Source organism: Callospermophilus lateralis, chromosome 8 (genome assembly GCF_048772815.1).
Source record: "Callospermophilus lateralis isolate mCalLat2 chromosome 8, mCalLat2.hap1, whole genome shotgun sequence".
In the NCBI taxonomy this organism is placed as follows: Eukaryota; Metazoa; Chordata; class Mammalia; order Rodentia; family Sciuridae; genus Callospermophilus; species Callospermophilus lateralis.
Genome location: NC_135312.1, coordinates 82,067,473 through 82,211,651, shown reverse-complemented (window position 1 = coordinate 82,211,651; position 144,179 = coordinate 82,067,473). Strand labels below are relative to the sequence as shown.

Genomic DNA, 144,179 nt, shown 5'->3' with positions numbered 1-144,179 from the left:
AACAACAGTTACTATTATGGTATTATGTAAAAATGTGGATGTGTAACCGATGTGATTCTGAAATCTTTGTAATGTTTTGAATAACCAATAAAAAAATAAAATTAAAAAAAAAAACATTAAAAAAAAAATAAAAAAATAAAACAACCACAGTTTAAAAAAAATTATCAGACAGGTACGGAGTAAATGTCCCTTTCCCTACTCTTGACAGATACACAGAGAATGGAAAACACTGTTCAATTTTGATACATGTTCAAAGAACACGATTTAATGAAGTGCTAAATATTAACAAGAAAAAAAAAAAGAAGTTCCATTCTTCATGGTAGTGGCTGTTGTCATTATTACTATTATTTGTCCGCCATATTTTCATCTTCTATATCAAAACAGAGCTACAGTTAGCAACCTCAGGTTTGTTATCTACTTGAGCTAAGGTAAGTTTCTATATGAATGTCGATTGCTCTCTATCGTGATTTGATATCAGGTACCCCCCCCCAAAAAAAATCTCCTATGTTAATACAGGAATATTCAGAGGTGAAATGATTAGACTGTGAGAGCTCTAACCTAAATAGTCCATCCTAGTTTGAATGGATTAACCGGGTGGTTACTGTAGACAGGTAGGGAATGACTGGAGGAAGCAGGAAATAACTGGAGAAGGTGGGTCACTGGGGACATGCCCAGAGGGTTCATCTTTCCTAGGGCCCTCTGCTTTCTTTCCCTCCCCAATCCCCTCTCTCCTTCCTGGCCATGAGCAGTGCTCCTCCACCATGTCTTTCTACCATGGAATTCTGCTTCAACTTAGTCCCAAAGCAATGGAGTTGGCCCATGAACCGAAATAAACTTTCTTTTTTCTATATTTTCTATGATTCAATCTCTATAATAAGCACATTCAACATCAAGAATTTCCCATCCTGCTTATGAAAGCATAGTTTTCCAAAAGCATCTGATTCTGATATTGCAGGGACACAAAATTACTTACCATCAGGGTTATAGCACCACACCATTCCATTTGTTGTTGCTGAACAACAAATCCCCACAATTTTAACATCTTAAAACAACCCATGTTTGTTATCTCACAGTTCTGTAGGTCAGAAATCTGTAATGGTATGGCTGGGACCTCAGCTCAGGGTCTCACAAGGCTAAAATCGACGTACCAACTAACCTTGTTCCCATCTGGAGCTTGGGGTCCTCTTCCAGTCTCATGAAGTTCCTTATAGTTATAGAATTGAAGTGACCATTTCCTTGTTGATTGTTAGCCAGGGGTTGATCTCAGCATTTGTGGTCCTTGCCTCAACCCCCTTTACCTTCAAAGACAACAGCAGCATGCCAAATCATCCTCGTGCTTCAATTCTAACTTCTCTTGCTTCTAGCCATAGAAAACTTGCTTTCAAAGGGATCAACTGTTCAAGTCAGGTCCATCAGATGACATCCAAATCTTAAGGACAACTGACTTGGTACTTTACTTACATCTTCAAAATTCCTTTATAGCAATACCTATGTTACTGTGTGAATAACCAAAAGATGAGAATTTTGGAGTCATCTTTAGAATTTTGCCTACCATGCAGTGTGATCGCAGTTTTCCTGATTCTGGAACACTGAGTCTTGTGCACGTTTTAAGGTTTTTAGTTGCAAGAAACCCAAGTCAGGAGAGCTAATTATGATATATGTGAAATAATAAGGGAAGTGGTCGATCACACATGAAAATTCAAGATCAGGAGCACACATGGGACCCCATAATAAGAGTAGTGAATCTTGGCCATGGTGATTCACTATTATCAAAGCTTACCCACTCTCACTGATTTTCTTCTTTCTGTCTTCCATTTTACATTTCTAGAGTTCTATTTAGGATGTGGGATGTCCCAAACAAAACATGGCTCCCACCTTAGCAACCAGAAAAAGGTAGAAAATCTACCAATTTCAAATCAATGCTGATTTTCTAGCCGATTAGAGAGCTGAGGTTACAAGGCAACCAAATAAACTAAATTCACAGAACCACAAGCCCCTTCAAATAGAGATGATAGGACATACAAACTCTTTCACTATCTGCAGAGCACAGAAAAGAGGACCAGAGAGAGGTCAATGAAAAGAAATCCGCTAAAGGTTTAATGGATTCTTAAAGGTCCAACCGTAGACTGAAGTTGTAGTTTGGAATAGCTGAGATCCCAAGATATGGAGGAATTTTGCCCTGATTCTCAAGCTCTTTTCCACTGACTTTCCCTGGGAGCTCATGAAAAAATCTAGGGGCAGACTAGGCATGTAGCAGGTGATCACAGGGACAGGCACAGAGGAAATTGGCAGTTGCCACAGAGGAACAGATAACAAAACTCCACCCTCTTATCTGGATTCTCCTCTCATAGAAAGCAAAAGGCCAAACCAACTGTCGGGAAGGCAAAACCTTTAAGTGATCACTACTTTTTATTTTTTAGAAGTGTGTTGTTAATTCCAAATATTTTATGATTTTCCAGAAATATTTCCAGAAATATTTTTCTGTTGTTGATTTCTACTATAATTTTGTTGTAATGAAATAAAATGCTTTGGATGGTTTCAGTTTTGTTCTGTTTTTTAATTTATTGAGATTTATTTTAGAAACCAAAAGATGACAAATTTTGGTAAATGGACCATGAATTCTTGAAAAGAATGTGTATTCTGCTTTTGTTGGTTGGAGTATTCTGCAAATAATAAGTTGATGGGTAGTATTTTTCAACTAGTCTCTATTCTTGCTGATTTTTATATCTGCTTTTTCTATTAATTATTGGAATAGAGCTGTAGAAATTTCCTACTTTAATTGTGGATGTGTCTACTCCTGTCAATTCTATCATTTATTGCTTTGAAACTCTAAGTGTATATATTTAGAATCTTATGTTCGTATATTTAGAATGTCATGTCCTCTTGATGAATCTACCCACTTATCAACATTAAATGGCCATTATTATTCCTCTTTAATATTCCTTGCTCTGAAATATACTTATTAGTGTATTACTATGTTCCTTTATTTATCCATCGTGCCTTTTTATTTTCTGTATTTCAGATGTATTGACATCTGGGCCTTCTGACCCTGGAGAGACTATCTCTTTCAGGGGTAGCCAGTGCCTAGAGGTGGCAAACGTACATCTGAGAGTGTGCACTGCAAATGAAAATCAATTTATAGTCCCCATCTATCTCCTTTATTGGGCTTCACATGGAATCTGTTCAGTATCTTCAAGGATTGCTTGTGAGCCTTGCTGAGTCAGGCCTAGAGCAGCCTTTAATTTAGAGTTAATTTGTCCTCAATTTTGAGATACTCTACTCAATGTCCTGTTTTTAGGATATTTTCCTACTTTGGCATATGTGAACATGAACTTTTCACAGCCCTATGTAAACTTTGGGGGAGTTTTCTAGTGCTATTTCCCCCCATATGCATATCTAGACTAGTCCTCAGCTGAAAACTGAAGAGAACCCCTCTGCAAAGCTCACTCTTTCCCTATGAAGCTCCCTCTGTTCCAGCAACGTGCCTCACATATTGTGACCACTGTGGCTTCCCCAGACTCTATATTCTGTCTCTTCATTTTAGCTAGACCTGCAGGCTCTGCTTGTGTTTCTCCTTCTGTGCTGTGTCATCTCTGATGAGCTGGGACATGCATCCGGCACCTCTCGTTGGTTTTTCTTCTCTTAGGGATTGCTGTCCTGTGCTACCTATCATCCAAAGACTGAAAACCGTACAGTATAGATAGATAACTTTCTATCTGCCAGAGGGTACATCTGGTCCTGTTTTAGTTAGACTTTTGTCACTGATCAAAAGACCTGACAAGAACAATTTAGAGGAGGAAAAGTTTATTCTGGCTCACAGTTTCAGACATTCAGTTTGTGGTTGCCTGACTTCATAGCTCTGGGCCCCAGGTGAGACCCATCCTGGTGGAAGAGCATGGCAGAGGAAAGCAGCTCAGGATGTGGCGACGAGGAAGCAGAGAGAGCTCAGCTCACCAGGGATGAAATATAAAACCCAAGGCACACCCCAGTGACCTACTTTCTCCAGCCACACTCTCTCTGCCTGCAGTTATCACCCAATTCATCAGTGTATTAATCCATTGATTTGGTTAATGTTCTCATAATTTAATCATTTCACCTCTGAACTTTCTTGCATTGTCTCACGTGTGAGCTTTTGGGGAACACCTCATATCCAAATCATAACAGGTCCCTGTTATTCCATCAAGGCAGAATATCTGTGCCTTTTAAAAGCTTCTCCCTGAAAGTGATAAATGTCCATTTCATTTTGATCAAAGCAAGCCATGTGGCCAAAATAATTTTAATGGAAAGGAGGTAAACTCTACTGTATCCCTAAAAGAGGAGAAAAACTGAGATGTTTGTGAGCAGAACAGACTTCCTCTATTGTAAGCCTTACTGTAGGAAATAAAACACCTTCTGACCCAGCTCCCTGAAATCCAGCCCCATACACTGTCTAGTTTTTCTTTTGGAAACCGCACTAACATTTATCATCATGTTTACAGCTAAAACTTAAAAGCATTTCAAGGCAAGGGTGCAAATCTCCCTATATTAGTACCTGTCTATGTGACCTATGCACCTGTCTTTGTCACCTGCAGTGATTCCTTTAGATTCAGTTTCTTATTGTGTGAAATGGAAATAATAATACCTACTTACACAGTTTTTCAAAGGACTAAATAAGTACCATGGCTAAAGGTCTTAGACTAATGACTTATATCAAGACAATGCATAATAAATAGCATTTCACTATTGCTGTTTTTGTTGGTATTGTGATTACTGACTATGTGCTGTGTGATGCTGAGCAGACAGTGTGTCAGTCATAACTATTGTGGTGGCAGGTTCTCAGCTGCTTCCCCTACACTTGACAGGACTTCCACTAAAGTCAAGGTGTTTGGAACATAGTGAGATCCTATGAGCTCATAGTTTATAACTAGAAAAAAGCTGTTTATCTCAGAATGTAAAGTCAAAGTCAAATATGCCAGTGTGCCCATATGTGCCTGATCCCCACTGTTATTTAAGTTCTCATATATTTTTATGTATATGGTAAAGAAAGGACGATTCACAATTCTATTAGGCACACAGCCAGCTACTAGTTAGTGGTATAAATTGGCAAGGTCCTTCCAGCTCAAACCTGATAAGAAATTGACAGAAAAATATTAATAAGAAGTTTTGAGAAATATACAGTGTAACACAAAGTTAATCTGCAATACTGCTCATCTTGAAATTTCGACACCCACACTCAACTCCCAATGACACCACCACCTGTCTCTGTAAACTTGGACAAGTTATTTTACCTTCTTTAGCTCTAGTTTCATTCTGTGTAAGTGGAAATAAGAAGAGTAATACCTATCATAAGATTTTTCCAAGGATTACATAAGTAATACTGGTAAACTTTTCTTATGTTGGGTACATTATCAATATTGTTGCCATTTCTGCAGAAACAGATGTAAATCTGGTGGAGCTCATATTGCTCTTGGAAAAAAAATTAAGAAGCCTTGGAACTGAGTCTTTAGGGCAACTTAGCCAAGCTGACATTTGTTGGCATTGGAACTCTCCTGCCATTCTGCAAATAGGAGCTCCTGGTGACAGCTACAAGCACTTTTGAGTTGATGGTTTGTTATACAGAATGAGAGCGGAGGGAATGGGGCACCAGTGGGAGGAACTGGCTCTTCTGGCTCAAACTTTGCCTCGGTAGAGTTGATTTTTCAGCATCTAATACACAACCAAGACCTATGGGTCTTGTGTGGGGGAGCAGTAGCTTTTTCTAGGCAAACTTTCAAAGAATAAGAGGCCGTGTGCAAATTCTTAGGAACATGGACCCACCTTCCTGTAGTTAGTAGTCCTGGTTTCTCTGTTGCTAGCTTAGATTTTTCAGTTTCTTTTTTTCTTTTAAAGGGTGAATCAGAATAACTGGAGTCTATGGTGAATGAACAAACCTCTAAAAGCATTTCTCAACAATCTTAGTTTTTTGGAAACTCAAAATATCCTGATATACCAAATAAGCCCATCCAAGAGAAATTTTAGTCTCACTCTTAACTCACATTATCACTTGAAAAATAACAAATGGACTTTTAGAATTTTCTCCAAGTAATGTCACAAGGTATAGGCTCTTGCATATAAGAAAAATTAATATTTTTAAACTCTATTTAAAACCTTACAACACCAGCAATAACCAGTTTGAAAACTTAATATTTTTAAACTCTATTTAAAACCTTACAACACCAGCAATAACCAGTTTGAAAACTTAAATTTAAAGGGAATATTAATTTATAAAATATACTATATGGAGAAACAGAAAACACCTTAATAAAAATATTTTTAATATTATTAGAGGTTTATATTTCATTAATAGAAAGGAGAAGCTGACCATACCATAGTACTAAATGAGAATATTATATGTGGTAACATGGTAGCATCTGTGGATTTACTCCTCCCCACCCTAACCTATGCCAACAGTACCTAGAATTTCCTTTAAGATATCCCTCTTCAATCTTGGCCAAGTTTGGAGGTGGGATGGACTGCCATATTAGATTGGATTCCAAAGGTACAAGTTCTGAAACAAAGAATTGCATGTGAAAGGTTTATTAAAGAGTGCTCTCAGCAGCTACCCCCTTAAGGATTTAAAAGGACAGGATTGTGGAGCAACCAGATGATGGAGGGGCAATGTGACTGCATTTGAGATCTCAGCTGATTCTATGGGGAACTAAGGTGCTGCATGATCCTTCAGCTTCCACTCATCATGGGGAGCCAGGCCTTTGTGTCCCCACATCAGCCAGTCATTTGCTCCGGACCATCCTCTGGGAGGCAGGTGAAACTCGAGGTTAGTAGTTCTCCTTCACAGTGGGCAGTGCTCAGAGATGCCAGCAGTGAGCCACCCACAGCCAACACTCCCAGCAGCGGGAGGATGATAAGCAGTCCTGAAGAGGACATGTGGAGGGCCCACTACAATATCCATTTGTGTTAGATTTTTGTCACAATAATCAATATACCTGACACAAACAACTTCAAGGAAGAAAAGTTTATTTTGGCTCAAGGTTTCAGAGGTTTCAAGCCATGATCAGCTGGCTCCACCGCTTTGGGCCTGAGGTGAGGCAAAACATCATGGCGGAAAGGTATGGCAGAAGAAAGCTGTTCAGATAGTTCATAGCATCCAAGAAACAGAAAGAAAGAGAAAGGGGCCAGATACAGTCCCCAAGGGCATGCCCCCAGTGACTGACTTCCTCCAACCAGGTCCCACCTGCCCAGTAGTTTAGCTATTAATGGCTGATGAGGTCAAAGCCTCCTATCTAATCCCTTTCCCAAAGCTCTACCCGTGAACCTTGCTGTGTTGGGGATCAAGACTTCAACACATGAACTTCTGGGGGACATTCCACATCCAAATCATAACACCACTCAATACCTGTTTTAGTAAGCTTTGTCACTGCTGTGACTAAAAGGCTGACAAGAACAATTTTTTTATTTGTTCTTTTTACTTATACATGACAGGAGAAAGATTTTGACATGTCATACATACATGGAGTATAACTTCCCATTTTTGTGGTTGTACATGATGTGGAGTTACACTGGTCTTGTATTCATATATGAACATAGGAAAGTTATGTCTGATTCATTCTACTATCTTTCCCATTCCCTTCCCTCCCTTCCCCCCAATGCTCCCCTGTCCAATCAAGTAAACTTTCCACTCTTCCCTCTTGCCTATTTGTTAGAGTCTGTAAACAAGTCAGGATGGCACCTGGCAAATGTTAGAGTCTGTAAACAAGTCAGGATGGCACCTGGCATTTTGCCAGAGAAATGTTAGAGTCTGTAAACAAGTCTGGATGATGCCTGGCAAAATGCCAGAGGGAGTGGTTTGTGAAGTAACTCCAGCAAGCCATTAAGTGTGGAGATTCCTTATTGGTTGACTGTTGTATCTATTTTATGTTAATTAGATAAGCTGTATAGAATGTATAAATACCATTCCTGTCCTAGAATAAACGGCTCCCACTCCAGCTGTATCAATCTACACAAGTTGCTCATCACTCCCCACCCCATTTTGCCCAGCCAGCTGGGCTTCGGCACCTATTGTGAGCTGGCATCTGCATATCAGAGAAAACATTTAGCCTTTGGTTTCTTGGAATTGGCTTATATCACTTAGCATGATAGTTTCCAGTTTCATCAAATTACCAGCAAATGCCATATTTCTATTCTTCTTTATGGCTGAGTAATATTCGATTGTGTATAGATACCACATTTTCTTTATTCATTCATCTGTTGAAGGGCACCTATGTTGGTTGTATAGCTTAGTTATTGGGAATTGAGCTGCTATAAACATTGATGTGGCCATGTCACTATAGTATGTTGATTCTAAGTCCTTTGGGTATATGCCTAAGAGTGAGATAAATGGGTCAAATAGTGGTTCTATTCCAAGTTTTGACAAGAACAATTTTAAGGAACAAAAGTTTATTTAGGGGCTCAAAAGTTTATTTCAGAGGTCTCAGTCCAAAGACAGCTGGCTCCACTCATTGGCTTGAGGTGAGGCTGAACATCATGATAGAAAGGTATGATAAAGGAAAGCAGCTCAAGACATCACATCAGGAAACAGAGAGAGAGACTCCACTCACCAGATGCAAAATATATACCCCAAAAGCATGCCCAAATAACCCATCTCTTCCAGCCACATCCTGCCTGCCACCAGTTACCACTCAGTCCCTACCAGGGATTAATTCTCTGATTGAGTAATGAGGCCTTAAACCAGTCATTTCACTTCTAAGCTTTTTTGCATTCTGTCACACATGAGCTTTTGGGGAACAGCTCACATCCAAGCCATAACAATACCCGTCACCTGCTACAAGGGTGACCCTAACTAGCTTATGTTAGTAAACATTTCCCAGCTCTCTGACCACATTCATCAGTGTTAGGAGCAGGCTCATTAACCATTTGAGGCCAATCAGGACCACAAGAATCAATTTCTGCACTTCTATTTAAGCAATCAGAAAAGCTGATTGGTCATTTCCCAGAATCAGGACCTGGCAACTTTGTATCTGGCAGCTGTCTTGAGGTTACAAAGGGCCAGTGGGACAGGAAGACTGTCATGCCTGAGAAAGTGTTCCTGAGAGATGAAAGACAGAAAGTGGGTCCCCAGCACACTGGGAAAGCCCCAGTCAAGCTGCCCTTGTGACCAGATTTTATCCCTCGATGGAGCCAGAATGTTCCCTCATTAGCTTTATCCAGTTTAGATTAGACTTCAATCTTTTTATATTTGATACACTTTCCAAATTCAGGTACATATGGTATATTTCTTACTAAAACAGCATTGAGTTTTCTTTTGAAACTTTTCAAATTAGAAAATTTCACCTGAAAAAACAAATGGAATTGAGGCAGATAATTTTTTAAAGCATGGGGAAGGAAAATGAAACCTATCAAAAATTAAAATATTTGGGGGGCTGGGGCTGTAGCTCAGCAGTAGAGCGCTCACCTAGCATGCATGAGGCACTGCGTTTGATCCTCAGCACCACATAAATGTAAAATAAAGATATTGTGTTCACCTAAAACTTCAGAATAAATATTTTTTAAAACATTAAAATATTTTTAAAACATTATTAAAACAGTAAGCTACTATTCAAGAACACACAAAAGATAAGTAGAACAAATAGTACAAAAGTTAGAATAAAAATTTACTACACAAAAAAATTTGGGTTAATAGAGTAAAAATGCCATTGGCCAATTGATTAGATATTTTGAAAATCTCTATTCAAGACTTAATATTAAAGTATGCATTACGTTAACTCAAGTGATTGAATGAATAAATCACAACAGAAAAAGATAAAAATAAATACTATTCCGGAGAGAAGAAAAGAAGAGGAATTTCCAAACCTTAAAACAATAGTAACAATTAAACATTTCTGATTAGGTCAAGATTTTTAAATATGTACAGCAAAATATGCAACAAAACTATAAGATAAACAAAACAATAGAGAATATAACAAACTGACAATTCAGACCTTTCTTTTATGAAGAATGAATCAACATTTTAAAAAAAGCAGGGCACAATGGTGCATGCTTGTAATCCCAGCTGAGGCAGGAGGATTGCAAGTTTGAGGGTAGCCTCAGCAATTTAGCAATACCCTCAGCAACTTATCAAGACCCTATCTTGAAATAAAATGTGAAAAAAGGCTGGGATGTAGCTCAGCGGTACAATGCCACTAGGTTGAATCCCAGGTATTACAGGAGAGAGAGAGAAAAAAAAAAGAATTTCTAGTTCAAAGAATATAAATAAGTAAATAAGACAAAAAGGGCTGGGTATGTAACTCAGAGGTAGAACACTTCTGGGCTCAATCTTCAGTACCACAAAGAAAGAAGGGAGGAAGGAAGAAAGACTTAATTGAGACCCCAACAAATAAGTGGGTAAAAATACAATTCATGTAAGATGTAAGATAAACAGAATTAATTAATAAACAGCATAGTAAAATAGTAGACTTAAATAGTGATGCAAATATTAATACCTTGTGATTTTTTTATTTTTCATATTAACAAATATTTTCAAATATGATAATAATTTATTTGACTATTAAAGAGGGAATTTGAAGTTTGTGCAGTCCATTTGGATAATTTGGAAATGTGTATCAAAAGCTTCAAGTGTTGGGCTGAGGTTGTGGCTCAGTGGTAGAGCGCTCGCCTAGCACATGTGAGGCCCTGGGTTCGATCCTCAGCACCACATGAAAATAAATAAATAAGATAAAGGTATTTTGTCCAACTACAATTAAAAAATAAAGATTTTTTTAAAAAAACTTCAAATGTTCATTATTTGATCCACTGATTCAACTTTCCAGAATCTGTCCTAATGAAGTAATTATAAATTTGAAGAAGCTTCATATACAAAGATGTTTACTGAAGAATTTAGGATAGTAAAAAATTTTAAGCCTTAAATGTGCAACTCCATAGGAAAAAATAAATGAAAACTATGGTATAGCTAATGGCTGACATTCCACCACTAAAAATGATGCATATCAGAAAAATATTTGTGAATAATGCTATTAAAAGACAAATATAAAAGTATATAGAGCATAATTAGAACAATGAAAAACATACCTCATGTACACAGAAAACTTATCTCCAAGTAGATAAAAACTGGAAGAAAATAAACACATGAAAGTGTTAAGGCAATCCTTTGGAGTGGTGGCACTTCCTGCCTTGAAGCATTCTGTGCTTTACGGATTCTTTTTCTGCTCAGATTGGGTCACATCATATTGACTCAAAAGTGAAATGTGGCCTCTTTTCAAGTTCTATGAAAAAAAAAAATCTACCCACATAAAACATTTATCCATGCATTATATTTAATAAAATATTTAAAAGGAGATTAAGAAAAAATTGTATGATAGCAAAACTAATGTATTTAACTAGTTCAATATAATAACTTCATTCTTAAATTTAGGGTCCAATTCTACAACCAGGCTCTACCAATATACATGACTTCTCTTTCACCTTCAAGTCTATTTATTTTTTCCTCCCAATGCTGGGGATTGAACCAGTGGGACTCCACCATAGAACTGCAACACCAGTCCTTTTTATCTGGCATTTTGAGACATTTTAAGTTGATGAGGCTGGTCTTGCTCCTCCTGTGATCCTCATGCCTCAGCCTCCCAAGCATCTGGGATTACATGGGTATGCCACCGCTCCTGGTTTACCTTTTATTCTGGTAAATAAAATCTTGAGGGTATGACCACTTTGTGTGGTTGCAGTTGGTCTTTGGGGGAGGGAATAAACTAAAGCTATCAATAAAATTTCTCTTGTCAGGAAATTTCCATTTCATAGTTAAAAAATGAAAGACTTGAAAGAGAGTTTTAACTGAATTAAGGGAAACAATTGTTAAAAAGTAATTAATTACTTCAAATAGCATTGTATGGGCTGGGGTTGTAGCTCAGTGATAGAGTGCTAGCCTAACACATGTGAGGCACTGGGTTCAATCCTCAGCCCCACATTAAAAAATAAATAAATAAAATGAAGGTTTTGTGTCTATCTATAATTTAAAATGTTTAAAGAAGGGCTTGGGGGGCTGAGGTTGTGGCTCAGTGGTAGAGTGGCTAGGGTTGTGGTTCGGTGGTAGTGCACTCATCTGGCATGTGTGAGGCATTGGGGTTCAATCCTCAGCACCACATAAAAATAAATAAATAAAATATTGTTCTCATTAAAAATGTTTTAAGGAAAAATAAGCAAATAACAATGTATGCTTTTCTAAATATAAAAAAAAAAAAATGTATCATTTAGACCTCATAGCAATTCTACTTTGAGGCAACAAATTTTCTTGCATTTAATTTAAAATGCAATATGTGGTCATATGAACAGATGCATGGATAAACAAAGCATGGCATAACTTTGATGAAATGTTTTTCAACCTTAAATAAAATTCAGAATGCTATAAAATGAAGAATCTTGAAAATATTACACTAAGTGAAATAAGCCAGACACAGAAAGAATTATAAGTGTATAATTCCATTTTTATGAGCTACCTAGAACAGGCAAATTCATAGAGACAGAAAGTAGAGGGAGGTATCTGGGAGCTGGGGTTGGGGGATGGGGAGCTGTGGTTTAGTGGGAACATAGTTTCTGTTTGGGATGATGAACCAGTTCTGGACATGTATGATGGTAATGACTAGAAGCACCGTGAATGCACTTAATGCTTCTGAAATGTGCTTTAAAATGGTTAAAAAGGTGAATTTTATATTTCAGCACTATAAAAAGGAGTGTACATTCAAAGTTGAAAAATACCAATGAGCAATAATTACAATTTTAAAAATAGCCATGATCCAACCACCAGGATAACTGCTATTAATACCTTCATCTGTAAAATACAAATAATAATAGTGTATATACCAGAGGGTTATTGTGAGATTTTTATAAAATAATCTATGTAAGTGAATTATCAGCAGTCCTAGCATATGGTAAGCATATGATGAATAGTAGCTGTTATATAGCTATTATGCAATAATTTTACACACATTATTGTAACCTGGTCTTTTTTGTTATAGTTGTTGTTGTTCTAATTAGCTATACATGACAACAGAATGCATTTTGACTCATTGTACACAGATGGAGCACAACTTCTCATTTCTCTGGTTGTACCTGATACAGAGTCACACCTACATACATGTACATAGAGTAATAATGTCTGTCTCATTCCACCATCTTTTCCACCCACATACCCTCCCTCACTACCCTCTATCCTATCCAAAGCTCCTCAGTTCTTCCCTTGCTCCTCTCCCATTATGGATCAGCATCCACATATCAGAGAAAACATTTGGCCTTTGATTTGGGGGGATTGGCTTATTTTGCTTAGCATGATATTCTCCAATTCGATCCATTTACCTGCAAATGCCATAATTTTATTCTTCCTTAAAGCTGAGTAATATTCCATTGTGTGTGTATATATATATATATATATATATATATATATATATATATATATATATATCACAGTTTCTCTATCCATTTATCTATTGAACTAACCTGTTCTTTTAAACCTAACAATATATTGGGAACATAATTTCATGTCCACAAAAAGAGACAGTTTCTTATTTCTGGGTACTTTGCATGGTAGGAAAATAAATGTAAGTGTAAATTTAGCCAGAGCTATTTATCACGGTGTTTTATCACAGCGTTTTCGTTATTGTGACCAAAAGACCTGACAAAAACAATTAGAGGAGGAAAAGTTTATTTGGCATTCAGTCCATACATGGCCAACTCCATTGCTCCATTGCCAGAGATGAGGCGTGTGAGGGAGGAAAACAGCTCAGAACAGACAACAGGAAGCAGAGAGACTGCTCCACTCACCAGGGACAAAATATATACTCCAAAGGCACATTCCCCAGTGACCCATCTCCTCCAGTCACAGCCTACCTTCCTACCATTACCACCCAGTTAATTCATTCAACTGAATTAATGTATTGATTAGGTTAAGGCTCTCATAACCCAATCATTTCACCTCTGAGCTTTCTTGCATTGTCTAACACATGAGTTTTGGGGAGACACCTAATATCTAAACAGTAACAGCATTGTGTATACTAGAAAAAAAAACTGAAAATAGTCTAAATGTTCTGTGCTAAGAAATGTAGCTTAGGGCTGGGGATGTGGCTCAAGCGGTAGCGCGCTCGCCTGGCATGCGTGCGGCCGGGGTTCGATCCTCAGCACCACATACCAGCAAAGATGTTGTGTCCGCCAAATACTAAAAAATAAATATTAAAATTCTCTCTCCCTCTCTCTCCTCTCTCTCACTCTTTCTTTAAAAAAAAAAAAGATGTTGTGACCGCCAAATACTAAAAAAAATAAATAAATATTAAAATTCTCTCTCTCTCTCTCTCTCTCTCTCTCTCTCTCTCTCTTTAAAAAAAAAAGAAAGAAAGAAATGTAGCTTACAGGTGTAGAATAAAGAGCTCAGAAAGGTCATGTAACTTAACTTAGAATTACATGGAGAAAACCAAAACTCAAACTCAATCCTTTCTCATAGTGTCGTCATTTTGATTATCAAGCCGTTAACTATCAGCATCGTATAGACAAGAGGATCTTCAGTTAGACACTGAGTTTTCTGGGAGATGGAAATTTTTTCAGCTTGAAGGCATCTTACTCTCCCCTCTACCAGTTATCCCAGCAAAAGGCTATCAATAGCCTTTCATTCCAACACATGCACCTGCTTTACTCTCAGACCATTGTCAGTTGAGAGCCTTATGAACAACATGTTTTGAACAAGTGGTGACCCTACTCTAGGAAACCTTTGATCAAATTATCTTCATAGACCAAAAATTCCCTTATAACTTTTCCCTCTCTTCAAATAATGATTAAATACCACGTTGCAACAACAGTCATGCATCCCTTTAATGACAGATGGATGTGTGGAGAAAGACATCATCAGGCAGTTTCACTGTGAGGATATCAGAGTGCACTTATACAACTGGAGGGTGTAGCCTACCACACACCTGGGCTGAATGGTATAAACCAATGCTCCTAGACTACAAAAATGGACACATTGTTGTATTATACACTGTAGGTGACCGCAACACACAATGGTAAGTATTTGTGTATCTAAACATATCTAAGCCTCAAAAAAAATAGAGTAAAAATACAGTATAAAAAAATAAAAACCAGACTATCTAGGGCACTTACCATGAATGAAGCTTGCAGGACTGGGAGCTGCTCTAGGTGAGTCAGTGGTTGAGTGCTAAGAAAATGTGACAGCACATAATAGTCCATACGGGGGACTTCATCAACATTGTACACTTAGGCAACACTACATTTATTAATTTTTTTCTTTAACAATAAATTAACTTTAGTTTATTATAACTCTTTCACCTCAAAAGCTTTTTGAAAAAAACTTTTTGACTCTTTTGTAGTAACAGCTTAAAATACAACAACATTTTACAGCTGTACAAAAATGTTGTGTTTATTTTTATGCATAGTCTATATGGTTTTTTTGTATCTTTAACTTTTTGTTTCCATTTTTTTAACCCTTTAAACTTTTTGTTGTTATTAAGAGCTAAGGCACAAACGCCTACATTAGCCTTGGACTATAGAGGGCAGGATCGTTAGTATCTCCACCTACCACATCTTATCTCTCTGGAAGGTCTTCACAGGCAAGAACAGGCATAGAGCTGTCATCTCCCATAATGACAGGGCCTTCTTCTATAATCCTCCTGAAGGACAGGTCTGAGTTTCTTTTTGAGGTAGTATCACTCTTCTTGAGAAATATGCCCATGGTGGCTTGCTGTTCGTTTTTTCATCATAGATTTGATTGCAGGCCATGTGTCATGAACATACCTGTCTACTTCAGACAATCTTTAAGTATTGGAGTCCGTTGTTTCAAAGCTTTAAAGAAGCTGATTGAGATCCACACAAGGTTCTGAGAAATGCCTCCTTGTGAATTTTCTTAGAGGCTTTTCTTTTTCTCTTGCAGTTTCCTTTACTCTTGTCTCTTTTTTAACTGTGGGTCCTATTCCAGTTCCAACACCTCCTCATTACTTAATTCCTCAGGAACCACATCTAGGTGCTCTTTAGTGTCATCCTCACCCACAGCCAGGTTTAAGTTGTTGCCATCTCAACCAGAGTCTTGCTGATCTTTGCATCTTCTTTATCCATGACCCTTTGAAGTCATGGACAAACTTCTTGAATGTCTTCTTCCAAACGTCATTCCATACACTCCTTGATGACATTGCTCCAAGCCAAGGAAGGTTTTCTGTGTATCATAGATGTTGTAACCCTTCCAGAATTGAATAATATTTTCTCAGCATCTTTCTCAGTGGTAGCAGTAGACTGGGCAAGTGTTCTCCTCAGGTATTAGGTGGTAAAAGATTCTGTATCTCCTGAATCCTTTGGTTGGGTCACAGGAATCATGTTCATAGGGAACATAGGAAGAGGACATTATGAGAGCATTATGAACAACAAGCAAAATCATGGGAGCTACTTCAAACAGTACTTCTCCATTTCTCTGACACAGCAGTTCAGGGGTCACCCTGGAAAAAGAAATGGATCGTTCGTGAATTTTTAATGCTCCTGTAGGTCACAGGCAGTGTGTGCTTATCGATATGCTTGGAGGCCCTAGGTTCTCACGGCCAGATCACAAATGATTTCAATCTGTAGCCTACCACACTGCTCCTAAGCAAGGCCATTGTCTTCTTAAAAGCCTTAAAACTTGGCATTCATTGACTTGGCTTCCTAATAGATGAAAGTTTCTTTCCAGGCATCTATTTTCAGAATACATAGGTTTCATTCATAGTGAAGATTCACCATGGTAAGTAAGTTTGCTCCATGATAGGTTATCTAGAGTTTCCAAAAATTCTTGGGCTGTTTCATCAGCTGTTACTTTCACATTACATAATGAATAATGATTCTGGAATCACTGAAGCCACCCATGGGTTGGTGTGGTAGTTCAAGGGGAGAGCGCTTGTCTAGCATGTACAAGACCCTGGATTTGATCCCCATCACTGCAAATTAAATAAATAAATATACACACCACCCACAGCTAGCCATAAATTCAATGTCATAAATGGGTCCAGATTTTCCTTTCAGCATCTTCTGTTTGGCTGTGATCATCATGGTGCTGAGAGGGACATGTTTCTGTGTCAGGTCTTTAACCCAGATCATTAGAAGTTTTTCCATATCTAACATAGACTCCTCTCAAATGTTCACTAGTCTTGTTGCCTTCAATGAAGCAGAGCCTTTAAGGCCTCCATCACTTTGTTCTTGGTCACCAAGATCATATCTTTTTTTTATTAAATTATTTATTTATTCTAATTTGTTATACACGATGGCAGAATGCAGTTCATTTCATATTACACATATGGAGCACAATTTCTCAAGTCACTGATTGTACACAAAGTATTTTCAAATTCGTGTCTTAAACATGTACTTAGGGTGATGATGTCAATCTCATTCCACCATCATTCCTACCCCTTTGCCTTCTCCCCTCCCCTCCCTACCCTTAGCCCTATCTAAAGTTCCTCCATTCCTCCCATGTTCCCCCTACCCCATCGCCATTATGAGTCAGCATCCTCATATCAAAGAAAACATTGGGCCTTTGGTTTTTTGGGATTGGCTTTCTTCACTTAGCATTATATTCTCCAGCTCCATCCATTTACCTGCAAATGCCATGATTTTATTCTCTTTTAATGCTGAGTAATGTTCCATTGTGTATATATACCAAAGTCTCCCTATCCATTCATCTACTGAAGGGCTTCTGGGTTGGTTCCACAATTTATCTATTGTGAATTGTGCTGCTATAAACATTGATGTGGCTGTGTCTCTGTAGTATGCTGTTTTTTAATCCTTTGGATATAAACTGAGGAGTGGGATAGCAGGGTCAAATGGTGGTTCCATTCCAAGTTTTCCAAGGATTCTCCATACTGCTTTCCATATTGGCTGCACCAATTTGCAGTCCCACCAGCAATGTATGAGTGTGCATTTTTCACCACATCCTCGCCAAACTTATTGTTATTTGTATTCTTAATAGCTGCCATTCTGACTGGATTGAGATGACATCTTAGAGTAGTTTTGATGTGCATTTCTCTAATTGCTAGAGATGCTGAACATTCTTTCATTTGTTTGTTCATTGATTGTATATCCTCTTCTGAGAAGTGTCTGTTCATTTCCTTGGCCCATTTATTGATTGGATTATTTGTTTTTTTGGTGTTAAGGTTTTTGAGTTCTTTGTATACCCTAGAGATTAGAGCATTATCTGATGTGCTTGTGTTAAAGATTTGCTCCCATTCTGTAGGCTCTTTATTCACCTCACTGATTGTTTCTTTTGCTGAGAAGAAGCTTTTTAGTTTGAATCCATCCCATTTATTGATTCCTGATTTTAATTCTTGCACTATTGGAGTCTTATTAAGGCAGTTGGGGTCTAATCCACAACATGATAGAGATTTTCACCAAGATCATATCTATAGTGGAACAGGACATGCCTGACTGACAGCAATAACCATTACTGATTTTCCACCTTCATAGTCCTTAATCACTTTTAACTTCATTTCTAGGTCAATTACTCAAGATGGCCTCTTACTGAAAGCATTAGCAATGGATTTTGTATGCTTATGGGCCATGATGAACAAAACAATATGAGATTAAATTAAGTACAAAAAATAATATGATCAAGAGACAATAAACATGATATGTCTGAGGTAATATGGCATATTGTTTTACAGTAAATCTTAGAAATAGCAGGAATGTGCTTTAAAATAATAATGAAAAGCATAGTAAATTCATGGACAGCAACATGGTCATTTAGTATCATTATCGAGTATTTTGTACCATACATAATTGTATGTGTTACACTGTCATATGACTGGCAGAGCAGTAGGTTTGTTTACACCAGCACCACCACAAACATGAGTGATGCCTCGAACTATGACTTTGGGACAGCCACGAATTCTGTCTGATGGAAATGTCATTATAGGGTGCATGACTGTATTTTTTTCTCACAATACCTTTATTCTATTTACTTATTTTTATGCAGTTCTGAGGTTCGAATCCAGGGCCTCACACATGCTGGGTAAGTGCTTTACCACTGAGCTATACAGCCCCCGTCCGGTGCAGGACTGTATTCTTAGTGAATCACGTGGTGATCTCTATTCATTGTTCTCAGAAAGAAATAAGAATCACAACACAGCAGCAAATGAAACACAAAGCTTACAAAGTTCTTTTGAGTGATCTTTGTTCAAAAACGTACCAGCTTGACCAGGCACCATGGCACACGCCTGTAATCCCAGCAGCTCAGGCGGCTGAGATAGGAGAATCTCCAGTTCAAAGACAGCCTCAGCAAAGCAACTCAGTGAGACCCTGTCTCTAAATAAAATACAAAATAAGACTGGAGATGTGGCTCAGTGGTCAAGTACCCCTGGATTCGATTTCTAGTACCAAAAAAAAAACAACAACTTATACCAGCTTATTGCTTATTCCACCAAAGAAGAGAGAGTTGTGGGCTGGTGATGTAGCTCAGTGGTAAAGCTATTACTAGCATGTGAGAGGCCCTGGGATCTGTCCCCAGCAGTGCATGCACACACACACACTTACCCTAATTCAAAAGAGGTAATGAAAGTGAAATTGAATGCTATCATTGCCCACCTATTTGCCCAAATGGAAGGGATGGGGTTGGCTATAGCTCAGTGGTAGAGTACTCACCTAATGTGTGCAAGGCCTGGGTTTGATCTCCAGCACCACAAAAATAAAACAGAATCTATTTCCCCAAGTGAGGACTTAAAGGTGATTTTGAAGCAGATGCCAGGTTGAGGCAAAATCCTACCGGGAAGTCTGGATTTGTTTAGATGAGTGGAAAGGGAGAAATCTCCCAAGCAGGGAATGAAACTGAAGCAAGCAGAAGGTTGAGAAGCAGGAAATATATGGGGTAAGCCAAAAAGCCCCTTCCTTGCCTGATCTCTACGTCTCATGATATCCTGAGATTTCTGCTTTTGTTTTTAAATATTTTTTTTAGTTGTCAATGGATCTTTATTTTACTTATTTTATGTGGTGCTAAGAATCAAACCCAGTGTCTCACCCATGCGAGGCAAGTGCTCTACTATGGAGCTACAACCCCAGTCCTCCGCTTCTTTTTTGTTAAAGAAAAACCAAGCCCAGTTTAGAGAAAGGAGTTATCCCTCAATCTGGCAAGTACCAAATACATACTTTGATAGAATCTTGAAAGGTTTGTAAATCATATAGTATTTAATGTTTTTATGGTTCTTTTAATTCCCTGGGTAATACATACTTCTAAAATTTTATACTCAATCTTATTGTAAACAATTCAAAAGAATCAGATCTCTTAAATCAATCTCATTTCCCAGTGACTACTGTTACCATCTATTATGTACCCTTTCTTAAGTTATTCTATATTTGTATGAACAGGTAGATATGTTTTATTGATAATATTTTTATTAAAATTGGATGGTGCATAATATAAAGTAGTCTATAAGTTGATATTTTCATTTATTAAAATATTGTGAACAATTTTTCTCTATCCAATTTTGCTCCAAACAGCAAAATTTTTTTCAGGACTCATAAAAATAAAAGCATGACCCCTACTAATACAGCCATCCTTTCAAAAAAAGAACAATTATATATACATGTATATATATATATATATATATATATATATATATATAAATGTTTATATATATAATGTTTATAAATATTTATATATGTATAGATATTTATATACATATATATTTATATATTATATAAAATATTTATAAATAATATAATATATTTTATATATTATATAAATAATATATAAAATATATTATATTTTGCATAATATATAATATAAACATATATATTATATACATATATACATATTATTATGTACTTCCAGATGGCCTTGCTTAAAAGAGCATAACTATATACATATACATATTATATATGTTATATAAATATATGTGTACATATTATATATGTATATAATTATACATTTTAATTAATAACTTTTTATTTTACAAGGTCATGTATGTGCACATGTCTGTGTAAGTGCATAAAAACAGAGAAAGAGGGCTGGGGTTGTAGCTCAGTGGTAGAGTGCTTGCCTAGCACATGTGAGGCACTGGGTTTGATCCTCAGCACCACATAAAAATGAATACATAAAATAAAAATATGTGTCCATATACAACTAAAAATTAAAAACAAACAAACAACAACAACAACAAAAAAAAACAAAGAAAGCCTTTCTGTAAGATAACTTTCTAAAAACCAATTACATGCTAGGCCCCAAGGTGCATGCTTGTCATTCCAGCTATTCCAGGCTGAGACAGAAGGATCCCAAGTTCAAAGCCAGCAACTTAGTAAGACCTATCTCAAAATTAAAAATGAAAAAGGGCTAAGGATGTAGCTCAATGGTAGAGTAAGTACCCCTAGGTTCAATACCTAGGACCAAAAAAAAAAGGAATATATTGTTTGAAGAATATATATTTTCTTAAATTTTTGAAACATGCCCTCTATAACCTCTCTCACACTGTAAAATATTATCAAAAAATGAAGCATTTTGGGCTGTGGTTGTGGCTTAGTGATAGCATACTTGCCTAGCATGTGTAAGGCACTAGGTTCAATCACAGCACCACATTGAATAAAATAAATAAACAAAAGAAAAAGATATTATGTCTATCTACAAGTAAAAAAAATGTAAGTAAAGTATTTTGTTTCACTTTTTCAAAGTATTATATTAATTAATTATATACTTTAAAGTGGATAGTACTGGCCACTGTGGGGACAGGCCATGCTGGCCACTGATGCCCTCCAGTCACCCCAAGTTCTGAGACTCAAGTTCAGCTGTGAGGCAGTCTACCATTAGCCGGTGATGTTGGTATTCTAACATGAATGTGAGTCTTCTACACCCCCTGTACCGCCGGGTGTAAATAGGAACCCACTTCTGTGCCCAGGTGCAGACGCCGCCCAGGGTGAGCGTCTGGTGGGCGAAGCTGCGGTCCTGAGCATCCTGATGTGCGTGTGATAGCTTCCTTTTGGCGTGTTCCTTCACTTAAGTGCTTATGAGAAAAACAACTCCATATAATCCGTGTCCTAACTTTTATTTAATTTTTTAAAGAGTGCTTTTAACTCCTGGAAACAAACATCAGCTCATTTTGTACATAAGAACTTTTTTAAAATCAAGCATCACCACCACCAACAACAAAAAGTCTATAGTACTAATGAATATTCTAGATTTCCTAACTAACCTAGATTTTTTTCTAGGTTACTTCAAGACAATTGACATTATTTTTAAAATAACTAAAAAAATATATAAATAAATTTATATATAATTTTAAATATATATAATATATAATAAAATATAAATATATATATATTTATATATTATTATATATCATATGTTATGTATATATAAATATATAATAACCAAAAATATATATAATATATATATTTTATATATATATAAAATAACTAAAAATATATGTAATAAAAATATATAAGGCTATATAATATTTATACTTAAAATTCTATGTAGATATGATACTCACCTATGTCATACAAATTATTACAAAAGCAACCTTTTATTAGGGTTTACTAGGTACCAAACACTTTACATGTTTTAGTTTATTTATCTCTATTTATAAATAAGGAACTAAGGTAAAAATTGAGGTGCTTCAGACCACAAAGCTTGTAAATATTAGAAGTGGGATTTGAATCCCAGACAATTAACTCACAAATTCAGGTATGTAATACTCAAAGTATCAAGTTTAACTTTTCTTTTCTATTATGATAGAGCAAAGTGAATGGAGACTCAAGTGTATTATAAATACAGAAAGATATGACTATTGCCTCTTACCCTGTCCAAGCAATTATGTTTATAGAATATATTCTGACCCTAACTCCTACCTCATCCACTCTTCTCAGTAAGATTGCAGGTGCACTTTGCTGAGCTTTAGAAGATTCTAGGTGCAGTTTGCAAAGACAAACTATCATATAAGGAAGAAAATTAATTGTTTGAACAAACTTCCCTCCCCACCCCTGGTACTGGGGATTGAAGCCAGTAGTGCTCTACCACTGAGCTACATTCTCAGCCCTTTTTATTTTTTCTTTTGATACAGGTGTCCCTCAATGGCTGAGGCTGGCCTTGAACTTACAATTCTCCTGCCTCAGCCTCTGGGATTACAGGTGTGTGCCATTGTGCCCAACTAAACAGACCCATTTAAGATGACATCCACTTATGATGGGATTTAGGGAAAGCTGAACACTTCACTCAGCTACTTCTTTCTTGTCAAAGTAAAAACAGGTCACTGAAAAGTGTCTTTTTAAAAAAAATATTTTTATTTGTAGATATATTTTATACATTTATATATTATATAAATAATATATAAATAAAATATACCCTTATTTTATTTATTTTAAGTTTACTTTTTCTTTTTTTTAATTTTTTTTAGTTGTAGGTGGACACAATACCTTTTTATTTTATTTATGTTGTGCTGAGGATTGAACCCAGGACCTCACACATGAGAGACGAGTACTCTACCGGTGAGCCACAACCCCAGCCCCTGTTTTATTTATTTTTATGTGGTGCTGAGGATCTAACCCAGTGCCTCATACAGGCTAGGCAAGCGTTCTACCATTGAACTGCAACTCCAGCCCTGAAAAGTGTCTTAGATGAGTATGCATGTAAGTAGGATTTTAAAACTGATTATTCTAAGTCTAAAAAGCATATTTTCATTATCTACATTTACTCAAACATTTCTTGAGCTCCTACCATGTGGGGGTATATTACAGATGCCTGAGTTAGCAGCATTTGACAAAGCGCAGGGACACACTTGTCCTCCTGGAGTTTACATTCTAATGCAGGGGAACAATAGAAACAGAATAAATTAATAACATGGTATGCTTCTTGGTGACATTTTGAGAAAAATAAAGATGACTGGGCATTTTCAAAATAATGCACATCATACCTGGAACAAGAATAAAAATTGTTTATACATTAAGTACAATGTCTCCTACCAAATTAATATCTTCTACAAGGGTATAAACTTAAAAAAGGAAAAAGAGATCATTTGTTGATTCAGATCTCTCAAAGTCTCTGTATCATGGAGAAAATCAAACTTCCTGAGAGATCCATGCTTCTACAACTTTTTGTGAAGCAAAATTCTAAGTTGGCACTAAGGAAACACTGGCATAGGAGTGAAGTAGAAATCCAAAGTGCCATGCTTGGTGTTGGTCCTTTCGGATTTTACTAGCTCTCTGCTCTACAACTCTGCTCTGAGGCCACCCTCTCCCCTCCTCAGCACACCAGACCATCATGTTAATAAGAGCTGATTTGTAAATAGCGTCTCTCTCAACCCATCTCCACCCCCCTTTGGCCAAGCTCCTACTTTTCTGCTCAATGGCACAGATGCGGCTTTGAGCTGACTGGAACCAGGCAGCTATTAGCAGCAAATCCAGTGAGGGAAATTAATGAAGGGGACAACTAATAAAAGACAGCTCAGGACAGCCAGACTAACTTGCTCCGAGCAGTAATTAACTTTTTTTTTTTTTTTTTTTGGTAGCTCATGAAGGTAAATATGCCATCGGCACTGGTCCAGTCTAACTCTTCTTTATTAAAAAAGAGCAGAGCTATTCATGGGGAGCTGAAACTTAATCTATTTTTACCCCAAGAAGAACAATTTTAAATTACTGTGTGATGTGCTTAGAGGTCCATGATGCCCAAATCAAGATACACCTTTAAAAATCAGAAAGAAAGGAGATAGATGAAGAAATATGAGTCTCTGAATAAAAGAAATCATCATCCCCTTCCTGGAAGCAGCATAAAGAAAAAAATTAATTTTAAAGATTTGCCTTTTCTCAGCACCTAAAATGATTGACCCCTGTGTAGTGTATGTGCTAAACAGAAAACAAGACTGAATTTAAAGCACATGGCAGTGTTAAATATTAGCCAAGTTTAAAGGACATTTCAGTTGCCTTCCTCAAGTTTCCAAGTTTCATTTTAAAAGACATAGTTGTAAAGGAAACTTAAAATTGTTTTCTCATGCTTTTGTTCTTGTTTTGTTTTTGTTTTTTGGTACTGGGAACTTGCATATGCTAGGTAAGTGCTCTACTACTGAGCTACATTCCAGATCTTTTTATTTCATTTTATTTTAACATAGGGTCTAGCTAACATTGCTCAGGCTGGCTTCAAACTTGCAATCTTCCTGCCTCAGCCCCCCAAGAAGTCAGAATTACAGGCATGAGCCACTATACCTGGTTTCTCCATGTATTTTTTAAAATCAATACAGATTCTTGGAAAATAAAATCTTTCTGAAAATAGGGTTGTGATATAGCTTAGTGATGCACCACATGCTTAACTCACAAAGGCCCTGGGTTCTATCCCTGATACCACCAGCACCACCAAAAACTTTTCTGAAAATAATATTAAAGTGAAACTGTTATGCTGTGTCCAAAAGTGTTGCTAGAAACAAAACTATTGTACTTTATAAAAACTTTGAAATTCAGAGAAGAAACTTTGGAAGTACCTGGTCTAAACATGAATATTTGGTCTAACCTTAGGCCTACCAGGCTGAGACTTACTGATGGCCATAAGGCCACTCAGAACAAGGAAGGATTCTAACAATGAATTTAACCTCTTGACTCAATCCAGTGGTCTGGTTTCCCCAGAAAGCAAAAATAAACAAAACAAACAAAACAAAACAAAAAAAAAAACCTCACACTCTAAGTTAATAAGCTAATTATAGAGTGCTTTGGTTTAATGTGAAGTTTATTCAGTGTCCCCTTGTGGGCTTGTGTACAACAAGATTAAGACATTATCACACTGAATTCTACCCAGGACATCCCAAAACTCCATTCACTCTTCAAATTGGCCTTCAGACCTATTGTACTACCTCAGGCCCATTCTTTTGGCCAAAAACATAACTACCTATAGGACTTTCTTGGAGGAAGTGGCTTCATTTAGGAGAGACAGGGACACAGATATTGAGTGACCTCTTGCAAAACTTTTCTCAATGAATCCATAACACTATGCAAGAGAACAGACTCCAATACTGTCAATTATTTCCCACAAGTAGCAGAAGAGCTAGGTGTAGGTAGAACTTTATACATGTTGATTTCTGTATCAGTAGTATGGAAAATTAAAGTTTATTAAAATGAAATGGGAGAAAAATGAAAACAGGAACCCTACCATAGTTTGAAAATAATAATGGCTTCTATTATATGAGATATCTGAAGTAATCAAAAAATTCACAGAAATCAAAGGCAAAATAGTCAGGGAGGGCAGAAAGTGAATAGAGGATCAATCAGAATTGTTGTTAAATAAGTATAGATTTCAGTTTTGCAAAATTAAAAAAAAAAGAGTTCTGGAAATCTATAGTATATGGTATATATGAACATTCTTTGCACTATTAAATTGCACTGTACCCTTAAAATAGTTAAGATGATTTTATAGTAAACAAGTTTTTTCTTAGTTTTAAATACAAAATAAAAGCAAAGAATACACATACTTTTTAAAAGGTTAAGAAAAAATTATGCCTACATGGTAAGATGGCTCTTAAAATCACTCTTAGGATAGCGATAGATTTCAAGGCATCAAAGGTTTCCTGCATGGTCCAAAATTAAAATAAAAATCTTCAGCCAGGCATGTTAGTGCACTCCTATAATACCAGCAGCTTGGGAGGCTAAGGCAGGAGGATTGCGAGTTCAAAGCCAGCCTCGGTAAAGTGAGGTGCTCAGCAACTCTGTGAGACCCTGTCTCTAAATAAAATACAAAATAGGGCTGGGGATGAGGCTCAGTGGTTGAGTGCCCCTGAGTTCAACCCCTGCTACTCTCATTGCAAAAAAATCATCAGAGGTAGGCCACCAGTTTGGGCCAATGTATAAGACTTTTTTCTTTCTTTCTTTCTTTTTTTTTTTTTTTGTTCTTCTCCTTTTTTCTTTTATTTTTTGCTACAAATAAGTTACACAATCCTGAAGTAACTATATATTGCATTAATCAAGACAGACTAAGTAATTATGCAATAACAAGTATCCCTGAATCCAATTTTTATTTCCCTCACATAACATCCACTCTAAGTATAGGCGACACATGCATCAAGATTGCTGCTCTTTATGTAGTCACTCAGTCCAACTGACTTTGACATTTTGACCTCATTCTCAAGACAAGAGGAAGACAGAAAAAAGAGATGGAGCCTCAGCAGTTGTAGGAGGTCTGAGCATGCCCAGAAAGATTAAAAATCAGGTATTGATAAAGACTATCAATATCCTCCACAATATTCAACAGTAGCGTTTTGTTAGAAGGAATGTAACTGAACATCATGGAATGAAGTAAAATGGCAAGCTTTAGAGTCAAAAGACACTGCCAAAAGAATTGTGTTTCCTAGAACATGTAAGGACATCACTTAGTGTGTTTGGGAGAACACTGTTAGGATATTGTTATGGTGCTGAAGGACAACTAAGTGAATGGTTCTGTGGCTGCAGATCCTGTAGACGCAGACACTCTATGCTGTGATCATTGCTACCTAGTTTAATGTTGGTATAAAACTACTAACCCCTCAAATTTGCTGAAAACTCTTCTGGAACTTGAAAGTGCATCATGAATACAAAAAGGGTGAGAAGCTCTTTATGAATGCTCTCCTCTAGTTCCTTACCAAAAAGATCTGGCAATATCAGGGTCAGAACAGCCCTGGGCAGGGTTTCACTCCTTTTACTGGGATAAGAACCTGGAAATCTGACCAGTAATTACCTCAGAAATTTGCTCCAACCTCCTTGGTAATGAATTATGGTCCTCATGCTCCCATACATTTTGTTTGGAAATGTCAGCAAGATTCAGAGCAATGTGAAAGACAGGAGGTACACTGGTTCAATTTTACCAGTTCACCTTCACTTCCTGTAGTGCGGAACTCTAGGACATCTGGAAAACTCTAGAGGTTGGAAAGCAGAAAAGTCTAACAGTTCCACTCCAGAAAATCTAAAACCTTTTTATATTATTTGCTCACAACTGATAAAACATATTTTTCACCATACACTTTCTGACACTTCCCAGACTGAAGATGTCAGATGGAGTCTCCTAGATATAAAAATGACAGCTGCTAATAAGAACCTCATTGGAAATGTTTGCCTGTACACATGTCCATTGTCATGCAGTTATGGTCCCATATCATCCCTTTGTAGTTCAAGGGATACTCTGGATTTAAACCCAGGACCTTCAAGCTGCTTTACTGCTGTATCAGCAATCATGTTTCTTTCCTATCTGCTTTCAAGCCATTGCCAGGATCATTTTGAGAGTTAAGAAAAATACTGATAATTTGGTGGGTTTGATTTAAATTTTTTTAATCCTCTTCATGTCCTAGGAAACACAGTTCTTTTGCCTCTTCTAGGCACTGTGACATGAAAGGAATATGAATGCATTCATATAATATTTATTTAAAGTTTACGGTTAGCTATTTTCCCAGGTGTGTTTGATGTTTCACCTCACTTATTTTCCAAAATTATCTAAAAAGTAAGGCAAGAAAATAAACACAGCCTCACATGGAATCAATCTTCTTGTATTTGCATGTGATTTCAGTAGATGTAAAAGGTAGAAAAAACACAAAATTGAAATTAAGTTATCCCAGAAATCTTCATTTTTAATTACTTAATGCATAGCAAGATTTATGTGTTGCAGGAAAAGGGAGGGGGGAAGCAGTGGCAAGCCTGTGGGGTTACTCTTTTGTCACACTGGCACTAGTTTGGCTTCTTTTGGTTATTCTTATGCCAAGGAGGCAATAAACCCCCTTGAGAGTCATAGAGCTGCACGTGGAGCCCTGACAGTGCAGAGAAGCTTTTATGCCAAAATACAATACACAAAGGGATCATAAACACGTTTGAAAAGGAAGATGACCTCTTTGTCACTTGGAATTAGACTTTATTGCAAGTTGCTGCCATGGAAACCAGCCCCCAGTTCTCTCTCCAGTTTTAAAGGTTCCTGTGTCCATTTTCCATGAACTTTAGCACTTTTATTTGTCTCTACACTAAATAAAACAAGTGAAAGGTTTGGTTCTTTACTCATTGTTTAACGTCCCCGGCTACAGAGCAAAAGGGAAAGAAAGGGTGCAAATTTGGGTGCAAATGGACAAAATGAAGAAAAACAAATAGAAGGAGATGATGGAGTCATTGGAAAAGGGGAAATTTGGGAAAACACTAATAATAACGTCTGCTATACAATCTGATACAAATCCATCAAGGACATACATACTACTTATTCCATCTTTTAAAGGCCAGCAAACAGCATTCTCTTGGAGATGTGTCCTGGGAAGTAACTAACTTTTGCCTCTTCATTTCTTACATCTTTGGAATTCAATGTGAATTGAGTGCCAAGTAAGTTGAGTCTTAAGAGTTGCTTCCAGAGCCAAACCCTCCAAGTGTGCCTACAGTGGGAAGAATTGTGAATCCAAGGTCCTTTTATTTCTTAAAACACCTGAAGAATCCTCCCCCATCCCCTGCCCCGCTGTCAAGTTGGAGAGTTGCTGGCTGCAGAGGGGAAGGAATGGTTACAGAAGTATTTTGAGGAACCTCCTCCTTTCCTGCTTCCACCTCCTATTCCCGAGAGGACAAGGGCCGCTCACGCAGGTGACAGCTATCCAGGGTGAAGCCTCTGTGCAGGTGCTCAGGATGGTCCAACCTTTTCACAGGGTGTCGCTAGTAAGTAATCCAAGCTGGCATCCCCCCTCCCCCGCTTTGCGCTCTGAGCAGCTGGGGAAGATGAGAATGCGTGCGAAAGCAGACAGAAACACCCCCATCTCCCCTCTCCCCTCTCCCGACCTTGGCACCGAGGGCGGGGGGAGGCGTTTGTTGTAGCGCATGCACCATCAGGATACTTTCCCACTCTGTCCTCGCGACTCACGCCACCTTGCAGGAAAATAATAGCTCCGGCCTCACTGGCTTTAGCGTTCTGCTTTCCGGATGACTGGATTTCTTTGCTCGCTTCTCCTGTCGGGGACCCTCTGAAACTGGCCCCAAGCTGCGTTCCCAGGGACCTCCCCCCCGACACACACCCACACACACAACCTCAGATTCCACTCGGGGACTAAAGAGCGACTCACTTCAGCGTTCGTTCTCCATAAGAGGAACTCCGTCCATCCTGGCTGTATAAACCAAACTGGGAAAAGAAAACTGGAAGAGGGGAGATGGGGGGCGAGAAGAATCGCTCCTGCAGACCTCGCCCCTCCTCGGCCTTGGGGTGGGGGGCCCTGCGGGTATCCACTCCGAGCCACGTGGGGCGGCCCCGAGGGAGACGCACCCCACCCCCACCTCAAACGCTTTGGAAAATAAACTGCAGAGAACAATAAACTCTGAAGGACAGGGAGAAGTGGAGGGGGAAGAGAACACTTGTCTTTCACCGCCACCCCCTTTTGGACATTCCTTAAGTTTAATCATTAAAGTGGATCCTTTATAAAGGAGGCAGCAGCTTAAGGCTGCCGTTTCTGACAATCTGCCCCACACACTGTCAGTGAAGTGAAAGACCTGGATCTAGCTTTGTTGCTTCGCTACCAATAGCAGACTTGGAGAGACCAAACCTCTGATTTCTGGCCACATCAAAGCACTGATTATGCAAATACCCATTTTTTTAAGAATAAAAGAAAATGGAGGGGGAATTATTTATCACACAATGAACCCCCTGCTGGGGCGGGAAACAATAGATCAGACCAGATAGCCCTTGTAGCCCCAGGCTTGGGGGTAGGCGGGAGGGACGGGTGATGGAGCCCTCACGTTTTATTGGTCTAACCTAATTTCACTAATTCTCTTTTCACACATTTCTTTTGCTGATTCCGAGGCCGGGACTTTCACGCTCCCAGGAGCGCCCTGCACTGGTGCGATTCAAGGGCTGCCCGCTTTATTTAATTAATACATTCAAAGCTCGTCTGGGAGCCCGAGGGGGTGGAGAGAGACCAAGGCCGAGGGCGAGGAGAAGGCGCTTTTAACTGGTTCCAGGTGTTGGTGCCCAGAAGTCACAACCTGCCCAAGGCTGTGCCTTGCAGGAGGGGTGTACCCGGGGGGTACAGTCGCCTCAGTTCCCCACCTTGCCTGCTGGCCGAGTCCTTTAGCAGCCCAGAGACCCTGCAAAGCCAACCGGCGAGTGAGCACCGCTGAAGCCGGCCTTGGGCCCAGAAGACTTTCCTAGGCCATGGGAGTAGACTTTGGGAAGGACTGACTGGGCCCTGGATACTTCGTGTCCAAGGCTGCCCGGGTTCTTCCGGTGACCTCTCCTCCGCCGGTGCACTAGGGACCGCGGAGGCCTCAGTCACGTCTTTCGCCTCCAGTGGGGTCTGGGCCCCGCTCCCAAGGCTGGCCTCACGGTTGGCAGCGGTCTTCTCTACTTTTCTCCCCACATCTTGGCCTGAACTGGCTGTATTTAAAATCTGATGAAGGAAAAACGAGCCATAACAAAGCCTGGGCACTTAGAACACATCAATATAACCAACGCCGGGTCCCTGGTGACGCTAAATCCACGCTCCAATGAGCACAGGACCAACCCTTGCGCCTCTAGGCGCTCAGCCAAATGCGCCTAGCCAAATGCGCCTAGCCAAAGGCGCCCTAGAGCACCCACTGGCGCTGGAAAGATCTATCAACTCTGGTAGTGTGAATTATCATCAGAAGAAAATCTCTCATCAAAGAGCCACCAGAGACAGAATGGTGTACTCAGAGGCCCAATGGTCAAAACGTGGGGAGGGAAATGTGTAAAATAGAAAAGCGAAATTGTTCCCTATTGCAGAAGACTTGGTTTCTACCCTGTAATTGTACTCATTCCTACGGAAAGGCTTAAAGGACCACTGGGCCTCAGTCCATTAGGCTGAGGAGGTTCTGGGGGGTTGGGGAGAACTCCCAGGGCTAAGTGAGCAGTCGGTTCATTCTTAACCGCTGAAGATGATTAGATACCATAAAAACAATTGCACTAATTTAGTGTAAAATGAAGTGCACTTAGATGGACAAGGGAAAACCTGTAGATTGATCTCCGATGTAGACAGAACCCCTGGCGTGTATGACATGCTTATGGTGTGTATGATGATCTGCAAGTTCTGGCTTTGAAAAGGTGGACAAGTCTCTGGTCTTGGAAAAACTGAGTAGAGATGGCTACCAGATGCTGCTAAACTGGGGGTTGAGTCATTAGCTGTATTACACTTAGTCAAGGCTAAGATTATTGGGTCATCTACCCATCCCTGCCTCTCCAACTAAGTCATTAAGATCACCTGTTTATAGGTTGACCTCACCAACTGGAGAATATTTCCATGGCTGGAAAACTAACTGCCCCCCAGGATCTGCCCCAACAGACTTGTGCCATGAATTGTTTCATGAGCAAGTTTCCAGAGGAAGCACAATATTTCATCATAAGTATATTAATAAAATAGGCGTTGCTTGGCATGGAAACTGATGTTTTCAAACTTTCTTAAGTCCTTTGCTTGCTTGACTTGAATTTTTAAACACTTAAAACATAAATGAACAGAAATATCACTTTCTCCCCATAACAGATGATTTACTGTTGGCTGAGAATAATTCTATCTTTAAATTAGAAGGTATTTTTCAACAGGTTCCTCTTATATTCAGTAAGAAAACTAAACAAAAACCTTGAGTTGGTTCTTCCTTTGATAAAAATGGAATCATTAAAATATGAAACATTGAATATTTTCCCTATGGATGGAAAGAAGGAGCCATCCCAGATATCTCAGGAAAAAAATATCATTGCTTTATGCAGAGGAGTGGAGGGTTTTGTTCAAAGCAGAAGTAGATCTTCGTGGGTAGTTGAGTACCTTGAGCTACCATCACTTTTTTTAATCATATGTTTTTGTTTTTTAAGCTGGCAGTTTCATAGACACCCTCCCCCAAGCAACCTAATCCTAGAATTGTACTCAATCCTAGAATGTGGTCCACTTTAACTTGGTCATTTTTAAACCAAGGTCAACCAAAGGTCATTCATTTCTGCATTGGAGATTAAGATGAAAGTTGCATCATTTTTGCTTCCTCCTTTAAGAAGTTTTGAATACGTAATTATTTGGACAAATATTAGGGAGCAGAGCTATTTCTTTCAGATGTATTCTTTTTATTCAAGCTCACTCTTTCCTTCACCCAGGTTTTTTTTTCACACCAACTAGCTTGTTAAAATAGCTAATGGAAAATCAACTTCCAATAATGAATTTATTTGTTCCATTGTGGATAATAGAGCTGGAAGTGGGATGCTTAAGCATCATTTTCCAATCAGTACAGTTTACAAATGAAAATTGAAGCCAAAAGAAGAGTAAGAGCCAAATTTCTACACTCTCCACCAAGAAATTTCAACTTCATTATTTTTTAAAGCCAAGATTCTGAACTGTGGGGTTTATTGTGACTTAATTATCATTCAAGTTCTTCTCTGCCCTTTTTTGCTTACTTTGTTCAGAAATCGATTTCTTATAAAGTTTGTGTTTGTATTGGGAGTAAGGAATAATTTTATTTCAGCTTCTCATAATTCCTTAGTGAAACACCACACCAAACATTGCCAACAAATACAAGTGCTATATTCAATTAACATGGGGAGAAATTCAGGGAAAAAAAAAACACACAACTTATTCTGTATCTAAAAGTCACATAAGCCAGAGAAAGTTAGAATATAATACACAAAACTTATGAAAATTAGATACTTTATTTATAGCTTAATCACAAGAACAATTTTCTTGTTCTTCAAGATGTAAATACATACTAGAATAAACTCTGTAGAATATACAAAAAAATACATACTTTTCCCATGAAATTTTTCTTTATAATAAATAGAAGAGAACACGTGTGTGGCTGATTCAGATAATGCTCCGTGTCTGCTTAGGTTTTCAGACTGTTGATTTATTTCTAATCTCTTGAAAGAATGGAGGAGTTCCTTCTCCCCTAAAAGGTCGAGATAAATAATGCATGAAGCAATCCTCCCTCCCGATTTTTCCCTTTTCCTCCACATTTTTGCTTTTGATAGAGAGTTCAGCCTAAATTTCCACGCTTGCATTCAATCATTACAAAGCCTACAAATTATACAATGACTTCTAACCTGGCCCTCTAACAAAACAAGTTTTTCCCCCCTTATAAATCATAAGAGACAGATGGCAAAATGGGGAAGAAAAAGGAAAGAGAAGAACGGAACAATAGGCATTGTGACGAATCTGGGAAAAAGAACAAAGTGCACATCAGAAAGGGAAAGTTTGGTTTGACAGGTGAAATTCCCACAGCCTGCAGACAGCAATGGGAATAAAGCAGATGCCAGCCATTGCAAATCTGTGGATAATATTATTACCGATAAAATCATTCAGATGCTAAGATCCATGTCTTTCTACTCGACATTAACATCTCTATGTGGAAGCAAAGGTGAAGAGATCACAGGAACCAGTTGCATTCCCCTTGGGAGATTCACACGAACTGCACCGAGTTGCCCCTCTGGCGTTTCCGAGAGAGGGGAGGAGCGTCATTCCGCCCTACAAATTCGTTAGATATGCCACCCTCATCTCTTCACAGCGTCCTTTCAGTCTCAGGAAGCGCCCCCAAACGCCACTGTCCTCTTTGACTCATCATACCTTCAATAAATCAGAACCCGACTGCACGAAGTTAACCCCAAAGCCTAGGAATGCAACAACCAACCGAGAAATCACAACGGCTACATCTGCTCTAAGTGAGGTGGTTTCCAGGGAGTGAAAAGTAGGGGCAAGGAAGAAATGGGAGGAGGGCTTGGTTGGAACCAGGAAAGAGAACCCACTATGGCCCTGGCGTGGGAAGCAGAGATGGCAGCTCTAGATACAATCCCTGGCTATGGGGAGGTGAGGTGCATAGCGGTGCTTGTCGGGAGGTGGGGGCTGCCAATAGTCCATGTCTGACCCTGTGGGGCTGGCGGGAGATAAAGTGCAGCTGTAAGGAGAGGTGGAATTGGAGGACGAAGAAGAGGACGGTGCGGGGCTGTTGGTGCAACTCCACGTTGAAGAGGGCGATGGGCTGTCTCCGCTGCTGCTCAGAGCGGCGCTAGCGCCTCCGGGACTCAGTAGCACCGCCTCGGAGAAGAGCGCCCCCGGCAGGCCCCCGCCCCCGCCCCCGCAGTGGTCTGCCAGGCGTAGGGTCTCGGTGAGCGCCCAGATATAGTTGTGAGCGAAGCGTAGCGTCTCGATCTTGGTGAGCTTGGCGTCCTCGGGGAACGTGGGGAGCACCTCGCGCAACGCATCCAACGCCGCGTTGAGATTGTGCATGCGGTTGCGCTCGCGGTTGTTGGCCTTCAGTCTGCGGGTCTTCTTGATTCGCTGCACAGTCTCGGCAGTTTTGGCGCCGCGGGTGACTGCCCGTGATCGGGAGGGGCGCCGCTTGCACTCATGTACCAAACCCAGCAGCCGTGCGGGCCTGCAGCCCTCGGCACCCGCCGCTGAGTTGCCCCGCGCCCCCTGCCCGGCCTCGGCCCCAAGCTGCAGACGCGCCCCTCCCGACGCGCCCAGCTCCTCCTCCTCCTCCTCGGCGCTGGACGACAACGGGGTCAGGGAGGCTGAGGCTGGGGAAGCCGAGCCGAGCAGCACCAGCACGTCCTCCTCCTCCTTCAACTCCAAGGTCTCGGATTTGACGAACATCCTAAGGAAGAGAGCAGGGAAGGAGGAAAAGGCAAATGAGATGTATATATACAAACGGACACGTTCTCCCTGTCACTGCTGCGTGCCGGGTAGGCGCACACGCAAGGACAGGCTCCGAAAGGCTCAAAGGAGGAACATAATTGGGGAAGGAAACCTAATCAGTGCTCTTCCCGACCGAAGTAGGAACTGCAGCCTTAGCAACAGAAATACTGCGGGGAGTAGAGGGCGTGCAGGCGTGGTTCGACTCAGTGGAGGAAACAGCCTGCAAAGTTGGAAGCTACGGCGTGGATACTTACCTAGTTGGTTCTAATGTGCCGCAGCGTAACTATTACTTTGGCGTGTGCCTGGAATCTCCCCGCACTCGGGAGCAACGCTGTGTCCTTTTCTACGCTGGAAAGAAGCGGGCCTGGCGCTACTGTGGCGCGGCTCTGCAGGGGACCTCTCTGACAGGCGAGTTTGCCAAGAGCCCCGGCGGCGGCGGCGGCAGCCCGCCCGGGTCTCGTGTGTTGTGGTGGTGGTGCGTGTCTGTCTGTCAGTCAGTCCCTGGCCGTGCGGCTCTTGGCACGCGACTTTCAGGCACTCCAGTTAAAGCGAAGCTGCTTGTGGTTCAGTGGCTGCGTGTCTGGCACACGACTCTCCTTAAAACCCCTTATATACCACCCAGAAAACAATCAGATCTGCCCCCGGGCCCCCACCTCACCGTACCCTCCCCCCCCTTCGCCGTCTCCTCCTCCCTCCTGTCCTGACCCCCCTTATCCCCCGCTTTTCCCTTCCCGGCTTATTCTTTTCATTGCATTATCATCATTCATTTCTTTCTCTTTCTTTAGCCCCTTCCCCTCCTCCCCCGGCCCTGCCATCCATCCTCCTCCTCCCACCACCCCCGCCTCTCCTTCCCCCCTTTATCTAATCAGCATAAAATGGTTCTAAAGCTCCTGTTGGAGCTCCAGGCTGCATCCCGAGCTGCCGAAGCCGCGGCGGCGGCAGCGGCTCAAGCTGCGGCTGTTGTCGCGGCCGCTGTCCATTGTGATTGGTGGCTCGCGCTCGGCTGGAGCGTGCCGCTAATTTATTAATGAATGGAGGTCGCGAGGCGCAGCTGGCCAATCAGGGCGCCCCGGACTCCGGGAGGCCTTGGAGCCACGCGCACCGGAGCCCGCTCCCTTTCAGCAGCTCATTAGGGGCCCGAGCTCTGGGGGCTGATGGGGGGACCCGGGGTACCACCCCCGCCCCTGTCTCGCGGCCGCCACAGCTACCCCCGCCCCAACGCGCGCGCACACGCATCCCACCCAGCACTGCTCGGCCTTCTAGCTCGCAGGCGATGGGAGCCGAGGAATTAGTTAATGGGGGTCAGAATCCCGGGGAAAGCAGTTAGCCTTGTGGTGCTGCCGGGAGTCTCTTGGCAAAGCCCCTGAGGGGCTGTATCAAATGGTCCACGATTTTTTAAACACATTCATTTTGCTAGGAAAGGAAAGGGATACGGATGACAAGCTGTGGGCACTTTGTGAGCAAGGAGTTTGGGGTCCAGATAAACTGGAGTGGGAGGGTGACGTGAGAGGACATTGGGAATTCACAGAGGCGTCTCCTAGAAGGGATGATGTAGTTGGAGCATTTGATCAGCATTTAGAGAAAGCAAGAATCAAGAGCACTCATGTTAGAACTGAAAGTGACTTCTTTTACCTGAGGCACACTGAGGCTCCTGTCATTAACATAGTTTTTTTTTTTTTTTTTTCTTTTCCTTGAGTGGGGAGAAGGTTAACCTCGGTTTAGAGAGAGGCGGGTAAGTAAAGGAGGCTTCCTGCGTGGGTGGCAGCCAGCATTACAGGAGGAGTGGCGGAGCTGTTGCTCCTGCGAGCGAATAGGCTGCGCTGACATTTCTGTGACCTCTGGTCCGCGCTGGGGGGCGTTGTAGGGACATGGGGCCCTTCCTCCCGATTCTCCCTCTTTTCAATGAGAAAAAAGAGCTGAAGGGCTACTGGACTTAGGAGGAAACTTGTTCTAAATTACACTTAGCCCTCCCCTATTCCCCCTAACTCAGGCCCACCCTCTTGTCACCGTGGCTGATTTTTCTTAGAGGCAGAACCAGAGACCCCTTAAATGTGCGTTGGAGCCAGTTTTACTTAGCAGTTACACGAGTGGCGGGATAGATCTGGACTCCAATAAACTATAGAGTCATCTCTTGAGATCCCTTTTGCAAATTAAGCTTTTAGGAGGGGAAGCTGGAGTGTTAGAAGTCCAAGAAAAGCAAAAGAATATTATTTTCTGGTATTTGTCTCCCTGGACTTGTAGAGCTTGAAAATAAGTTGTGTTTCAGTGGGTTTTTAGTGTTTTTGACGTGGTCTTCTCTTGTTTAATGTTTCTGCAGGGAAGTAATGAGCAAGATTGGAAGGCACAAAGTGCAGAACATGAAAATTAGAATCTTGTGAAAGAGACTTCTATCTTGAAATTGTTTGAAAACTATAATAATTTTCAATTTGCTCTTTCATATTGATGTTTTCAATTCCTCCTCTTTTAAAACAAATTGCCTAAATTTAAAAGCATTATTTTCTCAGTCCCTCCTTAAATCCTTTCTGAATAGCTTGATTTCATTTGTTATAAGTGCTCAAATGAAAAGGAAGACACATTTAGTCTCCGTGGCATACAACATCTGCCTCTCTCAGGTTTCGGGAACCTACAGAATCAGAACTTCATAAAGAAATTTGATCAAGCAAAAGATAGGTCAGTAGTGAAAGATGGCAGAATTGTTTTACTTAGTTGCATGTACACATGAGCATTATTTTATAGGCAATGATCACTGATCCCAAACAAATACTCTTCTCAAAGCCCTCCTAAAAGAAAATTGACCAAGGGTGTGGTCTTGTCTAGCCAAATAAGAATTGAAGGAACTTGTTGGAGTGAATGCAGGGTTTTTGTTTGTGAATTTGAATGAAATAAAGGATGAGAAAGCTAGTTTCTGAGGAAATGATCAAAGACTGCTAAAAATAAATACTGGGATAGTGGGAGGAACCATGGTGTGACAGTCTTTGGATATCTACATCTCTTCACAGGGGCTGCCTGCAAGGAGAGACAAGCCAATAGATTAATGCAATAGAAAACAAAGGAAGGTTTTCTTTGGTATCAGTAGAAACATATCTCTTTGGACAGGTTGCTTTCAAATTTTGATTTATCTAGGAAGTGATAGGTTGATTTAATGACAAAATATTAAAAACAGAAAGAGCAGAACTGGAATCCAGTTAAGTAGAGACTTTAAAGGGAAGCCTCAGGAGACTTACATAACCACAAATAACAATGAGCTCAAACTGGTTCTAATGCTTAGTGCTAGTGAAACATCCAGTGGGTTTCTTTAGTTGATTGTTAACTGTATTTGGGTGCCTGACTCCTCAGTTTATATATTCTCCTAGGATTTTATGTTTTCATGATTCACTAAAAGGGCACATGCTTTCCTTTGACAAAATTCACCTTCCCCACCATGTGTGAGAAGTTAATAAAGCATATATGAGGGGCTGGGGTTGTGGTTCAGTGGTAGAGCCCTCATCTGGCAGGTGTGAGGCACTGGGTTCAATTCTCAGCACTGCATATAAATTAATTAATTAATTAATTAATTAAAGGTCCATTGACAACTAAATATATATTTTTAAATAATGCATATATGAATGTATGCTGTGCAGATGTTTAGAAATAGGAAAATAGTATTAAGATAAACTGTACATTTCCTATTCTGGAAGTTTCCTTTAAAAGAAAACAGTATTCCAATACTGTAAATAACAAAAAAAAAAAAAAAAAAAAAAAAAACCTTAGGGCTTTGTATGTATTAAAATATTGGTATAAACCAATCTCTAAATCATTTAGATACAAAGATATTATGTTTCATAGAATTTTTTTAAAATAACGGCTTCTTTGGATATGTGCACTGGGGTACTTTAGATTACTGTGGAAAGTACAGATGTAAAAAAGTCACCTTCAATATCATCATGGAACTCTTCTGTGTTTATGCTGCAGCTTTCAAGAGAGCTGCCTCCCTCTTGATACTGGAACACTTCGGGAAATATGTACCACTATGCAAAATGCATAAGAAAAGAAAAGAAGCACAAGGACAAACTAATACCGTTCATGCAATCCAGAGACCAACCTTCCAGACTCAGTTGCCTAGCTAGCGGAATTCTATTTGTTCAGCATTTTGCTCAGTTTTACTTGCAGTGGTTGGGGGAAAGATTTCGATTTGTACTCAGCTTTGCGAAGACGTGACCAACACCAAATATCCTTAGCTGGGTCCTTCTAGCACTCTTTTAACTTAAATAAATTCAAGAGGCACTTGTGTGGTCTAAAAGATTGTCCAGATGAAACGAGGCTGAAATGTTATGTGAAGTGGGAGGGGAGAGCGTGAATAGCATCAGCGAGGATGGTGACCGAGGGCCGCTCCTGTCCATTGCGTGAACTGTCCTAAAGGGTCAAACTGTTCATCTTCAGCCCCTCTTTTCAGTATGCAATCCTACTTTAAGAGAACAAAAGCTCAAAGCAGGCGGTTATCAAGAAATGGGAGCACAATGATTTAAACTCATCCCCTAGCCTTAGAAAGAAAGGGGAGGCGAGTTCGTGTAGCAAGAGAAAAGTGAAGTAAGAGGAGGGGTGAGGGGGTGGAGATCTTTAGAAAGTCTTTGTTGTTTCTAAGAAGCTTGAACTTTAAGACGACCCAAAAGCCCTAAAGTTTAGGGTAGGTGTTACTGTGGGGCCATAGGCTACATCCCATCCACACTTCGACCTCACAAGTCGCAAAAGAGGCCAACTGGTCCCAGCCTTGCTGTTGCAGGTGAATATCTGGGGGCGTCCAAGAGGGCGCCCTTTCTCCGAAGGACAACAGCAAAGTTTTGGTTGTCTTTCCAGGATACAAGAAAAGAATATGTCTGTTTAAAAAAAGGGCTGACTGACGTTCCTGCACAGCTAGAGTTCATAACCTAAATCCTTATCCTCCGGATGATCTTTCAAAAAGGTGCAAATATGGCGAGAAAGTTCTCCCCTAGACACTAGAAACGCAGTTTCCAGAGCAGGGGTGGCTGGGGTGGGAACAGGCTCCCCTGTTTCTCCATAGAGATTTGCGATTTGGGGGTTCCTTGTTGGTGATGTTAGAACTGGAAGCGAACGTGATTTCGGATTTTGGGGAAGCTTCAAGGAGCCAAGGAAACTAATATAAACTAACGCCTTGCCTTGGTCTGGGTCCCCAGAGGCCGCTACTACTTGGAACTCTTGGTCTCACCCTCGCTTTTACGCATGGATCCTGTCCGGCGAGGATTCGGCGTGGACTGAATTCTGGAGAGATCCCGGGTAGATCCCTACGCTAGCCCTTCCGCTTGTTGATATTCCCAGCATGGGAGGAATCAGCTAGCGGGAATTGAGGGTAGGCAAGATCATCTCCCAGGCCAGAGCCCTATTCCGGAGACCACTGACTCAAACCGCACAACAGGTTCTGGTGTCCCAAGACAAACATGCAGGGACTCGGGCTTGACACCAAGATCGGCTTGATAGCAGGATCTGCCCCGCAGGTGCTGGGAGGCTCCCTGCTCTCTTCATTGACCTACTTTCTCCCTTGCCCCTACTGCGACCAGCTACCCCAAGCGCCCTTCTTTACCTCTAAGGAAAGAAATCACTGTCGATTATGCCAACCTGGACTAGCTTTCTCATTGTTCTCCTCAGGTGAGGTTTGGAAAAGAACAGCCGGTGCGTGAGTGGGAAGCTGGGGGCCCATTAAGGAGGGAACCTCCTCTCCAAGCCTCTGTGCCTGCAAAAAGGGACATTGGCTATCCAGGGGAAAGTGCAAGAAAGAGAGCACTAATCGCTGAACCAGGAGACAAACACGATTACCAGCTCCGAGCCTTGAGTCAGAAAGTCTCATAGACTTTAAGATGTTAATCCCCAGCATAATCCTTCCTTTGGCGTGTAGGAATAGTGCAACCACAAGAGTTGTTTTGTTATTTATATTGGCGTTTAATAAAACTCAGCCAGTGGTGAATGGGCTGCCCACTCTCCAATGGTAATTAATTCCCTATTTCAGTGACCCAATTGTCCTGGGACAGAGCGGTGGGCCCGTCCCGGTGCCCCGATCCCCCTTTGTGCGGATACACTGCCCTCGTGCTTCAACAGCTATGGAAACTCATTCTTTTGATGTCATTCAAGGAGTTTTCCTTGGGCATCTTCTAAACTTCAAGGACCCTTTTCTTTCTCCGTTTCATGAAAAGCAGTGCGGGCTTGACCACCTCTGTAGAATTTAATGATTTGGTGAAAGGGCCCTTTGGGGTTTGTGTAAGGAGTTAGACAGAGAGAAAGAAAATTTGGCAGCCTGCTCCCTCCCAGGGTCTGTCCCGAACCCGGAAAACACAAAACTTATTCAGAGAAATGGATAAAGATCTTGAAAGCTGATTTTCCCCTCTCCTCTCCCCACTAAAAACAAAAACAACAACAACAACAACAAAAAAAACTGAATTCTTTCCTGGAAATAAACGAATTGTTGTTTCTCACTGATATGTCAAAGGGCTGAGATTGAGGTAAATTCGGATCTTTAACAGAGAAACTTTCTTAGTCTATACCTTTAGGAAATGAAATATCAATTTATTACTTTAACTTATTCTTTGATTCATCCCTCCTTCCTGTCTTTAAAGGAGCACCCAGTGCGTGCCAAGTATTGTACCAACCCCGGAAACACTGCACACCACACAGACGCGATTACTACCCGCATACAGCTTACATTCAAATAAATCGACTGAAAGAAAAAAAAAAAAAAGTTATGTACGTCAGAAAACGAAGTATTATGTAGACAATAAAAGAATGTAATTCAATACAGTGAGACAGAAGAGGGCGAGAATGCAGTCCCCCCACCACCACCACCTGCCCCAAGGGATCCACAGGTCCTTGAGAATGCAAAGCGTTCAAGGTCAATCCTTGAAGCGGAGTTATTCTTTCTTGAATCCCCTTCCACCCCGCCCAGTATTTCTCAAGCACCTACTAGGTGCGAGGGGCCCTGCCAGGCTCACAGTACTCGCTTCCTGCAAACCACACCGCTGTGCCCTTCTCGGTTGTCAGTCATAACCTTGTGATAATGCGATTGCTGATATTACCCTGGGCGGAGGAGCTAGGGCTGGGTCTCCCGGCCGGGAGGGGGCGGCCGCGGCGCGTCGGGCAGCGCTCCTTGCACAAGTAGCTCTTCTATGTCTTTATACGCACTTCCAAAAAAACTTCGCAAGTCACAGAAACAATTCAGAATTCAACTAAGAAAATACAGAGTGAACCATATGGCCTGGGTGGCTCGAGTCGGCTGCATTTTCCTCCAGACAAAGAAGGGATTGAGAGTTGAAGGAAAGGAGAAAAAAAAACCAACTTTCCGGCTGATGAAGCTGTTGTCTGGAGGCAATGATCCCAAATCTGAAGGCTTTATTCCGGCTCCGACGGAGACGTGATATGTCATATGATTAGCATCTTTCATATTTACAAGAGTGGTATGGGCTGCCAGTCTTGAGAGAAAGGCGAGAGAAAGAAGGGGGCATATGCTGAAATGGATTTAGCATTTGAAAGAGAGAAAGGAGATCGGATAAATACACTTAAACGAGGATTTAGTTTTACTCCTGTTGAGTTCTAATGGATTGTTGATTGAGATTTTAGGGGCCTGGAACCGAGGTGTCAGCAGTAATTTAAAGAAGGTATTCAGTCCCGGGCGCCTCTTTTCTGCATTGCCCCCGCCGCCCCTCCCGCCCCTCACTCATTTACGCCTTCTAGCAGTACCAGGGCGGAGACAGCTTTTAACACAAAACACAAAACACGGTCTTACACTAGGGCGGTGACCAGGGGAGCCCGAGCGCGCGGGGTTTGGAAGAGACACCCCTTGCAGCCGGGTGCGCTTCTAGGGTCGCTCTCCCTTCCTGACATACCTGAGTGTTTTGTGGACGTGCGGCGGGTCCAGGACTGGGAGCGCCACAGGGTACGAGCCTTCTAAGGGAGTGAAGTGAGGTCCTGGCGCCCCCTGGCGGGGTGCGGCGAGGCCAGGGATCCACCAGGAAACTCCTTGGCCCGCAGTCAGCGAACACCACGGTGGGCTTGGCAGCGCTTCGCAGACCCTCCCTCCCGCAGCCTTCACCTGCGGCTCCAGTTACAATCTCGCAGTGCCCAGCTGCTCCCTGACTTAGGGATTCAAAAGCGTCGATTGTGAGCGCCTTAGAGCCGAAGTGAACACACAAAACATCTCTAGTGGTTCTGATTGCAGCCAAGTTTGAGAACAACTGGATTTAGTCCTCAAGACTTCTGAGAATTTCCCAGTTCTGCTAGAAGTGACGCCAGGAACCAATAGGCTGGGGAAAAGACGGGCTCCAGGCCGTGAACAGGGGCTATATAACTTATCTGAGTAGTCTGTGTTGTATGTATGCACCCTGAGCCTCGTTCCAGATTCATCTTCGAATGTTTGTTCCTCCCCTGGTTCATTTTTATTCTCTTCCAGATTGTATTTTATGTTTATTCCCAGCTAGGTGCCATGTGTATAAAATGTGGGGGTCGGTGAGGAACACAACTCACTTGCCTTAGGCCTCACCCCGTATCGAGGCACCCAAATTCCTATCTGCCCCCCATTGTCATCTCCTTTCCAAATGTACTTGTCCTTAACTTTGTCAGAGAAATTATTGTGCTTTCCCAAGGGTCAAAGATAGTACGTACAAGGACGTAATTTAGCGTTTTACCTGTGAGTCAGAACGAATTCAAGTTGTCCACTTTTATTAACAGTAGAGACAAACGAATAATAAATATTTTAGTAAATATTGTAGTCAGTATACCTTAGTGCCATTGACCATAACATAAATGTCATGATGACTTCAAAATCACATTTGACAGACGTTTATTTTTTTGCATTTCGTAATGCTTAGTATGAGCCCAATTTGTTAGATAATATTAATATCTGAATGATTACACAGAGATATAAGCACCCACATCCTGGAGACAAAATTATTTATGACCATTTTGGCATTGGGTAGTGGTAATTTAAATTTTTAATCAGACATTGTGTTTAAAATGCTGACCTGGGGTGTTTTGGTTTTTTTTTTTTGGGGGGGGGGAGATATTTCTCAAAGATTGGAAGGAAATTACAGATCAGGGATGTCTGAATTGGGTGAATTATTCCCTACAACTCATCCCCAGTTAAAATTAAGGCCCCAGGATTTGGATCATTTATTGTCACAGAGGATACTGGAATCTTAAAACAACCATTTAAAACTTGGTCTTGAAAGATCTATGTCAACATTGTTTACAGAAACAATAAAGAGGGTAGAAACATACAGTGCTGATTTCAGTATTTTATTAAATGAAAATTCCTAGGGCTGAAAAGAGAAAGGAAAGTTCCTTTATGCTATTATTTTCTGTCTTCTGGATAGATCACATCTGTTTACAAAGTTGAGCCCAAATGGCAGGGTTTGGGTGGATTTCTAAAGAAAAGATTTTTACCAATGTGTCAGAGTAGTACACTTGCTAACAGGAAATCCTTTGGCTCTGATCTTTCTTCCTGGCCTGACCTAGCAATGATAAAAAAAAAATTTTTTTAAGTAAAAAATAAATAAAACTATGCTCCTCTTTCTTTCTGTGCTTGAAAAGGTAGCACTTATAGCTACTATTTTAAAATAATCAGGATCTAGAGAATAAATAATTCTGAGTTTGGTTTTCTTGTGTTTTCAGGTTTTGGGCTTTCTCTGCAATAGGAGCCATCTTTACCCTAGAGGAGGCCACTGTGGGTTTCTTAGATGCATTTTTATAACACTAATCACCACACTGAAAGTTTGTTGTGTTATTGTCCATGCATGAGACAGAAGGACTGAGAATCAGAGAAAGGAAAGGATTTGCAAGAGGATAATGGCATTCTTTTCAGCAAATTACCTTTTTCTCTGGGGTTTTTTATTTTTATTTTTTGAGGATTCAAGAGTTCATTTTCTCTTGAAGGAAGGAAAACACTAACCTCATAATGCAAGATCTTACTGGAAAATCAAGAGATTTTTTTAAAGTTTTTCATGGTAAAAGTCCACTATACGTTTTTTGAAAAAAATAATAGGCAAGGAATAAAAATAAATAAATAAAACTCGATGTCAATATTATCCCACCCCCAAACTCCTATTAATGTCCTAATTAGAACACAGCTCTTCCCCACCCCTCACTGGGAAAAATATAACGTGCCACTAAAAATTAGAGAAAAATGGAGTTTTGTTATTTGCATGAATCTGGGACTTCCAGCCTTGTCCTAATGATTCCTCAAGTCCTTCAAATTATTTGAGTTATGCTGTATTTAAGACCAATGAGATTTCTCAGGAAATGAGTGATACAAGGTGTAAGGCAGTTGCTTTAGGACTAAGGACAAGTTTCTCAAAATAAATTGCTATCTATTCCCAAAGAATCACATGGTATTTTGGTTTTTCCTCTGTATCTTCCTTTGTGTCTCAATGTATCATAAAGCTGGGGCATCAATAATGCATATTTTTTCCATATTAATTCTTGGAAGAAATTCATTTGTTCAAAATATGCTAATTTAAAAACAGTGTCTCATTGACACTTCTCCTTCCCTCCCATCCCAAAAGCTCAAAGTGCTTTTTTTCTCCCTCACAAAACAGAAATGAAATAAGTCACATGAAATTTTGAAATAATAAAACTAAAAACATATGGATGCAGTCTCATTTAAGTCAGTAGTGTATTTCTTGGCTTCTTGCATTTGGCCAAGAAAGAATATTTAGATAGTAATTTCAATCACAATTTGCTGGCAATTGAGGTTTCTCTCTAATTTGATATGGAAGAAGAAATACATCTGTAACTACAGAACATAGTGACTTTTCTTTAATCATCACAGTAATTTGTTAAGTGGTGAAAACTCAACCAAAATTTAGGACAGAGTTGTATTTATGGAGATGAGGATGGTAACTTTTTTCTCTTCCTCCTCTTCATCAATTAATATTGATAGGACAGTGCTTCGTTTATGGCTGTGTCATGCTTGTGTCATATCAACATCATTGTCCTCTAAAGGGATGGTTTCTTTTGAAAATTTCCTCCACTTAGTCTTTCCCTATATTTGAGGTTATATACAGTAGCTTATTTCATTTGCTCTTCACATAAATCTCAGGGGCAACATTTTTGTCATTACCATTTTCACAAATAAAGAAATTTTTGCCCAAGAGCATCCCAAGGGGCCAAGACAGAAATTGCAGTCTGGACTAGTCATGCTGTGTACCTAGGCTTAACACTTCCAACCTTGTACCTTCCTGGAGTAATGTGTTTACCCATCTGAAAAGTGAGACCCTTTTGTGGCCCCATCAGTATAGACTGTGGCTATTGTTATTATGCTGTTATATAAAGATATATAAACAGATCTTGCTATATGTTCCTTATGTTTTTATTTCTTATACAACCTCAACAACAAAATCTACAAACTAAGCATAAAGGCAATTCCATCCAAATTAGTATCAACTTGATGTGATGGATAATATTATTTTCTAATGACCTAAAGACAGTATATAAATTTCATATAACTTGCTGCTGTGAAGTTCAATTTTAGGTAACTTTAGTATGACACCAAGGATTGTGTGATATGCCCACCAATTTTCTCTTTTGAATATATCAAGAATCTTTGTATAGTATTGGTTGGCTGTCATTAAGTGTTGACAAATAATGTATGTATTGGGTGATTAAAGTACTCCTTGAAGCCAACATGATCAGAAACATAAATCTAAGCAGGGTGCTAAAATTCCATGTTTCCAGTGACTACAGAGAACAGCTCCCATTAATGACTGTCCTTAGATCCATAAGCTCCACAGCAGAGCTGGGGCCCACCTTATGAACTGGTGGTTATTCAACTCCTTGAGTCCTTCAAGACATTCAAGGATATATATATATTTCCATGCATAATGAATGCAGATGAATACAGATACCTGTAAAATGAACTAGAATGGAAGAGATTGCTAATGGCCCTGTACTAGGCATTTTCTCCTTCTTCTACAGTAACAGGATCCCCCCACTTTTAGCTGGGCACATACAAGGCTGACCAGAATAAAGACTGCATTTCTCACTTTCTTTGAAGGTAGGGGCAGTCAGTGCAACCCAGTAAGATGCAAATAGAAGTGGCATAAGCAACTTCTGTCCTTCAGTGAAGGGCTATGCCTGCCATATTCCCTTTCCCTCCACCCTACTGCTTGGAATATGGATATGAACTCTGCATCCCCAGATGGTGTCAGTTCTCCATCGCTTACTTTCAAATAAGTATGCCTAAAAGAAAGAGATTTTACTTGTTTAAGTCACCTCACAATGGAATCAAACACCCACACTCATGAAATGTAACAAAGACAAGGAGATCTCTTTGCTTCTATCCCAATCTCATTTTGATTCCTAGATAATCACAAGTGGCAATTGTGGTAACAGAAGGTAAAGTAAGGAACATCTTAACTACTCCCTCATAATTCTAGATTAGACATCCAGTATACCTAGCAGATTGTATAACCAGAAAGGAGATAAATCACTTTAATGACCACTAATAACAATCTTTCTATCTTTTCATCATGTGAGATAAAATTTAAATGGTTAGTTGATTGAATATGGAATCAAAAGGAGGCAAAGATAACATTTCCCCATTAGAGGCACAATGTTGGAAATGAGTATAGTTGAATCTTAGAAGAATAATGGCTATAGTGACATTGTGTTTTGACTTTTTAGTTGAGTCATAATTTATGTAAAATAATTCAATTTTTATGCTCCAGTTTTTATGTAAAGTTCTGTGAGTTTGGGCAATTGTCTGCAGAATTACAACCACTACCACAATCAAGATATAAAACAGTTTTATCACCTCAAAATATTCCCCCATGCTCCTTTGTCAACAGTCCCCCTAATCCCTGGCAACCACTGATCTGCTTTCTATACTTATAATTTTGCTTTATCCATACTTTCATGCAAATAGAATCATACAGTATATAACCCTTAGTTTACTGATATTATTTTCATGAATGAACTTTGATAGTTGCAGTTTCCAGAGAATTTTCCCGTTCAACTAAATGGCTGGATTTAGGCATAATGTTTTGTGTATTAAAAAAAAAAAAAAAAAAAAAAAAAAAAAAAAACTTTTGTTAGTATTGTTATTGTTTTCTCAATCTATCCCCATTCTCCCTGACAACTACAATTGTCCAGACTCCTTGCTTTGACCAGTTGGAAACAATGAAGGGTTACTGAAAGGCAAGAGGTTGGTAGATGCCAACTTTGAGCTTCAGAGCAGTGTTTCTGGTAATAGCTGAATCTTCTTCATGTTCCAGCTCCAGCTGTACAACTAATCCATGCTACCTTCCTGCCAGATTGCTTCCAGCGGCTCCCACTGAACAAGCCCAACACTGGAACTCTAGGTCCTTTTTTTGCTTTGCTTTGATTAATCTCTGTGTTGCTTCATTGTTCTGCTTGGCTTTTTCAGTTCTCACAATATCTTTGTAATTAGTTCTCCCTTAAATTCTTCTATTGAATTTCCGGGCTTGGACTGTATGTTCCCCCGTGACTGATGGATTTGATTTTTATTAAACTTAAAAATTAGAATTTTGCCTGATTCTTATTTAAATTGTTCATTAAGTTCAACCTTAATAGTACTTACTACTTGGGCTGGGGATGTGGCTCAAGCGGTAGCGTGCTTGCCTGGCATGCGTGCCGCCCGGGTTCCATCCTCAACACCACATACAAACAAAGATGTTGTGTCCACCGAGAACTAAAAAATAAATATTAAAAAAAATAAAAAGGTATCTAAAAAAAATAGTACTTACTACTTAATAAATTAGAAGGGCCCTCTAATTGTACAAATGAATATAATAATATGGTATTTCTCGTTCACACTTGTACTTACAAAATAAAGGCAATTTGCAATTTCCAAAATATGCATTCATTCAAGCCATTATGTACAAGAGTGAGACTTTTAGCCCCACCCTGAAAGTCTCCCCACATATATATACCTAGATAGCAATAGAACAACTAAATGGTCCCAGAGAAAGCACCTCCTGATATAGACCTACAAGAGTTCCCAGTGAGCATCTCGCTTTTGACCTGATGACCTGAAAGTGAAGCCTGGTGGTTGACCAGTTCTCCCCACAAACACTCCCACTCCCATACAAGAGTTTCAATCAATATTTCAGTATTTTTTTCCTCTTGAATATGATTGTAAGGTTGAGAATCATTATATAGCTAGTCATGATGGTGCATACCTGTAATCTCAGAGACTCAGCAGGATGAGGAAGGAGGATCATAAGTTAGAAGCCATCCTCAGCAACTTAGCAAGATCCTATCTCAAAATTTTTTAAAAAAGGCTGCCGGGAGGGGGGTGAAGGAATGTAGCTCATTGGTAAAATACCTTTGGGTTCAATCCCCAATATAAAAACAACAACAAAACTAATCCACAATTGTGAGAGTGAATTAGTGACTACCTTAGGTAGAGGAGGGGTTGGTTCTATATCTTTATTGGAGTGGTGGCTATAGAGATGTACACACAATATACAAAATATACATTTGGCATATTTACTCTTGATACCTCAATAAAAATAATTTTTAAAAACAAAAATAAATTTCTTAGGATAAGTGACTTTGAACTTAGTGGTTCTGTTACAGGTGGACAAATGGTCACATGTTGAGAAACAAATTATAGATGATAAGGTGCCATTAAAAATTCTAGCGTGATCTCATTTGCATGTTAGAAAAATCATTCTGGTGGGAAGAATGACTGGAAACAATGAGTGGAAGAGCTTATTAGAAACATGTAACTTCTGGGCATATGGGACATGTGAGATCAGTTATTGTAAATGTGTTGTGGCACCCATCTGCACATTAGTATAATTTTCTCTAGAGCACCCAGCATCCCAGGTGGATGAAAATGGAAAAAGATGTTTGGCCTAATCCATGGTTAGCTTTATCAGCTAGAAAAAAAATTCAGCAAAGCAGCAATATGCCAATGTAGTTGAAAATGGTTAAACAGGATGATGTTCAGGCAGATAGGAAAACTTAATCAAGCAGATAAACTGGCAGAATAGTAAGGAGTTGGAGGATGAAAGATCAGGATGAAGCCAGAAAGCACATGTAGGAAAAATGAAGGAGAGGCTGTGGTTAGTGGCATGTTGAGATATTAATGATGATAACAAATCTTAGATATATCTATTTTTAAAAACTGTAGACAATATGACTGGCACAGTGACACACATCTCGTATCTCAGCAACTCGGAAGGCTGAGGCAGGAGGATTGCAAGTCTGAAGCCAGCCTCAGCAACTTAGCAAGACCCTGTCTCAAAATAAAAAACAAAAAGGGTTGGGGACGTTCCTCAGTGGTAAAGTGGTCCTGGGTTCTATCCCCAGTACCCCTCCAAAAAATGTAGACAACATTCAATAGTGCTCTAGAATATAAGGTACAAAAATAATGCAAGTAGGTTACCTTGTTGAAGGCATTTATATCCATTTACCTGTGTGTTAGTAAAATATTTCTGAAAAAAAATTTAAGAACTTTATTACAAAAAAAAAAAAAAAAAAAGAACTTTATTACACTGGTTGTGTCTGAAAGAAGAAAACTAGGAGATGGAGTATACAGGAGGGAGGGAGGGAGTTTTCACTGTATTCCTTTTTGTTACTTGTGATTATTGGATCATGTGAAAGTTATTATTTATTCAAAAATATATAGATAATATTAAATAAAAATAAGGAAAAAGAAATACATGTGATATAATAAACAAGAACAGAATATAGAATGAGGCATCTATGCTTCACGTTATAAATTAGGCACATATGTATGAACAAATATTAGGAGGTAAGAAAAATAAGCCCAATATGACTTGCTTAAAAATGTCTAAAAGAAAATACACAATGATTAAAAAAAAAGAAAAGAAAAGAAAATAGAGCATCTGGACTTTCCAAATTTTTATATCAATGGACAAACACTGGGCACCTCTGGTGCTGGTGCCAATCCCAAAATATAAATGCAAAATATAGGGCTGGGGATGTGGCTCAAGCAGTAGCGCGATCACCTGGCATGCGTGTGGCCCGGGTTCAATCCTCAGCACCACATACAAACAAAGACGTTGTATCTGCTGAAAACTAAAAAATAAATATTAAAATTCCCTCTCTCTCTCTTAAAAATAAATAAATAAATGCAAAATATGATTCTGAAGAGCCATTGGCACTGAAGAAATAAATGTAGTTCCTTTTCCAATATTTTGTCTGTCTGTGCTTGGTCCCTAATATTTAGTTAGCTTGCCTAAGCAGCATGCATGGCACATAAAAGCAAGTCTCATATGACAATGGCTAGGCTTAGCAAATCTCCCTGGACTGCTTGCTGTTCATTAGACTTTGCTAGATGCCCTGATCCTGTATGCATGTAATGTTGCTCAGGGAGATCATCATCATCCATTCCAAATAATGGATGAGCCTATAATACCTAAAAAGAGTCACAGACCAGTGGGAGATGTCATCTGTATTTGGTTACACAGACACACAAACACACAGACACAAACATGGTGCTGAGAGACCTGGTACCTTTTCACACCTCAGAATTTGCCACTCAAATGGTTTCACTGCCAGTCACTCCCCTCTGTACACATCCACCCTTCTACCTCTCACACCCTTAACTGGTCTTCAAAAATCTAGCCTTTACTTCATACCTCATAGCTTGACATTGATTCTAGAGTTAAGGAACCTGAGGCTGTATAGGCAAAATTATCTAAGTCCCTGAGGACATCATGGTATGTTAGTTCCTGATTTATTAGAATTGCACATTTTTAAAAGAGCAGGCAAGGCAAAGGAGCCCAGTTTTCTTACTTCAAGCATGTCCCCAAGTTTCTTCATCAGGGAGTGCTCTACCTTCTCCCATGGCAGGATAGGGTAGTACATAACTAGCCCTGCACTCCATACCTGAGCAGACACATAAACCAACCTGCATTTGTTATAGAAGACTGAATCAGCCTGCTCTCTAGTTAACAAAGGACTAGCTAGAGAATAAATGCTCAATGAATGCACCGACTTTAATTGCACCAAAGAAAGAAATAGTTCTATTCCAAGTCAAAAATTATCATAATTCAGCCAATAAAATGTACTTGTTATGTCTTAAGAAAGGCTGGGTACTGAACTTTCACTTAGGAGGTCTTCTCTATTTGTTCTTTAGCCTGCAAGTTGACTACTTCCTGCTTTCTTTCTCTCCCCCTGCCCGGCGTGCGCTCTCTCTCTCTCTCTCTCTCTCTCTCTCTCTCTCACACACACACACACACACACACACACTTGTTCAGATTTACCTAATTAGAAAGTAAAATAGAAAAAGCAATAACTTAACGACTAACAGAAAAGTTTTTTAAAATATTAACTAGTGTTTCAGGACAAAAGGAGGTCAGGTTTGCAGAAGTATTTGGTCTATGTTTTTCTTCTACTTTATAATCAACTCATACTAATGTAAACCAAAAGCACAACTCAAACTAAATATAGATTTCACTCACAAGTAATTACAAAACAGGCATTTCAAATCAGTGTTGATCTAATGTTTTTAGAACAATTATTTCATTTTCAAGGTCCAATATCTGCCAAGTAAATCACCAATTTCCAGTTCATTCTTATTTAATATAAAAAATCTTATTAGTATAAAGCTATTTCACAGCTGTCTTTAAACTACAGTCAAGAACATGAAGTATTTGGGGTTTGCACTGGTAACTCCAAATTAAATATTCTTTTTTGTCCAAATATAAAAAAGCAATAATTATGTTTTATTTTGAAGTTTTAAGCTGAGCTAATCTCAGATTTTATTATTTTTCAAAGGCAACTCCAATTTTGAAATAGATGTCCCTAGCACTGTAAAATAAAAAATTAAAATTAATAATATAAGTAAAAATAAAATTTTTTAAAATAACTTTTTCTTGCATTAAGTAGCATACCAGATCCAGTAGCAAATGTAGATGTTCAAAGAGCTTATTCTTTAATAAAAATATTTGTCATATGGATTGTTCAAACAAATTGTTACTCAACCATTAAATCTTAAATTAACCAAGGTAAATTATCAGAACATGAGTCTGATTGGGTCAAAGAGGATTGTCAGATTTTTGGTGCCATGTTTATTACCCTTTGATAAATGTAGGTGGTGAGTTGTAGCTTCACCTCCAAGTTGGATTAGCCTGGGTTCCAGCCTTGCTTCATACTAGTTGTGGAAGATCAAGTGGATCACTTCAATTTCTCTGAATTTTTTTTAATCATTATGAATTGCAGGAAATACTTGTTGGTTTTGGAAAAAAACAAACTGCTGCAGACTGGCTGGGCACAAAATCACAAGCCACTTAAGCAGGAACAAACTTTATTTTTGAAACTGCCGCCAATGCCCCGTATGCTTCCGGGAAGATTGCCAACCGATGCACGCAGCATTCTCCCAGATCCCCAGAGGAAGTTCCTCCTCCGGAATTCCCTCCTACCACACTTCCCCAACCAATGGGAACTCTCCAGGAGTCGTAGCAGGCTGAGGTGAACAGCAGGAGTCCAATATCCATATGAATGCAAATCTTAACATAATCATATCATCTCAATGGCTTGCTGGCATCATCTTTCAACCAAAAATGCCATGCATCATATTACTTGGCTGTGGCTCTTAGCAACAAACCCAAAATATATCCCATATAAAGGCAATTGAAGATGAATAGATTAAAACAAAGCCTAGAAATTTCAGTTTTGATGTGATACATAAGCTAATAATTTTTCTATAAATAACAGCTTCAGAACATTCTTATATAATCCTATTGTTTATTGAACACAAGATGGTAGGGTTTCAAGATTTTATTTATAGCTATTTAATGGCTATCATTGTAAAACTGACTTATTATTTCAATATATTGTAAATCATTAAAAACTTTAATGTTTTGATTGTTCATTGAATGGGATACTCCTTAAAGTTCAAATTATGTACATCCAACTTTGGAATTTGGGGCAAAAGACATAAGGAATGTGTTAGCCTGGTTTGGGGGGAGGGATTTTTCTATGCCAAATACTAAGGTCTTTTTCTTCTTGAAAAATATAAATAATAATATTCAGGGCTCAGATAAGTACATTTTCACTCAAAATACATGATAAACCAAAGACAACTCAGGAATAGTCAACACTACCCAGTCAGAAGATTGTTTTGATTTATTAATCTCTAACAATAATAAAGTAGATGAGCCAATAGATCCTCTGCTTCTTACTGGGTGTTTGAAGAAATGAGCACCTTTTTCCCTTACCTCATTTCTATTGTAATAGTCCTGGGGAAAAGGAATGAGTGAAAGCTTAGGTTCTGATGGACAGGGATTGAGACAACATCCCATTGCATGATTTGATCACTAGGTATAAAGCAAGGCCTGCTGCAGTAGACATTACACCTTGGGGTAACATTCTGTAACCGAATTCTACTAGTCTCTCTGCAGGATGGAAGAGAGGAAAACTGAAACCACCATTACCATATCCAGTATAAGACAGGTCCACCCAGAGTAAGGAAACCTGAAGAGCAAATCTCTGCCATGAGGTAAGGGAATGGGGGAGACAAAGGAACAGGAACTAAGCCATTTTCATCTTTTCCCTCACTCCCGCCCCCATATCACTATTACTTCTTTTTTTTTTTCTTCTAAAGTGCCTAGTCCAAAAGAGGGCTTATTATAGTGACTATGTAAGTGAACTAGAAAGAATGAAAAGGTTTAGGCCAGAAGCAATTCTGAAACACTTGTTGTAATGATACTACAAATTAGAAAAAGGGAAAAAACAGATATGTAGTCAAAAGATAAAACCCATTAGCACAAATTACAGTATATTATCAATTTCTTGGCCATCTACTACAACATATTTGTATTAACTTCTTATGTTATAAACAAGAATATTGTTAAGTGGGATATTCTTTTAAAGATTTCAATGTGTTCCCATTTTAAAAGGTTTCAGAAAGCTAGGCATGATGGTGAACATCTGTGATCCCAGCTACTTGGGAGGCTGAGTCAGGAGGATCATGAGTTCAAGACCAACTTGGGCCAACTTAGTGAGACCAGACTCAAAATAAATTTTTTAAAACAGGATTGAGAATGTAATTCAGTGGTAGATCACTTGCCTACCATGTGTAAGACCATAGGTTCAATACCCAATATTGAAGAAAAAAAAAAAGATTTCATATTAAAAAAAAATGAAGACACATAGGATAAACATATTTGACCTTTATAGCTGATCTATTGTTACAAGTTGAGAGAAATAATCATGTGCTGGGAGCCATCAGCCAAGTAGGTATGACAAATTCCTTGCCAGCTTACTCCCATGCTGTCTAGTGGAAGAACTTCTGAAAGGTGACCTTGCTCAAGGACCAGGGCAGGATCCGTGTTTAGGGTGTTCCCCCTTTAGAATAGGGCGGTTTAGCATAATAGGAGATTAGGGTGTTCCCCCTTTAGAATAGGGCAGTTTAGCATAATAGGAGATTAGGGTGTTCCCCCTTTAGAATAGGGCGTATCCTGCTGCTGAGTTCCTCTTGAGTTCTTAGGGTCAGACAGAATATTTTGGGAGACAGAAGCCCTGGAGTAGTGGATTTTGGCAGAGTAGTGGATTTGGGAGAAGTGGATTTGGGCAGAGAACGTGGATTTCCCCAGAACGTGTTTGTAGACGGCCGGTGTGAGTTCGGGAATAAAGAATTGCTGTTTGAATCTACAAGCTGTGTGGAGACTCGTGATTTGTGCCCAGCCAGAGACTGTGGCAATCATGAACTGCCTGGAGGATGAATTGAAAACAATTGGTGAACTACTTGTACAATGCCATCAGAAACAAAGCAGGTACATGCTTATCTAAAAATTTAAAAAATGAAACAAATCAAAATATCCCTTGTTCTTCTTTTTTAATTGTTGTGTGGATTAAAAAAAAAAAAAGTTTATACCAACCAAAACATGGAGGCAGCCATACTTTTAAGTGCAGTTGCTTTTGCCTCCCTCCATTCCAGTACTGGGGCTTGAAGTGAGGTGCTTTACTCCTAAGCTACAACCCCCACTCCCACAAACTTTTTATTTTGAGGTAGGGTCTTGCTAAGTTGCCCAGGCTGGCCTCAAACTTGTGATCTTCCTGCTTTCACTTCCAGAGTGGATAGACTTGCAGTCATGCACTGCTGTGCCTGCCCAGTTGCTGCTTCTTGAGACAGCTGGAATGCTGGGCTCATCGGCTCTACACCAGGATATTTGGCAATGTCTGAAGACATTTTTTTCATTGTCACAACTTGGGTGTAAGGAGCTACTGGCAGCTTGAGGGCAGAAGCTAGGGATGCTGCTAAACAACTTGTGAGGCACAGGACAGTCGTCTATAAGAATCATCTGGCCCAAAATGTCAAAAATGCCAAAGTTGAGAAATCCAGCTCTATACCATCAAGACCTAAATTGTTCCTAAAATGTTGTACAAACTGCAATTTCTGGAAAATTGACAAAACAAGAGGCAGAGGAGAAGGAGGAACAGCACAAGGGTGAAAAATCTTATTGGTCTTTGAGCAATTCTAGATAAGCAGTGCAAACAGTTGTACAGCTACAGATGCAAATTCAACTCTCCTCCAAATGAACAGAAAATGAGGCCAAAGGTATTCTCAGTGTTAAAGACAGTTCCCTTAAGTATATGTAACAGAAATTCATCCTCAGATGTACAAAGGCTCAAAACAATATATCACCTACACAATCTTGTTGGGAAAACAATACCTTGATACCTCACTCGAGCTGGCCAAGAAGAGACTCAAAATTAAGAAATAAAGAACAGGAGAAGTTTGGGCAGCAAAGCTTGGGAATCCAGTTTCAATATCCATTGATTATACAGCTCAAAAGGAAACCATGGCTCTGATACTTCTTTTACCTATTCCTTACCCACTGGAAGAACTTGCTGAGAATTACATCTTTGACTTCACTGTGCTCAGCAACACATTTGACACAAGGTTTAGAGAATTACCAAACCACAAGTTTTGTTTGTTGAATTAATTTTTCTCCCTACCATAAGAGTTCCCTGGAAATAAACAGGTAATTTTTTATTGTAAAGTAACTCAAGGAAGCAATTTTCTGCATCTTTAAAATTAATACTGAATGGCTTAGGTCACTGAGTTTTTTGTTTTTTGTTTTTTTTTAATTGGTAAAGACAAATACTTGATTTTAACTATAATCAAGAACTTTCCTTTTTTTTTTCAACCTAGGGTATATAAATGTTCCTTTGTTAATGTAGTCTAAAAATCAGTATGAAACCAGGCACAGTTGGCGTATGCCTATAATTCAAGCAGCTCAGGAGGCTGAGGTAGGAGGATCAGGAGTTCAAAGCCAACCTCAGCAACGGTGAGGCACTGAGCAACTCAGTGAGAACCTGTCTCTAAATAAAAATACAAAATAGGGCTGGGGTTGTGGCTCAGTGATCGAGTGCCCCAGAGTTCAATCCCCAGTACCAAAAAAATAAAAATAAACAGTATGAACTTAAGGGGCTTAAAACTACATATATGTATATACATGTATATATACAGATATATGAAGAGAATATAAATATAAAGACTGAAGCATTATGTTAATCATTATCTCTGAATAGTGGATTAGTGAAATTCTAAGTAATTTTGTTTCCCCTTGAATACTCTTCTGTATTTTGTGAATTTTCTATAAGGAGAATGTTATTTTTATAATAAAAAATTTTAACCCATATATATTATATACACCAATAACTACTATGCAAGTAAATGTAGAGGGGAAAGACCAGAAGGAAGTGAGTCAAAGGTAGTCTTTCATCATTCATTCATTCATCTAATGGATACCTATAAGCAGCTACTCAACCAGGTATGGTGCTGGGCACTGGCTAGCTGGTTCACATCTCCAACTGTGAACTTTTGGTGTTTTTCTTTCTTCTCTTTTGTACTTATTAAAAGTGTAATTGTGAATGTCTTTGCTTTTAAAATGATGGATGGTGTATTTCTAAAAGATGAGGATACAATAATAGTTCAGAAAAGGGTGTGTTGGTGTATTTGTACAGATGCGTTCAACAGATGAACTTCTGAAATATTCATGTATTTCTGAAGTGTGCTAGTACTCCCCAGGAAGGCTTCTACTACCCCTTGCAAAATTCCTTTTTTTGTTTGTTTTTAGTACCAGGGATTGAAGCCAGGGGTGCTTAACTATTGAGCTACAGTCTTAGTTCTTTTTATATTTTATTTTTAAGACAGGGTCTTGCTAAGTTGCTTGGGGCATCGATAAATTGCTGAGGCTGGCTTTGAACTTGTGATCCTCCTGCCTCAACCTCCCAAGACCCTGGAATTAAAGGCATGTAACACTATGCCCTGTCAAAATTTATTTCTTTTGCAAACAAAACATTTATTTGAGTATAAGTAATGTATGTTTTTTTTGCAGAGTAAATTTTTACATGTATTTACTTAGCATGTTTTTAAGATATTATAGAGATTTTTTTCCTACAAGAGTTTTGAAAATGAATTAATTTACATAAATACAAAATTCCTAAATTATGTCTTTTTGTGAATGAGATTTATCTTTAGATTTTTCTTTTTCAGTCTTTTTCCTCCGTTTTTCTTCTGCTTGTTTTTCAAAATAATCTTTAAGGAGCTGGTTCAGGTGAGGTTCATACTGGCTTGCATGTTGCAATCCATTTTCACTTCCTTAAAAAGATACAAAACAGGAGACAATTATTCTTTATTTTATAGTGGTCTCCATATTATCATACCAGTTCTCTCCCACAATGACAAATCTAGAGCTATTCCTGCCCAAACCATCCCACACATTAACCCACAAGAGTTTTAATTCAAAAATGCTTGAAAGAAATACATTTCTATTTTACCTTCACAATGTTGGATCACACGCCCCCATAGTCGGTTTTTTCTCAAACAGGCTAAATTTCCCACAATCAACAAATGCCTCTTTCCTCTGGTCAATGCAACATTCATTCGTTTTTCTGAATCAATGAATCCTACTTGTCTTGTCCTTACACATGAAAGAATAATGATCTCCTTTTCAGCGCCCTGAAAAGCATCTACTGTGGACACCTGCACACTTTTAATATTAGGATGGTCAAAGTCCACAGCACTGAGTAAATGACAGAGCTGTGGAGGAAAGAAGGCAGGAATCATGCAGTGCAGAGACAGTGCAAAAGGTAAATCTCCAGACCTACTCATAGCCACCATCTTAATTAAACTAACATTTCTCTTTCATGATTTACATAGACTTGGCTAGATATTTTCTAAAATGATACATAAATGACAATGTTAATTATGAAACAAAACAAAATGACTTATCTATTGCTAGGAAACTCATTTGGATATTCTAATTTAGAGCTCATAAATAAGCAAACAATGAAAAAGAAAAAAATACTAAAAGAAAAATCTACTTAGAAGTAATTGGCTCAGGTGTACATTAATATCTAGTATCTACCTTTGACTTACTGGTAAATGTAGTAATAATGAGAGAACATTTTAGAAAACAGATTCAATCCCATCTGTCTCAAAACACAAAGCATACACCATATTTTCTTCCCTCTAATTTGTTTATTTGCATTTTGCCCCAACAGCTGTAAACTGAATTTAATTAAACCTTGTTAGGTTTACATTTAATTATGCACAAAAAAAGCCAGGCTAGAAAAAAAAAATCAGAATGTTTCTTTTTTTACTATATAAATTACCGTCACAAAAGTTTTTTAAGCAAACCAAACTACTACAAATGTAATATTAAATATTGTCACATATAAATATAATGCTTAATATGTGACAAATATAATATGTAACACAAACCTTATACCTCTGGGATTTATATAATGTTATCACTCCAATCATAGGGCTGGCGATTCCACTTGCTATCAATGATTGAATCAACTTGAGAGTAAAAGCAGCTTCTGCCACATTATGAAAGCTGTTATCTCTTTCAATCTGGAATAAGAAACAGAACCAAAATTATATTTCCCAGAAAGGCTACGGAAAGACCAAGTAAACCTACAAACAACAATAAAATTAAACGGAGAGACTAAATCGTGTTGACTTCCCTCAACACTAATGTCATTTACCTGTTCCAGTCCTTTAACATTATAGAAACACAGGGTGGGTAGCCACTCTAATAAAGGGCTCCTCTCTGTCTCTGAAATGCCATTCAAGAGGTTTCCTTCATAAAATAGATCATTGGCAATAGCACTGATTGCAGGATGACAACGATACTGGGTTCTCAACAGAATTGGCTTGTGACCCTGAAAAATTTAAATGTAGAAAAACAAATTAAAACAGCATTTTTTCTCTTAAAAATGATAATATTTAAACATTTTAAAATATCACTATATTATATTCTTAGAGGATGAATTACAATCATGATACAATAAACCACAGATAAAAATATAAAAGAAGTTACTAGGAGATCTATTTTCCTGGTAGAGGGCTTGTTTAGAAATGTGTGAGACTCAAGTTTGATCCCTTATAATGAAGAAAAATAAAAAATAAATTCATGGTAAACTATTACACTATAAAATTATAAAACATCAAACACATCAAATCTTCAATTTATGATTATCTAATAAGTTTAACACCTAACATGCTGGAATAAACCTAATAGTACAATTTTAAAAGATCTTTTTAAAAATTAGAAAATGCTATTGGTAATTTTTTTATTTATTAACTTTCCTCTGTGGGTAGAGCCATTTTTTCAATCTGAATCTTCAAAAATGTTTCAAATTTTATTAATGCATCATAATATCCAAGTCTCTTCCAATCTTCCAGATCATGTCCTTTATTTGCAAAAAGTTCTGCAGTATTGCTAGGACATACCAAACACCTACAAGGAACTCTAATAATAATACTTGTATAATTAAAACAATATTGATGAATACATGGACAAAATATCTTCCATGGGGGAAAAACACATAAGAAATCAATCCTAACTACTCTATGGGGCACAGATCTGTCTACATTGATAAGTCCACATCAGTAGGCATGTGAAACTCTTGGCAAAAATCATTACGTTAAAAAAATGCTCAAAGGATCATTATTTGTAATAGAAGCAACCAAATGTTCAATGTTAGAGAAGTGACTGAATAACATCCACACAATTTAATATTTAATGATTCTATATATTTATGACAAGAGATGGTTATAAAACTAATAATAATAAGGAGAAATGATTTAGTATAGTAGAAAATTTTAAAAGGCAGAATAGAAATTATGTTTAATTTGTATGGTTTCAACTGTGTAAAAATACATACATCTGATATTTGCATATAGCCCTAGCATAAAAGATAGAAGAGAAAAATACTAAAATATTACAAAGGGTTTTGTCTTGGAGTGGTGAGGTTATAGATGCATTATTTTTACCTTTACTGTTTTGCAATTTAACACTTCCTATAATGAATACTAGATATTACCTATTTCTTTTACTTTAATTATGAACTAGCTTACATATACAGAAAAGTAAATAAAATAATATGACATCCATGTGCCAAGCAACCAGATTTGTTATTAGCTTTGGTCATGTTTGCTTCACAACTCTCTTTGGTTAAAAATAAAGTATGACATATACAGCAAAATTCCTCCCACATTATTTTGCTCTACCACTTTCCCCAGAAATGATCCCAATCCTGAATTTGTTTTGTAGCATTCCCATGCACTTTTATATGTTGTGTATTACACTGGTATATGTCTATAAATAATATGTGTCATCTGACATGTTTTTGAAATTCACATAAATGGCATTTTCAATAAGTATCCCTTTGCACCTTGCTTCTTTCAACATCCATTATATTTTTGAGAATTATCTGTATGGATCTAGTTCATTCATCTTAAAATTTCTATATTATTCTACTTGATGACTAAATCATTTTTCAGTCTATTTTTATTTGCCTTTTTAAAATTTCCCCAAATAAAAATATATTTCACATTTTAAAAGGCATTAACAACAGATAAGTGGGAAAACAAAAAGCAGAAGAACATATATGTTACCATTTTTTTAAAACAAATGGGAAATAATTTACGTATTTGCTTCTACTGGAAATATCACTGGAAAGACATAAAAAAGGGATGACTATTGCTGTGGGGAAGAGAAATAGTGATTGAGGGACCAAAGTAGAAGCTTTCACAGCCTCCATACTTGTGGTTCTTATTGAATACTGAACTAAGTAACTAGTGCCTACCCTAAAAATGCTTTTAGAATTTGAAAATTATTTTTAAATTAAGATTTTTTTAAAAAAAGTTTTAAAAAGTTTGGTTCAAAAGAAGCCATACACTTATAGGAGGGATAGAAATTTTGAATCTTATAATTAAAAGCTCAAGACAACTGAAAGCTTGGTTCTTTACAAAACTGACTACAACTCAACTAAAAATTCAATGCAGTCAAATGTGGCGGCATACACCTGTAATACCAATGGCTCAAGAGGCTAAGGCAGAAAGGACAGCAAGTTCAAGGCCAGCCTGGGCAATTTAGCAAGATCTTGTCTCAAAATAAAAAATAAAAAGGGGTGGGGATATAGTTCAGTGGTAAAGTCTTCCTTGAGTTCAATTCCCAGTATGGGGGGGAGGGAGACTCAATGCAACCTAAAACACAAAAGTAAAGGGGAATTATGAATTAAGAAAGAAGAAAAAAACTGCCTTGCAGAATCCATTCCCTAATATCTAAAGGAAGAATAATAGAAAAATAAATAAAAATAAAAATAATAACAGTAATAAAGAACCAAATTTAGCAGTTATGCAACACAAAAAAGTATGTGGCTAATCTAATGCCATAAACTTTAAAAAAAAAAAAAAGTGCTCATCATCAGGAGTTAAATAAGATTCAGGGGTAAAGGGGAGAACTCAGCACCATGAGATTCCTAACCTCAGCTGAAGTGATATAATGGAAATGGCTCCTAAGTATAATAATGAAATAATAAATAAAATAAGAGATCCCAAAATCCAACCACTTGGAGTGAATTCTAGTACAGTGTATTTAATGAAACCAACCTTAGATACGAGAGTGCACACATAAACTAATAAAGACAGCTGGGTGCAGTGGTGCACACCTGTAATCCCAGTGGCTCAAAAGGATGAGGCAGGAGGATCTTGAATTCAAAGCCAGCCTTAGCAACTTAATGAGATCCTAAGAAATTCAGCAAGACCCAGTCTCTAAATAAAATATTAAAAAGGGCTCAGGATGTGGATTAGTGATTAAGTACCCCTAGGTTGGTTCAATCCCTAGTACCAAAAAACAAAAACAAAAAACAAAAAAACAAAACTAATAAAGACATCACATATGGCTAGCTGTGGTGACGCATGCCTATAATCCCAGTGACTAAGGAGGTAAGATGGAGGATCATAAATTCAATGTTAACCTCAGAAATTTAGCAAGAGATTCAGAAACATAGTGAGACCATGTCTCAAAATAAAATATATTGGCCGGGCATGGTGGTGCACACCTATATTCCCAGCAACTCGGGAGACTGAGGGATTATAGCCTCCATACAAAGTTCTGGAGTTCAAAGTCAGCCTCAGCATTGACAAGGCACTAAACAATGAGATCCTGTCTCTATATAAAATATGGCTGAGCATGTGGCTCAGTGATTGAGTGCCCCTGAGTTCAATCCCCGATACTAAAAAAAAATTTTTTATTAAATAAGATACATTGCTGCTGGGACTGCAAATTGGTGCAACCACTCTGGAAAGCAGTATGGAGATTCCTCAGAAAACTTGGAATGGAACCACCATTTAACCCAGTTATCCCACTCCTTGGTATAAAACCAAAGAACTTAAAATCAGCATATTACATTAATGCAGTTAATTGATGTGGATATATTACATTGACACATTGATATGTAAATGTTTAGTAGAAGCTCAGTCCACAATAGCTAAGCTATGGAACCAACCTAGATGCCCTTCAACAGATGAATAGATAAAGAAAATGTGGTATATATACACAATGGAATATTACTCAGCCATAAAAAAGAATGATTTTACAATTTTGCCAGTAAATGGATGGATCTGGAGATTATCACGCTAAGTGAAAAAAAGCCAATCCCAAACACCAAAGTCAAATGTTCTCTCTGATATTTAGATGCTAACACACATTAAGGGCAGGAGGAGAATAGGAATAAAGGAAAGGGAGGGTGGATAGGAATAGAAAAGATGGTAAAATGAATCAGATATAACTTTCCTATGTTTGTATATGAATACACCACTAGTAAAACTCCATATCACATACAACCACAAGAATGGGATCCTAATTAGAATGTTATACTCCATGTATATATAATATGTCCAAATACACTCTACTGTCATGTATATCTAAAAATAATTAAAAATAAAAATTAAAAATAAAGAGGACTCAGGATGTAGCTAGTTGTAAGGGCCCTTGGGTAAAGTGCACCTGGATTAAATCCCTAGTACCCCCAAAAAGAAAAAAAAAAGATAGTAGACATTCTTAACCTAGTTCTCTTTCAATCCAACTTCAAACCCTTCTGCCACCAGGGTATCAGAGAAATACAGAGAATATAGAATATAAATCAGAAAAAGCTTCCCTCCCCTGCCAAAATACTGTCTTTGTTGGCTTGATGCTATTATAACAGACTATCCAAGACTTGGTAATTTATAATAAATGGAAATTTACTTCTCATAGTTCTGGAGGCCGGAAAATACAAATTTAAGTTACAGCATCCAGTGAGCAACCAGTTTTTGGGGTGTCAGGGGGTTACCAGGGATTGAACCCAGGGGTACTCAACTACTGAGTCACATCCCCAGTCCTTTTATTTATTTTGAGACAAAGTCTTGCTAAGTTACCTAAGGCCTCGCTAATTTGCTGAGGATGGTTTTGAACTTCGATTCTCCAGCTTAGCCTCCTGATTCACTGGGATTCCAGTGAGCAATTTCTTGATGCATTTTCCCATGACAGAAAGCAAGAGGGTGAAGGGTTCAGGGTGCCAAAGGGGGCCATTCTCCTTATATTAGTAATCCAATCCTATGATAATAGCATTAATCCATTTATTCAGATACAGCCCTCATGACCTAAACAGCTCTAAAAGGTCCTACCTCCCAACACCTCCACATTGCAAATCAAATGTCCAGCAAATGAACTTTGGGGTACACATTCAAATCATAGCTGATACATTCGGAATTCATCTTAGACAAAAGCATAACCAAGGAACAGAAGAAAAATGTCCATAAGTGTTTAAACATTATTATCAAATCCAAATATAATCCAGTAATACAATCTCAGAAGTAAGATAATAAAAGTGAAATTTCAACACTAAAGAAATAGATTGGTTTTCAAGACTAATTTAATTTAATTTAATTAGTTAAAGAACTAATTAACTGGGGCTGGGGTTGTGGCTCAGAGGTAGAGTGCTCACCTAGCATGCCCAAGGCACTGGGTTCAATCCTTAGCACCACATAAAAATAAAGATATTTTGTCCATCTATAACTACAAAACAAATATTTAAAAAAGAACTAATTAACTAAAGGAAGCCAAGAACAAATAGAATTTTTTCACAAAAAAGTCACTCCAACTCAACTTAAAATTCAATGATGAAGTCTCACACTTCTGTGCCTTAACATGTAAAATTTATTATGTTCCTTTTCCTATTAAAAAAAAAAAAAAAAGAAAGAAACATCAAGGCAATTTGAAATTGAAATGTAAGGGAACAGAAATTAAATTTCTGATATAAGAGAAAGGTTCCATAGATAATGCAGATGAAAAATTAAATATAAATAAAAGACAGTTAACATTGGGGGAAATATTAATGATATTGGATTTGGCAACAATTTTGTGGCTATGACATCAAAAACACAAGCAACACAAAATATATATAAATTGGATTTCATCAAAATTAAGAACTGTTCATCAAAGGATACTATGGAGAAAGTGAAAATACTACCTTTAGAATGAGAGAAAATATTTGCAAATCACATATTTGATACGGAATTAATATCTAGAATGCAGAAAGAAGTCCTACAATTCAACAAGAAAAATAAAGCCAATTAAAACATGGACAAAGGACTTGAATAAGCATTTCTTCAAGAAGATATATAAATGGCCAATAAATGCATGGAAAATGTTAAATATCACCATCATTTGGGAAAACACAATGTAATACCACTTCATACTCATTAGGATGGCTATTGTGAATACCACTTCACACTCATTAGGATGGCTATTGTGAATAGAAAATAATAAGCACTGCAGAGGATGTAGAGAAAGTGGAACCTTTGTGATTACTACCAAGAACATAAAAGAAATGTAGCTGGTATGAAAAACAGTTTGACAATCCCTCAAAAAGTAAAACAGAATTATCACATGACCCAGGAATTACACTTCTGGGCAGATACTGAGGAACTGAAAGCAGGGATTCAAACAGATATTTGTACACCAAAGTTCACAGTGGCTATAAATAAATAAATATATAAATAAGATAAAATATAAATTAAAGTTCACTATTATTTACAATAGTCAAAAAGTGGAAACCAAACCCAAATATCTATAACGAAATGTAGAATATACATACAAAGGAATGCTATTTAGCCTTAAAAAAAGAATGAAATTCTGGCACATGGTACAACATGGATGAATCTTGAAAACATGCTAAGTTAATAAGTCAAAGACAAAAGGAGATATATATATATATATATTTTTTTTTTTTTTTTTTTTTTTTTTTTTTTTACATGAGGCATCTAGATTAGACAAATTCACAGAGACAGAAAGTACACTAGAGGTTACCAGCTAGAGAGTTGGGGAGGGGGAATAGAGAATTATTGCTTAAAAAGTACAAAGTTTTGTTTGAGATGATAAACAAGCTGTGGAAATGGATAGGTGATGCTTGTACAACACAAATGTACTATAGGGAAAAAAAGTAAAACACAGCCCTGATCTATAAGATGGTGAACCTCGAAGACATTGTACTGAGTAAAAGAAGCCAGTCACAAAAGATCATATATTGCATATTCCATTTATGTGAAAAATCCAGCATAGACAAATTCATATAGACCGAAAGCAGAATGGTGATCACCAGGGGGCAGGAGAGGAGGAAAATAACTGCTAAAATAAGACAAGGAAAAGTTCTGGAACTAGAAAGAGGTAATGGTTGTACAACATTGTGCATGAACTAAACACCGCCGAATTATTCACTTTTATGTTATTTGAATTTGAATTATTTACTTTTATGTTATTTGAATTTCCCCTCCATTTTAAAATATACTAATTATTTTTTAAATATCTAAAAATATGAAATAGAGCTCCACACAGATAATAGTAGCATTAAAAGTTTCTTACATTTTAAAGCAAGAGCAATGTGCTTACTACCCACTACTGAAGTACATAGGGAAAAGATCCTTTCTATAAAGTCATGTTAAAATCACAGGATTCTAGGTATATTTAAGATGAGTACTTGTCCGAGGAGCTCCCTTGAACAGGAACTATGCACACACCTTTAAATCCTGAGTAAAGAGGTACTGGTCTGGTATTGCACCCTGCAATGCACGTGGACTTTACCTCTGCTTGGATAAGAAAGATGCAGCTTGGGGAGTGGGCGTCACCGGATGGGGTTGACCTGTTTGTTGTAATCCTACCCTTTTGCCCTTTTTTGGATAGAATATTCCATGGATTAGCTCCCCCATTAATAAAACCTGGGTTTGAGGCGCATTCTCTCTCTTTCTTGCCTGCCTTGCCTCTTTTGTGGGAGTTGGGTCAGAAGGGCCATCACAGAATCCAAAGAAAAAGGTATTTCTTTGTGTGTTATTATTTCATGCCAGTCCAGTTCACATGAAGTGACCCTAATTGGTTTAGTCGTGTGTCATGACAAGTACTTTTAAGCTACTCCAGTTATAAACTAATTAAGAAAAAGAACCAGGTTTTCTAATATTTCCATTCTGCTGTACCATGTATAATCATGTGTGATAATGCTGAAAGTACTTAGCAACATGTACCATTATACAAAGTCGATCAAAAAGAGTTTGTTCCAATCCATTTTCATGAACTGCATCAGAACCTTGAATAGTAGGAGGCAGCTGTTTGGGGTCTCCAACAAGAATCAGCTTTTCACATTTAAACCTTAAAAACAGAATTTCAAAAATTAATCTAAGCAATGAGAAAAAGAGTATATTGACAACATTTATTGGATTTTCCAAAACGTATTTTAAAAATAAAAATCCTAAGATGTGTATTGAGACCTGATAAGGCTAATAGTGCTAAAAAGTAGATTAAAGGCTTTGAAATGTTATCCATTAAAGAATCTTTTGCATAACTTATTTTTTTTCCAAATAAACCCTAAGGAATATCCCTTCTCTCTGCATGGAGTTAGTATTTCAGAGAATACATATAGAAAACACTGATTTTTAGAATCTATAAACTCTTAGAATTAGAAGCTTTCGTATAATTGATTTTGCTTGTTTTAGAGGTGAGGTAAATTAGGTTCTCAGAAGCAGTCTTTCTAAATAGAAGTAAGATACAGTGGGAAAGAGTCCAAGCTTTGTAAAGAAAGCTATTATTCAAATTTTAACTGTATAATATTCTATGGACATAGTGATTTATTTATTCTCTTTATGCTTCAGTATTTTTACCACTAACCTTATCAGTAATAACATCTCGCATGGCTGTTATAAAGATTAAATAAAGTAATAATGTATTCAGTATACAGTAGGTGGTATATTACCCCACTGTTCTCACCCAGGGCCTCATGATTCTTCCACCCCTGGCTCCTGGGTAGAGTGACCAACTCATTCTGGTTTGCCCTGGACTATCATAGTTTGAAAACCAAAACCCCCATGATTCAGGAACATCCCAATTCCCAAGCAAACTCTGACAGCTGGTACCCTACTCTCTTATTAACTGGGGACTGAGCAAGGCCTACTGAGTCCTAATCTGGTACTCTTTCTACTATCTGTAGGACTCCTCAAGAAGAAATGCTTTTGTGTGTGTGTGTGTGTGTGTGTGTGTGTGTGTGTGGTTTAGACTATATCCCCTTCCCCTAAAGATGCTTTAAAAGCACAGTGTTTTTCTTGGCTAGGACAGCTTAGAAATTTTCATAGTCTTCTAAATTTTAGGAGACAAATTTTCGTTTTCAACTTGTTCTTCTTTATAAACTTTTATACTCTTTCATAACCCAAAAAATATTTTCAAAATCTAAACACTTGAATTATATCTGAGTAAGGGAACTAAAAGACATTCTTCATTAGAATTGGTTTCAAACTATGACTAAAGAGGAACTTTTAATCTGGTAGAGAAATCTGTAACATCCTAGGAGAATCCTAGCACTAAGGCTCTCAAGGCTTTAAGGGTTATGTGATTCAAATTTCTAAACTATACACTATCAAAATTTTGATGCATTTAATTTACTTAAAAAAAGTTTGCCTCTGTACTATTTTTAAAAATATGTCTATGTACTTGAATTGCTAGGAATTTTGACAAAATTTTGGTAGGAGTTTGAACTCAGAATTTTTTTTTTTTTTTTTTTTTTTTTTTGAGAGAGAGAGAGAGAGAGAGAGAGAGAGAGAGAATTTTTTTAATGTTTATTTTTTAGTTTTCGGCGGACACAACATCTTTATTTGTATGTGGTGCTGAGGATCAAACCCAGGGCCGCACTCATGTCAGGCGAGCACGCTACCGCTTGAGCCACATCCCCAGCCCTCAGAAAATGTTTGAAATAATTTTGACATGTGAGTACTTTTGGAATTTTTTACGTTACCTTGCAATGGGAAGGAGAGCGGCTGGTTCTGTTATTTGACTACACTCATCCAGCACAACCACAGGGAACTGAAGGTCATTCATGCATGGGAATGGGCAGGCTGCACAGGTAACTCCAACTACTCGAACCTTTATTAAAATCAAAATGCTATTAGTTGACAACTATTAAAAGAAAATAAGAGAATATGTTTACCAAAGAACTTGTAGGCTAAAATCAAAAACCATTTTATTTCTACATTTTTTATTATTCCCAATACAAAATGGAAATCACAGAATATAGGCTACTTAACTAAAAGCCCATTAATATGAACAAATAAAAGGTGCAGTTTGATATCCAGAAGGAAGGTATTATAAAAATCAATGATTTAAAAAACATCAAAGATGATGTATTTTACCTTCTAGATGAGCTTCAACAATACAACATGCATTATGACAACAGAGGCCAAAGTTCTTCACAAAGAACAATGAACATGCTAGTAAAATATCCTCTGCTTAACCTTGAAGCACACTAGGTACTTGTAGCCTTTAGTATATTTGAATCTTGCAAATCTTAAATATTAAGCAGAATGCCATTATTCTCAAGCAAAAAGCCTGAAAATCTAATATTTAATCTCTATAGTTAAACAATAGAAAAAACGTTGAATTGTTTAAATGATGTGGCCATTGGTCTTGTAGCTTATTAGCTGTATACATGCACACACATGAGTACATAAATTTGTGTGTACGAGTATAAATATGTATATATACACCCTATGCATATTCCCTTCTAATAATCTCAAGTACAATTACACTTCCTCATAGCAAGGGCAATCCATATAAACTGACCATCTCTTCTTTCAACAAATGTGATTTACAAAAATATAATTTACAAATTACATATTGCTTCCACAAAGCCTATGAAACAAGAAAATAATATAAACACTTAATTTTCTTAATAATAAATAACATTACACAAAATAGCTCTGTAACAGGTTTACCTTCTTTTGTCAAAAACAGAAACAAAGGGCTGGGGATGTAGACCAATGGTAGAGCACCTACATAACATGCACAAGGCCCCAAGACTGCAAAAACCAACAACTACAACAAAAAATCCCCAAAACAAACATCCTAAAGTCATACTTATATTAGAAATTCCACAGGATTTATTCAGTACTTTCAGAATGTTCAATCCTTGAAGCTCATATATTGCTTTTGGCACCACTTTGAAATATCATTTGTTGTCTAACTCTTGTAACTACATCTAACAAAAACAACTTTAAAATAAGGATCTTAAGTTTATAAATCAAGAAGCATTTTTTTAATGCTTTAATTTAAGGAAACATCTATGATGGGAATGTACTTAGTGGTAGATCCCTTGCAGAGCAAGGCCCTGGTTAAACCCTTAGCATTGGGGGAGGCGAGGGGGGGAATACATACACACACACACACACACACACACACACACAAACACATATTTATACGCACACAAATATATACATGAAATATACATACAAATATATATTACATGTATAAATACAAAAAGCCTAATTATGATTTTTCTTTAAAGAATTGTATTACTTTTATCTTTTAATTTATTATTATACTACTGAGACTCAAACAATAGAAGAGATTTTGTTATTGACCAGGGGTAGTAAATAATTACGAAGCATTTTTATAAATTAGTTTTATTGTAAAGACATATCACTTTAGAAATGTGTCAGGCCTGATTGCTTTATTAGACTGAGAAATTTTACCAAAGTATTTTTAAAATGCTTCCTCTAAAATAGTTTTCATTGTACATAGGTAATAGCAATGAGCAATATATTATTATAACTGGACTTTTATTTAGAAAATTACCAAAGAAACCATTAGCAGTTATTCTTATATATCATTATTATATTGGGGGAGTAAAATGGTAAGAAGATTACATAAATGGTTAATTTGTATTCGCTGAACATAGACAAACTAAGCCCCTCTGGAATTAAAGAGAAAGCAGTCCAGAGTCAACCCTAAAATTCAGATACAAAAAGTTAGTCTCAAGTCCTCTGAGAACTTTTAGACCCAAAACTTGTGTACTGGTTATTACTCCCAATATCTCCCTCCCTCCCCATGAGATTACTCTTACATAACCATATCCTTTGCTGTGTGGCTTTGCAGTATTTCCCACTAGAGAGGTAGGCAGAAAGTATTTCCCTACCTCATTGAGGTTGAACTTGGTTATATGACCTGTTATAAGAAATAAAATATTGGCAGATATGATGTGAATAGAAGCTTTAAATGTGATCTAATTTATCCTCTGTTGACTACTGCCATCTGTCAAGAGAACATCTATCATGCTGTAAGGCAAACCCAAGAAGACTATAGTTAGGGTCCCTTGTGGAGTCTTCCAGCAGGTTATGTTTTTAGTGTAAAGCCAAGGTCATGAGCACCTTGATTCAGCATATGCAGTCAAGTTCATAAGCATCTGCTTGTAAGCATGAGCTCACTTATGTAACCTGTTGGCAATGTGCTTTCTTTGGTTGCACACACAAAAAAAGGCCTTGGGGCTGAGGGCTGCTTCCACCTCTGAATAAAGCATGCCATGGGCAGTTTTCTAAGAATGAGAGACCAAAGCTGAGATAACACCAGTTGACCTGTAGAGTCAAAAGCTGTTGTCTTAATTTTGCCGGGCATGTTGGCATAGTCCCATAACCCCAGCTACTCAGGATGCTGACAAAGGAGGATCATCAAGTTTAAGGCCTGTGTGGGAAAATTAATGAGACCCTGTCTTGAAATTGAAAAAAAAAAAGGTATGGGGATGTGGCTCAGGGGTAGAGGGTAGCTGCACTGGTACTCAATCCCTAGTACCACACACACACACAAAAAAAGTATTGATAATTATATTTATTAAGTAGTATTTTAGCAACAATTATCTAATACAGGGTCTCAAAAGCAGGATGTCTTGCAGAAAGTGACCAATGTTTGTGTGGTCCAGGAAACCAACAGTTTTCTTTTTCTCCAGTTTCCTTTCTTTTCCCTATGTTCTCCTTTCACAGGAGAAAGCTATTACTACTGGGGGAGTAACAGCTAATGCCCAGGCTACACTGATGAGAACTTGATTAAGAGGATGATGCTCCTTGTTAAAGCTTGGAATCCTATGTGGCCAATTTTGGCTCCCAGTGCCTGGAAGCAAGTGTCTGTGCCTCCTGGATTCTTGGATATACTCAGGCCCTGGGAAGCCTTGGCTTTCTAGGAGAGCATCAAAGATAAATTTTCACTTTGATAATTTGCCCATAGTCAGAACTTTTCTTTACTTCTCCTAGAAAAACCAATTTCATTGAACATGCCAGGAATCTATTCCAAAACTCTTCTCTTTCCTGTTCAAGTTTATAAAAAGATATGCAAATAGGAAGAAGAAGAAAGTATGACTCAGGCCTAGTAAATAGAGTCTGTTCACAAATTTGAAGACTGCTTTGTGGCAAACATAAAACATGCACTGGGTCAACTGCATCCAAGGTTACAGATATACAAACCTAATTGAATCTAAGCTACCATGTCAGTGTGTTTCACTGAAGAAAATATTCTTCCATTAACAGAAATTAGGAGAATCTGAGTAGTGTCTATAAATTAAGAAGCAAACTAAAGCTATTTCCCCTTACCTGCTTCAGCAGGGTTTTGTTGGTCCCCAGTTTATGCTGCTCAATACTTTTTCTTACATAGACTCTTTCCACAGGGGTCAGATCTTCTTTCATTAGTGCATGTAGTTCTTTTAACTGTTCATTTTCATTTTCTGAACCAGCATGCAAGCTAAAAAAAGAATTACATAAAAAAGTACTTCTCTCTCTTTTTTTTTTTTCTACCAGGAATTGAACCCAGAGGCACTTAACCACTAAGCCACATCCCCACCCCTTTTTTATATATTTTATTTTGAGACAGGTCTTGCTAAATTGCTGAGGTTGGCTTTGAACTTGTAATCCTTCTGCCTCAGCCTCCCGAGCTACTGGGATTACAGGTGTGCACAGTGCCCAGTAAAAAAGAGTACTTCTCTTTATTTCATTTTTCACATATCACAAAACAGCAAAATATAGATTTGATATTCTAAGTTAGATTTTCTAATTAGATTTTCTAAGCTAACCAATGAAAAGATAAGGCTTTCCACTCTTATTTAAAAATCAAATTTAACATAAGAATTATTTAAAATTATCATAATTCTCTGAATATCCTGTGGCTTTCAGAATTTAGCATCTTACCTATAAGGTAAAATTGGTTTGGCAATCTTTCTTACACTCCCAACTCTGATAAACTTTTCAAATCCAAGGCTGAGAAGGCTTTAAAGAAAATAAAATAGATATTATTTACAAGATGAAATATAAAACAAGGTTTCATATAATACTTATATTAAAACTTATTTGTATAACAGTATATTCTAGGGTTATATAATTTAATGTAAAATTACTAAAGTCAAATCAAGTAAATGCTACACAGTTAAAAGAATTCTTTTATAAAACACATTTTATAGAGATTTCGGTTAATATATATTTTTTTCCCCTTTTGCAGTGATTGTGATAAAACCCAGGGATTTGTGCATGCTGGGCAAGTGTTTTTACTCCTGAGCTACATCCCCAGTGCCATTTTATAGAGATTTTTAAAATATTTATTATTTTCTGCTGAGGGCTCATTTAATATTTGTAAAATACCAATGTCAGTATTTGTCACAAATAAAATTACCCCTGAATATAGTAATATGGAAAGCAACAGATATCATATATTTAGCATCAAGGTTTAATAAGAAGAGCCTCGTTACATATGTTATCTCAATTAATACTCACTACTGCTCTACACATTATCTCATGTTAAAGATTAGGACAATGGCTAGGCACAGTGGCGCTGTAATCCTAGTGGCTAGGAAGACTGAGGCAGGAGGATTGAGAGTTCAAAGCCAGGCTCAGCAACTCAGGAAGATCCCATTTCTAAATAAAATATAAAAAAAGGCTGGGGACGTGGTTCAGTGGTTAAGTGCCCCTGGGTTCAATCCCTGCTATCAAAAAAAAAAAAAAAAAAAAAAGAGATGAGGACAATGAAGCTCAAAGTTAAAATAACTTTACTGAGGCTACATCATTAAAAAGTGAATTCAGCCATGATTCAAACCAGGCTGGCCTGTATATGTCCACAGGCTATGATCTTATCCTATATACATTATCCATGACTAGGGCTTTGTGTGGAAGGTACCTTCATCTACCCGTCCCTCTTACTTATCTTATAGCTATAGCTGTATGCTAAGAACGGAGTTGGAGCTCAATAAATATCATATCCTCTAAGACACCTCTACCACCTCAAACTGAGAATTTAAAGATCTGGAGGACGAAAGCAACTATAGCCCTCCAAAAAGAGTTTTCCAAAATAACACCAAAACAAACAACAAACAACCCAATCAATAAATGGGCTAAGGAGCTGAACAGACACTTCTCAGAAGATATACAATAGATCAAAAAATATATATAAAAAAAGATTCAACATCTCTAGTAATTACAGAAATGCAATTTTTTTTTAAATAATATTTTTTAGTTGTAGTTGGACATGATACCTTTATTTTATTTGTTTTTATGTGGTGCTGTGGATCGAACCCAGGGTCTCGCACGCGCTAGGCCACAATCCCAGCCCCAGAAATGCAAATTAAAACTAAGATTTCATCTCACTCTAGTCAGAATGGCAGTTATCAAGAATACAAGCAACAATAAGTATTAGCAAAGATATGGAGGGGGAAAGGCACACTCATACATTGCTGGTGGGACTGCAAATTGGTGCAACCAATCTGGAAAGCATTATGAAGATTCCTTGGAAAACTTTAAATAAAACCACCATTTGACCTAGGTGTCCCACTCCCCAGTGTATATCCAAAAGACTTAAAAATAGCATACTACAGGGATGCAGCCACTTCAATGTTTATAGCAGCACAATAGCTAAACTGTGGAACAACCTAGATGTCCTTCAATAGATGAATAAATAAAGAAACTGTGGTACATATGCATAATGGAATATTACTCAGCATTAAAAGAGAATAAAATTATGACATTAACAGGTAAATGGATGGAGTTGGAGAATATCATGCTAAGTGAAATAATCCAATTCCAAAAAAACAGGGGGCAAACGTTTTCTCTGATAAGTAGATGCTAATCCATAATGGGGTGGGGGGTCATGGGCTGAATGGAGAAACTTTGGATGGGGCAAAGGAGAGGGGGAGAAGGGGCAAGGGGGTAGGAAATATGGTAGAATGAAACAGACATCATTAACGTAGGTACATGTATGATAGCATAAATGGTATGATTCTACTTCATGTACAACCAGAGAAGTGAAAAATTCTGCTCCATTTGTGTACAATGAATTAAAGAACTTTCTACTGTCATGTATAACTGATTAGAACTAATAAACTACTCATCATCATCTGGGAAACACTCCCAGTGAAGGATTCTTTTAAGCTTATATTTTCTCCTTCAAATGTTTACCACTTCTCCTCAGCACCTAATTCGATTTTATTTCTGGTATTTTATTTCTGCCAGCTTGCCTTTATTGAGTCTTTCAAAGCATTTATCTTAGTTTTATTAGAAATAACCTGTTACATTAACATTTCTCTGGTTTATACATTTCATTAAATCAGGTGATAAAAAAATAATAATTATGAAGAAATTTATTTAGTGTCAATACATAAATAGATATCATTTTTTAAATTTTTCATAGTCCTCATTATAAAGAAGTCAGCTACTTTCAGTCTGAAATACTAGTTTACATTGTTTTTAACATGTTTATGTTAAATCTGTAACAATAAAGGGCACAGTATCCTCAACGTACTACTACCACAGGGTAAAACATATGTGTATTTACCCATACTTCTTCATTTCTTCTCAAGAAACTTTGTCCTATCCTGTCCATTACAATAACAAAATACATTGTCTGTTCAAATGCACAACAAAAATGTTATCTTACTGTGAAGAGATACATAGGTTCAGCCTATCTGTGGTTGAGGCAACAATTCTAATTATAGACTTACATTTCTCAGGTCCTTTTTAAAGACTCAAACATTAAAGAATCTCTTTTAAGTGTTTCCTTTTAGTATTTAGTACTTACCCTTCATTCTAACTTCTTTTTTTTTTTTTTTTTTTTTTTTTTGGTTTTCTAACAGTCTACTCTGATATTTTCATTGTAGGTTTAGCAATGTAATGTTCTTTCCTGTGTAGTCCCCAGATAACTTCTCAGTATCTTAGACCAAACAATGTCATACTCAGCTACTCTTAAATTTCTCATAAATCTACACAATGGTAGAACTTTTCTGAAGGACAATTTTGCAAAATTTATTAAAAAATTTAAATATGTTCCCATATTTTATTCTTGGCTTAGGCTTGTTTCCTAAGGAAAGAATCAGAGTATGATAAAGATTTATATTGAAGGATCATTGCCACAATATAATTTATAATGGTAAAAATTTGGAAAGAACTTATTGATCAAAATTGTTTAAATGGTACAAGAAAATCACTGAATATAATAGAATTATTTAAAATTATGTTTTCTAAGATGTAATGCCACAGAGAAATAACTTTTAAATTAAAAAAAGTAAGACACAGAACACTGCATATTGTTAGATCCCACATTTAGAAAGTGTACATGTATAAAAAAGATTGTGAAGAAATGTAACAAAATATAAACTACAAAATCTGCATATTTTAACCATAGCATTAATTTATGTGATTATAAAAGTTAAATTTTTAGGGCTCAGGATGTAGATCAGTGGAAGAGCGCTTGTCTAGCAAGCAGCATGCTTGAGGCTCTGTTTTCAATCCATAGTACCATAAAAACAGAGAGGAAACAAAGTTAATTTTTAAGAAGACTAGACTTGTAAATAATGGATTATTTCTCCTATTAAAACTCATAAAATGACAAAGTTTTTTGGTAAAAATTAAAAATGTAAAATATTCTGTGTAATTTTCTTTGCATTTTTAAAATCTTATGCAATCACAAAAATTTGATATCTGCAGAATAGAGTGCTATTGTAATCTTTGGATCCCTCTCACTGAAATTAAAAACATAATCTACTTAAACTGTTCAGCTTTGTTAATAGTGTATATTTTAAGGCAGATGAATAAGATATTGTTGAATCCCAGACTGTTGGTTCTGAGATTTTAGTCTACTTCTAAGGTAACAGACCCAAGATTCATGGGTCAGAAAGGACTTTTAGCCATGGCACAGAAAGCAATGTGGATATCATAGTATTTGAATCCCTTTGTCCCCAAGTTTCACAGGAAGATGAAGAGTATCCCTGTGGATAACTGCACATGCAGTGGATTGAGTTAGAGGACAAGAACACTGAGATGGGAGATCCACTATTTTTAAAAACAAGTAGTAGGCAAGTTCTTAGTCCTGAAGGATGATATTAACTCATCAGTTAAAGCTGCTTGCTATAAAGACTACCCTGAGAAATGCCCATGGTGGATACCTCCCCCTTGGTGTTTGATTTTATCCTACTTATTTTTTTTATATTTATTTTTCAGTTTTCGGTGGACACAACATCTTTATTTTATTTTTATGTGGTGCTGAGGATCAAACCCAGCGCCCCGCGCATGCCAGGCGAACGAGTTACCGCTCGAGCCACATCCCCAGCCCAATCCTACTTATTAATTAATAGTTTAGCTTGTTACTTAGCACAGATGCTAGCTTCTGGGTATAAGACAATGGCCTTGAGTACTTGGCATACCCAACAAGGATGTACATGGAAACTCAGGGCCTGTAGTGGATTGCCTCTCTCAACAATAACCTAAAACATCAGCTACTCAAATACACTTGTCATACCTACCCAAGAAGTACTCTGTCAACAGCTACATTAGTGGAAGAAGAAATCAGAAGTTTCCATGGCCTTGCATTTTCAACTGTAAGAGCTTCAGTCTTTTCAAATAGTTGTACAAAGAACAAAATCACCACTGCCAGCAAATAACTCTTCCCTGCTCCAAAAACACCTAATTATTTACAGAAAGAGAAAAAATTAAAGTGATATGATAAACACATTTCTGAAAGTACAAGAAATATAATCTGTCACATTCTCCTTTATTTAATTATTTGAAAAAATTGACTACCTACTACGGAATGGCTAAATAATTAACAAAATACTTCTACCTTTAATGAGACCACAGTCAACCTAATAGGATAAGCAGATAAAGAGATAATACAAAAGAATATGGTAACACTGTTATGGGATCAGAGAAAGAAGAACATCTCCTTTGGTGAAGAGGGGGATGTTACAACAGAGTTCGTAGCTATTAAAAATTTTTTAAAAGAACTTTAAGAATTTCTATAAATAGCAAATAGGCAAGAGATGAGGCAAGGGACAAATCACAAGAGGATAAAACATATGTTTGTTATGACTGAAAAATCTGAATCTTATCTTAAAGGTTAGTGGAAGTCATTGAAGGATTTTAAGCAATATAACTGACTTATCAAATTGTCTCTGTGTGTGTGTGTGTGTGTGTGTGTGTGTGTGTGTGTGTATGTTTAGCAAGTGCCCTACACTGAGCTACATCTCCAGCCCTCAGATAGTTTTTGAAAAACTATTTGGAGCCAGGCATCATGGTGCATGCCTTTAATCCCAGCTACTCTGGAATTAATGGAGTCTGAGGCAGGAGGTCAACCCAGGCAACTTATTGAGACCCTGTCTCAATATAAAAACAAAAAGGGCTGTGTACATAGCTCAGCGGTAGTATTAGAAAATAAATAAATAAATAAATACAGAGAAAGGAAACCTAAAGGTGGATCAATAAGAAAATTGTGTGAGATAATCCCAACATAATAAATATTAAATTTACTAAGCGTATTCCATTGTGCCAGATACTGTTCTAAGCATTCACTTACGTTGAGTTATTTAATCCCCCAACCCTCTGAGGTAGATGCCGTTATCATTTCCATTTTACAGAGCAGGAAATTAAAGCTAAGAGTTAAGTGATGTGTCCAAGATCATATAGCTAATAAATGAAAGAGCCAAAGGCAGAATTCTAGCTCTAGAGACTACCCTCCACCGAGTAAGCCACATGGAGATCTGATGATGGACTGGAATGTGTGGATTCAAGTAAACTGGAAGGAAAAAATCATTATGAAGGATGGATAGCAGTCAGATGGGACCCACCTCAGTGATTGTTCTGATGTGGAAAGATAAACAGTAAGAAAGTAGAAGATTAAGTAGAGAACTAACCTATGGAGAATGAGCTACACAGAAGCTAAAATACAGAGAAAGGTATTAGTTCTGAATAGAAGAAAATAAAGCTCCCTTCACCTGGACAGAGCCAAAAAAAGGGCAAGAATGAGTCTAAACTTACGTAAATTAAAGGAGCTCAGGACATTAAAAGAAGTTTCTGTTACAAATTTAATTCCTATTTTAGAGGCAAGATCAATTTCAGAGGGGTGGAGGAGGGGCAAGGATGGGGTTATGAGAATAACGAAGTTCTGGAATAGCTGCTGTGGAAGATGAAAGAGTAAATAGAGTAGGAATATAAGCTTTGCTGATCAGGGTTGAAGTCCAGTCTAACAGAGGAATACACAGATATCAAGACCAATCTGGACTCTTTAGCAATGACTAAATAATGCTGACCATTCATCAGATATGCTGCCAATTTTTCGTTTCAAGGTAGTCAGATGTGTTCTAATTTAACAGTTTACTCAAGTGGGTTCTGGGTTCAAGTTTAAAAGTATTTACTCACAGTTATTCTGGAAACTTGTTTTGACTAGGATATTACGAAAAGATTACCTTATATAAGTTTACATAAAAATATATTTACTAGGACTGTTTTCTTGCTTCTTACCATGTATGACTGTGATAGGTAGGGTATGGGTATGCAGTTCCTTCCCTTCTTCAACACTTTCACGGGATGCCATCATTTGAGCTATCTGAATTAGAGCGGTAGCTTGGTCCTTGTTTAACTTGTGTGTCTGAATTAACTCACTAGCTAACTGCAATGTTTCTCCCAGGCTAAGTAGTTCAAATTTTGTATTGATATTTGCAAAGGCTGGTGGAATAAATTTTCTCTTATTTTCTCTCTTGTTGCTAACTGTAGTTGACGGAGACCTAGTAAAAAAGGCAACAAATCACAGACTTACTCACAACTGGCCTTCATTTCACAAACACACAGAAAACATTTTGTGGGTAAGGTGGGGAGGACATATGGATACCATCCTCAACTTAGAGGAGTGTGCAAGAAGACTAAACTTTGTTCAATATTTCCTATCTGTGGTGTGAGTCTACATATTTTACACATTACTTTATATACTCTTCAACAACATGAAGAAGTTAATTATTTCAAATACAGATAGATATATACAAATATTAAAATGTTTCCCCAAAACTCAACACTGTTAAGAATCAGATAAGTAACAGTGTTTATTTCAGGTAAAACTGAAAATATATAAATGCTTTTATTTCTATTTCTATAAAGGTTCAATTCATTTCAATTGCACAAAAAAATAATGGAATCATAAGGATATTTTTTAATTAACCATAAATCTCTTTTGTTTTGACCAGGATATTATGAAATATAATATTTAATTAAATTTAATTAAACTTGCAATTTTTAATATAATTTTTTTATTTTGGAATTTTTATTTGCTGGAGTTCCAAAGATAACAGAGTATTCCTAAATATTCCTCACCCACTTCTTCCCCTTATGTTAACTTTTTACAGTGCTAAGATATATTTGTCAATACCAAAAGACCAACATTTGTTCATTACTATTAAACTACAGTCTTCTTTCACATTTTATGTTTCCTAACTTCAGTATATTATTCTATTCAAGTCAGATTATCATACTACATATAGTAATCCATAAGGATATGTTTTACCTAGAATTTCATTGGCATGAGAAAAGCAAAACACTCCAAATGAGTAATAACAATCCAAATTGGAAAAATGGGCTTTTTCTATTATTTGAATGCATTTAGGACACTATAACTTCTCATTTTTTAAAAAGGATCATGGTGTTTGAAAAATTAACTGGTAATGTTAAGAATAAAATCAGGGCTGGAGTGCTTGCATGGTATGTTTGAGGGCCTGGGTTTGATCCTCAGCACAACATATAAATAAATAAAAAATCTATTAACAACTAAAAAAATTAAAATTAAAAAACAAAGAATAAAATCAAGTCAAGTTGGTGGGGCGTGCCTATAATCTCAAAGGCTGGGGAGGCTGAGGCAGGAAGATCACAAGTTCAAAGCCAATCTTAACAAATAGCAAGGCCCTAAGCAACTCAGTGCGATACCTTCTCAAATAAAAAAAATTAAAAGGGCTGAGGATATAGCTTAGTGCTTAACCACCCCTGAGTTTAATTCTTGGTACCAAAAAAAAAAAAAAAAGAATAAAATCAGTATTGACATATGCACTGTATTCAAGCTGTAAAATAATTCTTATAAATGCCAAATAATATACAGTATCAAACTATAGATGAATTATTAAATCATCACTCCAAAGATCTTTAGAATATTATCCCTTGATACAGAGAAAAAATTCACAGTATACTTATTTATTAGCCCAAACCACAATACATAAATAAATAAATGGGAAATTTTGCATATTTCCCTTTCTCTTTTTATTTTTTCAAATTTTGTTTATTTGTGTGGGGGGATGTATTGGAGATAGAACTCAGGGACTTGTGCATGCTAAGAAAGTATTCTATCGATGAACTGTGTCCCCTACCTCCTTTCTCTTCTAATTAATGACAGTAATTTCATATTCTAAAAAATAATTAAATTTTTATTTGTAAAATTTAAATAATGTACTTTTATTGTATTTTTATATTCACTTTCAGTTATCATTTTTTAATACCAACAACCCAAAGATAAATGATGACTTACATTGTTAACAAATATGGCATTAGAGGTAAAGCAGCTGGATTAAAGTAGTCCTGAATATTTTTCAAAGTCGTCAGCTCTGTGCTGGCATTACAAACTAATAATGCATGGACCACTGCTATAAAGAAGATGAGAAAATGAACACTTGATGAAAATAAAATGACACATAAAAAACTGGATTAAATGTCTTTATACCTCAGAGTTCAACCACTAAATTAATCATGACAAAAAATAAACCTTTAAGTACATGCAGAAAGGTCTGTGAACTTCTATCCATTGAATTATTATGCTATCTACTCATTCTCTTTCTATGAGTATACATAAATTGCATAACTTAAATCAAATTTAGAGTTCTGCAAATCAGTAAATGAATAAGAACACCTGTTTTGAGTTAGTGCACTGAGGCACTGCTTGATGGCCAGCAGTTCTCTTTAATCAGCATACGAGTTGAGCTGTACGGAAGTACTTGTGTAATTTTAAAATATTCTCTTGCATGTCTTTCTTAATTATTTTATTAAAATATATGGAAAACAGGAAATTAGCATGCTGATACTGATAAGTAAATAACTGCAACAAATATGAAAATCTCCATATGAGAAGGATAAACATTTATTAGCTTTTTATTAGATTTATGCTGGTTGGACTAGGTTTGTTCAGTTAAAAAAGGAAAAATCAAAATCTAAAAGCATAAATGAAATAATATGAATATGTCATTAAATGCTTTGTCTGGATCAGTTATGAACCAAATTCAACTATTAGAAATCATTAAGAGATCAAAATGTACAGATAAGTTTACAGATTCATAGAACTAAATATGAATTCAACTTACTAAAAGTTTTTTTATTACAAGAAAAATTTGGTGGGTAGCCTGCCTTATTAATAATTTTTCAAAACAGATAAGATATTCTCAAAGCAAAAATCATACTCTTCTGGCTCAATTCAACCTAAAATCTTCAGGACCTTCCCAAGGTGAAAATAAATTGTTCACTAAATATATTTTCAAATAAACTATAAGGATTAGAACTTGATGCAAGAAGTTCTTTGAAAAAATTCTCATTTATATGCCTATTGTTTGTACTTTTAAAAAGTCAAATATAAACTTGTAAAATTCAACTTTAACCTAATGCTTAAATGAAGATTCAAGATTTCATTATATTGCTTGCCCTATGGGACTTGAACTCCAGAAATAATGATATATTAAATTTTCATACACATTTTCAGGAACTCATTGCATATAATAGGAGAAACCACTATAGCTTTAAACACCATTGGTTTGTTGGCTTTAAACAATCAATCCCACATACAGTTAGTTAGCATTAGTGCTCAAAGTTCATCATATGTCTTTCAACCTTTTAAAATACAAATTAAGATACACATGGTAATACTTACTGTTAGTAGGCCAATTAGAAGGGAAATAACCTTTCAAGGGCAGTAGCTCCACCTCATTGAGAGATGATGGTCCAAAGAAAGCACTGCATGCAATAAAAGTATCCAGTTCAAAGTCTAGGGTTTTTGAAATCACCCAAAGATCATCTAAAAAAACAAACATTTTACCCCCAGCTTTATTGAGGTCTGAGTGACACAAAATTGTACATAATTAATTAGGTTGTATGACATGTATTCTTGAGGTGAGCAGGCTGCTGGGGAAAGAACCCTGGGCCTCACAAATGCCAAGCACATGCTCTGTCACCAAGCTATGATCCTAGGCACAACATGATATTTCCACATAAGTATACCTTGTGAAATGATTTCAACAATCTAACTAATCAACATGTCCATCACCTGACAGAGTTATTTTTGTGTGTGTATAGTGAGAACTCTTAAAATCTATTCCCTTTGCAAACTTCAAATACACAATATGCTATTATTAACTATAGTTATGCTGTATATAGGATCTCTAGAACTTGCTTATAAGTAAGTTAGTACTCTTTGACTACTATCCCCATTTTCTATATCTCTCAGCTCTTAGAAACCACCATTCAGCTGCTTCTCTAAATTCAATTTTTTTTTGTGGGGGGGGTGTGTTTTGTTTTTGTTTGTTTGGGTTTTTTTTTTTTAATTTTTTTAATATTTATTTTTTAGTTATCGGCGGACACAACATCTTTGTTTGTACGTGGTGCTGAGAATCGAACCCGGGCTGCACGCATGCCAGGTGAGCGCGCTACCACTTGAGCCACATCCCCAGCCCCTTGTTTTTGTTTTTATACCAGGGATTAAACCCAGGGTGCTTAACCACCAAGCCACATCCCCAGCCCTTTTTAATATTTCATTAGATACAGGGTCTACCTGAGTTGCTTAAGGCCTTGCTAAGTTGCTGAGGCTGGGTTTGAACTTGGGATCCTCCTGCCTCAGCCTCCTGAGTTGCTGGGATTACAGACATGTGCCACTACACCCGGCTAAATTCAATTGTTTAAGATTCATATATAACATTGCCAAATTTGTGTCTGCTTATTTCACTTAGCATAAAGCCCTCCAAGTTCATACATGCTATCACAAATATTAGAATTTCCTTCTTTTTCGAGACTGATGTATATTCCATGGTATAGACATATATATTTGTTTTCTTACTGAGTTGTTCGAGTTCCTTATATATTTTGGATGTTAATTCCTCATCAGATATATGTTTTGCAAATATTCTCTCCCATACTATAGGGTGTCTCTTCATTCTTTTGTTTCCTTTGCTATATAGAAGATTCTAGTTCAACATAGTACATTTGTCTATTTTTTTTTTTTTTAGATGTCCATGCTTTTGAGTTCTACTCAAAAAATCTTTGCCCATTGGACAAATACCTTAGATTGACTGTTCTTTGTTTCATAGATGGTGCTTGTTGCAGTGTCCTCACATGGTAGAAGGAGCAGAAGGCCATGTACTCAGAGGGCAGAAGGGACCAAAGGGGCTAGGATATTTCTTTTTTATTTTTTTAGTTTTAGTTTACAATTATGTGGTGCTGAGGATCGAACCCAGTGTCCCTGCATGCTAGGCAAGCACTCTTGCCACCACTGAGCCACAATCCCAGCCCCTGGGATATTTCTTTCAACTTAAGTTTTACAAGGCCACTAACCCCATTAAGAATATAAAGCATTCGTGACTTAATCACTTTCTAAAGGTCCTACCTCTTTTTTTAATTTTCCTTGGTGTAGGGTATGAACCTAGGTTATGGCACATGCTGGGCAAGTGCTCTGCCACTGAGCTTCACCCCCACCCCTAGGTCCTACCTCTTAATACAGGTTGAATACTCCTTATCTAAAATACTTGAGACCAGAACTGTTTCAGATTTAGGATTTTTTCAGATTGGGGACTATTTGCATATAACTTATAAGATATCTTAGGGATGGGTCCTAAGTATAAGCATAAAATTTATTTATGTTTCATATATATCTGTCCATACAGACAGAAAGCACTTTTATAATTTTTTAATAATCTTTTGTATGAAACAAAATTTCATTGTGTGGAATTTTCTACTTCTGTCACATCAGCACTAAAAAATTGGGGTCTTTGGAGAACTTTGGATTTTAGTTTTTCAGATTAGGAATTTTCAACAATTTTCATGGGACTTAAGTTTCAATATATTAATTTGTGGGGGGACACATTCAGATCATAGAAACTACTTTAGGGGAGTAAAATTTCTAATCAAGAGGCTGAACTAACTACAAAATGGGATCCTAATTAGAATAAATTATACTCCATGCATGTATAATATGTCAAAAATACATTTATCATGTATATCTAAAAAGAACAAATTTTTAAAATGAGGGAAAAAATGTTTCTGAACTAGAATGATTGCTGGCTCCCTTCCTGCAGGGAACAGAGAGAGAAGTAGAGAAACCCTCTGGAGCTGGAATGCTGTTTTGAACTGGAGTGCCTACAGTGTATCACTGATGATTCTGTCCTCTTCCACTTACTCCTCCTCCTTTTTGTGTGTGTGTGTATTTGGTGCTGGGATGAAACCCTGGGCTTTGTGCACACTAGGCAAGTGCTCCACCACTGAGTTACAACTCCAGTCTAAGATTCTGTTCTTACTTTCCACTGGCCCTCTCCCCAGGCCCCAATGCCCTGGAACAAATAGTACCTTGCTATCCATAAGTTAATTCACATTTCTGGTCTAGAAATCCTCTGTGCTATAGTTTGGATACTGAATGTTCCCCAAAGGTCTATGTGTTAAAGGCTTAGTTGCCAGGGTGGTACTACTGGGAAGTAGTGGAACCTTTGAGAGGTAGGACCTAGTGGAAAATTGTTAGGTCATTGGGGGCATGCCCCTAAAGCAGATTTTGACAACAGGATTCTTTTTTTTTTTTTTTTTTTTCTGGCTCAGGAGGTCAGTAGTTTATTTTCTGTGTGCTCCTGCCTTGATATGCTGTCTTGTTAGAGGCCCAAAACAATGAAGCCACTTGATCACAGACTGGAACTGCCAAAACAATGAGACAAAATAAATCATTTCTCTTTATAAGTCAGTTTTCTCAGATATTTCATTACTAATATACTCTGGAAAAATCAGGGTAACAACAAAAGCACTGTGCTGTAATGAGCAGACAAAAACTGGTGGTAACTAAACTAACTGATCACAGGGCAGTCTCCATCCCACCTCAATTTCTCCAAACTCTGAGGGCTAAAGAATTTTATAATACAAAAATGTTATTCTATTTAATGGTGCTTTTCCCTTGAACCAAACCGTTTACACTTGACCTTATGGGTTATTTCATGGGTGACTGTGGTTTTCTGGTGGCTAGGTCTCTCCACACTATAGTTCAACTGCACCCCCGATTTCTGGAACTCACTGAAGCTGACAAGTTTGGGGTTGGTCTTCCCTCATATGAATTTCCAGAAAGAAAAGCAGTATGAAAAAATAAAATAGCATGAAATAGCTCATAATGTTTATATTAATTACACATTGAAATGATATTGCTTTGAATATATTTAGGTTAAAGTTTATTATTAAAAATTTTTTTAAAAAGCCTTATTGAGGATTCTCCCAGAAGGAAGGAAAAACTAAAACACAGAAAATATAAAAGTTAAGCAAGCTAGAGGATAAATTCAGAGGTGCTAACATCTGAATAATAAAAGACATACAAAGAAGGAAGATTATTTGAAGAAATAATAAAGATCAATTTTCCAGAATTACAAAAAGATAAAGAACCTCAGAGTTAAAAGTCTTATAGTGTGGCCAAGAGAAGAAAAAAAAAATTAAAAATCCACATTTAGACACAATTATCAGGAAATAAAGGTAAAATCATAGATAAAATTTTAAAGTTTCCATTCCAAAAGAACAAATAACAAAAAGAAAGAATCAAAGTACCCTCAGAGTTTTCAAAAGTAACAATGGATTCAAGAAGACAACCAAGTACATAATTACTAGGTTAAAACATATGAAATTGTAGTTTTTGTAGGTCACAAGTATTTAAGGAAAAAAAAAACTCAGAGCCTAGAATTTTATTTCATTATTTTATTTCTTGCAGTGCTGGGGTTAAAACTCAGGAATTTGCACAATAGCAAGACTGTGGAACCAACCTAGATGCCCTTCAATAGACGAATGGATAAAAAAATGTGGCATTTATACACAATGGAATATTACTCTGAATTAAAAAATGACAAAATCATAGAATTTGCAGGGAAATGGATGGCATTAGAGCAGATTATGCTAAGTGAAGTCAGCCAATCCCTAAAAAACAAATGCCAAATGTCTTCTTTGATATAAGGAGAGTAACTAAGAACAGAGTAGGGAGGAAGAGCATGAGAAGAAGATTAACATTAAACAGGGATGAGAGGTGGGAGGGAAAGGGAGAGAGAAGGGAAATTGCATGGAAATGGAAGGAGACCCTCAGGGTTATACAAAATTACATACAAGAGGAAGTGAGGGGAAAGGGAAAAAAAAAAAAAAAACAAGGGGGAGAAATGAATTACAGTAGATGGGGTAGAGAGAGAAGAGGGGAGGGGAGGGGAGGGGGGATAGTAGAGGATAGGAAAGGCAGCAGAATACAACAAACACTAGTATGGCAATATGTAAATCAGTGGATGTGTAACCGATGTGATTCTGCAATCTGTATACGGGGTAAAAATGGGAGTTCATAACCCACTTGAATCAAAGTGTGAAATATGATATATCAAGAACTATGTAATGTTTTGAACAACCAACAATAAAAATTAAAAAAAAAAAAAAAAAAAAAACCCTCAGGAATTTGCCAATGCTAGGCAAGTACTCTGCCTCTGAGCTATATCCCCAGTCAAAAGTGAGAACTTTATAAAAAGTAGTCGGAGAAAGACAGATAGTAAATAGATCCACACTAACTCCAAAGTTACATTAGCACTACTCAAAGTAGCCTGACCTGAATGGTTCGTAATTGTATGCCATGAGTAACTTGTGCTAGAATGTAATTCAACAAATCAACTGTTTTAGTCAGCTTTTTCACTGCTGTGACTAAAGAATCTGATCAGCACAATTGCAGAGGAGGAAAAGTTTATTTGAGGGTTCAAGGTTTCAAAGGTCTCAGTCCATAGAAAGCCTGTTCCATTCCCTGGAGCTCAAGTTGAGGCTGAACATCATGAAGGGAGAATATGGCAGAGGAAAGTGGCTCACATGGTGATCAGAAAGCAGAGAGAAACTCTACTCGCCAGATACAAATACATATCCAAAGCCACGCCCCAATTCCCACCTCCTCCAGCCACACCCTACCACTTCAGTTACCAGTCAATCCCTATCAAAGGATTAAATCACTGATTGGGTTAAGACTCTTACAAGCCAATCATTTTTCCTCTGAACCTTCTTGAATTGTCTCATATGTGAGCTTTTGAGGAACACCTCACATCTAAACCATAGCATCAACATAATGTTTCTTCACTGAGAAAGTCTTGCAATAAATAAGACAAAATAGGGCTGGGGATGTGGCGCAAGCGGTGGCGCGCTAGACTGGCATGCGTGCGGCCGGGTTCCATCCTCAGCACCACATACAAGGATGTTGTGTCTGCTGAAAGCTAAAAGATAAATTTTAAAATTCTCTCTCTCCTCTTTCTCTCTCTCTCCTCTTTCTCTCTCTCTCCTCTCTCGCTTTAAAAAAAAAAAAAAAAAAAAAAGACAAAATAACTAAACAAGTTTGCATAATGACATAGTGATTTAAATACTGAAGTAGCTGTTTCCCTCTGTTGAAAACTATTAAGTTTGGGGACTGGAACCAGCTGCAGATGATACTCCAAATATCACTAGTCTAAATAATGTCACCCTAAGGAAAAAGGAAGATAGAAAGTGAAGGAGAGGATCTAGAAAAGAACAAAGGATTGTGAATGTTTTCTAAGAAGTTGTTTTACTGAAGGAAAGATTAACTATCACTTTTTAAAACGGCAAAAAAGAATTTAAAAGAGCAAATAAAGAGTGGGATAAACGAATAATTTAAGATTGTAGGAACATATACGAATGTATCAATGATTATAATTTAAATCTATTTGGGCTTGTTCTGTTTACAGGTCAATTTTTTTTATAATTGACACATACAGTGTTTATAAGAAACATACCTATGAGAACACACAAAAGTGTTCAAAAAAGATTTATCAAGTACATATTAGCAAAAACATACCTGGCATGTCTATATTAATAAATTCATTTTAAGAAAAAGGTATTAAAGTTGTAGAGGGTCTCTATATGATAATAAAATTTCCATTTATCAAGAAGACAAGAGTAACTTAAAACATATGTGCACCTAATAAAATAAGCCTAATATATGAAATGCAAAAAGTAAGAAAATAGCAAGAAGAACGTGAACCATTGAAGATTCAATTATCTCCCTGAATTGCCGATAGATGACTAACCAAAAATTGGCAAGACTAGAGAAGATCTGGAGAAAGCAATTACTAAACTTGATTTGTTTAAGAGCTCGGCATCTAATAAAAAGAGAAGGCATATATTTCTCATTTTCTATACCATTAAAAAAACCTAGATGAACTTTAAAGAATAGTATTACGAAAACCATAATCTGCTAACTAGTAAGTTTGTAGACTTAAATCTGCCTGCAGATGATACTCTGTAGGTTAAGTTAAAAGTTAACATAGAAATTTCCTTAAAAACATGCTTACTAACTTGTATGCTAAAGATGAAACTATAATATAAAATTTAAATAAAATTAATTTAAATGAAAAAAAGTACTTCACAAAAGTAGAGTGGTACTTTGAGGGAAATTTACAATCTTAATTTTATATTAGAAAACAGAAAAATCCTCAAAATTAGCAAGCTACATATCTGACTTAGGATGTATGAAAAAGATGATTACACTAAAACCTAACAAAATAAGAGAGATTTTAAAAATAAGAGTGGAAGACAAAAAGAAACCAAAACCAAACCAAAATAAAACAAAGATACTTGCTGATCTTTTGATCCACAAAGGCAAAAGGTTGTGCTTTGAAAAAACTAACCAAATAGGCAAGCCTTAGGCATCTATAATTATATCACAATGAATCCTGTTATTATGTATAATCATTAAGTACCAATAAAAAGTTTTTAACAAAAATTTTAAAGTAAATAAATAAGCACTTGAAATATAGCTTAGTAGTAGAGGGCCTCTGGGTTCAATCCCCAGGAGGGGGGGAAGGGAATTTACAGAGATATTCAGCTGTTTGTAAATGCATCATCACCATGATCAGACCAACTTACCTTTGCTATAAACCGAAGAACTTTCTTTCCGACTCAATTTAAGATAAAGTTTGCTTTTCTGTTCACTATAAAATTCAGAATTTACAGCAGTAAACTTTTTTAGTTTGCCGTACTGTTTTCTCTGAAAATCAAATCCTTTCCTGAAAAAAAGAATAAAAATAAAAATAAATTTGAATATTAAAAAATTTTTAAATCTTTTTTAAAAACACAACATAAAAAGGAAAGGACCAGAGTTCTGTGCATTTACATACTTTCATACATGCATATGAAAAATAAATATATTCCATCAAAGGAAGAAAACAGCAATATCACAGAATTGTCATCAATTGATTGGACTGATTGCAGTGCTAGGGATCAAACCCAGAACCTTGTACAAGCATTCTAGGCAAGCACTCAGCCACCGAAGTACATCCCTAGTCCCTATCGTCAGTTTTAAAAAGATGAAGATAGGAAAAAGTATCTAAAAAATAGAGAATATCAATTTCTATCACAGTAAAATAAAATTAATACTTGTCTCCACTATCTCCATATCTTATAGGTTACTGTGATCTTATAGGTTACTGTGATGATTAAATGGAATAAGACAAAATACTTAGAAGAAAACCTAGCATCTAAAAATTCCCAATAAATTATTATTAAGTTACCATGCATATGGCATTTATACTTTTTTAATAATCCTACTTCTATACAAGACATGCTTCTAAAATGTATCATTCTATCATCCTATAGTCTATACAGTTCAAGATTGTGAAAAATTATTATCTGGCACTACTAAAAATTATTCCTATGGTTTGTTCAACAGAGTCCCCTGAGATTATGAAGAACAGCCCCAACTATGCATAAAAATGGTTAGAAAAATAGCCTCCTTCCAGTTATTCTGATATTTCTGAAACTGCTTGATATTTAGAGAGGGTTAAAATAACCTTAAAGACTCCTTTCATTTTAAACTTATAAAAACTAAAATATTCTCTCTGTTAGATACTTTTCCATCTCAATCTCTTTTAAAGCTGTTGATAATCCTGTGAGGGTTGCTATCTTCTGATTTATATTATTTATTAATGTATATTTATATATTACATATTTATTAATGTATATTATTTTCTGATAGTAATTACAGGCAATTATTTGGTACCATGAAACATACCTCACCAAAAGATGGCATTCCTCATAGAGTGGTATCTTTTGACTTCTTAAATACAAGGCAATACTCTTAATATCATTTAAAACCATGCTGGGTTGAGACTCTTCCTGTGTTAACCATCCAGGAGTTACTTCCTCAAGCCACTTGAAAAATTTACATTGATCCACTTTGGGTCTGTCACATGTATAAAAGAGACGACCCTAAGGAGGAAAAATACATTAAAATTTAGGGCTAGGGGTGTAACTTAGTGGAGGAGTACTTGCCTAGCATGCATGTGGTCCTGGGTTCAAAGCACAACACTTTAAAAAAAAGAAAGAGGAGAAAAAAAAGATATTAAAATTTAGTAAGAAAGATATTTTTATTTTTATTTTTTTTTAAATTATGCTTGTCAACACTTATGAAGACTGCTTGGCCTTACTAATATACTCTACAAAGTCACAATACAACTTAATTTTTTAAATAATTTAAACAATATGATAAAACTTAAAACCATGTACTTTTCCATGTTTTCTCTTTACCAAAAAGAGAAAAAAATTATATTATTCTGAGAATGCAAACTTATTTGAAATTAACAATAAATTAAAATTTATTATTTCTTTGATGAAGTGTTCATTATAGACAATTTGAAATCTATCCAGAAAGAATAACAAGCAATATCTCTGCATTTCTTTTCCAGCTTTTTCCTCACTTACACAAAGACACATAAATGTATATAGTGGTCTTTTTTTAAAAAAACTTAGATGACACATTTTCTATTCTATAATCTAATCATTATACCCAACAATATAGTATAAGCATGTAACCATGTCATGAAATAATCTTGAAACGAAAACAAAGATTTTAGTAGCTATATGATATTTCATTCTTTATGGCTATGATATTAGTTATGAATTCTTGCTTTTGGTAACTAAATTTAAAATCAACTTTACATAATTAATGAAATAGGATATGCAAACAGGTTAAGAAAAAATAATAGGTTAAGAAAGCACAGTCTTGCAAATGAGTACAAGCTATCACCAATACACATTTTACTAACCTTTTTCCATGGTATGTTATCAGCAATATACATTAAGTCAGTCTAATTTTCTATTCTTCTGGTATTGTTAGGATTATAAAGTAGACTGATTACAGCTTTCAATTCTTTCTTTTTTAAATTTTTATTTATTTTTATTTTAAGGGCAGAAATACTGTGAATTGAACCCAGGGGTATTTTACCACTGAACCACACCCCAGCCCTATTTATTTGCTTTTTGGTTGTTTGTTTGTTTGTTTTGAGGCAAAGTTTTGCTAAGCTGCAGAAGCTGGCCTTGAGCTTTTGATCCTCCCGCCCAGTGTCCCAAGGATGGCATGTGCCAATGTGCCCAGACAACCTTCATTTCTTTCAGGCCCATTCCTGCATTCTTCTAAACCCTCATGTGGAACATATTCTCCTTCTCAGTGGTATCACTGTGTCTTGGGCATATCCTTCCAGTTTACCAATTACAGTAATATAAAAAATTTTCTTTCATGTTATCTCTCTGTCCATTACTATGAGGTGAGTTCCAAAGTAATTTGAAAGTTAATCTTAACTCATATTTTTGTGTCCCAGAATACAGCTCATTCTTTTCATAAAAACTGAGTTTACTCTATTATTAGTTCCTAATGCTCAAACAGAAGGCTCCTAAATCAAGTCTCATTCATCAAGCTTGCCATAAAGCAACAGTTACCCAATTATGCATAAGACAAGTATTAGGTGTGTGGAGGAACAATACCTTATTTGGACCTTCCTTTTTAACCATGACAAGTTTTGCAGGTTGATCATGATGACAGGATGGCAAATTATTTTCTACAGTCTTCATTTTCTCTCCTTTCAATGATGTGTAAAACGATGTGTCAACTTTTGAAAGAGCTTTGTGTAATCTTTGTGCCAACTCAAACAGCAATATATTTAGATGTTCTAAAAAAAAAGTAGATATAGTTGAAATTTAAATACAAAATAATTTTGTGTTGTTGGAGGGGAAGGGAGGGGGCATGAGATTAGAAATGATGGTGGAACGTCACGATCATTATTATCCAAAGTACATGTATGAAGACATAAATTGGTGTGAATATATTTTGTATACAACCAGAGATAAGAAAAATTGTGCTCTATATGTGTAATAAGAATTGTAATGCATTCCTATGTCATATATAAATAAAAATAAATAAATAAGTAAATAAAATATTCAAAAATAAAAATCCTTCTTTATAAAAAAAATTGTGTTTCTATCACATGTGCTCTATATTAGCCAAAATTGATAATAGCCTTTAAATAGAATCAAAATAAAACATAATACAAATATCCTTTGTTGTTATGGTGGTGGTGGTAGAGGTACTAGGAACTGAAGCAAAGAGGATTCTTCCTCTGAGTTTCGTTCAGGAATGTAACTATGAGACAAAGTCTTGCTAAGTGGCTCAGGCTGTCTTCAAACTTTCAATCCTCCTACCTCAGTGAAGTGGCTGGGTTTACAGACATGAGCCAATCCAGTTTTTTAAGGTGGATGTGCCCTTGTATTTTGAAGCACTCAGACCTAATCATACATCATACTTAAATTTTTCCATTTAATTAAACAAGTCATGGAACACTTTTTTTTTTTTTGACCATATTTAACTCTGGTTGAAGAAGTTGCAAATGATTTTCCCCGATTTATACTTCTACATATGTTAACAAATTGCTGAAATAAACACAGAAATTTTATAATCATAATATCAATATCTTTTTTTCAAAAATGAAACTGAACAAATCAACATTAAGGGATCTGTTTTTTTTTTTAATTTTGATTTGTTATATATGACAACAGAATGCATTACAATCCATATTACACATATACAGCACAATTTTTCATGTCTCTGGTTGTACACAAAGTAGAGTCACATCCTTCGTCTCTTCTTATGTGTACTTAGGTTAATGATGACCATCGCATTCTACCATCTTTCCTACTCTTCTTCCCCCCACTCCCCTTTTCCCCTTTGCCCCATCTAGAGTTCATTTAATCCTCCCATCCCCACTGTCCCACAGCATATTATGGATCAGCATCCTTAAATCAGAGAAACCATTCGGCATTTGGGTTTTGGGGACTGGCTAAATTTCACTTAGCATAATAAAGGAATCTGTTTTAAATAGACAAAAATAGAAGCTAAACAAGTCACTTATATTGTTATAAAAAATATTTGATTTTTCACAATTTTGCATTACCCAGGGCCAAACCTCTACAGAAAGCCCTCTCTCAGAGTCCTGCTTTTCCATACTCTCTGGAAATACTTCTATTTTAAAAAATGAAAAATTATGAGGCTGGGGTGGTAGCTCTGTGGCAGAGCACATGGCTAGCATGTGTGAGGCACTGTGTTCGATTCTCAGTACCAAATAAAAATAAACAAATAAGCTGGGCACAGTGGCTCAGGAGGCTAAGATAGGAGGATTGCCAGTCTCAGCAAAAAGTGAAGCACTAAACAACTGAGACCCTATCTCTAAATAAAATACAAAAAAAAAAGAGCTGGGGATGTGGCTCAGTGGTCAAGTGCCCAGTACCCAAAAAATAAAAAAACAAAGGCCTGCTGTTCATACACAACTACCAAAAAGAAAGAAAAACTATAATTTTAAAAAGATAATTTTTAAAATTTTATAATTTTTCTGTTTTTTTTTTTTTTTTAAGAGAGAGAGAGGGTTTTTTTTAATATTCATTTTTTAGTTTTCGGTGACCACAACATCTTTATTTTATTTGTATGTGGTGCTGAGGATCAAACCCAGTGCCTGGCGCATGCCAGGTGAGTGCGTTACCGCTTGAGCCACATGCCCAGCCCTCACTTTTTGTTTTTAAAGCTCTATTTTGATCAAAAGTTAGAATAATAGTTACTGTCAAAAACAAGTAAACACATGGAAAACAAATCTGAAGTGGAGAATTAATATACCTGAAAATTCAAAATACACTTTCCCATAGTTCTATTACACTAAGTGGCCATCAGAATAAAATAAAAATATAACAGTCATACCTATGATGCAAGAGGTAAAGGTTTGCTTATAATCAGCTGGAGACTGAAAAACAGTTGGTATGTGAATCTGTCTTTTGGGAAGATAAGCACATTTTACTTTTTGTCCACTTGGGAAGCATAGCTCTGAGCAGTTTATCTCCTGAAATGAAATGATTCAATTATAAAAGCTCCAAAAAAAAAAACCAGTTTATCATTGAGGAAATTATTTTTTATAGATATGTTTAAGAGGGCTGGGGATGTGGCTCAAGCGGTAGCTTGCTCGCCTGGCATGCGCGGGGCGCTGGGGACGATCCACAGCACCACATAAAAGTGAAATGGAGACATTGTGTCCACCAAAAAAACTAAAAAATAAATATTAAAAAATTCTCTCTTTTTTTTTTTAAAAAAAATAGATATGTTTAAGAAAATATACTAACTTTACTTTTGGTTTCTTGAGTCCATGAAAATTGTTTTCTAATTTAAAATGAGAATACAGATAGAGCCAGAATAACAATGCATAAGACTTTTAATTTTAAATAACATTTTTGGCTACCTCTTAATAAGTCCTTGAATATTTTTTTCCCTCTCTTTTATTTTTTTTGTTATATATAACATTAGGGTTAATTTTGACATAACTATAAAGACATGGAACACACTTTGCTCTAAGTCAGACCCTAGTACTTCCTTTTCCCTCCTTTCCTCTCACCCCTTGTTCCCTTCTCTCTACTCTACTGATCTTTCTGCTACTTACAGTTGCTGTTTTTTCCTAGTTAGTGACTTGTATATATACATAATAGTGAGATTCACTGTCATATATCCATATATGTACATAGTAAAGTTAGGTCAGATTTATTCCACTTACCACTTATCAGATTTATTCCCTTATCATTCCCTCAATCCCCTTCTTCTATTCTTCTATTTCGGTGGAATCCATCTTCCTCTTTACCCACCCCTCCTTATTTTGATTAGTTTCCACCTTTCAGAGAAAACATTCACCTTTGAATTTCTTGGTCTAGCTCATTAATTTTTTATTTTTTATTTTTTAGCCAGGAATATGTAACTGAATGGATCATTGTATATCTCTATTTCTTGTTATAACTATAATAAGAATTATAACAAGGGGCTGGGGATATAGCTCAGTTGGCGGAGTGCTTGCCTCGCATGCACAAAGCCCTGGGTTGGATCCCCAGCACCACACACAAAAAAAAGGAATTATAACCAGTGTATTATAAATGTACCATTACCCTAACAATAATCCAATTGAAAAATTGACTTCATAGTCATAAATAAAAACAAGAATGGTACTATTTATATTGGAAGTAGTCATTTCTAATACAGAAATAAGAGCTAAATGTATCAAATACTTATTATATGGAAGACATAGCACCAGATAATTTCAAACATACAATTTCATTTAACGTTCACAACTAGTAGGGAAGACTTTAAATCAAAGGAGATGACATGACTATAGCTAGAGCTCTAGATCAAAAAAATCCGTATATTCCAAAGGTGAAATTGCACCTGTGTTTCTTTTGTTGAAATTTAGGCAGCAACTATTGGAAAAAGAGACTGGTGCATTTCCTCACCTGTAAATCCTGTGCACTGTAGTTGTAGCAGGTGGACTTTCCTAACACATTTTGACCCTCCTCAGATTTGGAAGTCTGCTTTAAACTCAAAGAAAGTGCATTCTTTCTGGAAACCAAATCTTGACTGCTAAAACCTTGCTGCTGTTGATAGAGCATGCCTTTTATCATTTGCAAATGCACAGAGTCTAAAGAACTTTCATTCAGAGCTTCACTCTGCCCTTCACAGGAGTCACTAAAATGCATCCCAGAAATAGCCTCAGTGAAGAAGCCATCTGTTCCTAGATCAACTCTGTTTGGAGTAGTCAAGTTACATTGGGATGTATTTTCATATTTTAGCCACTTGCTTTGAGATTTTGTATTGAGCAGTGAAACATCCCTTGGAGTCATTTTCATAGCTTCTTCAGAGAAAGTTTCACTTTGGTCCTCAGACCCAAAGCTAAAGGGAAAAACTGCTGACTCTTCCTGCAGGTTGAACATGGGGAAACCAGAAGACTCTGATGTGTCACAGTTGAACACAAATGAATAAGAATCTAAGTTAGGCAGTTCAGGAGAAGGAACTCTGGCTCTACTTACTAATGGGAGCCGTTGAAGGTTTTTATTCTTCAGAGAACTAATTTTTTTCATTCCTGAAAGAAAACAATGCTGATGCTGATTAAATAGAAAATGTACTACCAGTCATCACCAAGGCTAAAGTACCAACTTGCTCTATAAATAATATATATATATATGCATACACACTTAAGTATATGCATATATATTTTTATTTCATTTAAAAATGGTTTTAATCTCAAAAATAAAAATTTCAAAGATATTTTATAGATTTTAAAACTTTTAAGACTGATAAACTTGAAGTACTCTTTTTTTTTAACTAAGGATTTTTCTCCTAAAATTCTGATATTATATTTATATAGAACTAATGGTTTCAAAGCATTTCAAAGCCAAGAAAGGACATATCATTCTCTTTTTACAGATGAAACCAAAGGGGCCCAGAAGTAACTTGTCTACCAAGTGGCAAGATCATGATAAGAACCCAGAAAAACGTTTTAATATTTATTTTATATTCATTCTCCAGAGACTGAATTTCATGGCTCACTTATGACTATGTGATTGTAACTTCCTTTATATGTTTATTATATTCATGAATGATCATGTTACTCTTCAGCATAAAGATTTTAGCTTTATTTTGATCTATTAGAATATTATAAGAATACAATTCTGATAAACTCATGGCAGATTTTTGCCTGAATGAGTTTTATAATTCCTCCTATCATCAGCTTTGGTATAAAGAGGCTCCTAGAAATGTAAGAAGCAATAAATATTTGTTGAATACTTAGAAATATAAATAATACTGTGTGGAAACTATGCAAGCTTAAAGTTTTCATCTGACAATGCTATAGATTCTTGTTGTATAGTAATGTACCTTTCAGACAACATTTCTGTTTTGTGGGAAATAAATTCTGGAGATCATTTGGGAAATAGTAAAGCAGTAGGTGAGTCAATGAATATTCTTTTATAAACTGCTATGTTGTAATTCTAACAAGTTGGTCAAACAATACTGACAGAAAATTTAAAACTCCATTAAGGAAGTGAAAGATTGATGGCATAACTATAAAAATCATGTTAATCCCTTGCCATTACACTTGTTGTAAAATATCTGCTCCTTCCATTCTGTCTCCAAGCCACCTACTCATTCACATAAAACTTTTTTCCTCTTTATATCACCCACTTATAATCAAAAAATTTAAATATAACATCATCCTCACCCAACATAACTTCTGAATGAAGGGAATATATATTGATGAGATGATAAGAAAAGAGAGAGGAAGCCCAGCACAGGGGTGCGTGCCTATAATCCCAGCAACTCTGAAGGCTGAAGCAAGAGGATGGAAAGTTTGAGGTCATTCTGGGCAACTTATGCTCTGTCTAAAAAATAAAAAATAAAAAGGCTTGGGGATTTACCTAAGTGAAAAAACATCCCTGAGTTCAATTCCCAGTATTACTTTTTAAAAAAGAAAAGGAAAGGAGAAAGAGGAAAATAAAAGTTAGTGGAAGACCTATAGAATAATAGTATACTTATTAAGAAGCAGGAAAGAATTTACAAGAATCAAAATATATGAAAACACTGAGGCCTGAGAGTGCAATGATGATATCAGAAGTTGAAGAGTTTCTTGATACTGCCAGAATCCCAAAGCAAAAAAGGAAACTAAGGTTATGCTAAGGTCAACCATCAGCGTTGAGGAGACATTTGCAATGAGTCATTCCTCCGAGAGAAAAAGTGGTCATAGAGAGGTTACACTGTGGAGTTGCAACTGTGAGAAGTGTCAAAGACATTTTCAGTGGCATGTGATAAGACAGTTGGAGTGAGAAGTAAGAAGGAACTAGAAGGGAGTATTGTAATTGAGACCACTATCTAAAATAGAAAAAGTCAAAAGAAAGAAAAGATGTGGGAAGGCCTCAAGGGCTATGATACTGAATCTAGTTCCAAGATATTTTTGGTTAGTAACTATCTATCAAATAAAAACTTCACTACATGGACTAATAGTGATTTGAGTAATATAGTCTCCAAGCAGAGAAAGTCAAGATCACCAGGTAAAGTTCTTGCTTTCAGGGACTCTTCAGAGAATTCTAGAACACCTTCATTTCTTGAGTTCAAAGAAAAAGTAGAAACAGGACTCAATGTAGAGAACTTTTGTTCTGGTGACTTCACCTATTCAGAAAGAAGAAACAAAATAACAGACAAAAATCTTAATACATTTTTTCCTTATAGTTTGAATGAATTTTAGTAATTTACATTATAAAAATAATGATTTCAGGGGCTGTGGTTGTGGGTGTAGCTCAGTGATAGAGCACTTGCCTTGCATGTGTGAGGCACTAGGTTTAATCCTCAGCACCACATAAAAATAAATAAATAAAATAAAGGTATTGTGCTATCTACAACTAAAGCAATTTTTTTAAAATAACAATAATGATTTCAAGCACATTCTAAAGCTATGGTGAGGGCAAATTATCATAAAACTTCCTTCAAAAAGGACAGGATAATTCATTAAAATCAACAAGAATAATAGAAGTAAAACAGAACACAGGGGCTGGAGTTGTAAACATGTATGAGGCACTGGGTTCAATCTTCAGCACCATATAAAAAAATAAATAAAACAAAGGTATTGGGTCCATCTACAACTAAAAAAAAAAATTAAACAAACAAACAGAGAATACAAAGTCTTCAGATTTATTTGAAGTGGGTCCAATTCTCATTAAGAGAGAACTGGGTTATGAGGATTTGGTTCTAAAGATCAGTTACTATCGTGAGAGACTCAGGTTTCATATTTGGACTTGTGAAAGTTTAAATTCCTACACATAGTTTTCTCTTATGTCCTCAGATCTGGGGTTTATCTATACTTGACTGAAACTTCAACACATTATTCCTCAATAAGTGACTTTTTAAATTTATCCCAATTCACTATTATTTTCATTAGATCAGCCTTTAATTTTGCTGATGCTAATTCCAGAAATAAACCATCTTAAAAGCTAATATGATGATCATATTTAATATGTTTGTATAAACAGAATTTAAAAATAGACATTTAGAGATGTTAATAGTGGTTTCTGATAGGAGTGGGATCAGAGGCTGTTTTACTTGTAATTTCATACTTTTCTGAATGGTTTGAACTTATAAAAATAAATATGCTTGTATGTATGTATGTTCATTTTGTTTCTTTTTTTAATAAATATACAATATACATTTATACATTTAGGGGAGGGTGTATCTGGGCTTGCCTGGCAGGTGCAGAGCTCTGAGTTTAATCCCCCGTACCACCAAAAAAAAAAAAAAAGAAACCCAACAAAACCAGAAACTACACACACACCACACACACACTCACACACACACACACATATATATATACATATACATTTTTTTAAAAAACATTTTCTTGATTAGCTACTGGGTTTGGGGTGTTGTGCTGGGAAGTAAGAATGAGAAAATGAATATTCATGGTCTCCATGCAAGGGGCTCATTCTAGTGAAAGATACAAACAAATGGGAAATTATAACTTGATCAACATGATAATAATAGCTTTTCTATATTATCAAGTTCTTACTATGTACCAGGGACTGTCCTGAGCACTTGCTATTGTTAACTTTAAGTATATACTCTTATTTCCCTTATTTTGCAACTGATGGAACTAAGGAAAAAAGCAGAAAACAGTAGACTTGCTTAAATTCATCCAGCTTATACACAGCAGAGTTGGGAATTTAAAACTGGGCAATTTAGACTGCATTTCCCATTGGATAAAAATTACAATAAGAGGAAATGCTGATTGAATATTCTACCATGTTCCCTTACTCCTACTACCTTCTCCACAAATTTGCCAGAATTCTTTTTAAAATTTAAGTTCAAGTATTTAACCTCTCTGATCAAACCCTCTAATGGCTCTCAGACTCTTTCAAAGTACGAGGCAGCTCTTCAAGTGTCCTCTGTGGCCCTATCTGACCAGTCTACTTTCTACTCTTTTGTTGGGGGTAGGAGGTGGTGTCAGGGGAAAGGATTGAACTAAGGGGTGCACAACCACTGAGCCACATCCTCAGCCCTATTTTGTATTTTAGAGACAGGGTGTCACTGGGTTGTCTAGTGCCTCACCATTGCTAGGGCTGGCTTTGAACTTGTGATCCTCCTGCCTCTGCCTCTGGAAGCACTGGAATTACAGGCATGCACCAGCAAGCCCGGCTTCCTGCTCTTTGACCTCACTTCTACCACTCTCCCTTTCGCTCATTCCTAACTCACTCCACGGCAGCCCTGCTGTTCTACAAACTGACCAGCCTTCTCTTGCCTCAGAACCTTTGCATTTGTTATTACCTGTGCCTGGAATATTCTTCCTTCCTTCACCTAGTTCTCTACTCCAATGTTATCTTACTGAAGAGGCCTGACCTTACCTACTTAAATAGAACTCCATCCTCACCTGCATTCCCTAACTTTCTTACATAGCTATATGATTCTCCACAGCACCCAAAACCTTGAGTAGTGTATATTTTCATTGTCTGTCTCCTTTTACTCCTCCTTTATGAGGACAGAATTTACCTGTTTTATTCACATGCTTATCTTGATAGTGTAACATAAAGAAATGTCTGCTGAATGAATGACTGACTAAATATGCCATTCTTTTTCATGAGTTTGCCATAATGTCAATTTTCTTACCTCTCACTCATTCTTTGTTTCTCTAAACTGTTTTTTACAAAACCTTACCATTTAAATGAAACTGATCTTGCCAAGGTCACCAATGACCTCTGAGTTGCTAAATGAAATAGGATACATTTCTGTTCTTATTTTATTGGCTATTTCAACAATAATTGATCTATCTCCATTCTGAGAATGGGAGATAACCCAGGCTCTCTACTCTCTATACTTTTTAAATAAATCCATCCATTCCCATTGCTTTAAACTTTTCGTTGTGCAAATAAATGTACAAACATCTTCTCTGGAACAAATCCATGTACTCTAATATTTCTACTTGTCTTTTTCACAGGCATTCCTTTTCTCTGTCTACATACTCACCAAAGCTGCTGCTCCCTACTATGGATTGAATTATGTGCCCCCCAAATTCACATGTTGAAGCCATACCTCTCAATGTGACTGTTCTTAGTGACAGGACCTTTAGAAGAAAGCTCAGTTAAATGAGGTCATAAGCATGACACCCTGATCTGATATCAGCAAAGACATCAAAGATCCCTTACTTTCTTCTTTATATGTGTTAGCACACATGCTCTCACTTTCTCTCACCCTCCCATTGTTCTTCTGTCTCTGCCCTCTCCAAGGCACACAACAAGGAAAGGCCATGTGAGGACATAGCAAGAAGGCAGCCATCTGCAAGGCATGAAGAGGTCCTCACAAGAAATTGAGTCATCTGGAACTTTGACTTCAATCTTAGGAAAGTCTCTTCAAAAAATGATGCAGGAAAATGGATATTCATATACAGAAGTAAGAAACTAAAAACTATGCAACTGGTAAAATAAAATGGGAAACATTGTGGAACATTGGTTTGGGCAAAGTTTTTTTTTGGATATGACCCTAAAAAGCATAGGCAACAAAAGAAAAAACTGACAAATGGGGTTATATCAAATCAAAAAGCTTCTACACAGTAAAGGAAACAAGAGAGTGAAGAGAAAACCTACAGAATGGAAAAAAATATAAACAAACTATTTATTCAACAAGGGATTAATATCAAGAATATATTACTCAACAGAAAAAAGTAAAATAATCTGATTTAAAAATGGGTAAATAATCTGAATAGACATTTCTTAAAAAAAAATAATAATACAAATGGCCAATAGGTATATGAAAAAATCCTCAACTTTATTAACCACCAGGAAAACAGAAATCAAAACCACAATGCCATATCATCTTTGCCCCAGTTAGAAGGGCCATTACAGAAACACACACACACACACACACACACACACACACACACACACACACACATATACAGAAATGCTAGAAGGATGCAAAGGGGAACTCTTATCTACTGTTAGTGGGAATACCAATTAGTAAAACTATTATGGAAAATATTAGAACAGAACTATGAGATGACCCAGCGATCCTATTACTGGGTATACAGCAAAAGGAATTGAAATCATTATGTCAAAGAAACATCTGTACTCCCTAAGTACTGCAGCACTATTCATGATAGCCAAGATAGGTATATACTGATGGATGGATGGATAAGGAAACTCTGGTGTACTCACACAATGGAATATTTTCAGCCATAATAAATGATGAAATTCCATCATTTGCGGTAATATGGATAGAACTGGAGGACATTATTTTAAGTGAAAGAAGTCAGGTACAGAAAAACAAATAGCACACATTCTCACTTATATAGAAACTGAAACATTTATTTTATAGAATTAGAGAATGCAATAGTGGTTACCAGAGCTTGGGAAGGGTTTGGGGGAGAGAAAAGGGGAGATGATGAGAGGATGGCTAACGTGTACAGAGGTACAGCTAGACAGGAGAAATAGTTTCTACAGATGATGATAATAGACAAATTAATTGAATATTTCAAATAGTAAGATTCTGAATGCTTCCAACACAAAGAAGTGATAAATGTCTGAGATGACATATATGATAATTACTCATTATATATCGTATACATGTAATGCCAAACCCCATAAATATGTATAATGTCAATTATAAATAAAAATATTTTCAAAAATGAATCAAAAATAAGTCTAAGTGAAGATGAAAAGTTTTAGAGATCTGTTTTTAAACAATGAAAATATGCTTACTACCACTGAATTGTATACTTAAAAATGGTTAATATGGCCAGATGTAGTGGTATAGGCATGCAATCCCAGCTACTTAGGAGGCTGGGGCAGGAGAAGAGAAAGTTCAAGACCAGCCTAAGCAATTCAATGACACCCTATCTCTAAATAAAAAGGGATGGGGATGTAGTTCAGTGATAGAGCACCTGCCTATCACACATGAGGCCCTGGGTTTAATCCCCAGTAATACCAAAAATAAATAAATAAAAAGAAAGGCATAGCAAATAATTATATAAAATGAAATAATTAAAAAATCTAAAACTGGAAAAAAGTGGTTAATATGATAAATTTTATGATTTATGTTTTTGCCACAATAAAAAGGTTGTTTTAATGTTTTTCAAAGTCTAAATAAGGGCTGGGAATATAGCTCAGGTGGTAGAGTGCTTGCCTCACATACACAAGGCCCTGGGTTCAAACCTCAGTACCACCAAAAAAAAAAAAAAAAAAAAGTTGAAGTAATAAGGTATTCTATAATGTTTAACTGACTACTTTTCTTCTGAGTGCCATATAGTGATAGAGTCTTAAAATGATAGTATTTTGGGGCTGGGGTTGTAGCTCAGTGGTAGAGCACTTGGCCCGCATGCATGAGGTCCTGGGTTTAATCCCCAGTACCCCATATAAATAAACAAATAAAAATAAAAGATTTTTTTAAAAAAATGATAGTATCTTAGAATTTGATGAAACACAGAATATTTTTTAAAGTTCAGAGACTGCTATATGTTAGTAATACATCACACATATTTAAGAAGGCACTTATCTCTCTTGGCAGCTTTAGTTATTTTGCTTGAAAACATTTTTTTTATAGACTTAGGATATTTAACATATAACCATAACTGATATTTGTGAAAGTAGTAAGAAATAAAACAAATGGGCATAAGTTTCTTTTTCAATATAGAATACTCTAATTTATTCATCTGTCAAAAAACAGACAGATTGAGAAACAGAAACTCCATCTTTGATTTATGGTTCCTGTCAATACACTCCTGTACTACTACTAGTACTACTTTTTTTTTCTTTTAATTTCTTTTTTAGTTGTAGATGGACACAATACCTTTGTTTATTTATTTTTTTTAATGTGCTGAGGATCAAACCCAGTGCCTCACACATGCTAGGCAAGCACTCTACCACTGAGCCATAACCCCAGCCCCGCTGTACTTCTTTTTCTTTTTAATATATTTTTTTAGTTGTAGATGGATACAATATCTTCATTTTTATTTGTTTATTTTTATGTGGTGCTGGGCACCGAACCCAGGGCCTCATGCATGCAAGGCAAGCGCTCTACAACTGAGGTACAACCCCAGCCCATCTTGTACTTCTTTTGTACAAAGATTTAACTATAATCTCTTTATAAAATAATATTGACATAAATAAAATAATTTGCCAAAAATACAACCATAAAAATATCTTTACCTGCAAGAAGTCAGTCTGCATACAAGTGTTAGGCAACTCTGGTGTCAAAAAACAAGTATCTGGCATGAAGTTTTGATATTCCATGCTATCTGGAAACTGGCTGTATACTAGCTGTGAGCTCTGTCCTCTGACCATTACACCACTAGTAGCTGATCCTTTCACTTGGTGTCCTTGAAACTCAACAGGCTACAGGTAAATTGTTAAGAATAAGTATATATCAACATATATATTCACAATGTATTTACACAGATAAGAACATATAACTCAGATTTTTATTAAATATTCTCTATGTAAATAAGTACTAGAGAGGACTAATTTTAAAAATTAGGATATACTCTTTTATTACTCTAAAACAAATGTTAAGGATAGCTAATTTAAAGAGCGTTGATTTAAAACTACATTCAAGTTAATTTACGTTTACACACAGATTTAAAACTACATCAATAAGTATGAATTTTTCATTAATATAGAGTATAATGATGAGAATGGCTAAGCCAGAGAGACTATTTCTTTCTCTCTGTTTCACTATACATCACACAAATATGCAACACACACACATTATATATAGCACATTATATATAACGTATACATGTTATATACTACAGTGAAGTTTTTCTGCATCTGTATATTAATATACTCTATTGACAGCAAAGACCTTTTTTGCTTCATCTAGGTGTAACCTGCATTTATAATGCTTAGCATACAGGGAACAATCAAACATATAATAATAGAAAGGGAAGAAAGAGAAGAAACGCAGAAATATTTTCCTTTGCTTGATGGATTTGTAGACTATCAGGCTTCACTATAAGATGAAAAGTTTGTACCCTGCATCCAGCAGAAGATCCAGTCTTACTGCTCTCAGAGCAAAGGCTTAAGAGTATGATTCCAATAGAGACTTGATTCTCAGAGTTTTTGATCTCTTCAGAATTGTATGCAAAGCTTCAAATAACTCTCTGCTGCCCTCCTGAGGGTGTTAGCAATTTTTACTCCAAACAGTAACAAAACTCACCCAGAATGTATGTGAAAATTGCTAATGGGGCCAAAGAAATGTCCATGAAGAATTCAGTTATTTCTAACAATGAATTAACAAAATAACAATAATACATAATCTAAGTATACTGTTATTCAAAAATGAACATTCTAATCACAATTTAAACGGAAAATCAGGGTTTTAGCTCAGCAGTAGAACGCTTGCCTCATACATGGGAGGCACTGAGTTCAATCCTCAGCACCACATTAAAAAAATAAAGAAAGAAAGAAGAAAAATCAAAGCTAAATGCTCTTTTATATAGGGTTTTTGTTGAGATATTCTTCTGAATTTAAAAACATACATGTTACAATTGTTAAAAATCCTGAATAGTTCTGCTTTGTTTGATGGGGAATATCCATTCCCCACAAGGAAACAGTTGTTTTGTCTACTATGTTGCCATACAGATCTCTTTCAGAGTTTTTAGAAAGTACACTATTTTGAAACCCAATCCTTTACATGCTATTGTTGCTGCTACTTTCCCCCCAGTACTGGGAATTGTCACTTTAAAATTAAGCTATATCCCCAACTTTTTTTATTTTTTACTTTGAGAGAGAGTCTTGCTAAGTTGCTGAAGCTAGCCTCAAACTTTTAATTCTCCGGCTCAGTCTCAAGAATAGCCTGAATTACCGGTGTATGTCACCATGCCTGGCCTGTTTCTGCATATTTTTGATGTAGAGAAGGTACACTACTTTTAGAGCTTCGACTACACGTATCTATATATCCAGTCAAAAGTAGAAGTGCAAAAGTGGACTATAAGTTAAAGATTCTTGTTTTGTATGTCATAGAAAAGCCTGAATGTACTGTACCTAGCCTTAGGTTCATCCCCTAGTATATATTTATGGATACTGCTTAAACTGTATTATTAGCTCATTAATATTACAGAGAAGGTTCAAGACAAAAAAAAGGAGGCAGCCAAGGAATCATTAAATAGTCTTTTATTATTAAAATCAGGCTAATTTATTATGTCCACTAATCTGCCTATAAAAATTAATACCTGCTTAACACACACACACACACACACACACACACATATACACACCAGGAAAAGACAGAGTTACACAAATCAATGTTCTTCACAAATTTTACCTAGGGTCACAGGTTTTTCTTTCTATTTGTTTAGGAATAACAGCTAGAAATACAATCTCTTCTTCACTTCCCAAGGAAAAGAACTAAGATAAAATATCGGTAAGTTCAAGTTATTTATCTAGCTTAGTAGACTAGCTCTGCAGGTGGTTCATAATTTTGATGGTAAAATACTTACCTAACTTAATGCTAAATTTTTTTCTTTGAAAATACAAACTATCCCTGGCAAAAAAAAAAAAAAAAAAAGCTTCTAACAGATAAGGTACTTTGCCAATTGATTTTAAAACTCAGCATATTACAAAAGTCTAGTCTTAAATTTTTAATTAAATCTATTAACCCTATAAAGAATTATTAAGTACAAAATAAGTTACCTATCAAACCTACTACTATGATAATATGGATCATTTAATTTAAAAATTAGTATGATCCTACCAGGAACCATGGTACATGCCTATCATCCCAGCTACTCAGAAGTAGGATCACAAATTCCAGGCCAGCCTGTCTCAAAACTAAAAAATGAAAAGGTCTGGGAATGTAGTTAAGTGGTAGAGTACTCCTGGGTTCAACCCCTACTGCCACACAAACAGAGAAAACATTTTGTCAATAGAATAGGTTAAATAATGTGTTTTTTCAAATAATGGTCACTCTTCTTTGCTAACACAAAGATAAGCACAACTGCCAAAAGAGTAGTTCTTAAAAATATTCAATTACATTTTAGAATCAGAATTTTCTGACAGTGAATTTTATTTATTTTTTATTTTACTTTTTCCATATTTTTAACTGGTACATTATAATTATACATAATGATGGGATTCATTGTAACATATCCATACATGCACACAAAATGTAACATAATTTAGCCAATATCATTCCCCAATATTTCCCCTTACCCTCCCTTCCTCTTTCCCCCTGGTCCTTTTCCTCTTCTCTACTGATCTCTCCTCAATTTTCATGAGATTCACCCCACATCTTTCTCTTCCTTTTTCATCTCCTTCTCTATTGTTTCTACATGTAAGAAAAAATATACCACCCTTGATTTTGACTTATGTGACTTAACATAATGTTCTCAAGTTCCATCTATTTTCCTGCAAATGACATGATTTCATTCTTCTTTATGGCTGAATCAATTGACATAGTGAATTTTAGAAATCAGCATAGTACTTTCTCTGATGAAACAGCTCCTTTGCTATGTGTAGCCAATTATATAAAAATAAAGAGGTGGCAATAAGTGTATCTTTGAAAAGAATCAAGTTTTAAAAGTTCCTTCTATACAAACATACATGAAAATGTTATTTTCAGACAGCTGTAATAAGAGTCATTAAAAAAAATACAAATGAAGCTGGGCCCAGTGACACATGTCTATAATCCCAGTGGGTCAAAAGGCTGAGATAGGAGGATCCGGAGCTTAAAGCCAGCCTAATCAAAAGTGAGGTGCTAAGCAACTCAGTGAGACCCTGTCTCTAGATAAAATACAAAATAGGGCTGGGGATGTGGCTCAGCAGCAGATTGTCCCTGAGTTCAATCCCTAGTACCCAGAAAAAAAAAAAAAAAAAAATGAACTTCTATTTAAATTCTAAAAACAGATTAATTTTTTTTTTTGCTGTGAAAGACTGTAAGATCTTTTTCATTATTACTAAATCACTACAGATTTTTTTAAATGTGATATATTTATTTTAAATGGAAACTCATTCAGGGGAAAAATAGTGATAGTATTTATATGCAGTTTATACTTTGTAAAACTCCTTGAAAAGATTTAAAACTATTTTTTCAAGGGAAAAAAATAAGCATGTTATCATTTGTTAGCTAAATTACTAGTTGCTAGTTGTTCCAGATTTTATACATTTATCTTGTTATATAAAGGCGAACAATGGCAAGTCACCAAAACACAAATGTTTTTGTTTTGCTTGTTCTGCTTTAGGCAAGTGAGCTGCAGGTGCAATTATTAACAAAATTCACAATGCTTATAAAAGTAACTGTGAATTTGTTATTTAACCAAATGTACTGATTACGTGGAACCTTTATACAAAAGGCAGCAGGTTCATCTAACAAGTAAAGGGTAATTAACTACAAATGAATTTGAACACTGAAAACATATAATGCAAACTTAAAATATATGCTATACCTACTATACAAATATAATTTCTGAAGTTGGGGATGTAGCCAGTGGCAGAGAGCTTGCCTAGTCAACACAAAACCCTGGATTCAATTCCCAGTACCACAGGGGGAAAAAATATACTTGTGTGTGTGTGTGTGTAATTTCTGGCTGTTTTACATTATAAAAGATAACTCACCTGCAGAGACCGAAGTGGTTCACTTGGTTCAACTTCATCTTCTTTTAATATCTTAGAAATAGAATAATAACATAAGATTAATTAAAGGCAATAATAATTTACCAAAAAATATAATTTTCTATGAGCATAAGAAATGCAAAATAACACCATTAACAATAAATAAAAACCAAAATGTTGGTAAACGATATTTTCACTTAGCAAAAATTTTAAATTCTTTCACAGTAAATGAAGTAGAAATAAATATTCTAATTGTAAAATATTCAAGATTTTCATATTTGACAATATGAAGAAACTAAGAAAGTTGTTTCCAGCCTTCTAAATAACTAATTCCATTTCTAGGAATAAATCCAAGGAAAGAACTTAAAGTGCACACCAGAAATGTTTTGTGAAATGTTATTTATTTATTTATTTATTTATTTTTGAAGATATAGAACACTTTATTTCAAATTTTTTAATAGACACGGTATGCATTATTAATAATTTATAAAAGTCATATGAATAGATGATAGAACTGTAGAAAAATGAGGAACATGGTCATGAAGTGCTGCCTAAAGACTAGCATTCCTCTTTAGAATTGCTGTACTCTTTATTCTTCTATCCTAAGACATTATCAATGATCTAATACAATGGAAGACGGACAATGAGTATTAACCAACCTTCTCCTTCATAAACCCTTTTGCCAGAGCAGCTAAAAATTAAAAATTAGGAAGTAAAACGAAGAAATTGCTATCCAAAGTACATGTATGAAGACATGAATTGATGCAAATATACTATGTATACAATCAGAGATATGAAAAAATGTGCTCTATATATGTAATAAGAATCATAATGCATTTTGTTGTCATATATAAATAAAAAAAATTTACTTAAAAGGTATTGTGTTCAACTACAATAAAAAAATAATTTTTTTTTAAAAAAGAAGAAATTGCATTTCTTTATTCTTGGTGTAAAGTTGAACTAATAATAATACCTACTTCATAATATTGTTCCAAGGGATAAATATTAAATACATTTTATAAGTGTAAAGATTAGAAGAGTATCTAGTAAATACTTAATGTATATTATAAATACCAATATTGTTATCATCATTATAGTCTCCACTTAATGTTTATAAGTATAAATGGTGTCCTCTGATAATCTCCTTGTCTTTAGCCATGTGCCCTAATAACCTTTTCTCCCACCTCACCACCAGAAACTACATAAAACACAAATACTATCATCTTTTATGCTCCAATTTTTTGAACGGTACTCTTACCCACAAGAGGCTTATTCTGGATCTACAGTATTGCCTTGGATCTAATCTAGGCCTTTAACTTCTATTCTTATTTCTACTGCTCACCACAAACTCCTTTTTTTAAATTTTTTTTTATATTTTGATTTGTTACATATGACAACAGAATGCATTACAATTCATATTATACACATAGAGCACAATTTTTCTTATCTCTGGTTGTACACAAAGTAGAGTCACATCCTTTGTCTCTTCTTACATGTACTTAGGTTAATGATGACCATCGCATTCTACCATCTTTCCTACCCCTGTACCTCTCCCTTACCTTCCCTCCCCTTTTCCCCTTTGCCCTATCTAGAGTTCATTTAATCCCTCTCACCCTCAGTGAAGTGTTATTTATTACTAGCAAAATGCTAGAAAAAATCTAAATGTCCAAACCAGTGAACAGTCTGTTTAAAGGATAGGAAATCCATACAATGGAATAATTAGTAACCTTTAAAATGTATATATATATATATATATATTTTTTTTTTAGAAAGAGAGAGAGAGAGAGGAGAGAGAGAATTTTAACATTTATTTTTCAGTTTTCGGTGGACACAACATCTTTGTTTGTATGTGGTGCTGAGGATCGAACCCAGGCCGCACGCATGCCAGGCAAGCGCGCTACCGCTTGAGCCACATCCCCAGCCCTGAAATGTATATTTAAGAAGATTTTTTTTAGTAATGTAAGATGCTACAAAATGACATCAAGGGTTCATTTATCTAACTGTATTTTTTAAAATGGACACCAAAAAAAGCTGGAAATGATAATAATCATCATCTCTAGAAGTGGTACAAATTTAGTTTTTTCTTCGCTGTTTTCTGTATTTAAAAAGGAGAAATATCAAGATTTTTAAATAGGGAAAATATGGATAAGTAACATGGAAAATAAAGTAAAATACAAAATGAGGACAAATGAAACATTCATTTCTTTTCTTCTAAAAATGTCTGCCATATAAAGAAAGACTTGTCCCTCCAAAAATGCAAAGTGCATCCATATTGAGAAACACTTTGTTTTATTCTAAAACATTTATTTTAGAATTTTAATTTACCCTAACTGGTACTATTATTTCTGAAACTGCTATCATGGCTCCTAAACTATGCAACAAGGTATTTTAGAAAACCACAGCACAGTAAACTCACAGGAGTTCCATGAGATTTTTTTTCTTTGTGTGCATAGTGCTGGGGATAAAACCCAGGGCCTCATGTGCTCAGCAATCACTCTACCACTGGGCCACATCCATAGTCTCACAAGTTATTTTATACTTAAGTAAATACAACATCACTGAACATCTGTCAGACATGAAAGAAACAAATTCAATGTAGTTCAATTTCAACATCAGCTCTCTGTGATGCTGTTTCAGAAACTGTTATGATAAAAAAGCAATTATCATGAGAAAAATCAATCTGTCATATAATCTATTCCAAGGTTAGAGAAACTGTGTAGTGCCCGACAGGGGCAAACATTCCATTAGTAGCTGTGTTTATTTTAAAATAAAATGCTTACTAAATTACTAGAACTTAAATACTTAGTGTTTAATGATACTAACTACTTAATAAATGCACTTGTTAGGTATTTCTTTTGACTGAAGAAAGCAATGAAAAAATTACTGAGTTACACAGTGATTACAAACCAAGATAGCTTGGTACTCTGTTTTACTACAATTCTATTACAAATTATAGAATATTCATAACAAAAAAAATACAGCCGTAAAAAAAATACATATAGGTACCTGTTGAGAATCCTGCTTCTGATCAAGAGACTTTGGTATTGTTTGTGAAACTCCTATAGCAAATGGTTTCCTAGCTGTAATGGATAAAATAAAAACAATCTTATGCATCACATGCATCAGTATTGCTCTAAAAATATTTAAACTTATTTCTAAGACTTAAAGAAATAAAGAACATAAGAAATTCAAGAAGAAGCAAAGTTTTGATAATTGTTTAATCCAGATTTGGGGTATTTAAGGATTCAGTGTACTATTCGGTGAAGGTTGGAATATTTTCATGATAAAAATTCAAAAATATTTAGAATGATAGCCTCTTTTGTTACTTTCTAAGTTAACAGTAGTAATGTCTCCTTGTACTTTTATGTTTTTTTCAAACTAATTAAAAAATAAATACTAAGCTAAAAGCTAATCACCTATATTAAAAATGTACGAAATGAAATATTGACCAATTATAAAGAGCAATAAAGTCAAGATAACCATCATATGGTTGCACTGTATTACCATAGAGAAGGAACAGAGCACCTAATGGTATTTCTAAGTCTATCTTAAATTCCCTAATATGGCACGGAAAAAATAATTTATTCATTTAATTTTTTTTTTTTTTTTTTTGGTACCTGAATTGAACCCAGAGGTGCTTTACCACTGAATCCCCAAGACTTTTTATTTTTATTTTGAGACAGGGTCTCACTAAATTGTTTAAGGTTTCCCTAAATTGCTGAGGCTCCTCCGTAATCATTGGGATTACAGGACTGCACCATCAAGGATGCGCAATGATTATTTTCTAAGAGCAGCGTGCCAACACTGGGGAAACAGCAATGAACAAGACAAAATGCCTTGAAGCTGGTCCAGTGTGTACCTGTATTGTCAGCTACTTGGGAGACTAGAGTAGGAGAATTCAGCCTGAGCAATTTAGCAAAACTGTCTCTAAATAATTTTTTTTTAAAGGGTTGGAAGCCATGCACAGTGGCACACACCTGTAATCCCAGCAGCTCAGGAGACTGAGGCAGGAGGAGCAAGAATTCAAAGCCAGCCTCAGCAAAAAGCAAGGTGATAAGCAACTCCGTGAGACCCTGTCTCTAAATAAAATATAAAATGAGCTGGGGATGTGGCTCAGTGGTCAAATGCCCCTGAGTCTAAACCCCCATACCAAAATAAAAAGGGCTGGGGATGTAAGCTCAATGGTGGAACACCCCCACGGTTCAATCACCAATACCAGGAGAAAAAAGAAAAAAAAAGTCACAGGAGTGCAGTGTACCCAAATCCTACCTCAGGAGGCCGAAGCTAGAGGATCACAAGTTCCAGGCCAGCTTAGACAATTTAGTAAGATACTGTCTCAAAACTGAAAAAAGGCTGGGGATACAGCTAAGTGGTAGAGTGCCCTTGGGTTAAATTAACAGTACAAAAAAGAAAAAAAAATTCACACCTACCAAATTAGTGGTAAAATTGATTCTTCCCTAATTTTGTATTAAGCTTCATGATTATTGTTAAGCTCCAATGAATTTGATTCTCTCAAATTTTATGAAGAAAACCAACTTAATCATTTTTTAGATAATTTGTACAGACACTTGTTAAAAAAAAAAGTCAATCCTCATGGATTCTGCCAACTCCCTAAAGTTTACTTGTAACCCTAAAATCAATACTCATAGTGCTTTCATAGTCAGACAAGCACTGAGCAGCAAAAACTGAGCTGCTTAAAGGGCACATTCCTCAAAAGGCAACACGTAGCCTTGTCTTAGCTCTTATTGTAAACAAGTATCTTTATGGTGGTCTATTTAGTGCCATATTCTTGCATTTGTGTGCTTTTTTATTGGTGACTTCATATTTAAAATGTCCCCTAAGAAGAGTGCTGTCTTTGTAAGAAGGCTATGATGACTGTTGTGGAGAAAATAAATGTATTAGATTAAGTTTTATTCAGACATGAATTAGCACTATTTGTCAACGAATCGACAATATATACTAGATAATTTCTGTCTTTAAACAGAAACACACATAAGTTATATGTTGATGAGTTCACAAAAAATGTTTTGACCAGAGGCTTGCATTTCCCATAGGAGTACATCACTAGTTTGGGATTTGTAATGACTTCACAGAACATAATTATTGCAAACAATGAGAATCAACTAATCCTCTTCCAACTTGATCAGAGAAAAGAGTAGTTTTTTCAAAACTAAATTTTATAATTTCTAAATCTTAATATTAAAATTTTACATTCTTATATAGCATTATGTATTACCCATATTTATTTTCATTAAAGATTTTTCCTTATTATTAGCTTTTTAGAAAATAAACTATGCTGATGTGGTAGTGTACACCTGTAATCCCAGTGACTCAGAGGCTAAGGCAAAAGGATCACAAGTTTAAGGCCAGCTTCAACAACAGAGAGGCCTGAAGCAATCTAGTAATATCCTGTCTCAAAATTAAAAAAAAAAAAAAAAAAAAAAGCACCCCTGGGATCAATCCCCACTACCAAAAATACATAAATAAACTGTAACATTATCAAATTTAACTACATTTCAAAGAATCACTTTAGTGAATACAATAATTTATTTATACTTTTCTCAGGAATTACTTGGGATATTCAAAGAAGGGTTCAATTTTAACTTTGAGAATATCATAAACTGCATTGCTCACTTACATTCATACGCATAATAATTTATTATTACATTCTTTAAAAAGACAAGACTGTTGACAACATATCATAAGAAAAGGCAAAAGATCAATGACATACTGAAAAAAAATATTTGCAACAAATATCATAACTGGTTAATACATCTAATATATAAATAACTTTCAGCCAGGCATGGTGATACACATCTGTAACCCCAGCTAATCAGGAAGCTAAGGATTTAAATAAAATTCTTAGAAAGGGCTGGGAATGTAACTCAGTAGTAGAGAGCACGCCGAAATGTGCAAATCCCTGGATTCAATCCCCAGTACCACCATAAGCAAAAGATAAAAAACATAATGTGAAGAGAACAAAACAATGCTTAAATATAAGAAAACATGCTCAATTGCATCTATATTTAAAAGTGATTCAGACAAGATCTGTGAACTTTACAAATTTGTAAAGGCTCTTAGTAGAAGTGATATTGGTATGCTGATATGGACAATCTGGTGTATACTGTAAACTGAGTAAGTAAATATAGATGTCTTAACAGCTAGGGTTCTTTCATAGTATGGGAATAAAGAAACATAAATTATACAATGGAGGGAAGAGAAGAATACTGTGGTGTAGAACCAGGAATAAAGGTATAAATATATAAAGGTTTATGTATTTAAGCACAACATTTTCAGATTAAGAATGTTTACCCTGCTAGATGCAGTGGCACATACTACTCAGGACAGGCAAATGGCAAGCTTGAGGTCAGGCTGTACAACTTAGAGACTCTGTTTCAAAATAATAGTTTTTAAAAAGCTGGGGATAAAACTCCGTGGTAAAGTCACTTGCTTAGCATGTACAAGGCCCTGGATTCAATTCCTAGTACCCCCTCCCCAAAACATAGAAAGCCTAACCTGTATATACATTCATTTACATGTGCCAATATACACACAAACCATACAGAGTATTTCTCCAAGTGTAGCCTAAGAGACTGCAGAATTATGAGAAATGGATTGAGGTATGGTGACAAAAAAGGACACTTAATTTTCCTTATATTATCCTCTATTAGAATTGGTTTTACCAAGTACATGTACTGTCTACTTAAAAGACTATGTAGTTCTTCAAAGTAGCAGAAAGCAAATATCTTCTCATCCTTCTAGCTACAAAGAGAAAGATCCAAAACAAATACATCATTCTAACCTTCAGGACTGCAATCTGGATCATATGTCTGCTGAATTCTTTGTTGTTGAAAGCCAGTATTTTTCTTTTTCAGTGTTTCCAAGCTTTCTAAAGCTGTACTGTGTTCAGACAGTGACTTTAAAAGAGAAATGTTATTTATTACTCCAGAAAGTTCTGAAGAATTTCTAGAATTATTCCAGGATTGTTTGCTTTTTCTGGCAATTGCAACTTCAACATGGTCTTGGGGTAACTTTCTAATTCTTCCCAAGTCTTCAGATTCAGGAATATACACTTCATAGTCTTTTAAAATAGAATGCTTTTTTCCCAGAGGATAAAACAAAGAATTAGAATCTTGGATATCTGATCTATCAAGTGCAACATGTTCACAGTGATCCTGACTGGTATTTAATAGTTGGATACTTTCATCACTGCTAGAAACTGGGAGTAAAATCTGCTTGTCATTTTTGTCTAAGTCACTTCCCAAAATAAAAGTCTGAGGTTGAACATCTTCTGAGAATAGGGCACCATTTTTAGGACTCTGATTAGTGACTATGTCTAAAACTTGAGGAAAATGTAAATTCATGTTTATACCTTTTGACTTATCTGAAAGTGAAGCAAAATCATAGTTAATTCCAATTTTTTTGATAGATTTATTAGCATCTTCTTTATTATATACATATACATCATCATTCCATTCTAAAGATGAGTCAAAATTGCTTAATGTGTTACTATATTCTTCCTCTATTTCTTTTCCAGTGTTTCTATCTTTATAAGGCCCCATGTCAAAACCCACACAAGTTTTATCACAAAACTGTGATACAGTCTCTTTAATAGGAAATATCTCTGTAGGTTTGCTATCAATAGATGTTAAGAGTGGCAAACATACACTGCCAATTTCTTGACAGCTTGTATCCTCACTTTTCTTTTGAACACATAAATTGCCATCATGAGACAAAATTTCCTTTACCCATCTCTTTGAATCCTGGGAAATTTTGTTTTCCTGTGATTCCTCTTCTGTATCACTGGTCTCAAAATTGCTCAGATTAAAATTTATCTCTAAAAATGGTTCTGTTACATTACTTATAGATTCATGAACATTATTTAGACTTTCACTATCACTACTACTTTTAGAAAGCACATCTGCAATGCCATCAGAGATCTTAGAATTGTTACTTAGAGAAGATTCAATCTGCAGATGTTCTGATTCCAGCAGAGATGGCACTGGTTGATTATGCTCCTGTTGTGTTTTACCTGTATTTATAACCTGAGCACTTTCTCCAACGCAAACTGATCCTTCCAAGCACATCTTGTCACTTTGATTAACAGGTATTTTATTATTTCCTTGAATGTAAGATTCTGATAATAACCCATCATTGTCTGCACTGCTACATCTACCCAGTAAGCTGCTGCTTTTACAGAAAGAAAGTATTTCTACTTTTTCTTCCTGATTCCAGGATTGATGGGTATCATCTACTAGCTGGACTTCATTTCCCTTTTCATCACACGTTTCAAAGTCCTGCATCCTTTTTTGTACCAAAAGGTCTTTCAAATTCAAACTCATATCATCCTCACAAGCTTTAGGTTCCCTTTTTACATCACTCTCACCTATAGTAGAGGAATGTACGGGTGAACTCTGTGAGGATAAATACATGGCCCACCGGCTTTTATTTCTCATGGTATTTTCTGATTGATGCTGGTCATATAAATTTTCTGTGCTCTTCATCTCAGCATATGCTTCTGGTTGAATTAAGCACTTTGGGTTCACAGGAATGTTTAAACTTCCTTGTGGCTGTACCTGAGGTAAATGTCTTGTCATCTCAGAATTTAGGTCCTTATGCATATTGGTTGACTTAGATTTCAAAAGAGCTAATATCTGGGCTTTACTTCTAATATTTTGTGAAACTCCCGGATAGTGAGATGCCAAATTGTCTCTTCTTAGGGGCTCATTGTTCAGTGAAGAGTCTGAATGCTGACTTCCAGTACTGATAGGAGAACAAAAACAATTTTTTTCACCTAGCATTTCTGGGTTAATCATGAAGGATGAAGCAGAGACAACTGAAGACAAAGGCATGCTATTTCTCTCTCTGTTCTCATAAGTAACAATATTTTCAAGGTCTCTTGGTATAGTACTTATATCTTTCTTGCCAACAGTAGAAAACAAAGAAGGTATGCTGTTGAATGGAGAAGAGAAAGTATGGGCAGGTTCCTTAGACTCAAGTGATGCAGCTGATTCACCATTTTCTGAAACAATCATTTTCGTTGGGACCTGACGTGGTGCTTTAAAACCCTACAAATATTAAAACAATTGTTAGTGCTACCACTATCTATAAATAAAGTGTGAAATAAACTGGCTGAAAAATAATAAGGAATGTGTGTGCTTTGTCTAAGGTAAAATAATAAAATTTAAAGCTTGCTAAATTAAAATATAAACAATCATTTGTTAGCAAGATTTTTCTCTGTAGGATTTATTTTTTTTCTACATAAGTAGATTATGAAGTACCATGGGGTACAATAACTTTAAAATTCATTACTTTTGGGGGCTGGGGATGTGGCTCAAGCGGTAGCACACTCGCCTGGCATGCGTGCGGCCCGGGTTCAATCCTCAGCACCACATACAAACAAAGATGTTGTGTCCGCCGAAAACTAAAAAATAAATATTAAAAATTCTCTCTCTCTCTCTCTCTCCCCCCCTCACTTTCTCTTAAAAAAAAAAAAAAAAAAATTCATTACTTTTGGAAAAAATTTTTTTTTTTTTTTTTTTAATGTGGTGCTGGGGATTGAACCCATGGCCTTGTGCAGATGAGGCAGGCACTCTACGAATTGAGCTATATCCCCAGCCCAGAAATATTTTATAAGTATATATTGATGTATTATTTTCCACAGAGAAACTTACAGGAAACTTTCTTTTTAAACCAGCAGGCTGACATCCAAGAGACCGGCCAGAGGATATGAACTTCCTTGAATCTGACTGTGGAGCTTCTTTAATGATATTCTGTTTAATAGTTTTGCTTCCAGAAACTTTAACTTCTTCAACTGTGATTAAGTATCGTTCGCTTTCTAAGTCATCTCCAGGTTTCACCTAAATATTAAAAAATAAATGTTAATGGGCTGGGGGTGTAGGTTAGTGGTAGAGAGCTTGCTTAGCATGTGAAAAGCTCTGCACTTGATCCCAAACACCACAAAAAGAAATAAATATATGTTAAAATCTCATACATCTAATTATTTGATTCTATATGTGTTCAATAAACTCACTAGCACTTAGCAACACAAACACATATTCAATAAATAGAAGTTAGGTGAATTAATCAGTAACTAAATTCTTCAATTATTTATTATTGTGCACTAGTTAACTACCAACCACAAAAAAAGATAATACAACAAAACAATGCCACTAATTTGTTCATTCAACAATACATATTGGGTTCCTACATAATGTCCTCTGTTACATGCTAGGAATACAAAGACAAGCAAACAACAAAAAAGCTTCCTCTCAAGTAATTAACTTAGAATTCATACAACTAAATATACATAAAATTTTAATTAAAGCTATAATAATTAATTATATATTTTTATAAATAAATATAAATTAGCCTGGCATGGTGGCTCACACCTGTAATACCAGCTACTCGAACACCCAATACTGCAAAAAAAAAAATTTTTTTTAATTAAATTAAAAATTAAATGAGAAGCTGGGTACAATGGTGCATGCCTGTAATCTCAGCAGCTCAGGAGGCTGAGGAAGGAGTATTATGAGTTCAAAGCCAGCCCCAGCAACTTAGCAAGGCCCTAAGAAACTCAGTGAGACCATGTCTCTAATAAAATATAAAACAGAGCTGGGGATTTGGTTTAGTGGTCAAGTGCACCTGAGTTCATTCCCCGGTTCCAAAACTAAAAATAAATAAATAAATACAATTATGAACTATTAGTTGCTTAAATAATCACATTCCAAAAAAAGTATTTTTAATCCCTTTAATGAACAAATGTAGCTCTTGCCACCACTTCTAACTGAAGCATAACATTATGAACCTAGTTTGAAAATATACAAAATCTATCAGATTAATCTTTTACTAATTAAATAATGTAAGATGATATAACAACCATCAATTAAGCATCTACTAAAATAATGCTTCTCAGCCCACATGGTGGCACATGCCTATAATCTCAGTGACTCAGGAGGCTGAGGCAGGAGAATACCAAGTTTGAGTCCAACCTCAGCAATTTAGTGAGGCCCTTAACAATTTAGCAAGACCTTGTCTCAAAAACAAACAAAAAACATTTTCAAAACGTGGGGATGTAAATCGGTGGTAAAGTGCCTCTGGTGTCTATCCCCAGTACCACACAAACAAAAAAGGAATCCACTCTTCTACCTGGCCTGGTGGTACCACCTATATAATCCCAGCAATTTGGGAGGATGAGGGCAGAAGGATTACAAACTCAAGTCCCATCTGGACAAGTTAGAGCGATCCTGCCTTAAAATTTAAATAATAATAACAATAAAGGTGGATAGGGATGTAACTCTATGGTAAAGTGCCTCTGTGTTCAATCCCCAGTATCGCCAAAAAAAATAAGTACAACCACTATTAAGGTCATATAAAATATCAAAATGAATTAAATATAATGACCAAATATCAACATAATGACAATAAAAATATGCATTTTAACATCTTTAGAATCACTGTACTGAGCTACTAAGTACTTTATTTCTAACCTTCAGACCAATCCCATGAAGTCTGTCTATGACCTAAATTTCACAGTTGAGAAGTTAGAGTCAGGCTAAGTTAGCTAGAAGGTGTCTGAAAGCAGGAAACGAACCCAGAACAACCAATTCTGATATTCTTACTCTTTTTTTTTTTTTTAACATTTATTCTTTAGTTGTAGGTGGACACAATACCTTTATTTAGTTTTTACGTGGTGCTGAGGATCGAACCCAGTGCCTCACACATGCAAGGTGAGAGCTTTTTCCTCTGAGCCACAACTAATTAGAACAAATTAAAATATACGTAAATACATAGATAAAAAGTTTTCCCATTTATAAGAACAAATTTCAAAAATACATCAAATAGAGCCTTTATGATGAAATTTACCTTTAGTTCCCTCCCTTTCCTTTTTCTAATAGGAAAAAAAACAAAATTAATACTTGAAAAAATACTTAAATGGAAATAATCTCAAAATATTTGTTATGGTTTGGATATTAGGTGTCCACCAAAAGCTCTTGTGTGAGACAATCCAAGAACACTCAGAGGTGAAATAATTGGGTTATGAGAGACTTAACCCAGTTGATGAATTAATTAACTGTAGGCTGGTAGGGTGTGGCTGGAGGAGGTAGACACTGGGGACATGCCTTTGGGGTATATATTTGGTGAGTTTAGCCTAGTCTCTCTCTGCCTGCTGATCATCATGTGAGCAGCTTCCCTCTGCCACATTCTTTTGCCATGATGTTCGAGCCCTAAGGAATGGAGCCAGCTATATTATGAACTGAGACCTCTGAAACCATGAGCCCCCAAATAAACTTTCCCTCCTTAAAATTGTTCTTGTCAGTTATTTTAGTCACAACAGTGAAAACACAGTGAAATATTTCCCACTGTAAATCTAAGCCTATCAAAAATTCATGTAACTGGATGTGGTAGAGGGTAGGGTGCCTTATAATTCCCACTACTTAAGAGGCTAAGGCAGAAAGACCAATTAAGCCCAAGAGGAGTTCAGGGACAGCTTGGACAACATAGTGAGGCCCTATTCTTACAAAAAAAAAAAAAAAAAAAAGAAAAAAAAATTAAACTCATTAAAAGTCATTTCTTGAATTTGAATTTCAGCCTTCCACCATAACTCTACATATGAATGTGGGTAAATCACTAAACAATTGTGTTGCACTCTTAGTTTTAATAAATGTTCAACGAATACCACCTATCATTATTAGTATTGGTACCAAGACTCTACTATTAATAATGTTAATAAAGGAAATATTTAAAGAGATTTTTAAATTACTTAAAAATAATATGAACACATTCAAATACCTCAAGACACTTAAGAAATAGATTTTCCAAACATACTCCTTTGTCATCATATAAAATTGCCTGTGTAAAAATAAAATAAGAATTAAAAAGGAATAGAATATAATTCTGCTTGTCTTAAATATCTTTAATAGTAAAGACCAGTATAACCCTACATCATGTACAACCAGAAGAATGAGAAGTCAAACTCTACTTACGTATGATGTGTCAAAATACATTCTACTGTCATGTATAACTAATTAGAACAAATTAAAATATACATAAATACATTGACAAAAATAGTTTTCCTATTTGTAAGAACAAATTTCAAAAATACATCAAATAGAGAATATTGTGAAAAATGCTATAAGTAAACCATGTAATGAAATGATTATATTATTTTATTTTACTAGATTTGAAATGAATGTTTCAATGTTTATTATGCACCTACAGAGTCTGTACAAGAGAATGAAGGTATTCACATAAGAAATTCAAGATCTTGGGCCAGGTATGGTGGGGCACGCCTGTAATCCCTGTGTCATGGAAGGCTGAGATAGGAGGATCACAGGTTCAAAGCACCTCAAGCAAAGGTGAGGCACTAAGCAACTCAGTGAGACCCTGTCTCTAAATAAAATACAAAAGAGGGCTGGGGATGTGGCTCAGTGGTTGAGTGCCCCTGAGTTCAATCCCTGGTACCAAAAAAAAAAAAAAAAAAAAAAAAAACAAGAACCTGGGCTAAGGCTATGGTTCAGTGATAGAATGCTTGCCTAGACCTGAGTTTGATTGCCCCGTACTACAGTGGAAAAAGAGAGGTTGGGAACTAAAAGAGAAAAAAATTCAAGAATTTAATTCCTACCAGGAGGATCTTGGAATTGAATTGGGAAGGAAAACAGAACTGGAACACATTAGAGGGCACAAACAGAAGACAAGATCAATTAAAAGATTACTGTATTCTATGAAGAACTGAGAAGATTAGGGCTTGAAATAAGATGCTGTCATGGGGGACAGAGTTGTTTATGAGGGACACTGAATTAAATTTGTTGAATGTTAGGGTTAAAGAAGACAAAAGAAGCTAAGATAATCATCATCTTCTAGCTCCTTTTCTGTCCCTAGTCATTTCTCTTAGTAATTTCTCTACTAGCCCCTGTAATATTGGTATTTCCATCACTTTGAAAAACAGTTTGGCAGTTCCTTAAAAGATTAAACATAAAGTTATCATATGACCCAACAATTCCACTTGTAGGTATATATCTCAAAAGACATAAAAACATGTGTTCATAAAAATTTCCACACAAATGTTCACAGCAGCATTATTGATAATAGTAGACAGTAGAAATAACCCAAATGTATATCAACTGATGAATGGATAAAGCATGATACAATATGTATATACAAAGGAATACTATTCACCAATAAAAAGTAATAAAGTATTGATACATGCTTCAACATAAATGAAACGTGAAAATATTAAGTGAAATAAAATAGTCATATACAAAAGATTATATAATTTCATTCTTGTGAAATGTCCAGAATAGGCAAATTCATAAAGACCATGAATAGATTCATATTTGCTTAGGGATATAGGCTCACTACTTAGGTTGTAAGCAGTAACTGTTCCTGGATATGAGATTTCTTTTAGGGGTGAAAAAATGTAATAAATTTAGATTGTGCTGATGGTTGAAAAATTATAAATATACTAAAAATTACTGAATGGGTGAATTTTAAAATGTGTAAGTTATATGTCTAAAACTGCTGAAAATTTCATATTTTTAAGGACTCTGTTCTTCTTCCTTTATCTTTTTCATTCTACATTTTCTCCCTGAGCAATATCATCCATACAAATTACATATTATTACACATCCACTTAAATCATTCTAATAGGAGCTGGGGTTGTAGCTCAGTGATAGAGTGGTTGCCCCTCACTGTGCGAGGCAATGGGCTCAATTCTCAGCACCATATATAATAAATAAAAATAAATAAAGTTCCATCAACAACTAAAAAATTTTTTTCTGAATAATTCTAATGTCTCCATAGCTTCCTAAGAAAAAAAACAAGTCCCTATAATAGCAAATAAGGCTTACAGAATCCCTCTTTATCTCCATTCTCGCCCTTGTTCACTCTACTCCAACAGCTCTGATCTCCCTATTTGTCTCTTTTTTTTTTTTTAAGAGACAGAATTTTAATTTTTTTTTTTTTTTTTTTTTTTTTTTTAGTTTTCGGCGGACACAACATCTTTGTTTGTATGTGGTGCTGAGGATCGAACCTGGGCCGCACGCATGCCAGGCGAGCGCGCTACCGCTTGAGCCACATCCTCAGCCCCTCCCTATTTGTCTTATCCATGACATACATATTAATCTAATTTACTGGTCTCTCTCCTCCATGTTATTTCTACAAAATCAGTGAATTATGTGTTTTGTTCCTTGCTGCATCCCCCAGAACAAGCATTGAGAAACCAAATAACTTGCCTAAGATTACAAATCCACTAAATGAAGGGCTAGGATTGAAACTAGGGTATATTTGTATTTGATGTTAACTGCTCTTCTACTCTGCTTCCATGTGTCATTTTTTTATTTTTCCCACTGGCTTCAATAAATACATATTTATTGATTGATGCCTCAATTAATAGAAAATAAATATCTGACAATTTCAATAGTTAGATAAAAGGCATTACTAGCAAGAAAACAGTACAAGCAATAGGTTAGATTTGAAATAGTGCTATTTAGATTACAGTAAGATGACTAACTTTCCTAGGACTTTTCCTAAATTTCTGGAACTAATTTGAATTTCTCTATTTTCTGGTAAACTAACCTGTATGAGGTTTATAATGGGTACTTAACAAATGTATGCTATAGTTAAGTTCAATAATAGTATTAATAGGACCATAACATTATGATTTAGAACCAGAAGAAGTTATGAAGAGCCAGACGCTGTGGTGTATGTCTGCAATCTCAATGACTCAAGAGGCTGAAGCAGGAGGATCACAAGTTCAAAACCAACCTCAGCAACTTAGTGAGGCCCTGTCTCAAAAATGAAAAGGCCTGGGGATATGGCTCAGTGGCAAAAAGTGCCTCTGGGTTCAATCCCCAGTAACAACAACAACAAAAAGTTATGAATGATATGCAGAATCTAAACAGATCTATCTTTTTTTTGTTTGGGGGATGGACCAAGGATTGAACCAAAGGGCCTTTTACCACTGAGCCACACCCCCAGCCCTTTTTATTTGTTTGTTTTGAGTCAGGGTCTTATGAAGCTTTTAGGACATTGTTAAGTTGCTGAGGCTGACTTGGAAATCCCAATTCTCCTGCTTCAGCCTCTCATGCCACTGGGATTACAGGCATGTTCCACCACACCTGGCTCCGGTCAGATCTCTCTTTAAGATTTTGAAGATTTGGGCTGGGGATGTGGCTCAGGCGGTGGCGCGCTCGCCTGGCATGCGTGCAGCCGGGGTTCGATCCTCAGCACCACATACAAACAAAGATGTTGTGTCTGCCGAAAATATTAAAAAGTTCTCTTTCTCTCTCTCTCTCTCTCTCTCTCTCTCTCTCTCTATCTATCTATCTTTAAAAAAAAAAGATTTTGAAGATTTTTAAAAATCTTTAAGATTTTGAAGGCTTTGGCTCTAAACAAATAAGAAGGATATAAGCAAGGGCTGAGGCTGTAGTTCAGTGGTAAAGTGCTTGCTTCATAAGTGTGAGGCACTGGGTTCAATCCTCAGCACCACATAAAAATAAAAAAAAAGATACTAAGTGTTCATCTACAACTAAATAAATATTTTTTTAAAAAGTCTATTCCTTCAATCCAAAAAGGATATAAACAAAAAAATAAATAAATTTTTATATGTGTGTATGTGTGTGTATATGTGTGTACAAGGGATTTAAAAAAATAGAGAAGTGGACAGGACCATACATTCATTTATTCAAAGAGGAAAATTAGATGATGATATGACGTAAACACAGAAATTACCAACTCTGAGACCAAATCCTTTTAAAAAGCACAGATTGAGATCCTGTTGTTACTGTAACTGAACACAAGTTTCAGCATTTCCCTTGATGATGGTAGAGTTACCCTGATTATCAATATCTCAAGGTCTAAAGTTCCAGCCCAAAATGTTAGCAATCTCAGGCTTTTCTTATAATGAAAACCCTATTTACTGAGATAGTAACATTTTCTTTATTCAATAGGAAAGTACCTTTAAAATCTTGAAACCTTTAAACTGGATATAGTAATAATAAAGTAATTCAAACCAAGAATAGGATCATAAATAGTTTCAATAACAAGGCAATCTGATGTTGGAAATTATAATCTGATATTTAAATATCTTCTGTTACTTTTAATTTTAAAAAGTTTTTATTTTGAAATGGAACTGTCATTTTAGGCAGTTTATACTTTAAATACATCTAACAGATTATCTTTATGATTTCAATTTAAAATGTGTAATTGAGAAGTTGATTTTGAATATTCAACTTTTTATTTAGTTTTGTTGTTTTGTTTTGTTCTTGTTTTTTGCTACTGGGTATTGAACCCAAAGGCACTAGTCATATCCCCAATCAATTTTTTATTTTTTATTTTGAGACAGGGTCTCAAAACAGCCCTGCTAAATTGCTGAGTGTGGTTTTGAACTTGCAATCCTCCTGCCTCAGTCTCCCAAGCCACTGGAATTACAGGTATGTGCTACTGAGTCCATCTTATGTAGTTATTTGTTTACTTACTTTGCAGTGATAGTGGTTGAACCCAGGGCCTTGAATATGGTAAGAAAGTATCTGCTCCAGTGCTACAATCCACCCCACTCAACTTTTTCATTGAAAGGAAGAGTAAGTAAATTTTACTAGGATAACAATATTAAAACAGAGTGGTGAAGCAACTCAGCAGACTGAAATAGGAGTATTACAAATTCAAGGCCAGGAACTTAGCAAAACTTTGTCTTAAAATAAATAAAAATTGGGCTGGGGATGTGGCTCAAGCGGTAGCGCACTCGCCTGGCAGGCGTGCGGCCCGGGTTCAATCCTCAGCACCACATACAAAGATGTTGTGTTCGCCAATAACTAAAAAATAAATATCAAAAAAAATTTCTCTCTCTCTCTCTCTCTCAAAAAAAAAAAAAAAAAAAAAGAACTTTAAATAAATAAATAAATAAAAATTTTAAAAAGCTCTGTGAGGGAAGAATAGAAGTTCATTAGATAGACAAAGGCTAATGAAGGAAAGGGAGAAAGAATGAAAACAGGAAAGACAATAGAATGATTGGACATAACTTTCCAATATTCATATATGAATACACGACCAGTGTTAACTCCACTCACTTACAACCACAAGAATAGGAAGCTGCCAGTCATGGTAGTGCATGCCTGTAATCCCGGTGGCCTGGAAGGCTGAGACCTTGTGAGTTCAAAGCAGCCTCAGCAACAGCGAGGCACTAGCAATTCAGTGAGACCCTGTCTCTAAATAAAATACAAAATAGGGCTGGGGATGTGGCTCAGTGGTTGAGTACCCCTGAGTTCAATCCCTGGTGCCAAAAAAAAAGAATGGGAAGTTATACTCAATGTATATATAATATATCAAAGTACATTCTACTGTCATGTATTAAAAAGAATTAAAAAAATAAAATAAAAAGCTCTGGGGATATAGCTCAGTGACAGGGAAAAACAGCATATTAAAAAGACTTTAAGGGGGGCTGGAGATATAGCTCAGTTAGTAGAGTGCTTACCTTTCAGGCACAAAGCCCTGGGTTCAATCCCCATCACCACAAAAAAAAAAAAAAAAAAAAAACACTTTAGGAGAATCTGTATTCATTTTAATCTATTAGAATTACAATAAGGGCTTAAGTACTTGGAAAGAATTTGTTAGCAACAACTAAAACATTAAAGAAAGAAAAATCAAGGCCCACACCAGTGGCTCAGGCCCACCCACAATCTCAGCAACTCAGGAGGCTGAGACAGGAGGACTGCAAGTTCAAAGCCAACCTCAGCAACTTAGCAAGTCCCTTAGTAACTTAGCAAGACAGTCTCAAAATAAAAAAGGGTTGGGGATGAGGCTCAGTGGGAAAGCATCCTGGGTTCAATCCCTGGTACCAAAATAAATAAATAAAATATTAATTTTTAAAAAGAATTGTGAATAACCTCTACTGAAAAGCTTCCCTCAGTGAAAACCTCACAATGACTGATAGAATAAGGATGAAATATGGAGATTTTAGCTGATAGACTGAGAAGGAGGAACTTCATTCAGGAGGTCACAGAGGTAGTCAATGTATTATATAATAAGTTATACTCCATGTATGTATAATACGTCAAAATACACACTACTGTCATGTATATCTAAAAAGAATAAAAAATGTATTATATACTATCATCAATTGAACTGTAATAAAATCATTTTATTAAGTTAATAACATTAATAGACAGTATTACCCTAATACATGTATGATTATATGACTGGTGTGACTCTGCACCATGTAGAGACAGAGAAATGAGAAGCTGTGCTCCATTTGTGTACAATATGTCAAAATGCATTCTGCTGTCATGTATAACTAATTAGAACAAATTTTAAAAATAATATTAATAGAGACAGTTAGAACATGGGCTCTGAGCGAGAAAGCCTAAATATGACTCCTCCACTCTCAAGCTGTGAGATCCTTGGGCAAGCTACTTCACCACTCTGTGCCTCAGTTTTATCCTCACTAAAATAAAAATTAAAAATAGTTTGAGGCTGGGGAGATAGCTCAGTTGGTAAAGTGCTTGCCTTGCATGCACAAGGCCCTGAGTTCAATCCCCAGCACCAAAAAAAAAAAAAAAAATAGTAATTCTTGCCAGGCACGGTGGTGCACACCTATTATCCCAGCAGCTCAGGAGGCTGAGGGTGAGACAGGAGGATCACGAGTTCAAAGCCAACCTCAGCACCAACAGATGCTAAGCAACTCAGTGAGACTCTGTCTCTAAATCAAATACAAAATAGGGCTGGGGATGTGACTCAGTGATCGAGTGCCTCTAAGTTCAAACCCTGGTACCAAAAAAAAAAAAAAAAAGTAATTCTTAGGAGAATTATGCAGACTAAGTAAGTTGATATATTTAAAGCATTGTGCCTGACACAGTAAGTACTTAATGAATTTTTTAGTCAAACAAATTAATATGTTTTCTGTGTGTGTGTGTGTGCGTACGCTTATGTATGGTGCTGGGGATTGAATCCAGGGCCTTGTGCATGTGAGGCAAGCACTCTACCAACTGAGCTATATCCCCAGGTCCTAAATAATACTTTTATAATGTACAAATTACATACTGCAATATGGAAATCATTTGAAAATTTCTGTTTTCACATTATTAGTATATGGATATACCTAACACTTCATCATCTACAGTTTTCTTAATATTCAATAAAAAACCAAGAGCTTAGCTCTTAGACTCTGTAGTCAACTGCTCTGCACTTACTTTGTTTCCTAAGTGAGTGATCTTCAGAATTCCATCTTGCCACACTTTTGATTTCTTCATCTTTTGATGAGTATACAGGACCTTATTTCCACAGTACAAAAGAAAAGAAACAGATTCTTTTTATATATTCAATGTCACGTATTTTATATACATTTCCCACACATAAAAAATATTTAAGACACCTTTTTTCTTATTAGTGCAGTATCACAACAATATCAACATTAATGAAAGAAAGAGACTGGGGGTATAATTAAATGGTACAGTATGTACTTAATATGTATGAGGCCCTGAGTTTTGTTTTTTTGAGTTAAAAAAAGAAAGAGGAGGGGCTGGGGTTATGGTTCAGCTGTAAAAGTGCTCACCTAGCATGTGTGAGGCCGTGGGCTTGATCCTCAGCACCACATATATATAAAAAAATAAAGGTCTTGTGTCCAACTACAACTAAAAAATAAATATTATTAAAAAAAAAGAGGGGCTGGGTGGTATAGCTCAGTGGTAGATTGCTTGCCTGACTGAGTGAAGCCCTGGATTCAATCCCCAGTACCATAATAATCAAAGAAAGAAAAAAAAAAGTTAGCTAGAGGGGTAGATGATAAAAAGCAGAAAGAACAGGTAAAATATAAGGGAGAAACTGAAAAATTAATAGTACCAAAAATAATTCTGAGCTTTCAAGTAATCAGTTGGAAGGGGAAAATTACTGGGTACTCAAGATTCATGTAGCCAAGCTAGGCACAGAGGTGCATAACTATAATTCCAGGTGACTTGGAAGGCTGAGATAGGATTGCTAAGTTTGAGAACACCTTCAGCAACTTAATGAGACCCTGTCTCAAAATAAAAAATTTTTAAAAGGAGCCTGGAGATGTAGCTCTGTAGCTCAGTGGTAATATACCTGCATTCAATTCCCACTACTGGAAAACAAAAACAAAACAAAACAAAAAAAACCCTCATGAACTTCTTCGAGTGAGGTTCAGAGACTTGTGGAGGTCTCCAGGACTTTTATAAGCATCTGTGCGGTCAAAACTATTTTCACAATGATTTTGTCTTTCCATTCTTATGCCTGTAGGTACGGAATGGGTTTCTCAAGTTATTTATGTGCAATGCTGCTAGATTAAACTGTTAAACAAATGCAGAAAAAGAGAATCCAGTTGTTTTCTACTAAATCAAATGTTAAAAAAATTTGCAAAAAAATGTATAACAATACTAGTCTTCTCAATGTTTTTGCCTGCAATTGTTCTTGTTCTAGAAAAATTAAGTATTTTTAATTTAAAATGCTATTCATGCCTGGCACGGTGGCACATGCCTGTAATCCTAGCAACTCTGGGGGCTGAGGCAGGAAGATTGCAGTTCAAAGCCAGCCTCAGCAAAAAGCTAGGTGCTAAGCAACTGAGTGAGACCCTGTCTCTAAACAAAATAGGGCTGGGGATGTGGCTCATTGGTCAAGTGCCCTGAGTTCAATCCCTGGTACCAAAAATAAAAAAGTGTGGGGCTGGGGATTGGCTCAATGGTCAAGTACCCCTGAGTTTAATCCCTGGTACCCCAAAATAAATAAATAAATAAATTTTAAAAAATAAAATAAAACATTTTTTATGTTAACATGTAATGAGTTTATTATTATTACCTTTTAATGAATTCAGAGGTATTTTGTTTCTGTTTTAACTTCTGTCTTCCTTTCTCTCTTTTTCCCCCAATACAGGCACTGAACCCAGCTTTATTGCTGAGCAACATCCCCAGCTCTCCACATTCCATCCTTATTCTGTCTATAGCTGAGTTTATAGGCATGTGCCACCAGGCCAGGCCTGGCTTGTTTTAACTTCTAATATTAAAAAAAAAAAAAAAAAAAAAAAAAAAAATCAACATACAATAACTCTACATACAAAAGTTCTTTGGAGTCTGAATTATTTTTCTAGAGTATAAAAAGTTCCTAACACCATATAATGTGAGGAGCACTATCTAGACATAAGAGGCATATCAGGTCATCAAGAGAAACAAATTATTTCCCAGACCCCAAGCTTCCAAAGAATACAGAAGGCTTTGTATAATCAAAATAGTGCAGTATTTTGGACATAACTAGAAAACTATTTATTTGAATTCAGACATAACTAGGTGTCTTGCTTCTTGTTTTTTTTTTGTTTGTTTGTTTGCTAAAACTGGCAACTCTAGCAAGACATTTGAGAAATGTCAGGAAGGAAGGAGGGAAAGAAGAAAGCAAGGGAGGGAGGAGGAAAAAAACAAAAAAAAATGTAAAAATTAGTAAGACTTACAATAAATTCTTGGTTTTCCATTTTTTCTTCTGAAGTTATAAACTAGTTAGATCCAGAAAATAATCAGTACTTATGCATTTATACTACCTAAAATAAAAAATGAAATAGAATATTAAACCTTGGTAAAAAGAATAAGTAGCAAATATAAATCTTTCCAATAAACGCTTGACCAGAGGCCAGAATTAAAGATTCCCAAGAATAACTACTAAGGGAAAGAGAGGTGCAATCAAATTATCTGTTACTAGGGACACAGAGTGATATCATGTTGTAAAAAAAAAGGACCTACCAAGTCGGACATGGTGGCGCACACCTGTAACCCCAGCAGCTCAGGAGGCTGAGGCAGGAGGATTGCGAGTTCAAGACCAGCCTCAGCAAAAGCGAGGCACTAAGCAACTCCGTGAGACCCTGTCTCTAAATAAAATGCAAAATAGGGCTGGGGATATGACTCAGTGGTAGAGTGCCCCTGTGTTCAATGCCCAGTACCAAAAAATAAAAATGAAAATAAAAAAAGGATCTGCCAAATAGAGAAAATGAAGTAGAACATATAAACATTGCTTTATATCTTAATTATAAGAGTCTACAAACAGTACTCCTGATATAATGTCTATCTAGAAATGGATTTTTCTTTCCACATAAATAGTTTCCTCATAGCCCGATACCTTTTGTGAAATTTTCTGAATTGCTAGTCACCACAAGATGGCCCCCTCGTGTTTTAAATTTTTCCTTTTACAATTTGCCCATAGTGTCCAGTTGCCACTGATTCCGGGGACCCCCTCCCCCGCCCCTGCCACAGATACCAAAATCTGTAAGTGCTTAAGTACCTTATATAAAATGGTATAGATTTTGCATATAACCTATGCACATCCACCCATCTGCCCATATATTTTAAGTCATCTCTAGATTATTATAATACTTAAAACAATATAAATACATGCAAATAGTTGTTAAACTGTATTGTTTAGAAAAACAGTCCATACATATTCAATAGAAATGCAATTTTTTTCTGAATATTTTCAGTGTGCACTTGGTTAAATTTACAGAGATAGAACCATGGATATGGAGGCCTGACTGCACATTAAGGTCAATATAACTGAGTATCCTTGGACCAAATATATATTATATAATACTTCTGCAAGGAAAATCTTCAATATTGCTGCAGAAGATACTATAGCTACTCTGTTTTACTGGATAAAATCATGTTGGCAAATTTGGAAAACGAAATCACTGATGGAGCTGGATGTAGTGCATGCTTATAATTCTAAATACTCCAAGAGCTAAGGCAAGATAATTAGATTTTTTTAATCATTTTTTAATATTTTTAGTGGTAATGAAGTGCTGAGGATCGAACCGAGTGCTTCACGCATGCTAGGCAACCACTCTACCACTGAGCTACAATCCCAGCCCCAAGGCAGGAGAATTAAAAGTTCAAGGCTTACATTGCCAATTTAGCAGGATCCTGCCTCAAAATAATATTTTTTAAAAATATTTTTTAGTTGTCAATGGATCTATTATTTTTATTTATTTATATGAGACATTGAGAATCGAACCCAGGGCCTCACACATGCCAGGCAAATGCTCTACCACTGATATAAAATTTTATGAGCCAGGCATGGTGACGCACGACTGTAATCCCAACAGTTTGGGAAGCTGAGGCAGGACGATCTCAAGTTCAAAGCCAGCCTCAGCAACTTAGTAAGACCCTTTCTCAAAATTTAAAAAAATAAAATAAAAACAGCTGGGGATGTGGTTCAATGGTATAGTATCCCTGGGTTCAATCCCTGCCAATAATAATAATAATAGAATTTTATGAAAGAGCTGGGGATGTAGCTAAGTGGTAGAGTGCTTGCATAGTGTGCAAGGCCCTGGGTTCAACCCCCAGTACTGCAAAAACAAATAACTAATGGTGAACTGAAGAAATAGAGATGTCGAAGGAAGTGTTTCCAAAAGGTATGCTCTCTGGACCAGTAACATTACATAGGAATTAGAAATGAATATTCTCAGGTCTCACTTTTTTTTTTTTTTAAGTACTACAGTTTGAATCCAGGCATGTCCTATTACTGAGCTACATTCCCAGACTTTTTCTTAATATTATTGTATTTTTTATATCTTTATTTAATTAATTTATTTTTTTACGTGGTGTTGAAGATCAAACCCATTGCCTCACATGTGCTAGGCAAGCGCTCTACCACTGAGCCACAACCCTAGTCCCTCCCACCCCTTTTTATTTCTTGAGACAGGATCTCACTAAATTGCCCAGACCGGCCTCAAACTTGTGACCCTCCTAGTTTCAGCCTAACGAGCAGCTGGGATTATAGACATGCCCCACTGCATCTGCCTTCAGATCCCACTCTTGACCTATTAAGTCAGAAAGTCTAGGGTAAGGGCCCAACAGTCTATACTTTAGCAAGCCCTCTAAGTGGTGGTAATGCATGCTCAAGTTTGAGAATATGGTCCTAAAATAGAGGGATTCAATAAAACAAATTTGTGATTCTGGATTCAGTTCTTCCCTTCCATACATAAAATATACCACCTACATATTATTTGTAAATTGGGTATATTTATTCAAAGCTTACTAAGTGCCATTCATTGTCTAGATTGCTATTAAATTAATGAAATGCTATCCCTGATCTCAAGAAATATTCACTAAAGCTGATTAAAAAAAAAAAAAAAAAAAAAAACAATTACAATAAAATGCAATAGAAATTAGGACAGAAAGAGTGTGCAACTTGGTCTAAAATATTAAATAGTTTCCTGAAGGAAGGGATGTCTAAGATATAAGCTGAAATAATCATTATCCAAGGAAAAATGGCAGTGAAGATCTTCCCAACAGGAAACAAGATGTATACGGGCAAGCCTGATCAGAAAACTCCAGGTAGTCTAAAAAGAAAAGTGCTAGAATAAGTGTTGAGAGAACAGACTGGATTCAGAGAACTTTCTATGTTATGCCAACAAGTATGGACTTTTATTGAAGACAGCAGAAGATATAGCAGTTTTTTTAAAATAAAATGATATAATCTAACTTGGATTTCACAAAGATCACTTTAGTTGCTGAGAGAGGATGGCATAAGAGGTAGGCCAATGGGATATGCACACTTGCCTCAGGAGACAGGTCACAGGACAGGACCCACTAACCCTAACTTTCAGAAATATATTTGTTAGGGAGAACTTAACTTGGGCAACACCATTTTGGGTTTTGTTGTTGTTTGATTTTTTCATTTGTTTTACTTAGTTATACATGACATCAAAATGCATTTCAATTCATTGTACACAAATGGTTCACAACTTATCATTTCTCTGGTTGTATCTGATGTAGAATGGCACCATATGTGCAGTCATTCAAGTACCTAGGGCAATGATGTCCATCTCATTCCACCATCTTTCCTGCCCCCATCCCCCTTTCCTTCCTTTCCCTCCCCTTTGCGCAATCAAAGTTCTTCCATTCTCCCCAGGACAACGCCGTTTTGAAACATATTCTCCCTCTTAGAAAAATGATCACCCCACAGCAACTCTGACCCAGCCTAACCTAAACCCCAAACAATACTCCATCATTACACAAAAAAGGGAATTGTTATCTGGAACTGAAATCTTAAGATAATACCTTGTTATACATGGACTAGGGTCTACCACAAAGAATGAAGGTGATGACCAAAAGGACCCTTCCCTGACAACCCCTAAGCAATGGCCTAGTCACAAAAATTTCCCCATTCCCTCACTACTCTATAACTTCTGTAGGCTATAAGAGGAAGATGGGTTCGATCCTCCCCCTGGAATCCCACCAGCAGGTCTGTCCAAAATAAATCTGAGTTAATGTTCAGCTGCCTCTCCTAGCACCTTCTTTATTTCCTTTGTTCAGTTCTTTCCTTACAGCAACTTCTTTTATACCCCTTTCCTTCAGCCCACAAGAATTACTAGATATCTAAGTATGCTAACAAAATTTAAGATTCAGAGAGGGCTGGGGTTATAGCTCAGCTACAGCGCTTTCCTCATGCATGTGAGGCACTGGGTTCAATCCTCAGCACCACATAAAAATAAGTAAAATAAAGATATTGTGTCTGTCTTAAAAAAAAAAAATTCAGAGAAACATATCCCTGGTGGTTTTGGAGCAACTTGCTCCCACCACGATAAGCTGTACATTATATGTATACAGATGATAAAATACACAGTATGAATACAGTGCATGCAGCAGTTAGTGTATAGCAGTTATTAATATTGAACTCTTTAATAATAGCTATTATTGTTCAGTATAATTATATGCTAGACACTGTTAAAATGCTTTAAATGTGTACAGCCTTATGATATAGATACTATTTCTATATCCATTTAACAAAGAAACTAAAAGACATAATAATTGAGTAACTTGCCCAATGTTATAAATGGCACATTTAAAATTGAAAACAAAATTGTGTACATCAAGTACAACCAGAGAAATGAAAAGTTGTGTTCCAATTGTGTACAATGAATCAAAATGCATTCTGTCATATATATCTAATTTAAATACTTTCATTAATAAAAAACACACACAAAAATGTGTAAACACTGGTGCTCGGGGCTGGGGATGTGGCTCAAGTGGTAGGGTGCTTGCCTGGCATACGTGCGGCCCGGATTCGATCCTCAGCATCACATACAAACAAAGATGTTGTGTCTGCCGAAAACTAAATAAATAAATAAATAGAAGAAGAAGCACCAAAACAAACAAACAAACAAAAAAACACTGGTGCTCAAACTCATAAATACTAACTTATATAACTATTTATTAACTACCTACATGTTTTAGGCAGGAATTAGACTAAACCTTACATAAATTTATCAGTCTCATTATCCCAAACATTAGATACGAGGGGTAGGACAATAACTAACTTAGCATTCATGAAATCTTCTGTGCACCAAAAAAAGTAAGCATTATCATCATGATTTACATATTAGGAATTTACACTCTTTTAGGATTACTTTTATGCTATTATACTAGAAATTCCCCAGTATTGCAAAATAAATTCCCTACTATTTTCCTCAGTTAAAGTTAATATTTCTGGGATTTTTTTCTCCCCAGTGCTGGACATTGAACCCAGGGATGCTCTACCACTGAACTATACATCCCCAGCCCTATTTAATTTTTACTTTGAGACAGGATCTTGCTAAGCTGCTTAGGGCCTCACTAAGTTACTGAGATAAGGCTAGAATGTGGTATCCTTCTCCTCAACCTCCCAAGTCACTGGGATTATAGGTATGCACCACCAAGCCCAGGTGGAATTTATTCTTAAATTAGAATAAATATTCTCCATGTTTGTATAAATATGTCAAAATATATACTGTCATGTATATATAAAAAGAAATAAAAATTTAAAGAGAATAAAAAAGAAATTGTGACGATTCAAACTCTCTAACAAGGTAAATTAGATTATGGGATTAAACCTAAAAGAAAAGCTAACTGGATTTTAAAATATTTAGAAGAGTCCTTATACTTATATTCAATGAGGGTCAACAACCTTAACTTGCTTTTTTTTTTCTTTTCTTTTTTTCTTTTTTTGCAAAGCTAAAGATACAACCCAGAACCTTGAACATGCTAGGAAAGTGCTCCATCACTGAGCTACAGTCCCAGGCCCTCCTTTCTTATCTTACCATCAAACTGGGGGGAAAAAATGGTTTTAGCCAACAGCATTATATTCAAGTGAGGTACAAGGGTAAAATATTTTCTCAAAGTGTTAATCTGTCCAAATTGTTCAGACAATTCAACTATTGACCATCCTCTAGTAGGTGAAAGATTAATCTGAAAAGTTTTTAAAGTTGCTGTGGAAACTACAGATGTTCTCTGACAATTAAATATGCTCATACATATAAATATACATTTTTGTGCTGCTATATATACAAAATTACATATCATTGTTCTTAGTAAAATATGGACCATTCTTCCTATTATGACGAGCTGTTTTGGGGTTTTTTTGTTTATGAACAAGCAGGATTTTCCAAACCTAAATGTGGGCCTCTAAGTAATTCAGGCTGAAAAGTTTCAGAATCAGGAACTCAATGGAAATACAAGATTTCTGTTAAGAAACTATCCCAGCTGGGGGTGCAAGCCTTGCAATCTCAGCAGCTCAGGAAACTAAGGCAGAAGGATCATCCCAAATTGGAGGCCTGTCAGGGCAACTTAGTGAGACCCTACCTCATTATAATAAAAGGCTGGGGATGTAGCCCAGGGGTAGATCGGCCCTGGGTTCAATCCCCAACACACAAAAAAAATAAGAAAATTAACATTCCAAATAACAACAACAAATCCATACATTTCATTAGCCAAGACTACTGTAAAAAAAAAATTCCTGTGTCGCCAAATTGACAATGAAAACTTGGTCACTCGATCTTTTGGCAGTCCTAAAATCAAAGAGTAAAACTCTCTCTGATCCTCATACTAAGGACCAGAATTGCAAAGCAGGGCCTAGCAAAGAGATGAAGATGAGGCACAGATTATTGGTAGTTGAAACAAGCTGTGTCGACTACCACTTCAATCTTGGTTTTCAAATAACAACTTCCCGATCTGCTTCTGCTTCGCCCCCCTTCGTTCAAATTCCCCTGCCTGTCCACCCTTCATTCCCCGGGAACCCCAGAAACACTTCATTTCACCTGTCCCACTGCACAAAATCCACTTTCGAATTTCTCCCGCGAACGAGTGTGACGTCACTGACCTGGGACTGCACCAGCTGAGGACCCAGTCCTTAGCCCGCCTACCACCGTCTCAGCCTGAACCGCCGTTTTCAATCGGCCAATCAAATTCTCCATTGGCTTCGCGCCTCCTCAGCTGGCCGCGCTTCCTGAAGCCCCACCTCCGTGGAAGCAGCCGTCACCCGTGACGTCTGCGACGGACGCACGGCATCCGGCGGGGGGGACGCGAGAACGCTGTCGCTCGTCATATGACGCGAAATAAGCACGACTTTAAGGCTCGGGAGACGGAAAGGGCTGAAGGACGCCGTCTCTGACCCTGTATTTTGGGAATTGATCCGAGTAAGTGACAGGTGGCGTTTAGGGCGCTCAGGTTGGGTGAAGTCTAAATTCCTCTCAGTCCTTTTTCATGCAGTCTATTGTATCATCTTTCTCCTTCCTACCCCGCCCCCTCCCATCAGTTCGCTTTGCCTCGTACTCTGTGCGCACGCGCAGAAGTCCAGTGGCGGCCCACGTAGTTCCCGTTTTCGAGCCATGGGGGCGCGCAGTGACTGGCGTTGGGAGGGTTGGGGCACGCCCCACATTTGGGGGCGTCTCTGCGGAAGTACGGGTGGCGAGAGGAGCAATAGGGAAAGTGACTTATTTGCGGATGCTGGAGTTGACTTTTGGCTGCCAAAGGATAGCAAATATGAGGACTTGGGGATGTGTGACTTCTTTTCGAAATCTCTAGTCCCTGTCTTCGGAGAGATGAAGAAAAGAGCTAACAAGTAATAAGTGATAGAGTGTACTGAATCCTTTGGTAGAATTACATAGGGAAAACAAATGAGGAGGAGAGGAGGAAAGACGTAGTGGGCCACAAGAGTAAGACAGCATTTAAACAGCTTTGGAAATTGAATAGGGATTTAGAAAACACCTTAGGCTGGAAGACTCATTCAAGGCAAAGACACAGGCCACTAATCTACTTCACTGGTCCAAATACTATGCCTTTCATTGTCATTGAGTTATTTTACAACTGTGTGACTTGTAGAGAACCATAAAAATGGAAATTGAGTTTAGTCAAGGATATCATTAGTAATTGCCTCGGCTTGTATATGTTAACATTCATTTTAAGGTACCTGTATGGGTGTTTGGTTTTTTGTTTTGGTTAGGTTTTTGGGATTTTTTTTTTGGGGGGGGTGGGGAGGGGTCCTAAGCAATAAAGGCTCTTGTTTCCTCTCATATTTTCCATTAGTGTATTATAATTATACATATTGGAGAATTCATTGTTAGCGTATTCATACATGCACACCACATAGCAGTTTAATTTGACCTTTATTGTTTCCCAGTATATTTCCATTTCCTCCCCTTCTCCCTCCCTCTGGTTCCTGTCCTCTACTCTATCGGTTTTCAGTATTCATGAGAACACACACACACACACTTTTCCTTTTTCCACTCTAACTTCCACAAAGGAGAGAAAGTATGACCCTTGACCTTCTGAGTTTGACTAGTTTCACTTAACATAATGTTTTCAACTTCCATCCATTTTCTTCAAATGACATAATTTCATAATTATTTATGTCTAAATAAAACTCCATTGTGTATATATACCATATTTTCTTTATCCATTCATCCATTGATGAACACCTCTAGGCTGGTTCCATAGTTTGGCTATTGTGAATTGTCCTGCTATAAACATGAGTGTGCATGTATCACTATAATATGCTGACTCTAATTCTTTTGGATAAATATCCATGAATGGTATAAATGGGTATATGGGGTTCCATTTCTAGACTTCTGAGGAATCACCATACTGATTTCCACAGTGGTTGTCTAATTTACATTCCACCAACAGTTTAAAGTATTTTTCACCACATCTGTCCAGCATTATTATTGTTTGTATTCTTTTTTTTTTTTTTAAGTTGATAGACCTTTATTTTATTCATTTATTTATATGTGGTGCTGAGAATTGAACCCAATGCCTCACACATGTAAGGCAAGGCTCTACGGCTGAGCCACAGCCCCAGCCCTATTGTTTGTATTTTTAATGGCTGCCATTCATACTGGAGTATGATGAAATATCAGGGTAGTTTTTTATTTGCATTTCCCAAGTTGTTAAAATTGGTGAACATTTTGTTTTGCATATTTGTGGACCATTTATATTTCTTTTATTTTTATATGATTATTTTTTTAGTTGTAGTTGGACACAATACCCTTATTTTAGAGGATGGTTGCTTAGTTTTTTTAGTTCTTTATATATTCTGAATATTAATCCCCAGTCAGAAGAGTAGCTAGCAAAGATTTTCTCCCATTCAGTAATTGTTTCTTCACATTCCTAATTGCTTTTTTAATTCTTCATTGAGTTGCTTTATAGCATGTAAGTTTCTTTCATTAACTAAGTAAAAGCTCTACCAGGTATTCATGTTATATTTGTTCAAGCATCATGATTTACCCTTTCTTTAAAATTTATTATTTAGCAATTTCATGGATTCATAAGAACTCTTGAAATACACCTAAAGTTCCACAGAATTAAGGTTAAGAATCTATAGATCAGAAAATACCGTGTATGATGGCAAATTTCAGGTTTTACTAAAAAGTAGGCAATGTGAGACTCAAATATAACACGACACATTAACATTGCCATCTTTAAAAAGCCAAGTTCCTTAACCTTTCAGCCTCCATTAAAAGAGGGTGGAAGAAACTACCTGGTAGGATTGTGTGTATTTAGAACAAAGTATTTAAAGTAACTGACATTGTTACACAGTAATTTATAATCTTTGTTCAAAGCTCATGTTGAAAAGCCAGTTAGACTACTGGTTTACTTATATTTTTTAAATATAAATTATGTTACTGAGAAGTGATAAGGAATTTCTGAAGTTGCAAGTTTGTTTGTTTTGTTTGTTTTGTTTTGTTTTGTTTTTGGTACCAGGGATTAAACTCAGGGGCTTGAAATCTCTGAGCCACATCCCCAACCCTATTTTGTATTTTATTTAGAGACAGGGTCTCACTGAGTTGCTTAGTGCCTCTCCATTGCTCAGGCTGGCTTTGAACTCTCCATCCTCCTATCACAGCCTCTGGAGCTGCTGGGATTACAGGCGTGTGCTATTGCGCCAGGCTGAAGTGGCAAATTTTGACATCAGCATCACAGAACCCTATCCATGTTTTGGGCAAGTTGCACATAGTTTTCTATGAAGAATGGATGATTTCCAGTCGTTTATAAATTGTTGCCATATTCTAGGGACAATAGTTGTGGAAAACACTGGAAATGAGAGCTCTTTCAAAGATGAAATTGAATGTGATAGATTGGTTATATGTTATTGAATGTTTTTTATAGCGGCAATTTGATGTTCTTTATGAAATTTTGACTAATCCTTACAACCTTGTTTAGGTATGATTTTTTTTCTTTAATCATCTTACTTTGCTTTCTGTTTAATCCATGTCTTCCCTAAATGAAAGGTATATTTCATCATCTGAATCCTTGGAAGAATGAAGGAGGGTCTCTGGGCTATGATACAAGAAATATGGTTTCTGGGAGAATTGTGACTTTCTGTGCTTTTGTAGTTCTATCCACTATTCCTTAGTTGGTAGGCTTCAATCAGGAAAGGAAATGGAGAATAGGCAGCTAGCCCTTTGTAATGTGGAGCTTCCCTCAATGATAAGCATAGCCTTTTGTATTATATTTATA

The 144,179-nt window shown here is 36.4% G+C and overlaps 3 protein-coding genes across 3 annotated transcripts in view; 1 reads left to right on the top strand and 2 right to left on the bottom strand.

Annotated features, from left to right (window-relative positions):
* Window positions 1–34,676: 34,676 nt before the first annotated feature.
* Neurog2 (neurogenin 2) lies at window positions 34,677–35,492 on the bottom strand. The gene has a single exon (XM_076865369.2). It carries the CDS (start codon window positions 35,490–35,492, stop codon window positions 34,677–34,679), a length of 816 nt encoding a protein of 271 aa, XP_076721484.1.
* Window positions 35,493–58,846: 23,354 nt separating this feature from the next.
* Window positions 58,847–133,891, bottom strand: Zgrf1 (zinc finger GRF-type containing 1). Its single transcript, XM_076864065.2, has 28 exons — window positions 133,871–133,891; window positions 131,610–131,690; window positions 124,219–124,278; window positions 121,101–121,286; window positions 118,229–120,494; window positions 114,433–114,506; window positions 111,430–111,480; window positions 109,142–109,224; window positions 107,663–107,705; window positions 107,026–107,211; window positions 100,888–101,008; window positions 98,302–98,927; window positions 96,737–96,875; window positions 94,480–94,664; window positions 92,732–92,928; window positions 91,588–91,727; window positions 84,344–84,487; window positions 82,958–83,072; window positions 80,917–81,179; window positions 78,924–79,083; window positions 74,332–74,409; window positions 73,741–73,888; window positions 70,125–70,252; window positions 68,368–68,491; window positions 60,510–60,686; window positions 60,241–60,375; window positions 59,295–59,556; window positions 58,847–59,115 (listed from the first exon to the last, which is right to left on the bottom strand). The coding sequence occupies exons 1-28, from the start codon at window positions 133,889–133,891 to the stop codon at window positions 58,958–58,960; spliced, it is 6,351 nt and encodes a 2,116-aa protein (XP_076720180.2). The 3' UTR covers window positions 58,847–58,957.
* A 6,855-nt stretch (window positions 133,892–140,746) lies between these two features.
* The window catches only part of Larp7 (La ribonucleoprotein 7, transcriptional regulator), an 18,639-nt gene continuing 15,206 nt past the window's right edge, over window positions 140,747–144,179 (top strand). The window contains exon 1 of the mRNA XM_076864807.2: window positions 140,747–140,860. The gene's annotated coding sequence lies outside the window, so the exon portion shown is untranslated. The remainder of the gene's footprint in view (window positions 140,861–144,179) is intronic.

Excerpts from the sequence above, each read along its gene's own strand:
- Neurog2 (XM_076865369.2), bottom strand. The coding sequence starts at position 35,492 with ATGTTCGTCAAATCCGAGACCTTGGAGTTGAAGGAGGAGGAGGACGTG.
- Zgrf1 (XM_076864065.2), bottom strand. The coding sequence starts at position 133,891 with ATGGAAAACCAAGAATTTATT. Across the intron at positions 60,376-60,509 it reads ATGTTAAAGGACTGGAACAG|ATTGAAAGAGATAACAGCTT; the intron begins GTAAATGACATT and ends TTCTTATTCCAG. Across the intron at positions 59,557-60,240 it reads ATAAATCCCAGAGGTATAAG|CTCTGTCATTTACTCAGTGC; the intron begins GTTTGTGTTACA and ends TTTCCTCCACAG.